General features: G+C 36.1%; 12 protein-coding genes, 2 long non-coding RNA genes and 3 other non-coding genes across 38 annotated transcripts; 5 read left to right on the forward strand and 12 right to left on the reverse strand.

Moving 5' to 3' along the window:
* Nucleotides 1-961: 961 nt before the first annotated feature.
* On the reverse strand, nucleotides 962-2,515 carry LOC118047208 (peroxidase 11). The gene is made up of 4 exons (XM_035056439.2): nucleotides 2,226-2,515; nucleotides 1,922-2,113; nucleotides 1,660-1,825; nucleotides 962-1,535 (listed from the first exon to the last, which is right to left on the reverse strand). The coding sequence occupies exons 1-4, from the start codon at nucleotides 2,463-2,465 to the stop codon at nucleotides 1,108-1,110; spliced, it is 1,026 nt and encodes a 341-aa protein (XP_034912330.1). The 5' UTR covers nucleotides 2,466-2,515; the 3' UTR covers nucleotides 962-1,107.
* A 1,237-nt stretch (nucleotides 2,516-3,752) lies between these two features.
* Nucleotides 3,753-6,006, reverse strand: LOC118047192 (uncharacterized). 4 transcript variants are annotated; one of them, XM_035056410.2, is made up of 2 exons: nucleotides 5,881-6,006; nucleotides 3,753-4,784 (listed from the first exon to the last, which is right to left on the reverse strand). In XM_035056410.2, exon 2 carries the CDS (start codon nucleotides 4,756-4,758, stop codon nucleotides 3,943-3,945), a length of 816 nt encoding a protein of 271 aa, XP_034912301.1. In that variant the 5' UTR covers nucleotides 4,759-4,784; nucleotides 5,881-6,006; the 3' UTR covers nucleotides 3,753-3,942. The 4 variants fall into 4 exon arrangements, with proteins under 4 accessions (XP_034912301.1, XP_034912310.1, XP_034912318.1 ...); XM_035056419.2 differs by having other exon boundaries at nucleotides 3,753-4,787; nucleotides 5,881-5,997; XM_035056427.2 differs by having other exon boundaries at nucleotides 5,852-5,984.
* Nucleotides 6,007-8,140: 2,134 nt separating this feature from the next.
* Nucleotides 8,141-12,542, reverse strand: LOC118047186 (ceramide synthase 1 LOH3). 2 transcript variants are annotated; one of them, XM_073411616.1, is made up of 7 exons: nucleotides 11,943-12,542; nucleotides 10,629-10,738; nucleotides 10,227-10,382; nucleotides 9,827-10,012; nucleotides 9,087-9,271; nucleotides 8,699-8,766; nucleotides 8,141-8,511 (listed from the first exon to the last, which is right to left on the reverse strand). In XM_073411616.1, exons 1-6 carry the CDS (start codon nucleotides 12,078-12,080, stop codon nucleotides 8,735-8,737), a joined length of 807 nt encoding a protein of 268 aa, XP_073267717.1. In that variant the 5' UTR covers nucleotides 12,081-12,542; the 3' UTR covers nucleotides 8,141-8,511; nucleotides 8,699-8,734. The 2 variants fall into 2 exon arrangements, with proteins under 2 accessions (XP_073267717.1, XP_034912287.1); XM_035056396.2 differs by having other exon boundaries at nucleotides 10,509-10,738; nucleotides 11,943-12,540.
* Nucleotides 12,543-16,145: 3,603 nt separating this feature from the next.
* On the reverse strand, nucleotides 16,146-20,071 carry LOC118047177 (uncharacterized). 2 transcript variants are annotated; one of them, XR_012170943.1, is made up of 3 exons: nucleotides 19,439-20,071; nucleotides 18,811-18,975; nucleotides 16,146-16,564 (listed from the first exon to the last, which is right to left on the reverse strand). It is a non-coding gene; the product is annotated as an uncharacterized lncRNA (long non-coding RNA). The 2 variants fall into 2 exon arrangements; XR_004687289.2 differs by lacking the exon at nucleotides 16,146-16,564 and having other exon boundaries at nucleotides 18,768-18,975.
* A 706-nt stretch (nucleotides 20,072-20,777) lies between these two features.
* On the reverse strand, nucleotides 20,778-26,448 carry LOC118047163 (chaperonin 60 subunit beta 4, chloroplastic). Of its 2 annotated transcripts, XM_035056354.2 has the most exons (14): nucleotides 26,188-26,447; nucleotides 25,981-26,106; nucleotides 25,354-25,491; nucleotides 25,004-25,099; nucleotides 24,625-24,867; nucleotides 24,318-24,552; nucleotides 23,812-23,981; nucleotides 23,148-23,225; nucleotides 22,973-23,044; nucleotides 22,785-22,889; nucleotides 22,449-22,541; nucleotides 22,229-22,321; nucleotides 21,590-21,740; nucleotides 20,778-21,464 (listed from the first exon to the last, which is right to left on the reverse strand). In XM_035056354.2, the coding sequence occupies exons 1-14, from the start codon at nucleotides 26,335-26,337 to the stop codon at nucleotides 21,436-21,438; spliced, it is 1,779 nt and encodes a 592-aa protein (XP_034912245.1). In that variant the 5' UTR covers nucleotides 26,338-26,447; the 3' UTR covers nucleotides 20,778-21,435. The 2 variants fall into 2 exon arrangements, with proteins under 2 accessions (XP_034912245.1, XP_073267773.1); XM_073411672.1 differs by lacking the exons at nucleotides 20,778-21,464; nucleotides 21,590-21,740; nucleotides 22,229-22,321 and having other exon boundaries at nucleotides 22,485-22,623; nucleotides 26,188-26,448.
* Nucleotides 26,449-28,364: 1,916 nt separating this feature from the next.
* LOC140955996 (uncharacterized) lies at nucleotides 28,365-29,047 on the forward strand. Of its 2 annotated transcripts, XR_012170894.1 has the most exons (3): nucleotides 28,365-28,510; nucleotides 28,626-28,714; nucleotides 28,808-29,047. It is a non-coding gene; the product is annotated as an uncharacterized lncRNA (long non-coding RNA). The 2 variants fall into 2 exon arrangements; XR_012170893.1 differs by lacking the exon at nucleotides 28,365-28,510 and having other exon boundaries at nucleotides 28,527-28,714.
* Nucleotides 29,048-32,048: 3,001 nt separating this feature from the next.
* Nucleotides 32,049-32,887, reverse strand: LOC118047148 (uncharacterized). Its single transcript, XM_035056334.2, has one exon. It carries the CDS (start codon nucleotides 32,742-32,744, stop codon nucleotides 32,139-32,141), a length of 606 nt encoding a protein of 201 aa, XP_034912225.1. The 5' UTR covers nucleotides 32,745-32,887; the 3' UTR covers nucleotides 32,049-32,138.
* Nucleotides 32,888-40,573: 7,686 nt separating this feature from the next.
* On the reverse strand, nucleotides 40,574-42,251 carry LOC118047132 (fe(2+) transport protein 1). The gene is made up of 3 exons (XM_035056331.2): nucleotides 41,628-42,251; nucleotides 41,189-41,338; nucleotides 40,574-41,083 (listed from the first exon to the last, which is right to left on the reverse strand). Exons 1-3 carry the CDS (start codon nucleotides 42,249-42,251, stop codon nucleotides 40,778-40,780), a joined length of 1,080 nt encoding a protein of 359 aa, XP_034912222.1. The 3' UTR covers nucleotides 40,574-40,777.
* A 725-nt stretch (nucleotides 42,252-42,976) lies between these two features.
* Nucleotides 42,977-59,899, forward strand: LOC118047100 (protein PHYLLO, chloroplastic). Of its 5 annotated transcripts, none has more exons than XM_035056297.2 (28): nucleotides 42,977-43,249; nucleotides 43,328-43,534; nucleotides 43,627-43,844; nucleotides 44,453-44,570; nucleotides 44,682-44,798; nucleotides 45,386-45,487; nucleotides 47,055-47,131; nucleotides 47,290-47,353; nucleotides 48,209-48,313; nucleotides 48,380-48,574; nucleotides 48,926-49,024; nucleotides 49,127-49,696; nucleotides 50,170-50,394; nucleotides 50,614-50,916; nucleotides 51,093-51,169; nucleotides 51,690-51,848; nucleotides 52,298-52,423; nucleotides 52,509-52,640; nucleotides 52,735-52,852; nucleotides 53,989-54,144; nucleotides 54,294-54,533; nucleotides 54,686-54,853; nucleotides 55,101-55,244; nucleotides 55,842-56,300; nucleotides 56,593-56,892; nucleotides 56,979-57,136; nucleotides 57,245-57,352; nucleotides 59,165-59,899. In XM_035056297.2, exons 1-28 carry the CDS (start codon nucleotides 43,103-43,105, stop codon nucleotides 59,472-59,474), a joined length of 5,202 nt encoding a protein of 1,733 aa, XP_034912188.1. In that variant the 5' UTR covers nucleotides 42,977-43,102; the 3' UTR covers nucleotides 59,475-59,899. The 5 variants fall into 5 exon arrangements, with proteins under 5 accessions (XP_034912188.1, XP_034912192.1, XP_034912198.1 ...); XM_035056301.2 differs by having other exon boundaries at nucleotides 51,093-51,160; XM_035056307.2 differs by having other exon boundaries at nucleotides 47,055-47,114; nucleotides 47,285-47,353.
* A 10,659-nt stretch (nucleotides 59,900-70,558) lies between these two features.
* Nucleotides 70,559-77,681, reverse strand: LOC118047095 (WPP domain-interacting tail-anchored protein 2). Of its 2 annotated transcripts, XM_073411789.1 has the most exons (6): nucleotides 77,137-77,681; nucleotides 76,904-77,011; nucleotides 75,367-75,926; nucleotides 74,142-75,277; nucleotides 73,728-73,911; nucleotides 70,559-73,129 (listed from the first exon to the last, which is right to left on the reverse strand). In XM_073411789.1, the coding sequence occupies exons 3-6, from the start codon at nucleotides 75,902-75,904 to the stop codon at nucleotides 73,122-73,124; spliced, it is 1,866 nt and encodes a 621-aa protein (XP_073267890.1). In that variant the 5' UTR covers nucleotides 75,905-75,926; nucleotides 76,904-77,011; nucleotides 77,137-77,681; the 3' UTR covers nucleotides 70,559-73,121. The 2 variants fall into 2 exon arrangements, with proteins under 2 accessions (XP_073267890.1, XP_034912178.1); XM_035056287.2 differs by lacking the exon at nucleotides 76,904-77,011 and having other exon boundaries at nucleotides 77,137-77,676.
* LOC118048129 (small nucleolar RNA R160) lies at nucleotides 71,532-71,610 on the reverse strand. The gene has a single exon (XR_004687432.1). It is a non-coding gene; the product is annotated as a small nucleolar RNA R160 (small nucleolar RNA).
* LOC118048123 (small nucleolar RNA R160) lies at nucleotides 71,835-71,918 on the reverse strand. Its single transcript, XR_004687431.1, has one exon. It is a non-coding gene; the product is annotated as a small nucleolar RNA R160 (small nucleolar RNA).
* Nucleotides 77,682-88,280: 10,599 nt separating the features above from the next.
* Nucleotides 88,281-92,619, forward strand: LOC118047089 (transcription factor bHLH49). Its single transcript, XM_035056274.2, is given in 9 exon segments — nucleotides 88,281-89,787; nucleotides 89,790-90,286; nucleotides 90,358-90,576; nucleotides 90,664-90,729; nucleotides 90,823-90,891; nucleotides 91,189-91,260; nucleotides 91,402-91,602; nucleotides 91,980-92,067; nucleotides 92,153-92,619. Coding segments are annotated over 9 exon segments (1,686 nt in total). The 5' UTR covers nucleotides 88,281-89,351; the 3' UTR covers nucleotides 92,191-92,619.
* Nucleotides 92,620-92,761: 142 nt separating this feature from the next.
* LOC118047072 (putative pentatricopeptide repeat-containing protein At1g68930) lies at nucleotides 92,762-107,459 on the forward strand. 7 transcript variants are annotated; one of them, XM_035056256.2, is made up of 4 exons: nucleotides 92,762-95,626; nucleotides 96,057-96,284; nucleotides 96,385-97,498; nucleotides 106,912-107,459. In XM_035056256.2, exon 1 carries the CDS (start codon nucleotides 93,172-93,174, stop codon nucleotides 95,401-95,403), a length of 2,232 nt encoding a protein of 743 aa, XP_034912147.1. In that variant the 5' UTR covers nucleotides 92,762-93,171; the 3' UTR covers nucleotides 95,404-95,626; nucleotides 96,057-96,284; nucleotides 96,385-97,498; nucleotides 106,912-107,459. The 7 variants fall into 7 exon arrangements, with proteins under 7 accessions (XP_034912147.1, XP_073267983.1, XP_073267985.1 ...); XM_073411882.1 differs by lacking the exon at nucleotides 96,057-96,284 and having other exon boundaries at nucleotides 106,912-107,287; nucleotides 107,420-107,459; XM_073411884.1 differs by lacking the exon at nucleotides 96,057-96,284 and having other exon boundaries at nucleotides 106,912-106,942; nucleotides 107,038-107,459.
* Nucleotides 107,460-108,540: 1,081 nt separating this feature from the next.
* On the reverse strand, nucleotides 108,541-113,730 carry LOC118047051 (putative U-box domain-containing protein 42). 2 transcript variants are annotated; one of them, XM_035056223.2, is made up of 5 exons: nucleotides 113,598-113,714; nucleotides 113,333-113,464; nucleotides 111,652-112,815; nucleotides 110,779-111,088; nucleotides 108,541-110,568 (listed from the first exon to the last, which is right to left on the reverse strand). In XM_035056223.2, the coding sequence occupies exons 3-5, from the start codon at nucleotides 112,792-112,794 to the stop codon at nucleotides 108,980-108,982; spliced, it is 3,042 nt and encodes a 1,013-aa protein (XP_034912114.1). In that variant the 5' UTR covers nucleotides 112,795-112,815; nucleotides 113,333-113,464; nucleotides 113,598-113,714; the 3' UTR covers nucleotides 108,541-108,979. The 2 variants fall into 2 exon arrangements, with proteins under 2 accessions (XP_034912114.1, XP_034912106.1); XM_035056215.2 differs by lacking the exon at nucleotides 113,333-113,464 and having other exon boundaries at nucleotides 113,598-113,730.
* A 758-nt stretch (nucleotides 113,731-114,488) lies between these two features.
* On the forward strand, nucleotides 114,489-117,690 carry LOC118045792 (uncharacterized). Its single transcript, XR_012171035.1, has 3 exons — nucleotides 114,489-114,829; nucleotides 115,611-117,114; nucleotides 117,431-117,690. It is a non-coding gene; the product is annotated as an uncharacterized protein (transcript).
* Nucleotides 117,691-117,832: 142 nt separating this feature from the next.
* Nucleotides 117,833-127,557, reverse strand: LOC118047030 (DNA-directed RNA polymerase 1B, mitochondrial). Of its 3 annotated transcripts, XM_035056171.2 has the most exons (19): nucleotides 126,498-127,541; nucleotides 124,837-125,070; nucleotides 124,619-124,752; nucleotides 124,470-124,536; nucleotides 124,296-124,354; nucleotides 123,859-123,976; nucleotides 123,580-123,693; nucleotides 123,299-123,430; nucleotides 122,797-123,213; nucleotides 122,470-122,520; nucleotides 122,107-122,177; nucleotides 121,598-121,682; nucleotides 121,209-121,361; nucleotides 121,067-121,141; nucleotides 120,006-120,095; nucleotides 119,833-119,880; nucleotides 119,517-119,631; nucleotides 119,321-119,424; nucleotides 117,833-118,693 (listed from the first exon to the last, which is right to left on the reverse strand). In XM_035056171.2, the coding sequence occupies exons 1-19, from the start codon at nucleotides 127,284-127,286 to the stop codon at nucleotides 118,583-118,585; spliced, it is 2,967 nt and encodes a 988-aa protein (XP_034912062.1). In that variant the 5' UTR covers nucleotides 127,287-127,541; the 3' UTR covers nucleotides 117,833-118,582. The 3 variants fall into 3 exon arrangements, 2 of the variants coding, with proteins under 2 accessions (XP_034912062.1, XP_034912078.1); XM_035056187.2 differs by lacking the exon at nucleotides 119,321-119,424 and having other exon boundaries at nucleotides 119,475-119,631; nucleotides 126,498-127,555; XR_012171034.1 differs by lacking the exons at nucleotides 117,833-118,693; nucleotides 119,321-119,424; nucleotides 119,517-119,631; nucleotides 119,833-119,880 and having other exon boundaries at nucleotides 120,049-120,095; nucleotides 121,067-121,128; nucleotides 126,498-127,557.
* Between the last annotated feature and the right edge of the window lie 1,017 nt (nucleotides 127,558-128,574).

Raw genomic sequence — 128,574 nt, forward strand, 5'->3', positions numbered from 1 at the left:
AACAAAACTCAATATTCCTTTAAATGGAACAACAAAAAGTAAACTATTATTTAGCCCTCCCATATTTCTAGTGAAATGACTAGTCTAACCCATTTTTTTTTTAAATCACATATTATTTTCTCTAGTTTAATGCCATTTTGTTGCCAAATTTCATAATCTTACCCTTAACAAATACAACTGAAAGAGTAGTCCAGGTATTTTAAGAAAGTCAACAGTCAACTCCAGTCAAATGATCGAGGAGTAACTTGTAAAATATAAAAACCAAAGGGGCTAAATAATTACAAGAGAGAGAGTGAAAGAATATAAAAGTTACCCCCCGCTGGAAAAAGAAATTCCACGAGCCTATATTTTCGAGGAATTGACAGAATGTTTTTGTCTCGTTATCCTTCGAAAAGCGTCGATCCTTGATGTACGGAGAGCTGCAGAGGATGCTGACCGACTTCAGAGAATCAGAGGTAACACGGACGGAAATTAATATCTTAAAGGCAAAGTTTCTTTCTGGAGCCATGATTGGGCCCAAAGCTCCAAACCCAATACGTGTACATGTGCAAAAGGAGTGAAAGAAAGGACGAGGAAGCCTTCAATAGAAGATGGGCTTTTGGAACGAAAGCCCTTCAAAATCTGGACCTTGGCCCAATTAGGTTTAATGAAATTCCTTCCACTCTTTTAAAAAACAAATCACATAAGCTAGAGCCCAAGAGACTGTAAATGGGTGGGTAGCGGGTACCCCGCCCAACCCATTTAACATCTATGGAATCTGTATTTTACAAATTTTATGCTATATTTTAAGAATACATTCTCATACAGTCACAACCCTTCAAGTTTAGCTAAAATCTGTATATGTTATTGCAGAAAAATAATAATTTGTTTGAAACAAAGTAGTGATTGTGTGCGCTTTTGCAGGATCTACATCCATGGGGGAATAATGGTTGAGCATAAAGAAAGAAAAAGACGAGAGAAATAATAGTTATATGAAATGAATAAAAGAGAATTCGAGCTTTAATATCAACCAATGGCTAATATTATTACATATATTTTCCACTTCTTGACATGACAAACAAATAGTATAAAATCAAATTACTTTCCGCAAGCTCGCAATTTGGCTCTTCATGTGTTCACAAATCTGCAGTTTGTCCTAACTTCCCCGTTGACAAAGCTATCAGGATTTGTAATATTTCCCATTTTCACCATAGAATCTGCGAATTGCTGAAAGAAAGCAAGGGAGTCATGAGCATACTTTATCACAAGATTCTTTGTTTCGATTCCAAGCATGCTTGAGTACAGTTCCTGGTCTGAGTTTAGCAGTCCATCTCCTTTCAATAGTAACTGATAGAAAGAGTTGTCAAAAAGATTAGGCGTGGCATAGTCCATCGCCGATATGTTATTGTCCCCAGATCCTCCAGCAGCTGGGCACGTCGATTTCAAGCTGTTGAGATAGGTCTCAGACATTGGACTTCTGTCCGAAGTTGTTTCAAAGTCACCGTAAATCCTTGATCGAAAATTCTCACAACGTGCCATGCCAATAGTGTGCGCCCCTGCAGATTTCACAGACAATAATGGGTTCTAAATATTAGAATTGGAATGGTTTTATGAGTTTTAAAGTAGGAGTTCCAAGCAGGGTTACTGTTCCTCCAACTATAACAGAACCGAGCTTCCTACCTGAAAGAGCTACCATATCAGTAGCTGAAAGGCCCTGGTAAAGGAACTTGTTAATGATAGGTAGCAGACCCTCATCTGCTGTTGGAATATTTGATGCTGCGAGCTCGAAACTTGCAGTTTTAGAATCTTTCCTTCCCACGGGAACATCCCAGTATGGTCCACCAACCTGTCAACATTGCAATCAATCGAAAAGGAGAAAAATATAAACTCATTCTACCACCACTCCTACTAGCTAATATATAATGCTGAATTGTATTAGTACCAGAATGACTGCATCTCTTGCGGCGATGGTGAGGATATCTGCACAAGAGACTATTCCAGGGCACTCGGACTCGATCTTGTTCTTAATTCTATCAATGATTTTAAATCCTTTCAGAGAGTTTGTGTTTGGTGGAGCTTTCTTTTCCCCTTGCAAGGTGATTGTGTCGTCTAGCAAAACTGAACCATCACACCCCTGCACCAATTATGGGACCATACCCTTTTAGTTGGCTTGGATACCATTTAGGATAAAGGATATTAGAGTTGAAGAAAATCAATGATAATGCCAAAAGAAGAGAGATGTGAACCTGAACGAAGCAGTCATGGAAATGTAATCTCAAGATCAAAGCTGCATTACGTGGATCAGAAAGAACTTCACATTCCATCTCTTTCTTGACAATCTCAAACACATCGGGGCATGTCGAAGCATAGTGGTCCAAGGTTAAAGGAGGGTCACTTGCATGCAAGCTTCCGCTGAGGATGGAGATAAAAACCAGCATAGCAAGTGGTAACACGGGAAGCTTTGACTCATGAAGGGGAAACGCCATTGTTGCTTCTTTTGCCTTCCTTGAATGATAGGAGAGAAGAGTGGGAGAGATGGGTTGGACTCTGTGAGATATATAAACGGAAAGAAAGTAGATCCTTGCACTTTGCTTTTTGCATGGCCGTTTGAGTATTTTGCATAAAGACCTCTATAGTCAAGAGAGGATGCAACTAATGCAGGCCTGGTTGGTGGGTACTCCCATACCAAAATCACCAAATAGATACTTGGGATACACCGGAAGAAGTTCCCTGCAGACGTCTGTATCTGCCCATTTAAATTACTTAAATGATTTGGGCAAGTCACCAAATCTAAAACTGAAAAGCTACTGATTGCCCCTCATGTTTAACCCATTCAACTTTCAAAACAATCTTCATATTCACGTCTCTTTCCTTCTCTCCCCGACCAAAATTGAAGACAAATTTAATATTTTAAAAAAGCATGTCCGACATCTTCAAGAAAATGAGCTGCCCATCTATTATTTTAAAACGTGCGGTAATCTACTTGAACATTTTAGACTGTTATTTGGTGTAGACTTCTTCGGTTGGAAGGTCTACTTTTAACATATGGGGTTAAAATAAGATAATTTGATTTTAGCAATTTGATTTCCAAGAAATTGAAACTAGCATTTGTAGGTGCTAGTTTCCACGCTATCCAGGTCAGTACACACAAATCCTTTTCAATAATTCTTCCAGAACAACAATGCCTACTCTGCCTTTCTTTCGTGTTATCCGGCCTTTGTACGAGAGCAAATCTAGAGGGAGAAAATCAACTCCATCATTATCGTCAAGTTATTGACCTTGTGTAAAATGATGAAGCATTCAAGTTTTCAACTGTTTTCAGTAATGCCCAGACCCCAGGGCTCAGGATTACCTAATACAATGATGGAAGCATGGAACAAAGCTAGGAGAGAAACCTTTATACAATGGCTGGGCTGACAGGTTAATGACTTGACATTTACACAGGGTTACCACGACTGAAGCCAGCAAGTGTGCTTTGTTTTTATGGTTTTTAGTTTTCCTGCTTAGGCAGCGATTGGTGATCACACTTTCACCAGGAAAAAACTTTGCGCTGTACATTCAAACTAAAATGTTGAATTTGGTTCGGAGAAGATCTGCTTTGAATAGCCAGACTTTTGGATGGGACAGTGGGAACAACGAAAGTACATGGATCAGATCAAACAATGCTCGGAACAACCAAGTCTGGGGCCTAAGTTAGCATGACACCCGGGATGATCAGTTTGTCCATGTATGAATTATGCACTTGTGTTAAATAAAATCCCAACATGCACTCGTTATACCTCTATAAAGAATAGATGGAAAAATTTCGAGCAGAAACCTTGCATACAGTTTCAGTGCAAGGTGAATAATACAAGTCAACGATGGAAACCAAAATCAACAGTCTTCCTGCTCATGTCTTTCAAAATTCTTGCAAGAGCAAAGTATTACTAGCGAGCTAAATGAGCACTTTAAGCTTAAAACACATCAGGTATACATATCAGAATCAAAAGGATAATTCTTAATCGAAGTTAACCTTGAAGATTTATCCTTGGCATCTCCAATTGTGCTCAAGTCAAAGCCAGGCAACACATTCCTCTGTAGCAGAGACTTCACCATAGCCACGACATAAACACCATATCGAGGCCATGAAACACAAAGAGTTCCTCTGATTTTCCTCATCTGACATCTGGCCAACAGAGCAGCTGCCAAGCCATCCAGCACACTTCCTGAAGGGAAATAGTCTAAACCTTTCAATAATGATGAACCTCCACAAACATCACCATCCAGCCCTTTCCTCTCTGCTGATGTCTCTAGCTTGAAAACATATGTCTCATCTGGGGCTAGCTTACCCCGGAAATTCTGGCTCTGAACTGAATCCATTATTAGAACCCTCTTGGGAATAATATGATCACCAATAAGCAACTTAGCAACTGCACTGGATCTCTCAGCACTGATAGAGCACTGAACCAAGACAACAAGTGTCAAATTGTCCATATCATTGAGGGCATAGATATTGCAAGACTTGTCACCAAGTGAGGGCTCACTTGAGTTCCCTGAGAAAGGGATCTCAGGTAGTACAAGACTGCCAATTAGGGTCTTTGACGATATATGATGGAAGATATACAGAGAAGGGGAAGATAATGCAATGATGAGGAGAGAAGGGCAGAGAGGTTGATCGGGTTTAGGATCAGAGAACAGCAGGGAAGGAGATGAAAGTGGTGGTGACGAAGTTGCAAAGTTGTCCAAATCTTCCTGAAAGAACCTTGAAGGGGGCGGGAGCTCTGTAAGTACATCTTCCATCTCTTACTCACAGCAAATCAAACAACCTGCTAATGGATGTATTTACATGATCAGTGTCATTTGATTACAGATGAAAATGGATGCCTTGTGCTAGTTAGTTCAAAAGTCTATCAGTTTGAATTTAATGAAAATCAAATAGAAACAGCAAAGACTACTCTTTCTTAATTAAGACTAATTTGTGAGATAGTTTTGGGCCTCGAGCTTACAAGAACACAACTATGCTAACACCATCACATTTGAAAATAAAGCGCATAAATTGAAAAAAGCATAGTTCACCTTCCCTCCAAGGTCCTTATATTCCAGAAGATTTATACTAAAACGTGTTATATAGCCAATTTCAGGTTAATCTATAGCAATGCCGACGTAAATAACCTCCCTGGTTTGGAGAAAAATTAAGTGGATCTTCATTGTCATAGCTAAGATTCACTCTTCCTTTTTGGAGAGTAAATATAATAGAACATGACTTTGACAGTACTGACAAAAGAACCTAATTACCTTGATCAGTCGTATGTATTGAAGCATATTTCAAAAGAAGGTCCTTAAATCGCACACACTTTCCCGAGTGGAAATAACTGTCCCTCTGAGTACTAGTTTAATTATTCAAATATGCAGTTTTTTTGGATTTGATAGTAGCAAAATAAGGAACCAACCTCAAACTCCCTTAGGTCGATAACAATAAGTTTACAACACAATACGGAGCTTCCTAAATCTCAACATTCTCAAAGAAATAATAAATCCCCAAACTCGACCGCAGCACATTGAAAACACAGATGCCCTTTGACATATATATATGTCATAGCACTAAAACATTGAACTTAAGATTCCTTTTCGATCACTAGCACAAAAATTGACGAGCGCAATGAAATTGAAATTTCTATTCATCCAAAACCTAATTCTGATATATATATATATATATATATATATATATATATGTATATAAAGATCTAAAGCTAATTGCTAAAACCCATTATTAGTCGAAGGGAAAGGAAGCTCATGAGCCAAAATAATTGATACTCTCGCATCCAGTTAATGCAATCTCTAGCCCAATAATCAGTAAAAAAAAGAAGAAGAAGAAGAAGAAGAAATAACTGACTTCAAAGAAAAAGGAGAAGAACAGCTCACATAAGATCGATGTCGTCGCGTAGGGAGGGCGCTTATCAAACTGGTAAACGACTCTCTTCACTGCGGTTGTCTATTTATTATAGTACACACTTTTTAAACATGTTTGGTTGGACTTGGAGCATGAGCCTTTTCGGTTGTCTTTGAAAAATAAAAACAAAATAAAAATTAAAAAAGTATTCTTAATTATGATCTTTAAAAAATATACATTTAATTGAAATCATTGTAAAATATACTTTTATATATGAAATGAATAAAAAATATAATATTTTAACTTTTACAAAACTAAAAATCTAAATACAATTATATATAGGGTTGGGTTCAATATGAAAAACATAAATTATTTAACTAAAAAGAAATGATGCTAACACAATACTAAACATTATTTTAATGTATCATAATATAATGACCAATTATATTTTTATGTTTGGGTGTTTGATTTTTAAAATGGTAATGTAGAGGATTATTATAATTACTTGTTATATTATAATCATTATATGTATAAAAAAGGTATGTAATGATTAAAGAGTAATTATATAGGGACCTAATTGTAAAACAAATTATCATAAAGAATAAAATGTCATTCTTAAAAATCTAAGGACCAAAAGACTTTTAAATAAATACCAGCTCAAGAAAAATATAGGGACCAAATTTATTTTTAAAAAATTCTCATGGATTGAGTTCAAACTTTATAAAAACCTTCCTTACTTTTTTAAGAATTTTTATAACCAAACAAAGTAATTTAATTATTAGATTTCACAATTAATTGCTAATAACATATTTAACATTGCTCGAGAAAATAAAATTAACGATGCATTATACATATAGTTCATAATACCAATAACATTAAAAACCCTCAATTACAAACTTAATTGCACTATATTTAGGAAAAACAACAGAAATTATATATATATATATATAAAATCATCATTACCTTCAAATCATCAGTAACGACCAGAGATTCCTTCTTTATGCTAAGAACATTTATTTTTCACTTTTGTTTTTCTTGGAAAAAACTGGGCAATCCTGTCACGAATCTTCCTATAAAATAATTATTGTTTCTCCTTGTCCTCGCCGTAACATTATGCCCTTAATAATCACCCAGAAAATTGGGGAAAGAAAAATCAAATTTCATTCCTGAAAATCACCAAATTAAAATTCACAAAAATCATAAAAAAATAAAAAAAATCCAAAAAATCAAATAGAGAAAGATATTGAACTCAAATCAAGCGAGTGATAGTAGCGCCACAATCAAAGCATTTGCCACGATTCTCTGCCTTTGTTTTGCTGCAATTCAAGCACAACGCCATGTGCTTGCAAATTTGCAATCGCTTCCGTACAAATTTGTGGTGCTGCCGCTACCACTACACAACGCCATGTGCCGGCTACCTAACGAAGGATTAATCGGCGAAATGTTGATCAATCTAGTGTTATATTTTTATTAAGGGCAATATAGTCATTTTTTAATTGACGGTAAAGAATTGTACAAGCTTCTTCTCTCTTTTAATTGAACACCAAGCTTCATCAATTTTTTTTTTCAATTCTTTGTTGCTTTTTTTTTTTAATCTTCTTACTCAGTGAATCATGATCCACACAAATTTATTATTTTTTTTACAACTTTCATTCTATTTTCTTTTAATTTGAAAAAAATGATATGACTTTCTTGTTTTATTTTATGATTTAATTTAACATATGGCCGACGAAAGATTACGAAGCATGAATAAATTGAGCTTTGAAAATCAGAAGCACTCAATTCATAAAATCTTGAAAAATAGGTACTTAAACAGAAAAAAAATAAAAGAACATGTGCTTGTATAGAATATAGAAACTCGATTAGAAATAAAAAGAAGTGTTTGTGCTCCCATGACATGGGAAGTTTGCATGCTGATATTGATTGCAGAAAAATTGGAAGTTCAAAAACTCAAACAGAAAAAACAAAAGTAAAGATAAGTAAGAACATGTCCTTTTGTTTTGCTCGTATAATCTTGTTTCGCCCCAAAGAATATATAAAAAAAACACAGGTCATCGATATACGGTACCTGTGAATACGCACACAGGCCTGTTGAATTGCCTTGCTTTAACTGCTGGTTTGGGGCTCTGAATTCATTCTCCCATATTCTTTCACTCACAAAATAAGACAAGCAGGTTAAGTTTAATGCAGGCATCGCAAAAGACTATGGTCCGAATGTACTTCAGGGAATTCGGGTCGTGGTTAATACCACGCAACAATGACTTGAATCGGAATATAAAAATACATGAACAGTTATCAGTTAACAATAATGTCTAAACATACATGAACAGTTCATCAAAATCAATTAACAATGTCTTGATTCAAACCAAGGTTAGTTTCCTCGGGGCAAGAGAGAGAGATCAACAATAAACCCTAAAAAATGGCAGCAGACCCAAGTCTTACAACTACGGTAAGTTTTTCTTACAACAAATCATTGGCGAGAAAAATCAAATCGGACGTGGTGAATGAATAATCATAACAATTTTCCTATTCTTATCTTTCCCTCCTGCTTTGGCATCCGATCTTAAATCTACACAGGCCCTTGATCGAGAGATAAGTTTCTGATCATGTTCCATCTTCGGTAAAGAACACCTCCAGTGTTTGAAACCACGTTCGTGCCTCATCTGTTAAAAAATGCCAGAAACAGATCATTCCTCTCAATTTTGGTTAGAAAAATGACTAGAAAAGGCACATTTAAATGTTATGTGACCTTGGATTATGATTTATACCAATACATTACACTCACAACTGGAGTAAATTGGCGTCTTTCCTAGTAAAGAAAAATCAAAAAAGAAAGATGCCATAACTTACCAGACTACTTCTTAGTATCACTAGTCTAGTTTTCTATCAATCTTCATGTTCATCTTCGCCCTCAGAATCTGCATAATAGGAAATAGAGGGAGAAGCAATACAGGATTAACCACCAAGATAAAGAGGCCGGGTAGAAAAGTAGAATAAAATTTTCCTTAAAATAGGCTATCCTAATATGATTTGCAAAGTCCAATACATCATTGGTTAGCGATATAGGCTAAGTTTAATCTGAGTTTTCTTAACCAAATTCTCAAGCTGGATAATTTAATCCTCACCAAAAAATAACTTCAAATGTGTTTCCTCATTCTCAATTTCATGCTGCAACTATGTCTGTCTATACAAACATTACAATATAAAACCATGCAATCAACATGTTTTTCATGCATACCTGATCGAACATCATCACTAAGTTGGCCCCTTGCTTGGATTTGCTTAACAAGCATCCGATACATCAGGACCCACCAATAAATATGTAGAACAAGCAAGCAGTAAAGGAGAGTATTGAACACATAATAATAGATTGGACCATCCACTGCATGTTTTTCCTTGTCCAAGTTCAGGAGAACTTCATAGCTGCATCATGGGGAGAAAATATATGAATTCTTCTGTTAAGTATTAAAAAGTTTATAAATACCAAGAAATTAACAAACAACAAACCAAGATAGTTAATGAAGAAGAAGATGGTGGTAAATAATTCCTCAAAACACTAGCCATAAATGAAGGTAAACTTTTAAAATGAATTTACTTTATTCTCAGGAGTTGAAATGCAGATACAAAAGTATTGTTCTTTTATGATAAACAAACTTGTCAATAAAGTTTACTAATATGAAGGACTCATGGTTTCCAGGTCCAAATTGCAAAGCCAAAAGCCAGTAAAATGAAATACTTCCTGAAGGAGCACATTCATTACGCGCAATAGCCAGTAATATGAAATACTTCCTGAAGGAGCACATTCATTACGCGCAATAGCCAGTAATATGAAATACTTCCTGAAGGAGCACATTCATTACGCATTATCAAATTTAGATGTTGATTGTTCAGTGCTATGACCCCACAAAAATATAGGCATGCATATCAGACTCAAAAAATTCAACAGTTGGTATAGCTTAGGCATCAATCTATACAAACCTTGTACTCCAAAGGACCCAGAATGGATAGTAAATGAGCCGCAGCAAGATCCAAGACAAAACAAAAAGAATAAATGCAAAGCTAGCAATCCCTTCAGCACCACTGTATTTGGACATCTTTCCTACCTCTAAAAATACATCACTAGCATCATGAATAGCTAAAACAATTGAACCAACACGACCAAACCTGCAAGAAACAGAGAAATTGGAATAGAAATGAGAAAGCTTTATGAACCTTTGATGGTGTCACTGCAGCCACTGGGTTCTATGAAGCTTCTGCATAAGTAATATATTTGAATGGGCAGCATAGTTATGATTTCCATATTTTTTCTAATAAAAAGGCCCAAAGAACTTCCTCAGTTAAACATTCCTGAACCACAGAAAAACCTGAACCACAATACCTTAATATGTAGGACAGCACAATGAGAATGACAGTAGCAACATGATGACTCATGGACACCCCAAAATCTGAACGCCTTGTCTCCCAAAAAATCAGAGCAAATATGGAGTACGTGTAAAATCCAGCAGCATACATATATGCTCCTTTCAATTTTAACCTGAAATTCATTAAGCTGTCATCCTTTTCCCATTCAAAGTACAAATCAATAAAGGAACGGCTTGAGCCAAACAAATAATTGAACAAGAAAACCACAGCAATATGATATGTAGTTCATAAATCTTACTTCATTTTTTGGTCTGGCCAGACCTGACTTCCTGGCCCTACCCAAAAATATTTTGTATTACCAAACCAAGGCTCATCATAAGTAACATACAAAACCAGAATTTCTGCTGAAAGAAAATACATGCATTTCCAAGCTGACTCCTTGAATTTTCTTATCTTCTTCCTTCTCTCATCTGGCTGAGCATCCAGCATCTGATGCTCCTTTCCAAAAATCAAGCGTTGTGCTAGTTTCTGCAACAAAGAGAAGGAGAAACAAATAGATGAGAAACAGCATACTAGCGACAATGGAAGTATGAGAAAAGGAAAATTTCCAAGTACAAAAGCAGCCCTATCTGCAATTTTATGTTGTATTTGTAAATGTGGTAGAACCTGGCAACACTTACCAAATATTGCTAAATTCATGACTAATTGATTTGTCTAACAATGACACAGTGGTATCAAAGAATAGATGCTTCTGAAAGAGGTGGATCACAGGGGGAAATGTTTAAAGCTCGGAAGAGCCCCCAACAACTGAAAAGATTTCAAAACTTTTCTGGATTCTAGGTGTTTGGAAGCACAAATCATAAGAAATGATAAAGCAACTGGACAGGGAGTAAGCTCCATCAACGATAGCTTATGCTAAGATAATTATGCAACTGGATCATCTAAGCATTTGGTTATTTCCAGCAGCAGCTATATAAATCACTTCATAGAAGACTTTTCCAATCCTATTATGCTACTCAAGAAATGGGGTGACAAGATTCATGAATTTCCCAAGAGCAGCGAATGCCATGCAAGGAATAAGGGTTTGGAATGAACAGAAATAATAAACAAAAAGCTTCAAAGTCAGATAAACTACAAGATGCAAGCTAAGCTAAGGTTTGTTCAAGCTTGGTCCAAAGTGGACAGCCAATGAACATAATCAAGAAAACAAGATGGATTTCAGGTTTGAACCAAAAATGTATATTGTCAAATAAGGCTTGTCAATGAATATTGATGGCATCTTTACAACTGATTCATATCTCATATAAGGTTATTAGCTGTTTGAACCCCGGGATCACTAAACTGAAGCAAAAATGCATATAAATTCTAGTTGTAAACAAGAATATCTATAATACTTCAGATCATCCAATTGCTTCTCAGATGTAATTAGCTCAATACTTAAAAAAGAAATAAATTACCAAAATCGAAAACATTGTAGTTATCACGATCATTTTCACTCAAATTACTTCTTTAATCAAAAAATGACTGCAAGATTCAATTATTCACTTAAAGAGCAAAACATCTCACTAAACTAAATCCAATATGATTCAATCAAGTAAGAAGAACCCAAAACAAGCAAAAAAAAAACATTAAGAAACTAAACCAATGAAGGCAAAAACTTGAACTAAACCGATACAAAAAAAAAAGGAAACAAAACAATAAAAAGCACTATCAAATGTTTCAAATAAAGTACCTGGAAGACAAATCTGTCGAGAAAGAATCGAACAAAGGTGAAAAAGAGAGAAAAAAGTGGAAGGACAATGTAATCTTCATAAGCTGGATAAGATTCATGTTCCCATTGGATTGATTTCGCGTATTCCATGAAACCCATCTCGGGTTTTTACCCTTTTCTTCCTTCCAATTTATCCAAGATTGGATTTTTCTAGCGTTTTTGTAAAATCACAAACACAAAAACACTAGCAAAGCTAATTCTTCTCTCTCTCTCTCTCTCTCTCTCTCTCTCTTACCTTGGTCTAATACGTTTACTCTTGTGTCTTTCTAAAAAAGGATGCGGTGATTCTGTCGAAGAAGTGAGAATTCACTGAAACATACTACAGATTGCCTCGGATTAGTCCACAGATTACATTTTTTTCTCTCTCATTTAGATCCCAATGAATATTTGTAAGCAATTGAGTCTCCAACGTATACTGGATCTTCAATTAAATCCTTCTGTCAACTAATTTGCAAGAATCTTCTCACTTGAAATCCCAAAATTACTTTACACAGTTGTAGGCATATATATATATATATATTTGTTGAAAGTGGAGGATTGATAAGATGCGTTAGGACCCAGTTGGTAAAGAATATAGGTTGGTGACTTAATTAGGAAAAGCTGTTGTCGAGGATGACTAATAAAGATGTTTGAGAGTGCCGCTGAAAAATACCTTTTACTTAAAAATATATTAAAATAATAATTTATCTATTTATTTTTTAAGATTTGTTTTTAAAATCAATACATCAAAATATAAAAAAAATTATTTTATCCCAGTATATGCCAAAATTATCCTCCAAGTTGGTGATTCGGGTTTTCAATTTGGTCTTTTTTTAATTGATGTATTTTCTAAAATGGACATGATTTTGATTTGGTTTGACGAAATTAACCCTGTAAGTTCTGGATTTGTTGAATTTAGTTCGAGGAAAGTGACCGTTTTCTTAGATAGAACGTTGGAAAGGTTCATTTGGGGAAAGATGCTTGCGATCCAGGCTGTGTGGCGTTAATATATATATATATATATATATATATAGTTTCAGGGAAAGAGTAATTACTTTATCTGATATATATCTTAAAAAAAGTTAAAAAAGTTATTTATATCAAAAAATAATTTTAATATGCTGATATTAAAAATAAATTTAAAAAAATAAAAAATATTTTAATATATTTTTAAATAAAATATATCTTTTTTAAAAAATATTTAAATAATATTAAAATAAAAAACCGGCTTTAAATGAAGTATGATTGAGTGAAGAGAGTGAAAAGGTTAGGTCATTGAATATTGGATGCTAATTAAATCCAATATTCCGACCTTTAAACAACATTTGTGTGCTTGTCAGTGAATGCGTCAGCTTTTTAAAGCCGAGGACCACATCCTATACCAAAAGGCATCTTAGGCTTTGCTCCTATTGTATTGATGACGTGGTAATTGCAAATTATACTAAAATGTCACGTGCTGCCGTGCCGAACGCTCATGAGTTGTTGAAATGTGACGTCTTTGACACTATTGCCCTTTGTTTTTCCGAGTTTGACTCAAGCTCTCTTTTAGATGTATTATTAATTGAATCTTATTCATCATTTAAGATCGTAGATTAATAAATTATATATAGAAAAACACGCCATTATATTTAAATAATTGAAGAAATTCATGCTGGAATTGTCTTCTTACTGATTCGAGACTGGAGGTGCCAGGCTATATCATGGGGAGGCTATACCGTTCAAAGAATTTTAGTGTAGAAAACTATTGGGTAAACAATTAAAGAAAGAATGAACAAGCAACAGGATAGCGAGAGCATACAGGTAAGGAATTTCGAGGTTTCTATTGGGTAAATCCTGATCTTAAGGATTTTATTTGGGGCTCAGACAGATCAGGCATTCTGGATTTCAATTAAGCAAATTGGGAGACTTTTGTGGTACAGGCACAACGCCTGGGTTTTAGGTGATATTTCAATGATTTGCTTGATAGAATCCACTCAGGAGGAGTGTGAATCAAGAGACCTCATCGTTTAATTACCGAGATAGAACAAAAATTATTCGGGAATAGTCTTTCCGAATGTCCATTAATTTCGGGGACTTCGTGCAGCACGGCAATGTCTTAGTTTTTCAGATTGTGTTCAGCAATTACTCAGATCAAGTTATATGCAGACACATCCTCTTCGATTTCTTGTAATTCAGTGGACAGTCCCAGGAAGTTCAACATAAACTGTTCTAATGAAGAACCAGGGAACACAGGTGACTAAACACAAACAGCCTGTTAAGGTTGCCGGAAGAACAAATAAAAAACCGACGTGAAGAATTAAGCTAATATCCATCAGGGAAATGAAAGAAGCATGATGATTATGATGCTATTCGGAATGTCGTGTCTGAACTGTTAATGATCGACTCATCCTTCCTATTTAATGATTCTCCATCCAGTATTTAATGAGGGTTATGAAAAGATGAATCACATCATGGAACAATTCCAAAAGAATTGTCAAATCTGCTTTCAAATGAAAATCAAGAAAAATACATTATTCATCAAATAGTTGGAATTTCATAATGAAAAAATGGAGCACATCATGTGATAATAATTGAAATCAACCGACAAAAATTATTAATCAAAAAAGGGTTAAACCAGGCATGTTCTGCTAAATACATGCAGGATATGTGCTTTCGGATGTAGCATCCTCAAATAGAATCCACTTTTAGAATGTCATGTAACAGTATCTTCTAACAAATTGTTATCTAATACTCTCATTTCTACCACAGCAGCATACAGGTTTGGTTCGTCTCCCTGGAAAACTATCAGCAACAATGCAACGAGTCGAAACGGTTTAAACTCGACATGAATGATCAACAAGAACATTGTGAGCTAATGATGATGATCCCTGAATAGCAAAACCACAAGAGCCAAAACCATACATTATCTAGCCTAGCTGTCTATTGTATTTTGGAACTGTATTTTAGCGCAAGTAGAAATGATGCACATAATGGAATTAGTCCCCAAAAGCCATGCTGTCTATTGCTATTAAAAAGAAAACTTCAAAGGATATAATTATCACATGGAGCCCAGAATCAGAATGAGTCAAATTGCAATCTCCAAGGGACAGGCAATCAGAAAGCAATAATGATACCACAGGGGCTAGCCACAAACTTGCTCAGTGTAAATACATAATAAGTCAGGCAAGAAACAAAAAACATGATATGACCTACTTTGGCCACAAATTCAGGAAGATGAATTGATAAGATAACTAAAGGAATGGAAACAAGGTGCACCAAAACAGCAATATAGTTACTCTTCAACTATCAGGACTGCTGCTTCTTTTGCTTCTTTCAATGTCATATTATATCGGAGGTTGCTGCAGTGCTGATACATAAGCATCGGTACAATGCTGATAGTCATCAGGGTCATTAGATTTGCTATTTTTATTCAAATCCAGTGGCCTTGATGACCATCGGCAGATACCAATGCTCGGATCATAGGCGTTCTAGATTTCCCCTGCAACAGGAACCACTTTCTAAGTAGAATAGTTACTGTCACATTCTCCGAAGACAAAAGACATAAACCTACTTTTTGTAGAGACGAGAAATGGCAATACAAGGACAGGGGAAGCTAAATCAAAATGACCTTTTGCCAACTTGATCCTATCCAGCTTGATACAAAATGCCAAAACCCAGTTGGGTTCTCTGCATATTACACAAGAAAAGTCTGCTCATTGCTGATGACAAGACAGAGGATTAAAGGTGTGAAAACTAAAGTGCATAGTAAAAGGCATTGTTGTAGCCTATTTATGAAAATGGGTCTCACATTCCCCTATCTGTTTGTGGAGTGGGGCACATCTGTATTGCTACCTTGAATGCTGCTCTTTATTTATGGAAAGGCCAGAGAAATAAAGGAAGAAGTATTTTTTCAAGAGAGAGGTCTAATAAGCGAGTGACTTGGCCCACTTCATTCATTTTAAGGACTTGGATTTTTGGTCTATTTTATCAGACAGATTTCCCTCGTTTATCTGCCTTGCCTGTCCTCTAGTAATTTAAAGCAGAGAAATAGCGATGCTAGGATTTACAGGTGGTGAAAGTTGCTTGGTAATTCAATAATGAAGCTTTGATGTGCCTGTGGGAGGGGTATCTTCGTCCTATGCGTGGAAAAGTGCGTTTGGTTGATCATATACGGGTCTGACAGACAAAGATACAAGTGATTTTCCAAGGTGATATTGAATGCTATAACCATTTCTCCAGCTACTTTCTTTAGTCCTCTTCTTCAAAGTTTGTTGTGTTGCGCTTTTCTTTTCTATTCTACTCTACTCTACTCCTCCAGATATCTACACTAATGGAGTTCTCTCAAATTCTAGGATGCACAGAGGAGTATAGTGGGGCTAATGGCAGTGAGTCTGGGTGGACAAAATATATTGCCTCCCCCGTCAAAGAAAACGACTTCGATGATGATAATGCTGATAGCAAGAATAAACAAGGAGATTGCAGAAAAGGTAATTATGGGAATGATGATGGTGGTGGTGAGAGTGATGACTCCATGACCTCAGATGCCTCTTCTGGTCCAAGTCATCCTGAACTTCCATGCAGGAGCAGTAAGGGAAGTGTTGACATAGGTCCTTCCAAGTATGCAACTAGCAAAAATTCATCAAAAGCAAAACTTCAGAAACAAGTGAAGGAAAGAGATGGATCAGCAAGGATCAGAGTAGAAAATGAAGTATCAGTTCTCAAGGCAAATAGTGCTGCTAGTTACGTGCAAAGTGGAACCAAGGTAAGAAAATCAGAAAGTTGAATCATTGGAAGAAGAGACGTGCTCTGCTTTCCTCTCTCTTGCTCTCTTTCGCTTGTGCCAGAAATGTATAAAATTTTTAAGTGCTGATGTTCTTCAGATGTCTACAAGTGAAGGCACTTTCCATGCTTCTGTAACTCTGTTTTGGATTTCCAGAATTCCACTTCTCTCTCTCTTTTTTTCTAGAAAGGTGAACTTTGACTCTTGGAAATGTAAATGGAGGTTATTTACAAAGCTCATGTAGACTTTAGAAATATGCAATTGTGTATTACAAATGCGTTTCACAGGTAACATGTATGCACGAAGATTTTATCACCTCTTCCTCCTGGAAAAATGAGATTCAAGGCATGCACCCAGACACAGTGCACGAGAGCGGCCGTGTCCCCGTGTGGTTGTATTATATTTTAGTAACAGATCAGCAGGGAGGCCTTGCTGATCCTGAGGATTAAAGAACATGGTTCAATCCGAATGGTTCCCACAAAAACTCTTATCACATCTACATGTAATGGTTCCCGAACTGAAAATCTTAGTTTTAGCTCCCCAAAACACAAAAACCTAAATCTACCCCCCCGTGTGTCTTGCCTTTCATTACTGGAAAGGAATGCTGAAATACGTAGTATTTTTATTTTTTTTATATGTTTTCAAGTGAAATAAGTTAAGGAACATATATAGATGAGAAAATTGTTTTAAGCCCCCATTCCGGTCCAAAAGATTTAATAAAGTAGAGAAATTCTTTCTGCGGAGAGAGCTAATTGCTACATCCAAATAGCCAGACAAATGAATGACATGGCTGACAATATTTGCCAAACATCATTAGGGTACTAGATTCAAACACTCTTGTTTCCTTTTAGCTCTCATCACAAGCTTTCTTGGCTAAGGGCCATGTGATAACCCTCAAGCCAACAAACCAGTGGTCTAATGAAAAACCACCCACCATGTACATTGGGCTTGAGGAAGAGGGGATGCACCCTGGAATTAACCACCGCTCTGTGTAACGGCTACGAAGATCTAATTAAAGAATCTTTTAACCCAAGGATAGGCATAGAAACCCAGCAGTGACATCCTACCTACCAAGGACAGAAGCTACAGAACATCGAGAAATTCCTCTGTATCTCAAAAAGATGGGAGTGTTGAGAAATATAAAAGTCTACCAGTTGCAGAGAAACATTTTAAAAAAATGAAATGATTAAAAGAAGAAGAGAAAGAAGCATCGATACAAGGGGTATGAGCTGGTATATGCATAATTCAAATGGAACACAGCTGCTCTTTTGAAGCTCAAGCAAGATAGATGATCTTATTGTATTGAAGAAGGGGTATCTAAGTAAGAGGTTGATCCTTTAAAATAAAATGAAAAAGGCAGCTGGACCTGTAGCCGAGTCCCAAACAATTGAACAGACTTAAAATGCCTTTACTCGTTAAGATCTTTCAGCACCGGCCTGACAATATCATCCCGTTAAGATGCTGTGTCTTCGCACAAAAAAAAACAAAAAAAAATGAACACGCAGCGTTTTCAACACGTTTTTTAACATAAAAAATATAATTGTAAATGAAAAACGTTGGTGCATATATTTAATTAAATAGTATAAGAATCATATGTTAATAAATATAAAAAAACTGTTAAAACTAACTAAAAATTAAATTAGAAATTTAATAAATAAATATAAATCAAAATATTTTATATCCATCACTTAATCCAATCATGTTTAATAATTTTATTTTTTTGAAACAAATCAAAGAAAATTTCAAGGAAAAAGAATTATATAGGGTTGCAAAAAAAAAAAAAAAAAAACAGCCTGCTAACCCTGGATGGCCCAGCATATCTGGTCCATAAAAGAAAAGGAAAGGTCGTGCGAGCAAGCTCCCACACGCTCTCTCAAGTCTTAACCTTTTGTGCAGGTAATTATAAACCTGAGAACCATACGGGATGAACAGGAGCATTAAAGAGTAAAGAATTTTCAACAGATGATCAGATAATTGTTGCAGTAATACTGTGACTTTCCATGCTGGCGTGTCAAACAAATTAGCAATGAACCAGATCAACATCACAATTTAAGAGGGAATTAACCAAATTTATACTTTATTATTGAATACCTCAGGAATTACAAATTTACAATTGCGCCAACGCAAGAACACACTGCATTCTGTTGCCTGTGCTACCCACGCTGCTACGCCTACATCAATCGCAATTCACAGAGCAGCAGCTTCATCAAGAAACAAGTCATCAACATTGTATCCCCATCTCTTGCTCAGGAACACCTAAAACAGTTCAAGAAAAAAGATTTTTGAAGTCATTGTTTCTCATCAACTGGTTGCATGTTTTGTTAAAATCATGCTGTTATGAAAGAACGCAAGTAAATATGAATAGGCTTGTTCGCTACTAAGCCTAAGAAATTATAGTATCAAACTACTTGACACCTAAATTAGTAGTGATAATGAATCCCAAAATCAAGGCTCTTCTGCTTAGACAACCTTATAATTTGTAGTAGTTTATCCCATTACAATAATTTGTGCTGCCAACTTTATGACCAAGCTAGAGTCAAGGGCAGCGTTCTCTACGTTTAAGTTTTTTTCTTTTCTTAACAAAACAAACAAGTTATACTAAAATTAACAGTCTAAAATGAACACAATTAAGGAGGGGGGAAAGCCCAGAAGAACTGATAAAAGGAAAATCCTAATGCATGAACAGAGAGAGAGAGAGAGAGAGAGAGAGGTATGTTACCAATGGATGGTTGAGACTTGAGAGATGAATCAAGACACATGCTTGGCGTTGTGAAGGAAAGCAGCAGAGCAAAGAATGGAAGCAATAAAAACGAAAATACCCAAACCAATCACCAAGGAAATCCCTGCTACCACTAAATCCATTATGCTTAACCCCGTCAACAGCATCATCTTCTTCTTCCCTGTCTTTACTAGTTTTTGTCCACTCCTTTTTCATATAAAAAGGAAATAAACCCAACAAAAATGAGAGAAATCTGATGTGGGTTTCTTTAGTTCAAGAAAAAAACTCAGACATCTCAAGAAAATCTCTATGAAGGAACTGAAGTTACAATGTAGCATCACTTCTCATAATAAAGGGAAAAAATAACTGTATCCACCTGTCATAAAATTATGAACTACATAATCGACTGTGGCCCACTCGCAGGATTTATCTGAACCAATGAAACCTGCAAGATTTATCATCTTGGGATGCATTTTCTTGGTATCGGTATGTGCACCAGGTCTCCTCCTCATCCACAGTAATAATGTCTCTATCCTCCGTCAAGATTTCCTAGGGCTCGTTAACATCTCCATCTATTTTCTTTAATAAAATTTGTGGGCACGCAAACTCCATCCAACTCCCTCCTCCCTCCTCCCTCCTCCCTCCTAACTCCTAAGGAATTTCTATCACATTTTAATCATAAAAATTTAAGTTCACATAATCAATTTTTTTTTAGCTTACACATATTTAAATTAATTTTATAAACTCTAAAATTAATAATTATATAAATCTTTAATAATTCTAAAATTTATGAGACTCAAACTTATGACTTCTAAAATAAAAATTTAGAAATTAATCAATTAAACTACACCAAATTTTCAAATTACAAATGTTTTTGTTTTATTTTTTGTTTTAGACTGCCATAATTTTTCTTTTAATTTTAATTTAAAATTATCTAAAAATTAATTTATGTACTTTTAATTTTCAATTTTAACCTTTTTGTACTCTTTATAGTTTGCATGTAAAGCTAATGACATAATTGGATACCCTCAACTTCTTTAACCTTTAATCTAATTATTTAATTTTTTATTGATGATATTTAAGTCATTTTATTAGTTTTTTAAGCAAAGGACTTTTCAAATATATTAAATATAGAAAAATAAAACTGAGAGTATATTAGCTACTTTTCAAATCTTGAATGATTTTTGAGCAATTTAACTATAATTTTGATATCATATGAGCCCATTTATTTTTACTTTTATATTTTAAAAGTGTTATAAAAAAATTGATTTTTTTTTATTTTTTATTGTGTTTTTAGATTATTTTAATGTATTAATGTTAAAAAAATAATATTTTCATATATTTTCAAATAAAAATTACTTTAGAAAATAACTATTTTCACTCTTCCACGTAAATTCATTCTGTAGTGTTAACAACCTTTAAAAAACAATGATGCTGAGCAGAATTATATATATATATATATATATATATATTCAAATCATGAGCACAGAAGGCTTTCTACAATGCATGTACAATATTCAGAGCAAACACTGCAAAGCTCACAGTAGGTGACAAGGAGCTACTATGTCCGTATCATTGGATGCGAATCACGTAACAGTGGCCATTTCTCTCTTGCCATCTCCCTCCAACAAGCTTCTTGAGTCATTTCTTTTCAGAAGTGAGTTAAACTGCACGACCACCTTATCTTAATAAATCACTCTGTACGTGGACGGAGTGCATTTCCTCTTGAACTAAATTTAAGGAGGCGACACCTTGTTCTTTAAATGCAACCAGCTGGCATGCTTCATGAGAAAAAAATTATACTCCATACAGCTACTGGGTTCTGGCTAGTCTTTGTTAAATATTCAACTCCATTTTATAGGATAACTTGGAAAGTTTGGTTGTGCCCCCCTTCTACGGAATAACCATTGCCGATTCCTTCTCTTCCTTAAATGATCCAAGATTTCAAAGATAAAAAACGGAGTAATCGGCATGTATTTAAAACTGAAGTCACCAGACTATAAGTATACGCCAACTGGTCCAACACCTGATTCACGATTCATTAGAATTTACCATGATCAGATAAGCTTCTAGAGATAAATGGAGCATCGATGCTAGCTCGTATATGCATTCACTAGTTTGTATCTATTTGTATGAGGTAGATAGACTTACCTGGGGATTTTGGCATAGGAGGAGGGGCTACTGGTGGCATTCTTCTCCTCATTGGGAGGGGATCCGATTCCTTGATGTCAACTATGACAGCATCGGATGTCAGGAATGTCTTGGCCACCGATGTTGCATGCTCCAAACAACATCTAACCACCTGCTTTCAATTCATTGATTGAAATTAATGAAAATTTTGACATCTTGAATATATGTTATCAACTGCAAAGTAAATGGTCCAAAAAAGAAACGAAAAGTGGTAGTTCTAACAGAATAAAGAAATGGAATTGCAGAAATCAATCTTCAGCCAAAGTTGGCACACCAACAGTCGAGATACACTAGTTTTCTTCTTTTCTGGTGGCATCCGCCAGTACTCATATCATTCACCAGTTAAATTTCCAGCTAGCTAAATCACATTCAATTATTGAATGCGATGCTTTGAATATATTATCTAGGTACAGGCATTGATACCTATTTACTATGCCACATCACTTTAGAGCATAGTGGTCTGCATACGCAGTCGCAAATTAAGCCCCTTTTCTTTTGTAGTGGTTGCAATTTCTTATCCATGTTCGTCACCTAAAATGGATATGTCAAAAGCAAGGTGCATTTTTTTGGATGATTCACGTGATCATATCATTGAAATACCTTTGTGGGATCTATAATTCCAGCAGTTATCAAATCCTCGTAGGTGTCTGTTGCAGCATTGTATCCATATCTTATATCAGCATTTGACAAAACCTAAAAAGTTCACAAGTTTTGGAACCAAATTGTTATTATAATGATTAAAAAGAATTCAGAAGCACAGATTTTCAAATTTCAACTTCTTAAAATCTTAAAGCACAGTGAAGAATCAACACGCAAAGACCTGGTTTATGACGACATTTCCATTTACACCTGCATTCTTAGCTATTAATCGTGCAGGATAGCTCAAAGCTCTTTTGAAGATCTCAGCTCCAATCTGCATGAAATTAACTTAAGATCACTTAACTTTAGTGAGCAGTTGAAAGAGCTGACATCCGTGGTGAAATTTTTTGTACCATCTGAAATGAGACACGACAAGATATTACAGCATATATATAAATTGTAGGTGTTGAATTTCACATTGATCAGACAAACTTTTCCAAGTCTTATCATACTATCCACACTCTTTGAATGGAATTAAATAAAAGAATTACAGAAAATAATTTGAAAGAAAACATGCCTTCTGCTCTTCATTATCCAAAAGTTCTTTAATACCATCCACCTTAGTTGATAGCCTCAAAAGGCTACAACCACCTCCAACTACTACACCTTCCTCGATTGCTGCCTGCAATATACAAGCAAGCAGCTTATTATCTATAATTAACAAAAGACCATCTGAAAGATCGATGAATAAAAACAACAATTTACCTTGGTTGCATTTAAAGCATCCTCAATTCTCAGCAGTTTGTCCTTCAACTCGACTTGTGTCTGTGCTCCTACCTGTAAATCAATCGATAACAAAAGAACAATGAGGAGTTACATGCGCGAGATGATCACATCTTCAAGATGAGAAGTTGCTGATTACTACAGAGCACTTGATTACCTGGAGAATAGCAATCCCTCCAGATAACCTTGCTATTCTTTCATTCAATATTTTCTTTTGAAATTTTTCTTCAGTGTTCTGCAAAAACGAGAGACAGTGGTTCCATGGTGGTCGTCATTGTCAGGAAATTTTTTTACCACGTGGCAAGTATTCTCAAAATTTTAGGAACCTTAACTTCGAAACTGGATAATGCATGGCTTAGGTTATAGTCAAGCTGTGACATTCCATTTTTTCACCTACTCTTGATTACTCGGAGAGATTTTTTACCGAAACATAGAAACTTATTTGTTCTGCGAAGGAAAACTTTCTTGTTGCTGAAAGGAATTAACTTTCTATTAATTGCTCACATAGGAGAGATTAAAGCACAGATCAAAAGACTGAAAACGGTTTCCTATTTTTTGTAAAGAGTGATTGGATTGATAATGGGATTGATAATCTGCATAAGCCAAAACTAAGATACCTTTGTACTAAGAATATCTTCAACGTGGAAAAGTTTTTCTAGCATTTATCATCCTAATTATAAGGCCAAAGGAATAACAGATTTGACTCAATGTGTGTACAAGTTGACTGTCACTGATGATCATGCAATGGATGCTACTATGGAACTTGGAAAGAAATGAGAATGCTATAATGGAAGGGATTACATTGTGAAGAGCAGATGCACCTCAACAAGACTACATATCTGAGAAACCCTTTTCTCCACAGCTTCTCGAGTGCTCCCATCAGTTACTATCAACGTAGAATCTTTTGTTATCACCACCTTAGTAGCAGTGCCCAACACCTCCTTCCCAGCCTTTTCTAGCTTCAGCCCCATGTCATCTCTAATTACAGTGCCTGCAAAACATGGAATCATCTTGCATGCATCAATGAAACCAAAGTTATATATTACATTTCCTTTGCATTCACTTATGTTTCACAGGGAAATGGAATTAGAATTAACATTCATTTGGCATCTCATGGAGGAATGAAGATTGCCTCAATGACTCCCAACTCAAAAGGACAAAATATATATGAGATGCTTGCCTTTATCCTTATAAACCTAGAAGCTCGGACAAAAAACCCTGGTGGTAGAATCGGACAACTTACTTAACAATGGAATAAATAACAGCCAGAATTGATGCACAAAGTACAGGAAAAAAAGAAAAAAAACAGGAGAACTTAATCTTCTACCTCCTGTCAAGATAGCGATGTCATCCAAGTAGTGGCTCTTCCGTTCACCAAAGGCAGGAGCTTTAATAGCAGCTCCCTTCAATAGACCCTTGAGTTTGTTCCTAATGATTGGAGCCAGAGCTTCCTGGTCCACATCCTCTGCAACTATTACAATTGGGTACATCTCTTTAACTGCATTATCCAATATTTTGAACACCTCCTTTGCATTCTGTATTTTTTTGTCAACCAAGAGTAGCTGCATCCAAAAAATCTCTTACTTTCTGATAATTTCATGGAAGAGCATGACAAACCGTATAAAGTTTCCTACCTTGCAGTTGTGGAACTCCACTACCATTCTTTGCCGATCAGTTACGAAGTAAGGAGACAAATATCCACGATCGAATTGCATTCCTTCTACAATTTCTAGGATGTTCTCAGTACACCTTCCTTTCTCAATTGTGACTACTCCCCTTCTTCCCACTTGTTGAAGTGCATCGGATATCATGTTTCCCACTGTATAATCATTCCCTGCGCTAACTGCAGCCACATCTGCAAGCTCATCGTTCTCAACCTGCATTATGTTTCTTAAGTATGATTGCTTTTCCTACAGAAATACATTTTGCTCTTTACACAAGCTTTTTGCTTCCTCTTATCCTGGATATTAATTATTTCAAGCGAAATTGAAGAAGAAAAGCTGTGTTACTGACCTCCCTCGACATCAATTTGAGCTCAGATACAAGAGCTTCCGAGGTTTTCGCAATCCCACGAGCAATTTGAACAGGATTCATGCCAGATGCAATCACCTGGAATCAGTGTAATCTTTAATGCAGAAATTTTTCAGAACTTTTCATAAAGAATTTAAGGATATTCAAAATGAATGCTAGAATCCACTTCATGAAATAAATGACAAGCGTATGCCAACAGCCAACTAATTTTTTTTTCCAAGATAACAAACTCTCAGCCACAGTGGAATAGCATGTTCTAGGCCTTCAATTATCAAAATCTGAAACTTCATTGCACGAGACGCTCCACTTGTCTTGTGTGAAGTAGTCGTTACCTTTTGACCCTCAGCGATTAAACCATGAGCAAGAACCACAGATGTTGTCGAACCATCACCAGCAAGGTTATTTGTTTTCGCACCAGCTTGCCTCACCAATTTTACTCCAACATTCTCCAAGGGATCCTCCAGTTCAATCTAAAAATTAATCCAGGCATAGAAGAAGCAGTTAGGTAGGAACATAATAATGCCAAGGATTAATAATGATCCATTATCATAAGAAAAGACTTTTTCTTATGGCCAACATCGTTATTTTTCCCACCTTTGTGATTCATGAAATCAAATTCAAACAAAGATAACCAAACTGTGGATGCAGATACGAGCATTAGCAGGCATGAAAGGACAGTACAGAAAATCAATGGACTATTCATTTCCCTGGCTCGTGACGCCAGCGAAATGGTTAGCAAGAACTTCACAAGCATTTGAAACACAGAATTGTAGTTTGTTGCATTTGAAATATCATGAACCCATATCAAAACTGTAGACAATGATACATTCAAGTCTGCTTCTGTAATGGAAAATCGATGCATCACAAAAGCTGTTGATTTCTACATGGAGTTTGAATGAAAGTTGTTCCAAAATATAGAACATAAAAGGGAATATGTGTGCAATTGCAGTAAATAGTACCTCTTTGAGGACAGTTTCTCCATCATTAACAATCTTGGGAGGTCCATACTTGTTCTGCAACACCACATTCCTTCCTTTCGGTCCTAAAGTCACTCCTAATAACTCTGACACCATCTCCACCCCTGCCTGCACAGCACGAACCAATCATCATCGAAGGCAAAACTCAATTTGAAAAGGGAAGGCTGTGTAGTGACTTGAATTGCAAACCAGAAGTTTCTTCGTGGTAGAACCATCATGGTTGAAGTGAATTTCCTTGGCCATGGCTTTCGGGCTTAACATAGAAGGATAGGAGACCCTCTTGAGCCTTGTTGGGTTAGTGAGAGATATTGCAGAGATTAGAGATGGAGAGCATGCCATGGTTAATGCACCACCAGCAAATAACTCTTCGGTTTTGTTTCTTTGGGATATCAGCTCCTTTGCTATTTGAGGGATAAGGGAGAAAAAAAAATATCTTGGAGTGGATTTTGGCGCTATTTCAAGAATCTTTCCGTTTTATTTTTTTACGTTTGTGTTTAGAGCAGGAACATAACATTTCGAAATTCAAGTGATAACCAATGGGCCAAATCCATAAATTAAAAAGAGACTCGAAGGACATTAATACAAGTGTCCATCCCAAAGCCCATAAGGCCCACAAAATCCCAATCCAGCTCGTGAAAAAATCTGCACTCGATCATTGAGAGTTGAGGACTTGTAATTTTCATGGGTTTTGCTCACCTTATCCATTTGTATTTGTCTGACATATATAAACAAAATTATAAAAAGGTTATATTAGTAAATTTCACTCTTGATAGGCAATAATTACCACAGCCCTTTTTCTTCGAGAATGGATGATAATTAGACTCCTTAAACACTTATTAATTAATTGGTGCGTTGTGGACATACGTAATTAGCTTTCCTCTCTAGTTTTCATGCATGTTCTTGCCAGATTATACAGTCGTCAGCTTATTGTAATGGGATTCAAATTTTGATCTTAATTACAGTAGAGTTGATTAGTTTATCTAGACAAATAGCAGTAGAATCTGATGGGAATTGTAATCGATCTAGCTATGATCTAAAGTCAACGTGAAAATAAAAGTCAAATAGCCTCGATCGATAAGCAAATTAAATGGCGCACGAGCTTTGATTATTGGCTGGTTAATTAATGTTCAAGATGCTTCATGTTTGCCTTATTGAAGCCCTCTCTTATTTTCTGCTATTTAAATGCCAATTACCTCTTCTTATTATCATAGTGTTTCACGTTGCCAAGCGTGATGACATCTAGTTCAATGAACTGCATGGAACTTTCACACAATTCTAGATATAACCCGAATTCTAGCGCTGTAAAAAAAAAAAAAATCCTGTTTTTGTGCTAATGTTTCGTTTTTTTATCAGTTTTTTCCATGATTAAGAGAAAAGGATTAAAACAGGCCAATTAATAACGGCAATCTAGGTATGTTGTATGCAGAAATAAACGAAAGCATTTTATTGTTAAATGATAATGATGTTGTTTATGATAAAATCATATCTCGTATTCCTGAATAAAAAAATGCTTATGTGTATTGTTTTGTTATTTCTAATAACTTGGCACTGAGCCATAAACACATGCCAATATGCTTTGATTTGGAAATTAAAAAAATATTTGGTAGTAAAAATAATTTGGTTAATGCAGTTAAACAATAACATGTTACAAATTTAATTGAATACTAAGTTCAACAGTCGAATTCTATGTTTGCTCAGTTACAATGTGTGCAAGTATCTGAATGTAAGTAATATTTACGTAGAAGATATTATAAAAAAATGAATTCTTTTGAGATAACAAAGTTAAAAGGATCACACACATGTTTCGATTATTGTCTAAAAAGATTATCACCAATCAAATACAAATTTTATTGCTAATGCTATATCAATCATTGTAATTAATAACATTTCAACGACGGTTGTAATCTACCTGCTAGTTTAATTGATTATTGTGATACGGTCGATCAGTTTATAAAAATTTAACTAAATATTATGGTTAGGATTGTGCCATCCAAAAAAAAAAAAAAAAAGAAGAAGAAGAAGATATTTTATCATAACATTTTTTTTATGTCATTTCTATTTATTTGCATTTTACATTATGATTGCCCAATTTATCCACCTAATTTGGTGTGCCTTTTCTCATTTTACAGGTGTAGCTAAATCATGAAAGGTTGCCAATAAATTCCCACCCTGAGCCCGAGATCGGTAGGTGTCTATCACATGCAAGATCCTTATCAAACACCAGCAAGGACAGCTAGCTAGCTTCTAATCACACGTAGCACAACTCCTTGACTGCATCATCGACATGGAAAAGGCCAAAGGACGAGAGGAAAAACAGTTCTCGACGATGTCTCTAAATGGTGGTGTTTCCCAGGAAGAAAGAAATAGAAATCATTGACCCCAAGGGGGCACTGGCGATGTAATGTTTGACTTTTGGTGGCATGATTTCAATGCTCATTTATGGAGGAGCCTTCCCCTTCCTCTCCATCCCAAGACGGTCGCACTTCTCGATACACCGCCTCAATTATATAAGGTGGCAAACCTTTCCATCACCTACCATTTATCTCCACAAGCTCTTCCTGTCTTAATCACAAAAATGCCAAGGAAGCTCACTTTCTTAATGATGGTACTGTTTCTTTTATCCTCAGGTGCAAAATCCAGGTCTATTTCAGCCACCACCTGGCCAGAATCCACACCGCCGGAAACATCCTCACACATCCCTGCGGGATCATCACCTGTGAGCCTGTATTTCTAGTCTCCCACAAGAAAAATTAAGTTATTTATCACGATGCAAGATTGCGAGCTAATGTCCTTGTTTCTGTTCATGCAGGAGGAGTCAAGCAGCAATGATGACGGGTCATGCTCTGGGTTAGAAAGTGCAGAAGAATGTTTGATTAGAAGGTCCATGGCTGATCATACAGACTATATCTACACACAAGATATAAGTGGACCGTGACCCTTTTCCCCCCTCTTTTTTACCAGTGGTATTTCTGTACTAATTAGTTTTTTTTATCATTTAATTGTTAGAGCATGAACACTCAGTTTTTATATCGATCAGATTTCATCGTTACAGATACGCCTTCCACTGTTCTACAATAAAATGGCTTTAGCATAATGATTTGTGCATCTGGGCACCTATTGTTGTTTGCCACTTATTTGGCACCCCATTAAATAACATTTATATATATATATATATATATATTTATTAGTATATTTATTTGCAATACTGTTACTGTATTCGAAATACTAACTAGAAAGCATACACTAGAAATAATAAAAATATCATCGAAAAACTCGAAGAAAAAAATAAATTAGCGCTTCTCTCCCATCTTGACATAGGGAACCATCATCTCCATCGTATCTGCACAACGACCTTTCTCCATCATCTCCAACAGATTCTCCATCTCTTTGATTATTTTATCCCAATCTACTCTCCACAGTTGCCAGCATCACATTTCGCCCCATATCTCTGCCAAAACCTTCGTTCTTTCTGGGCAATTTAACCTTAAATGGAATTAGAAATCACACCTTTTTTGACTCAAATGTCAGTCAATTTCACAGCCTTGATCTTGCCTTAGTTTAAACCCAAAATCCGGTCAGTTTGGACCACAAATCATAGACGAAAACACAACCAAAACCCATCTGAATCCTTCCGTAAAGAAAACACAAAACACAAATGCATTTCCCGATATAATGAGATAGTGGCGTTGCCAGTGGATGAAGATGAATGCGCCGCTTTATTTCTCGTGGCAGCTCGACATGTTTTTATGGAGAACGAAGTGGCTGGAGGTGCAACTGTAGCAACGACCCCATATTGGTTCGTGTAAGCATGAAACAGAATGGACACTATGAGCCTGGCATCGGAAATTGCTAAACAAAATGATCTGAAGTGGAATGGTGTAAAAATTATAGGAGCTAGAGTGCTTTCCCTCCTACCTTTTGATATCTTAGATGATAAAGAATTGCTCTCTCTTTTTTTTTTTTGCAATGAAAACTCTCTTTATTTTCTTTCTTAACCTTTTGAACTAAAATCAAAGAGACGAAATTACAATCTCTCGCTCTGCCAATACAAATTTAATCCTACTAGTATTCAATTGCCCACCTTTTGACCTGCAACTTGACTTTTTCACGGAAAGCTAAGCATCCAAGAGACTCAAATTTCAAATAATCCCAATGGAAAACGGAGGAAAGTATGCCACAAAATAGAAGAAGGTAGAGATTTTGTGTTAAACCTTATATTTGTGTTTGGCCTTTTCTTTTAGATTCGTGTTTGACAAAGAAAAACATGAGAGATCAGAAGAGAGGATTAGCGTGAAGGGAAAAAAAATGAGTTATATTTATATTATTATTATTATCATTTAATTGATTTTCAATATCTGTTTTATTCAAAATGCAAAATGTAATATTAAAAAGTTTAGTTAAAAATAAAAAAACAAACTACAATATGCTCAATTTTTTTTTATAATTTTAATATCTACTGATCTATCGTGTTCAAATATGGATCGATTGGCCCTGGAGCAAAAGATATATATAAAAGATATCCCAAAGGAAAAGAGCGAAAGGAAAATAAATTAAATATACAAACACAAGGTTTTACATGGTTACGTCCACACACGACAAGAAGACTTTGGAGAAACTTTCAGCTCTTACTCGGCACCCCAAATACAACGCATGCACTTCCAATTTTAATCTGAAATTCTTTCTAAAAAAAAAGAAAGAAGAAGAGCACGTTGATTTAGCCGAGCATTCTAATTTTTTTAAAAGCTTGTGATGCCATATGGACTGAATTTCTTCCCCCCATTAATTAACAATTCCAAGGTTTTCCATGAACTTTGAAGTTTAAGCACATTGATTTGATTTCTTAACTTGTTTATTAAAACTGAGATTTGGACAGTTCAGAAACTAAAATATTCATTAAAACAATAATAATTTCTGATTGAACGGAGATGTGAACTCTTAGGTGATCTGCTATAGCCCATCCAGACTCCTTACGGATTGAAACAAAACCCAACATAATGGAAAGTTTTGTAAAAAAAAAAAATGCGGTTCATTTTATTCAAGTCAACTATATAATCATCATGGGTACTAATATTACCTCATATATCTGCATTAGTATTAAAAAATAATATAAATCATATATATTTTCAAGTAAATGTTTCATTCGATTCCTATGTCTCTAGGAACAAATCCTTGTGCAAAAAAGAAGAAGAAAGATATGCGAGGAACAGACAGGCTTGCCAATGTAGTTTTGTATGCCATTATTACAGAAAGGAACCGTTTGCAAAACAACACCTGAAGTACATAGGCTCCACTATGATAATGCCCTCGGGATTGGTGAGAAAACTCTACTCAGGCAAACCAAGTTAGGCAGGGCAATGGTGTCCTCACAAAAAGCTAAGAATAGTACTTGAGCTGGTTGAGGGTATTTTAGTGGATAGCCCTTTCAAATGTTTTTGCTTCTTGTAGCAGTAGTTGCTCTTTGTATGATGAGCCACTACCACCAGCACCTCCACAACCATTTGTCTTCTTGCTCCTGCAATCGTGAGCAACACTTGACCTAGCTATGGGACCTCCCTTCGCCCTGGTGTGAATGATCCAGTTCAGACAAGGTCCACCACTTCAAGGAATTTCTTGTTTCTTCATCATCTTTTAATCCACCTGAGAAAAGTCTTACTTCCTCTTATAGTGAATGAAACAAAATCTCGAAACGTCAGAGATCACTGTTTCTTTCTCCTTTTTCTTTCTTTTCTTTTCTTTCTTTCTCCTTTTCTGGTTTCGTCAATTTCATCTGTGATTAATTAGTACTTCTGGTGGACTCTATTAAGGGTTGGTGGGGCTCTTAAGTTCATGATTAAAAGTTGTTCAAGCATAATTATTCTTTTATATGCATGTTCCTAATGGACCCTTGGGATATATCATTTTCAAGTAGTAATTTTCTTTGCCGCCTGCATTAATGCATACGCGGCGAGAAGTTTGATAGAAAGTAATATAAAGGGATTTGATTGTTTTAAGGACTTGGGGTGATAATTAAGCCAAGGAGGGGAATGGTTAAAAAGCTGTTATAGCACATATAAGCTAAAGTTAAGGCAAATACTCATTGATAATTATCACAACAGAAGGAACATGAAGTAGTTATTAAAATGGCAAAAGATCTCTTGTTTTCAATGAAGCAAGTCCACGGAACTAGTGATGGACTGGTTTGAGGATTCAGCTCTGAGATGGGCCGTGTTGCAGGGGACCTCTTCAAGATCCCTTAAAGCAGTAGTAGTGTAAGGACTGGCAATTTGTTGAAAGTCAGTAAGCATTTGGCGAAAATCAGAAGCTTCTTGTTTGAGCCTTGCATTCTCTTGAAGAACACGGTCATGACACTCAGACACATGACTCAACTTGTCTATCAGATTGTGGTTCTCAGTCCGCAACCGAACCACCTGAGACCATAGCTCGTCTAGGTGCTTCTGTTTCCTCATCCTTGACCTACGGGCGGACTCTCTATTGGAAATCATTCTCCGCTGCTTCCTTTCGTCGATGATGCTCAGTTGGTGTTCCTCCGATTCATCTGAAGTTGAGTTGTTGCTGAGACTCGAGGACTGCGGAGCGAATTCATAAACTGGTTGAGGTAAGGATGAATTCTGCAGGTTGCTTAAGAGCCTGTTGAAATGGAAGGATGGTATGTTGCTTTGTTGCATCATGCCGAAATTAGCCGGAAATGGAACCAGATTTTGATCAGCTGTTAGATAGCGAATTCCTGTGAGCTCACCTGGAAGCATGGCTAGAAGTCTAGGATGATACTTCAAGGGTTTGTATTCTTGTTTCTGGAGATTGTGGCAATGAAGAACACCATGAGAATTTGAGGGGTTTTATAGGAGAAAAAAAGGCTAACGAGGCGGGCCAATCTCAGCAACAAATATCAACAGTATCAGAAGCTTACGCGAGCAGAATTAAAACAATAATTGTGAATGGTACCATAAATGCTATCTCATGTATGCATAAAATTTTTTCTCGGTGCCAAGGATATATTAGAATACTCGCTAGTCAACTAAGATTTAAGGTTTTAATTTGTTCTTAATAGTTTTAAAAATATATTCTTGGTATTGTTGATGTATTAGAAAAATCTAATAAATCCTTGTAAGTTAATGAGTGAAGTTAATGAGATTTCATGTATGCATGATATTCAAGGCAATCGGATGATGTCTTTAGACCTGGTAAGAAGACGTTGACACATGCTAGTTTATGCATGTATGTGTGTTCGTGTCTGTATGCAACTGATCTATAACGCATGATAATGCAATCATAGAAACTTGATTTAAATAATAATTCTGCTGAGATATGATGCCCTGCTACAGAGAAGTTGATGTGGGGATAAATGGGAATGTTTTGGAGTAAGAGGAGGAGAGATGGAAACGGAGAGATCGATGATGTTAGAGTCAATCTCAGGGGAGGTTTTCCACGGAAACCAGCTGGGCCATTTCGGACTTCAAACTCCATCAGCCAATAATACTACCTTGTGCTCTATGACGCAAAGAAGTTCAGTTTAAAAGGCAAGTTTAAATAACAGTGCTGATCTGGGTTTAATCATTTTTAATCTATTTCGATGACTCATTAAGCACTCACAACATGGGATGGGAGGGTCCATCGAGGAGTAATTATCTATCTAGCAAGTACCTAATCCCATCCTTTTCATCTAATCTTCTTCTCCAAAATTGAATTGATCCAGGCAAGAAACACCCTCTGCAAGTTTCCCTGATCTTTTTTTTGTCGAGGCAGAATTAATCACAGGCCATTATAAAGCTAATTAGCGTCGTCGGCGATCTTGTTTGTCCGTTGTCTCATTAAACTATAACAATACCCACTGAACATATAACCTTGCTTTTTCCTACACGACAAGAAGGAAGCGTCAGTCAATGGCCTCAAATTATTCCCCCGTTTCTTTTCCAGTGTAAGAAAAATTAAAACCATATTTTATTAGACCAGGCTTGGGATCTAGCCGGATTAAAGGTTTGTTAGTAGGTTTATTAGGTCAGGTTGTGGATTCATACCAAATATATGATGTAATTTTGAAAAAAATAAAACAATTAAACAGAACGAAAGAAACGTTTTGGAGTTCCCCATGAACCAAGTTTTATTTGAGTTTAGTTGGGGAAACTAAATTGTAGGTTCACCTATTTCGTTATCTAGGTTTTTATTATTTAAATATTTTTAAAATAATTTTGTAAAAAAAACTTTGATCTAAATAAAAAAATTTAAATTAACAATTATCCGGTAATAGTAAATTTAGTCAAGTTTAATAATTATGTTTTAAATGGAGTGTTTAATTAAGATTTATAAAGAAAAGGCATTGCTTTATCATTTATTAGACATCACTAAAATCCAACCATAGAATAGTTTTCTTGCAGCATTGTGATTGGGGTTGACAAAAGTTACTCACAAATGAGTTTTTACTATTATATCCTACAATATTATTTAATGAGCAAACAATTTAAAATTTATATCTTATTTCTCAAATTTTTGGTATATATATGAATATTCATCTGAATACTATTTATTATTCAATATAAAATAAAATAAAATAAAATAACAATATATATATATATATATATATTATTCATTATCTGTAAGTTATTAATTAAAAAAAAAAACCCTCATTCATTCGACATCCCCTTCAGCCCACTAGCTTGGACTATATTATCAAGATGATTAGATCAAAAAGGTCCTTACGGAACTTGGAAGCAGCAACTTACAAACGCAAGCGTTTGTATGGTATTTTATCAACAGAGCTGAATATTCTATTTCATTCTTTTTTCTTTAATTTATACAATAAAATATGCTCAGTTTAGGCGATCTCCCACTATGGAACTCTTAAATTCTTTGTAGATGAGAATAAAAGTTAGGGATGATTAATTAAACGAGGAATTTTCATGAAACTCTTCTACAAGAGGCCAAGCCTAACTGGTGTTCGGTTATATTATGGCAGCCTCGTATTTGTTTCTTTGTGAATCTCTTATTGCCTGCTTATTGGTCATCGCGCATCATGCATTGCCGTGATCTGAAAATTAAGCTGCAAATAGATTTATTAATCCATCCCCTCATTAATTATTAACAATGGTTATATTATAAAGTACATACTATGCCAGCTTTGGTGATGGATTCCACACTCACTTTTTTTTTTCCTACTTTTCTTTTGCAACCTGCTGCCAGTTAAAGCTAACCTGCTATTTATACAAGGCTGTGCATACAAAAGCTGAAACAGATGTAAGAAGAACAGAACAGGAAACAAATCCATCTTTCCTTGCTAAAACCTAATCTGCCTGGGCTGTGATGGGAACCACCGGTCACTGTCCTCAGATCGTGGCCTGTTTGGCAGTGTCATTTTCTGGGGTGTATTTAGTGCAAGAATGACTTGTATAGTCCAAGCAGAGAGAAGGGAAAATGGTTCTGTGTTGACCATGTCCCTTGCTTTTGATGCATGGTCAATTCGCCATTTTTCTGTTATAGCCACATAGATGAAGCTAAAGTTGCCTTCTTTTTTTGGCAATTCACCATGAAGGACTTGACTTCCGACTCTCCATATGTAAATAAGGAACATTTTTAACAAAGAAAAAGAACAAGGAGGGTGAAAACAATTTACACCATGTAAAGTCTGTCGAAATAAGTACTGGACAAGACATGATCGACCGACAGCAAGTTATGTGGTAGAAGGGACACCAAACTAAGATATGCTATTGCCACAATCGATAAATGGGAGTGACCTAGAATATGCTATTTGTGGAAGGTACAAGGCCAGGCCAACAACAATTTCATGAAGTACAATATATGATGTTAGTTTAAATGCACTGCGATTTGCTAAGATCTGAGGACTAATCCTGCCCTCTTAGGTAAGATTTTCCTCTCTCAAAAGAGATCATGAAGCGTCGGGAATCACAACAACATAACTTTTTAGACCTGAATTTTTGCTGCAGAACACTAGTGCAGGGTGGCGGTGGCAAGGCTAGACCTGTAACCGTTATCATATCCCGTGCAGTCATTGCTTAGAAGCTGCTGGGAAAAGTAAGGAAAGTGCCTTGTTAGGAGGTGATCAAGAGATCCACCGATCATATTTTACATGATAAACCAAGAAATTATCCGGAGATGCAAACCCACATCAGGCATAAAATTCACGAAGATGCTTTGATTTGATTAATCATTAAACATGTTGGAGAAGGGCTAGTTCATGGTCCTACCATTTAAGGAAAACAACAAAAACAAAAAGGATACCATCAGCAACCAATATTGCTGCTGCAACTTGTTCTCCTTATCCACAATCACATATTCCTCATATATATATACATGCTAGTCTAAACTCATATATAATATAGCCATAGATAAAATGCAGACACAGAAAGAGAGAGCACCATAAGAATGACTAAAGTGCTAGTACGGAGGGGGGCTGGATTTAACAGCTACAATATGGTAGCAAGCATCATTTTTGGGAGGGTAACGCATAAAAATGAAACAGCTGATCATGTTCCCTACTGGGTCCATATATTACCGTGGGTGCCAGGCGCACCACTCGCCCACCAAATCGCACCGTCTGTCAACTCACCTCCGATAAAGGCCACCCGCATCTTTCCATCTCACTCTCGCTTTTATGGCGTGTACAGGAACACGCATACTGAAAACAGGATTCTGGCAGGGATACTGCAGAACCTGAAGTTCTATGAGCTATTCAGTTCTGCATACTTAAATCGATAACTATTAAGATATAAACCTGGATTTCGATATTAATTTCACAATAAATGAACCTGTAACATGGTGATGAATACATTAATAAAATATGAAACTATGGAAGTTAGAAGTTAGGCCACCAAATATGGTTTTTTATTGCTTTTGAAAGACGCATGCAGTATTTGATGAATTAATCTCCAATCCCAGTTCTATAATCATCTCTGGTTCACGTGTCGCCACCTGAAAATTTCATGAGGCCGCAGGATACCGCTCATCAAAATCTGTTTTCAAACCTTCCAAGGCTTCGATCCCCATCATGGACTTGCTAGTTTTTTGCACCGTCATCTGTACCGTGTGTGCACTGTCTCCACTCCCCCCCACTGAAACAAATCTTTTATTTTTTCCTTTCTTTCCCTCACAACTCTTCTAAATGGGGTCATCACATTTTTGCAGTGATTGGTTGAAAGAGGATAAGGTCACGACCATCATCATCCACTCATTTGTCTTAATTTCTACCTTGGCTAAATTTTTTTCATGATCTCTGCATTCCTTAAAAAACCATTGCACTAATACATATTTTATAATCTTCTCAATAGCATTGTTGTCCATAGCATATAACTTTGTGTTTTATAATACTGATGGTGGATGGTGCATTGAGAATAATATTACGAATTTGCACGCATGTTTTTGTCCCTGCTTACGCATCATCTCAAGGTCGTAATCCACTAACAATGTGGATATTAAAGGGTTTTTTTTTTATATAATAATATGTGGATATCAAAGGCTGTTTAGCTGTTTCTAAAGGATCAATTGCCATTGTTTAGTCACTGGTTTATGTTTTTTCGATGTAGCTAGCACATCTTCTTTATCTCCTACCTTGCTATTGCCACTGTTCCGTTCCGTCATGTGTCAAAGCGATGAGAGATCAAAAGTTTGTCGACAGTAACCTGATTTGATCATTGGACACTTGCTTGATGAAAGGATTGGCAACCATCATATCTGCTTCAATTCCTGGTACTATCAGGAAGTCACATTGTTGCCAAACTTGCAACAAAGACGTGCCATAGTGATCAATCTCTATCTCTATTGGAGAAAAAATATTGTTATTAATGATCAAATTAATGACCACAACTTTGGTAAAAAAATTTCGTGCAAAGCTTCTCCTGGTAATTGATAGGTTACTTCCCTCTGATGCCATCTCTTTCAAAAAAATGAGTGGACATAAATCAAGAGGTTGGTATGGTGGCGGATAATCAACTTAGATGCTTTATTATTTGAATCCTGAGAAGAATGGTGTATTAAGAATTCTTCAGAACTACTGTCCTTTGCTCTTTGACCCCACCAACTCATGCCCTAGCCAATTTGCTAATGACAGAAATACATAGCCATGTACTCGACATCTGCGCACTATGTGGAGAATGCACAATATGGAAGCTTTAGCCTTTACTAATCTTCAACACCTAACCCAATTTCCATGGCGTAAGCATGTCAACTTCAAAGCTTTTTGGCGTCTCCATTAGGGAGTTATATTGCATCATGTCCCTGAGTTCCAAACAGCACTTCAAATGAGTTATGGTTAGGGCTTGGATCTAGGCCTAAACCATGGTTGTGGCATCATCCATATATATATGATATGCCACTTTATTACAATAGTTTCTTTTCGAGCAATATCAAACACAAGATCTTCCTTGATCTGTTCTAAACTTATTCTTCTGTTTAATGATGCCTACTTGGTTGTGAAATTAATTTCCTGGGTGTGCACCATCGAGTCTAATTAAAAAGTCATATATATCCTCATTTGATGAGAAAGGTCTCCCTTTTTTGTTGTTGGAACAGGCAGAGACATGGCACGTCATCTAATAAAATCATGGTAAGTTTGTAAGAGTTCGTGAAAAATAAAATAAAATGACAGGCATAAGTGGAGTTTGGACTTACGACAGTTGAATCCTTTGCCCGTCTGTATAACTTGGGAAAAGAAAATCAGGCTGTGCTTTGTCATTTGCAGAACTTTTTCACTGTATTCTTGTTTACACAAGTAAAAATTTGATAAAAAAAATATATGTAAAACCAAAAAAAAAAAAAGGATTTTCTTTGCTCCAAAATTGAAGTGGTGGGGGAGTTGTGGAATCATTTCTTCATATGCTTGGTGTTGACCAAAATGTGCAAATATAATCCAAGAAAAACTGGGCCCTAATTTGTGAAAAATATCATCAGATGAGGAACAGAGGAGGCCTACGTTCACACAGCAAACCATAGCCACTCATAAGAGCTAAAGAAATGGTCGTAAGTGGCAATCATAGCAGATTTTGATTACATCTTGAAACACTAGCTAGGAGGCCTACTACCGTCGTCATTTTTTAATGTAGCAACTTCAATTTGTTTGCATTTTCACTTGCAATTTGACCATAATATGACCACATTATCATTTGTCCATCCTCCATGACAGTAATAAGAGGTTTCTTCTGATCTTTCAATGTGCGGTCACCGATGTTTTGATGACTCCGTCAGAAACCGGAATTTGCTAAACTATAACTGAGTAACGTAAACATGTGCTTATATGTTTTGAATGCTGGAAAAAACTAGAATGATCTTCAGGACTCCATTCCAAAATAGCCCTTCAAAGTTGCAAAGTGTTATGGGAATTTACTAAATTATAACCGAGTATTGCCAATTAGGTAGTGGTAATACATACATCTGCTGAAGTCTGTTCAAGATTCTGTAGCCGGGACTAAAGAGATTTTGAGGTTGCCCTTTAATTTAATCAGGCCATATCAGTTTCCATTCTCTGAAAGTCAAAAAGAAACTGCCCTGTAAGTTACATTCTTAACACTGTCCTTGATCTTGCAGGTCTTAGGTAGCCATTGACAAACCTTAAAGTAAGATTTAGTTCTTTATCATCCTTTACTATGATCTACTACGGAGAAATCACTACGCTTTGTCTGGCTAGCGGCCACCTTCTGGTTTTAGAAAAACAAGCTTCAGATCACTATGATTATAGTGATCTGAACTTCTGTTTCTGGCTCTGGATTATTGGATCTCTCTCTCTCTCTCTCTGTTTTTTTTTTTCCTTACAATAGAAAAGGAGAAACCAGCGCTGATGACAAAGGAAGGCAACTTCCATCTTATCAGCTAACAAAGAGGAGGGAAGCCCAGGAGGAGGAGAGCCCCCCTGCTGAAGCACGAAATCATGACCAGAACCCAAGCGAGCTAGAAAGTAATCACACCGGTTGCCTTCGCGGAGAACATGCTTGAACCTAAACTGTCAATGGGCTTGGATAAGAGCTCTAATATAATTAATAAGAGCAAGATGCGGATTGCTAACATCAGAAGGGTCCAAAGCACACCTGATCACTTCCATTGAATCCATTTTTACTTCCAAACAACTACACCCTAGCTCCTGAGCTAAATGAATGCCTCAAAACGAACTTCTGTCTCTGCATCTGGATTATTGGATCTCTAAATTTTTTATTTATGCATAAAAATGGACTAAAAACTACTATCTTCAACAAATCATCCCTAAGATGTTGATATGGATAAGTAACTTACGAATAATTTCTAAAGGTTAGAGCCTGCAATTCAGCTATCTGAAGATATGGGAAGAAGTAAAAAGCTAATTTCTGGGAAGAAGCAAACAGCCAATTTCTGGGATACAGATTTATGATCGCTTAAATTTGCTTATTTTTTCTTTGATGGAGAGCCTATAGACTCTGCTGAAAGTTCTGTTTCGTTTAGCTTCAGTCAGTGTGCATCTTGTTTAAGGAAGAAGTAATTTGTATGGATGCCATTTGAATATGTATGTTAATCTTTGCTGCATCAATAAAATCTTTCTTATCGTAAAAGAAGAGAAAAAACCAGCACAGATTTTACCAAGAAGTAGAAATGATGTGAACTTTTATTTTCACAGCTTTTCAAATATAGTAGTTCAAACGAATTTATTTGCACTACCTAATCGGGCTTCCTTCACTAGAAACAAAAGCCAGAACCAAAAAAACTCAGAAATCTCAACCAGGATATAAATATGCACAGAAGGAGCACACAGAATGAGATTTTCTGTGTTCAAAATGACAACCTAGCAGTCCTGCCTACGTCTTCAAATCAGCTAAGCCCATTTTGCCATAAGCGACATGCCTCCGGCGCCGAGTAGAACTGCAATAAATGACCATGCCTGAAGCCTCATACTGTCTTGAAGTTTAGGTCCCATGAAGTCAGCAGCTAAGAGGTCCACCAGTGCCATGTAATTCAGTAATCCAGCAGATGATGCATTCAGTAATCCCACAACAATTAGAGCTGTTGGGCTCCTCTCACTGTAAACATTTGACAAACCGATTCCTATTACAATTCCAAATGGGGTTGTTGTAGAGAAGAAGAACACCAGGATTGCTTTTATCTTCATTCCATATTCAGCCTGATCACATGATCAATGCAATTCTTAGAGAAGTGTTCTACTACTAGTACCAGAACATTACTATATACGGGGTCAGAAATTTAGAGGATTTGTGAATATAAATACCTGTAATATGCATCCTCCAAGACCCATTCCTTCAAAGAGTTGATGGAAGCAGAGAGCAGCGATGAGCGGCCTGATCGTGCACGGATTGTTAGAGGCACCCATTGATAAACCAATTACAACTGAGTGCACTACAATGCCGATCTCCAAAACCTGCACATGCACATGATGTAAAATCATCGTCAAAAAAAAAAAAAACGAAAGAGAAAATTACATTGCATTGCATTGTAGTCAATTTAAGTCTCTGCACAAGCTCATAATATCTTCGAGAAAAAAGAACTCTAATCAGCTATGCTTGTGCAAATGAGAGGTCTGAAGTAGGCACCAAATTTTCTCGATATTTTCACTCAATTAATCCTCAAAGAAATCGATAACAAAAATCAAATGTACATAACCTAATCATTAATACAATAATTTACGTGACTAAAGTAAGTATTCATACCTGAGCCACAACACGATTCCTCAACAACATTGAATCCTTGTCATTAGCCCCGCCATTAAATCCATCGCAATGTCCAACATGAGCACCACCATTTTCAACATTCCCTAACCCTCTCTCCCCATTGTTCACTTTCTCACCGTCTACCCCACCACCCTTCTTATCAAAACCATGCTTCTTGTAGAAACTCATCGTGAAAGAATCCATCACGAGAGTGAGTATAGCTGACAACATGGCAACAAAAGTGGTAAAAGGAAACTTCTTCCAAGGATTTATCGGCAAACAATCAGACATCAAGTCGTTAAAAGAGTCCGGTAACACGTGCATGTACCCCGTCGCAAGGATAACACCTGAAGCAAATGCCTTTACCACTACAAATAAATCTCTATCGGGCATGAGTGCAGGGATCATACGTGAAAATAATGGTAAACACACCCCAATCATACTAGCAACCAGGATTGAAAAAATAGCAATTAGCTTTAGCTGTAAGGATTTGGCCTTGTCGTGGCATCCTCCTGTCGAAGCGGAATCACATTGTTGTTGTGCCGATGTTGATGCTGGCAATGTGAATGAGAGGATCAAGATTAGAGATATGGTGATTGCATTGATTTCTGTGAAGGATGCCATGTTGATGTTGTGATATTTAAGTAAGTGAACTAAAGTGTGATATTTAAGGAAGTGTTTTTAGGGATTCAAACCCTTTATTTTAATTATCAAATGACACAAGTGCCCTTGACTTTATGGCACCGTAGCTGGGTTCATGGCTGGGTTGTGGGTGATATTTTGGGTGTAGAGTTTAACCTTGCGTACTTGGAAACTGGTTTTTGAGTCAACGAAAAACACTTTCTAGTCAACAGGACAATTTTTAGTCAATTGAAAAATTTGGTTTGGTTTTCAGGAAAGTGTTTTCTCTTTAACTGTGTTTGTTTTCCGGAAAGTGGCGGGAAAATCATTTTCCAAACTTTCTTGTGTTTGTTTGCATTAGAAAAGTTGGTCCCACTTTCCAGTGAAAGGTGGCGCTAAAAAAATTTGGGGGAAAACATTTTCCATTTTTCTTATTTTGGTCAAATCCTCTATCAACTCATCCTTCTTTTTGCTTGACGTGGCTTGTTATTTTAAGTTATTTTCCAGCTCAATGACATAACCAAACACTGGAAACCCATCGAAAAATAGTTTATTGGAATTCATTTTGCCTGAAATTTACTTTCCAAAAGAGAATTACTTTTCAATAAAAACAATACTAAATTGTCTTGAAGACACCACTAACAAATTTATTAATTTTTTATTGGAATGGTAAAATAGTATTATATTATTATAGTAGTGATAAGCGTTCCATCCTCAATGACAATCATTTTTTTTAAAATTAAATTTTAATACCATGACTACTGGTTTTGCCTGCCCTTATCTCTTCACTTGAAAAAATCCTCCTCCTTGCACTTGTTTCTTTTCGTTCAAAAAATTCTCTCAGCAAATCGGCAATGAAGCCTCACATATTATTACTTACAAGCAATCTCCCTTTACCATCTCCAAATCTTCCCTTTGGAACAAGAAAGTCTCTCCCTCTCGCATTTCTCAGCAGAAACACTTCCATTCACTTCCCTCGCTTTCAAAACCCTAAATTTAAGGTTACTCTTCTTTCTTCCATTTTTCTCCGACTCCAAACCCTAATTTCTTATTCAATGTGTTTTTGTTTTGTTGCATAGGTTGTTGAAGCGGTGAGATTTGATTGTCCCGTAACGGACGTCACTGAATTGGAAGGCGAGGATTGTGAGTTGGTGCTCGAGACTTGCATCACGCGCACATTACCTCCGGCATTGACGCTGGAGCGAGGGATAGAGAGCATTAAGGCTGCCGTGGATGATTTAAAGTCGAATCCTCCGTGCTCTCTTCACGGTGTTTTCAGATTTCAGGTATAAAACTACAAATCAGAATGCTATAGTTTTTATTATTTATTTTAGTTTAAATATATGTTAGACTTTTTTGTTTGACTATGCCTATGCAGGTTGCTGTGCCGCCGAGTCCAAAAGCTTTGAATTGGTTCTGCTCGCTACCGGAGTCGGATGGTGTGTTCCCTCGTTTTTTTCTAAGCAAGGAGACAGAGGATGCGTCGTGCAAAAAACTCTATTTGCATAGGACTCGTGGAGTTTTCGGGCTTGGATCAGCAATTTGCTTTGAAGCGTCCTCTTACTGTGCTCCAGAAAAACTGAAGAGGATCAGGAGGTTAATTTCGTTTTTTGGTATTCGTAACTTCTTTTTAGTATGGATTTTTCGTTTTGATTTCAAATTGAGCTTAGTGAACTCGTACGTTTTGCATTGTGATCATAATTGCCTTTTGTGGTTGATTCGGAGTTCAATCACCCGACTCAATAGGAAGAAGAGTTGTCGGAGCTAGTTTTTTATTTATCAAAGAAAGTTACGAAGTCATAAGACAAAAATATTATATTTAAGGAGTTGGTTTGGCATCCATCGGGGATAGGATGCTGGTAATGCTGTTAAGATGGTTTTCCTTGTGCAACATAGGCATTATGACCCTCTTTGTTGAAAGAGGTATTTAGTTGGTCTATGATGATGTACTTGAGGGAAAAGGAGGGGGCTAAAATGGATGTGGAACAAAATAGTGCTAAATTCTCTTTATACCATTCAAACTTTATGCTAAGAAGTTACTTTTAAGAAGATCTGTAAGCACTTTTTTTTTTTTTTTTTTATTTGGGCTTCTACTGGAAGTAGAAGTACTTAGCACTGGTTGATTTTGATTGATTCGTGTGCCAACATTGTTTTTCTTAATTGATAAGGAAAATCTAAAGGCTGTCCTTATATTTTGTGTGCAGATATCTCTCAAGTGATTCCACCCATATAATGACTTATGGTTTTATGGATATTAATTTCAACAAGGAGTCATCTTCAATCAAGCATGAGGCTGGTTTGTTTTACTTCTTGATTCCTGAGGTATATTAGCATTCTTTTACATGCTGGTTGGGAGACGTTGCAACTTTTCCTGTAAATTCTCTGAGATCCAGTCAAGAGCATCACTAGATAGATAGTTGCATTTTTCAACAGGTTGAGTTAGATGAGCAAGAAGAAGCATCTATTCTTGTCATAACTTTGGCATGGGATGAAAATTCCTGCTGGACTTTTGAACAAGCAATTCAATCTTTTGAGTCATCCATTTACCAGGTATTCCGTGGTGTTATAGTTTGTAATTTCTTATGTTGGTACATGTGCCACATTTTGGTACAACTTGAAGAACTTGAGGAGATTCTACTAGGATAATATCAGCTGACATTTATGATTGAGTTGATCATCTCATTATGCTTAATTTGCTGTTCTGGCTTTGGTATCAATATCGTATGGTTTATAGCCAATTTTAGTGAAATAAATTTAGTTCAATGCCTTTGTTCTAAATGTGGTTATTTGTCAAGTAGCTTTTCAGATCATCTTGCTTGATTCAGTTGCACAGTTATCCAACCACTATCTGATGTCTAATTTAAATCCTAGTGAATTTGCTAAATCTTCAAACTTTCATCTCAAAACTTAGTGTGCATATGGAAATTTGTAAATTTATTCATTGATGTACATGGTACTTTGTGGCATGTTCTTTAGTTGCATTTAATCGCTTTGGTTCTCAGTGTGATTCATATTGAATCCTGATTTCAAGTAATGTGATCTCTTTCATCTGGAGTGTGTTCAGATAGTGTTTTCCCTCCTTTGAGTTTTCTTCCTATTTCATTCTGTACCCTTGCTTTCTTTTCTTTTCTTTTCAGGCCAGTTTTTGCTTTTGGCCAGACACAGAGAGATGCTATTCCAAGTCCATAAAATCTACCTTCAGAAATTTCAATCTGATGGAGGCTAAAACATTCCAGATGGTATGCATTCAACAATGTTTATTGAAGTTATACAATATAGTAATTGCTTTCCTTGTTTAATAGTAGATGTAACTCACTACTTTTTTGCTTTAAATTTTGATTGTTTATTCGTGATTTGGTTTTGAAATTGGAATATCCCATGCTCATCCAGATAAATGGAGAATATATCTTTTGGCTTCTACCATGAAATCTCTGAGCTCTCAATAGGATTTGCAAAGCTGATGACTGATTTTATTATTGATTTAAAGATATGAGCACTTTATAGTGTTGCAACCCTTATATGAAAACAAAAACCCAACTGAAGTAAAAACTTATAATAACCGACTTAAAATGTTGTGAAAACAAAAACCTGTACATTAAGAAAAGTGCCACAAGTGAGTACATAATGCTAAAATATCTTTACCTGCATATGGGTACAATATTTGTCCTCAACTTTTGTTGTAGGTTGAAGTTACTCGTCTTTTCATCTTTATGCATGGATGCATCGTAAAATCTTGATAAATAATTTTGCACTTTTCGTCTTTTTTGCTATGTTATCCATACAATGGCCTAAAGAAGTCTATGATATCAATCTACAATAATCTCCCTCCTCTTCTTCTATTATGAACAAAACAAGTTTATTGGCTGAAAAAAAGTGTCATAATGGCATGAAAATATCAAAGAACCATCTCAACCTAAATACTTAAGTTATTAGGTGAGGCTCTAATAATGGTTTTATATTATTTTTTAACTTACTCCCTTAATTGAAAGCTCTTTAAGCTTGAAACTTGCATAGACTCACCATTACTTTGAGCTTAATTTTTATTAATTTAATTAGTTCGAATGGGGTGGTGAGATTTGGTGAGGTTTGAACTCTTGAACGTTTGATCATCAAGCTTTGATATAAATCAAAGAACCATCTCAATTCAAACAAGTTATTAGGCGAGGCATCAATAATGGTTTTATATCCCTCTTTAACAGGCATGATAGTTTGTACTCACTTTTTACAATGTGTATACACTTGGTATATTTCTAGATTTACTGGAGTCACATTCTATAGGTTCTATCTTATTCTCAACCATCATTTGTTATGCTCCATAGTACCTTAAATTACCTCATTCTAGTTTAGTCTATTGGTATTTTGTTTTCTTCAAGGTTCAAATAGCAAGTGCAAACCAACTTTAATTGGAAACTCTCTACTCTCACCCTCAATCATAATCCCAACCTTGTTACCATGTGTTCTTTCATCTCTTAGATCACATTTATTCCATCATTTTTTTTTACTCTCACTACAAATCTTCCTTTGTAATCATGTTGTATTCTTTTCTTACATCTATAAAAACCATTTGGAGATCTTTCCTCTTTTCTCCATTCTGTCACTAAACTAGTGGGGTGATAAAACAGCCTCCAGAAGTTGATACTCCATTCATAAAACCTAACTGATTCTTTGATGTCCTTCTTTTGTGTCTTAATGTATTGTTAATCATCACATATACATCTGATTTTCATAACCTTAAACAATTAAATTCTGAAGTCAGACATGTCTGTCCTTCCTCTTTTCAGTAATTCAGCAGTATGGTTTTTTCAGGCTTGTACAGATGCTCTGTTTTTGGACAGAAGGGATTATCAGGCTGACACCGCAGAACTGGTATCCCCTTTTTCCTGGTAATTGTTCATCCCTTCATTTTTTTCTTGATCTCTGATTTGTTTATCTGGTATTATGCAATTTTTTTTTTTTTTACAAAAGCTTGAGTGGTGAATTTGATGGTCATTTATAGACAATTTGAAATTCTTATGTCTCCTAAATTTTCATTGCAGAGAAGGACCAAATTTTCCACTCAGTTTTGTTTCAGGCTTTCACCAGCGGTAGGCGTTTCGAGTAACATGGTATGTTACTGTTATGTTAGCTAATTTGAAAATTATTTGTTGTTGAACTTGTTTGCACATTGGAGATATTTAGAGTGAGAAAACATGCTAGGAGGTGTTTCTTAACTGAGATTCAATAGGGATTTAAATGGTCTCTTATATTGATATTATATTTTTTGGTTTCATTTTGGAGGGTGTGCATTCTGCTTTTTGTACTCTTAATAACAAAATATATAGTGTAGCACCTTCTGAAGGCCAAATGTGAATGTGCTGGACATGAAATTTCTCAGTTTTGTTGGTAATTCATCAACCTAGTGGTATGGCCATGCATGTGTATTCTGATTCTTGACATAACATAAATCATGGGTAAGTATTGGACATTATATGGCATCATAAACATCAAAAGGGAATTTCAAATTTGAGTGTTAAAAAAGGACAATTTCGTTCAAAATTAAACATATATTTGCTTAGGCCCTATTTAGTAAGCAAATCGTCAATCTAGTCTATATCATGCATATTCTGTGTGTTGAAAATCTTGAGTAAATATTGGCAATATATGGCATGATAAACATTGAAATAGAATTTCAAAAATTTGGAAGTCTTTCCGTGCTTCTTGGGTATAAAGTTCTACACCTTTATGAACCCATACAGAAGCAAAGGCAATTTAGTTCATTCTCAAAAAGAAAAAAAGAAAAAAGAAAAACGACAGACAATTTAGCTCAAAATCAAACATATCTTTGACCCCAGCTAAATGCATTAATTGACATGTAACTGATTAAATTCAACAATGTGCTGCATTCCAAAGCATTTTGAAAATTTAGAAAGAACAAAGCTGGGAAATGATTGTTCAATGTATCTTTCTCTTTTGACTATCAGTTGGATGATGCTGGTGAAACAAGTTACTCTCTGCAAGATCAATCAAATATCAATGCTGTTTGGGCTTCACTTATAGTGGAAGAATGTTCTCGTCTTGGTATAATGGTGAGCAAGAATTTTCATCTGTTGAATTTCTATTTTGTTCCATGTCTGATTGATACTTTCTTTCAGTACTTTTGTGTAGCTCCAGGCTCAAGATCATCACCTCTTGCCATCGCTGCTTCCACTCATCCCCTAACAACATGTATTTCATGCTTTGATGAGCGCTCTCTTGCATTTCATGCTGTTGGTTATTCAAAGGGGTCTCATAAACCAGCAGTCATCATAACATCATCAGGCACTGCAGTTTCAAATCTTCTTCCTGCTGTAAGTTTCATAGAAGAAGCATAAAACCAGAAGCTTAATTTATTGAGAGCAAAGGGCATTTCACAGTCCAATGATTTCACAGTCATCATACTCATTTTCCTAATACGCATAAAACATGTGTTAATTCCATATCATCTTTTAGGCTGGCTCAACCTTTCAAGTTTGTGGTTGCAAGACATAATTTTTAACTGCCACACTTTGCATGAAACTTCTTCTTCCTTTTCTCTTTCTTGCATGCACAGCTTCATGAGCTATTGTTTCTTTCCAGTGTATTCCTACCTTATATTTTTAAATATTCATCTCATTTTCAGTATTATGTATGAGATTAGTTTTGACTAGCAACAACTACAGGTTGTGGAAGCTAGTCAGGATTTTGTGCCACTTCTATTGCTGACTGCAGATCGTCCTCCTGAGCTTCTTGATGCTGGGGCAAACCAAGCAATTAATCAGGTATACAATTATGAATTTTATCCAAATTTGTAATTCGCAACAGATTGTTTTTTTTTTTTGGGTTGAAAAACTCATGCACCACATGGTTCAAATGTATGTCAGGTGAACCATTTTGGTTCTTTTGTGAGGTTCACCTTCAGTCTTCCTGCACCTACTGATAATATTCCTGCGCGGATGGTGCTTACGACAATTGACTCCGCTGTGCATTGGGCAACCTCTTTGCCATATGGCCCTGTTCATATTAATTGTCCTTTCAGAGAGCCTCTGGATGATAGTTCAGACAATTGGATGTTAAGCTGTTTAAAAGGATTGGATATTTGGATGTCTGGTGCGGAACCATTCACTAAATATATTCAATTGCAAAATTCTCTTGCATGTAAAGATGGTGCTTGTGTCCCAATGGCAGAGGTTCTTGAAATAATTAAAGGGACTGATAGAGGGCTTTTACTTCTTGGTGCAATTCACACAGAAGATGAAATATGGGCGGCTCTTCTCTTGGCTAAGCACCTTAATTGGCCTGTTGTAGCTGACATCTTATCAGGGCTAAGATTAAGAAAGCTCCTTCCTTCTCTTCCTGAAATTGAAGAGAATGTTTTATTTGTTGATCATCTAGACCATGCTTTACTGTCGGAACGGGTCAGGGGTTGGATTCGTTTTGATGTGATTGTTCAGGTATAAACGAATTGGTTATTTTTTATTTATTAAGTCTACTGTGTGTGATTTTAATTGAAATTACTACCTTAGAAGTTCAAGACATCTTAAAGGAAGTTGGTTACCAAGATGATAGCAGTCAAATTTGAGTACTAAATTTACTACATTTGATTTCATTCAAATTACATCCTTAGAAGTTTAAGCATGAAAAAGATGTGAAATTCTGGGCAGCATTGAAAGGTGCTCTTTGATAAGTTTATGATGAAAGAGCTGGCAAGAGACGAGTAAATGGTATTACTCCGAAATTCACAATTTTGCGAGTCTTATCTCACGCCACAGTTACCACTACATGTCTCCAATTAAGAAAAAGATTTTTATGCACATCTTCAACGAAAACAGTACCCTATTTGGACTTATTCTGTATGTACTGATTCCATAACAAGTTAATCCTTTTTATTCATCAATTATATCTTCTTGTTTCGAATTATATACAGATTGGAAGCCGGATAACAAGCAAGCGTGTCAGTCAAATGGTGGAAGAATGTTTTCCATGCACATATATCTTAGTTGACAACCACCCTTGCCGTCACGATCCATCACATTTTGTAACACACAGAGTGCAGTGCTCCATTTGTCAGTTTGCTGACAGCTTAATGAAAGCTCAATTTTCACACAGGAACAGCAAATGGTGTTGTTTTCTACGAGTTTTGAATACAATGGTATTTGATCTAACCTTATGATACTATTTTAGTATTTTAAACTTTCTTGTGATCTTAGTCTTCTGACAGTTTGATGATCATGTGAGTTGGTGGTGCCATTGTCAACGTAAGCAAATATTCTAGTTAACATTCCTCATATGGTAGCATGCCGTGTTTTTATTTCTTATGTTTGTATGTATGTATGTATGTTTTCTTATGTTTTTGTCTTTTTTCTTGCAGGTTTCCTGGGATATATCATTTCAAATTAACGCAGAGAACTCATTAACCGAGCCTCATGTTGCACATGTAATTACAGAAGCTCTTTCAGCCGAGTCTGCTCTTTTTGTTGGCAACAGCATGGTAATACGTGATGCAGACATGTATGGACACAATTGTAAAACTCATGCTCATAGCATTGCACATATGATGTTAGACTCAGAACTTCCATATCTTGGGATAAGAGTGGCTGGCAACAGGGGAGCTAGTGGTATTGATGGTTTGCTTAGCACAGCAATTGGTTTTGCTGTTGGATGCAATAAACAAGTTAGTGTTAAAAATTTGTTTTCATTTCAGTAATAGTCCGTGCTTTAACTCATTCAGTTCTTGAGTTCAAGCATTTATTCCTTTTCACCCTATTAGTTGATATATCTGTCTGCACTATTTTGTATTTATAATTTTCATGAACTTACATGTGTTCATACTCTGGTAATCATGTGTAGGTACTTTGTTTGGTTGGAGATGTTTCTATGCTTCATGATACAAATGGCTTGGCAATTTTGACTCAGAGGTCCACGATGTACTTTTTATTTTGTGGATTTGTGTGATTTTCTTGAGATTTATTGATGTTGTAAAGGAATGATTTTGAAGTCCTTAAGATCTTGATGCAGCTAACTTCAATCACTGTGCTTTGAAAACCAGCATCAGTAGTCCTTGTGTGGAATTGCATGAGGCATGATAAACTGTGGAGGGACTAAAGTTCTGCTCCACAGTATCTCAGGAACTATTCTGTTGGTTTAAAAGGGCTATAGTCACAATTTAATCAAACTAGAATCTCAGGAACAATTACTCTTGTAACAATTTCATGTACAGGTGTCTTCATATATTTAGCAGCAGTTGCTTGGTTTCGTTCTCAAAGTAGTCTTACAATACACCTAACTTATCATTGATGTTCTCTCAATTATCTAATTTATACTAAGCAGCACAATGTTACATGCAAAACAATCTACATGGCCAAACCCAATTAGTTTTTACAAGGATTTGACTTTCTGAAGGATGTCAATTTTTATACTAATTTTTAAAGGATTGACTTTCTGAAGGGTGTCAAGGAAACCAATGAGGATACTTGTGATAAACAATCATGGTGGAGCAATTTTCAGCCTCCTTCCTATTGCAGATAAAACTGACCCTCGAATATTGGATCAGTATTTCTACACTTCCCATAGAATATCCATTCATAAACTTTGTGCAGCACACAGGTAAAAAAATCAAACTTTAGCTGGTTGTATTTGAAATATGCTTGTCTGAGTTTGCTCCTGTCATGTATCACATGGCTTTATATGTAATCTGAATTTTTACTGGTTTATTTAGTTGATTTTAAGTATTAAAATGCCAAGAGATTTTCTTGAATAGTGATGGCCATATGGTTCATTTGTGACATGAAATGAAGTTCTGAAATATTATGGTCATGCCTTAATAGTCTCAAATTTATCTAATTTTGTATCTTAGAAATGAAGTTCTTGCTTCTCTAAGATTGGGGGTTATCACTTTTTTGCCTGTTTCTTCATACAAATTGCCAAGTGTATCTCTATAGTTTTTTCAAATCTTGAAATGACATTTGGTTGAATATACCATTGAAACTCTGTGTGTGTGTGTAAATGGCTTTTTTTTTTTTTTTTAAATCCAATTTAAATTTAATGGCTTGCAGTGTGAGACATTTACGAGTGAAGACGAAGGTGGAACTTCAAGAGGCTTTACTTAAATTTGAACATGAGAAGACAGATTGTGTAATTGAAGTGGAGAGCGGCATTGGTGCCAATTCAACCTTCCACAGGTTGAAGTTTGCTTTGTGATTGTCCTTTTTAGAAAAATTCAACATCTAATTCCTTGTGCAGTCCACTGACAAATGGTTCTTTCAGTACTTTAAGCAAATCTGCACAGCAAGCAGCAGATCATGCTTTAAGCATTCTCTCAAGGCTTTCTGTTCAAGTTTCCATTTCAGATGGGTTATTTCTCTGCAAGATCCGTAAAATGAATTTTTCACTGTACAGGTTAGGCTTTTTTAAGACATAAATATTTTAAATTGCTTCCACATCATGAACTTTACATTATTAGGCTGCAAGTTTCTATTATTTTGTGTGACAGGATTCAACTCTGTGCTCCTCCTACCTCGAGCTTTGTTGATCATCATCAGAATGAGTTCCATAGGGAAGGTTATATTTTATCCGTGTCTCTTGAAGATGGAAGTGTTGGGTATGGTGAGGTTGGTTTTGGGTTTAACTTTTCAGTTCTTGTTCAACTATTATTTTTTCCCTTGTTCTTCTCCTCTTGGGCTCCATGTGAAAATCTCTACTTGTGATGTTCGTAAGATTGTATTCCTGATGTTTCCATATCATGCTGCTTTGTTGCTGTTGTTTACACAAAAATTTCGGTGTTTTCACTACTCCAATTGAATGTATAGTATATTGGTTAACATCTCATTTATCTGAGGTTGAATTATTAGGAGGAATGTGAATGGTTACAGTACTTGTGTCTAATATTGCTAAAGTTTAGTTGTGCAGAATTGGTGGATTGTGGTCATTGAAAGATAATGTTGAGCAATATGATCATTTCAATGGTGATAAATTTTCAGTCAATGAGCAATTGATTATGAATTTCAGTTTTGCTATCTCCTTGTGACTCAGTGAAGTGCAAGTCATCTAATTTTGGGGAATTGTAGTGTATTTCAGTCACTTGAAATTAGAAAACAAACGTACTAAAAGATTTTTTTTCCTTACTGCAAAAAAGCAAACCAAAGATTTCTACTCATAACATAAATAAGTGGACCTGCCATGTAGTTTATTTAGACACTTAGAGTGATGGTTACAATGCTGTATAAAATATGGCATAAGAAATCATACATTTTTTCCTGGCTCTTTGGCCAGTTTGATGCTATAAAATATATTCAAAATTTATAAGCGGTCTACATCTCTCTTGTGAAACCTAGTAAACTATGCCAGTTCAATTTTCCTTTCTTGAGATTGACATTTGACACCTGGAAATAGCACAATTTTCTAGAAACTTGCATATTGTATGGGTGAGAAAGCCAGAAGGGAGAAAAATTGTAATTGGAGGAGTATGCATGTTTAGCTTTCCTTTTTGTTAGGTGAACAGAGTTTGAACACAAAATTATATCTCAGGTATGATTGCAAACAATGTCAATACCCCTTCCCCCTCTCGAATATGGTTTTTTCTTAATTAAAATTTCTCAACAATTTTGACATTCATACAAGTCCCTTATCCTATGGCATTTCTGTACCTTAAAAGAAACAAATGTTAAATGTAAAATATTGTCCTTTATTTCTGTAACCTTGTCCAAATTTGAGGATTACTTTATCCTTTGTTACTGTCATTGAAAAGGTTGCACCTCTTGAAATCCACAAAGAAAATCTGGCGGATGTAGAAGAGCAGCTTCTATTTCTTCTTCATGTCATTAAAGGAATCGAGATTAATGTTTCCCTTCCCATTCTGAAAGGCTCTTTCACTTCTTGGATATGGAGCAACTTAGGAATTATGGTAGGTATATATATCTCCAATTTCTATGCACATATGTGCATTCCCAGTACATTTAGTTTCAAGCAAATCAGAGGGAAAAGGTTATGAGATGTATGTCATGCTCCTTCCGTGGTGGGCTAATGCACATTTGATCCATTGTTGTTACTCAGGCATGTTCAATCTTTCCAAGTGTTAGATGTGGTCTTGAAATGGCTATCTTGAACGCCATAGCAGTAAGTCAAGGTTCCAGTTTTATAAGTATGCTTCAACCTGGGATGATAAATGAGGAAATTTATGAAAAGTCAAGCGTTAAGATATGTGCCCTTATTGATTCTAACGGGACTCCGACTGAGGTTGCTTATATTGCTTCCTCACTTGTTGAAGAAGGATTCACTGCAATAAAACTCAAAGTAAGTTGTAGTGGAACTGCTAGAATGCCGTCAATAACTACAATACTTTTTAACTTTTCTCAAAGCTAATTTTGCTTCATATTATTATATTGTTATTGGTAACTCAATTTAGATTACCACTAGCTTACAAGCTTGAATTTCTTTCCCAACAGGTTGCACGTCGGGCAGATCCCATTCAAGATGCTACAGTTATATGCAAAGTACGAAAGGAAGTTGGTCCATGTATTGAACTCCGTGTGGATGCCAACAGAAAATGGACCTATGAAGAAGCTATCCAGTTTGGCTTCCTTGTAAAAGATTGTGACCTACAATATATTGAGGTATAATTTACAGGAAACTGGTGAATGATCCATGCTGCTTCTTTGTCCTGAGGATTTAGTAGTTTAGTTCATGATACTTTGTACAAAACTCCTTGGGATATCTCGGTGCAAAGTTTATAGTCACTATTGACAATTTAACAATATATTTATTTCAATACATTCAATTTGGGCCTTAATGGTGCTTATTAACAAGTTATCCATAGGTAATATTTGTACTTTTTTTTACTGATTAGTTTCCTTATTTCAGGAACCTGTTGAGAATGTTGATGATATTGTGAAGTTCTGTGAAGAAACTGGCTTACCTGCAGCTCTTGATGAAACTATCGACAATTTTCAAGAAAGTCATCTTAAAATGCTTGCGAAGTATACTCACCCTGGAATAGTTGCTGTGGTTAGTGGTGCTGAATATTCTCTTTATCTTGATCATCATTCATGTGGAAGTAGAGATAATGGTAGCTTAGCTTTACTGAGATGAAGCACTCACTTGAGAAGTTTAGGCAGATGATTTGTAGACATGAAATTAACCCGGCCAGATATGTTTGATAGTATTGAGAACAATATATATTCATTAATAATAGGCTGTATTTGCAACTATATCAATTACAGGTTCAAATTAGTTTATGATGGTGGAATGACAAGCTTTGAAAGACTGACTGGCAGCATTATGAGAGCATAGTTGTTTTTTAGACTGTTTTATGACTGTCATCCTTGTTGTCTTTATCTTGATCCTCATCATTGCTGTCACCAATAGTTTATCCACGATTATTAGTATCTGCTGTTGAAAATTGATATTTTTGTTATTTTTAACATTTATTGGAAACAAAACCATTTATACAACTTTAAATCAGATGAATGCACTAAAAGTCCTCAGAGACAATGTAATATCTTAGTTTCATTCTTTATGGTTGTCTTACCCAGAATTCTACAATAAATTGAAGCTAGTTTGTTGGTTAGATCCTGAAGTGAAATTTTTTTATGGTTCTGTTAGGTTATCAAACCAAGTGTTGTTGGTGGGTTTGAAAAGGCAGCATTAATTGCACGATGGGCACAGAAGCATGGAAAAATGGCTGTTGTTAGTTCTGCATTTGAAAGTGGCTTAGGTTTGTCAACTTATATTCTATTCTCCTATTACCTGGAGCAGCTGAATGCTGTTTATACAGTTATGAACCATGAAACCAGGCCATCTATAGCCCATGGTCTTGGAACTTATAGATGGCTTAAACAAGATGTCACAGCTATACCTCTTGGGATTCATTATGATCCATGTAAAGGCTTTGTCGGAGCATCTGTTGCTGCTTCCATTCAACTCCTGCAGAACTTTCAAGTCAATAACAATGTTATTCACAAAACTTTTAATGAAGAGCAAGTTCATAGATATCATTTGACAGTGAATTCAAAGAATTTTTCCTACTCCATCCAAGTTCATGAAGTTGGACAAGAAAGCAATGTAAGTACAGGAGCCTCATGATTTCATGGCTCTTAATTTTATTTTTTTTACCCTCTTAAAAATTATGTTTGGGCTGTTTTTGGTGTTCTCTTTACTGAAGTGTCATCTTCAATCTTGAGTTATGAGCTGCTTTATGTTACGTGTGTGGTTGTCTGCTATTTTAAAATTTCCATACCATTGTTTTCTCTTTTTATGGTTTCATTCCAATTATCAAGGCATTAATGTAGGCTTGTACATTGCCTTCAATTTATCCACGTATCAGTGCCGACTCTGGCATTATTTTTCCTTGCAGGATAATGTTGTTATATTTCTTCATGGATTTCTTGGAACTGGTGAAGATTGGGTCCCCATCATGAAGGCCATCTCAAGATCAGCAAAATGCATTTCAATTGATCTTCCGGGACATGGGGGATCAAAAATACAAAATCATGGTAGTAAGGGAGCCCAAGAGGAAGCAACTTTGTCAATTGAAATAGTTGCAGATGTGTTATATAAGTTGATTCAAGGCATAACTCCTTTTAAGGTTACCCTGGTTGGATATTCTATGGGAGCTAGGATTGCATTGCACATGGCACTAAGGCATAGTCATAAGGTATACTCGTTATAGGAGATTTTCTTCCATTTGAGCTGAGGATTTTGTGGTTATATAGTTGACAAATGTAAACATATATTTCACAGATTGATGGAGCTGTTATAATATCTGGTAGCCCTGGCCTGAAGGATACAATGGCAAGAAAAATCCGTCAGGCTAAAGATGATTCCAGGGCAGACTTCCTTGTTGCCTATGGTTTAGAACTCTTTCTTGATTCCTGGTATGCTGGAGAGCTCTGGAAGAGGTGATTTCTTTTTCGCTCTTTACAGTATCAACTTTTAATGCCTCCCTCATCCTTAAGGGCTCTATGCTTTCATCAATTATAATCTGAATAGAAGATTTGTATTTACAGCCTGAGAAGTCATCCCCATTTTAAGGAAATAGTTTCTGGCCGCTTGGTGCACGAGGATGTCCAAAGCCTTGCAAAAGCTCTGTCAGGCCTCAGCACTGGGAGCCAGCTGTAAGTTAATCTGGACATTTTCCTTTTAATGAATGATTGAGTCTACTTGTGAATTTATTTTCTTGCTTTTTATCATTTGATGATAGAATGATGTTTTTTATATAATGTAAACCAACACCATGTAAATCTGGCTTCAGTGCCATGGGAATCAGAGAAGCAGAGCCTTGTTTGGAAGCCAAGCTCCACAGTTGTATGTTAGAAGATAATCATTGAGCTTATGCTTTTTTCCGTAGAAATAAACCAGTGATCTATTAGAAAATCTTATCCTTTTGTCCCTTTGCTATACCATGGTTGATCAACATCTTGACTTGGATGGGCTCTTAGTTTATTTCATATGAAAATCTGAGAGAAATTCTTTGAGTACTTTATTAGGTTTCATGAAAACAGAAATTCATTCTTGATTTTTCTGTGTGAAAATCAATTGCACGAAAAATTGATTCCTCCCAAAATTCAGCATTTGAAAACATTGCTATATGAGATCCGAGCCTTGATTTGACAACTAAGGTGTGTAGATGAAGTCTTGATTACTTAAAAATAAAATTCGATGTAGGATAACCCTCTATATTGATCTGGACATTTCTCAGCAGAAGAGTCTTCTCTGTGATTTTTCTACATTTAAGTTTGGTCAATTGCAGGAAGGTCCTCCTGTAACCTGTATTATATTCCAATCTGAAATCTTTAGAGCTCTTTTATATTATGTAGCCCTTCTATCATCACAACTTCTATGTGTCTTGGAAGTCAACTTGTGTCCTTGTCTAATGTGTACTGACTATTGTCTGGCATTTTTCATTGATACCGTTCTTTATGCGTATAGTTGGCCAATTGTTAGAAATGTAAACTTATAGTTAAGGTCTCTGACCTTGCTCTACTTTAGACCCTTTTAAAATGATTGCTAAATTGTAGGTCAGGTTATTGTTGTTTGAACTCTGGAACTTGGAAGGCATTTGACTCCAGAATAGAAATGTCTCACACTTAAAGGTGACCGAGTACAAGTAATGAAGTGAAATATGAAAACCTTAAACTGTACCAACATAGATAGAAACACAAACAAGAAGACAACAAGGTATAAAGATATAATTGAAGCCGAATAGGGTTGTCATAGATAACACTAATTCATAATTTTATTACTAAATATTTCTTTTCAAGTAGTTTGCCTTTCTAGAAGGTTTACAACTCCTTTAATAAACTTAAAAACTTACATAGACTAGCAATGAAACCTAAAATTAAAAGAAAAGTAATAAAAATCCTAAGAAGGCTAGGAAAAAATATCCTAAACAAAGCCTGAAAAATAATAAAAGAGCTCTAATCCAAATGGGAAAAAAAATCATAAATCAATTAGGAAAATATAGTAAATCCTAAACGCTAACTTATAGACCTTATTTGAAGGCCTTTACAAACTCTAATGGGTATGATATTTTAACCTCTAAAGGAAATAAGGTCACTGGAATCGTTTTGCATAATACCAGCCTGATCTAACGTTCGGATTGAAAGTTATGCTCATTAATACAAAGCTGCATGTTAGGAAAAAAAAACTCCTGCATCATGTACCTTCTCTAATTCTGTCACTTTACCCGCTCGTTGGTGCTCTGTAATCAGCTTGATCCCTTTTATCTGAAGAATGCCCAATGGAAGATGAGTCAAATGAAAACTTGTCAAAACAACTTGATAGCATGAGTTATTTGTACTTGAACCATGACTGCCACTCTGGAACATAAATTTCTTAACAGATGAGTTATTGTTACAACCAGTTGAATTTTGCTGTCTCGATTTGTTTTATTCATTGGTTTTTCTTTCCTTATCCTCAAACAATAGGCCATTGTGGGAAGACTTGAAGCGATGCGATTTGCCCCTTTTACTCATTGTTGGAGAGAAAGATGCGAAGTTCAAGTCAATTGCTCAAAAAATGTTCCATGAAGTTGTCCAAGATAGGAAAGGTGAAGACGGCAGGGGGAACAATATTTGTGAGATACTTGAGGTTCCCAACTGTGGTCATGCTGTTCATTTGGAAAACCCTCTTCCTGTTATTAGTGCCATTAGAAAATTTTTGACCAGAGGAAGGAGTTCCTCCAGAGCACAACAGGAAAATGCCATAATGCTCTACCCGGTAACAGCAGATGACTGACCCTGATCCAAATATGGCCATTGGTGCTGAAGCCTCTGTATCTAAGAAATCCATGGTCCAGGTTTTGATGCATGCTCTAAAGATGTTCTGAAAACAACTGAAATGATTGTTGTAATTAGGGTATAGTTGAAGATTTGATCCGATAGAGAACACTAATTGAGAGGTGCAACTCTTATGAGCAAAGATGAGAGCGGTGGAGTTAGGGCTGGTGCGACCGCGGAAACGTGAATCTTTTTGTCTTCATTTTGAGTTGTTTTGTTGCTGAAATGCTTAAAGGGAAAAAGAGGTCTTCGCGAAAAACCTAATCTTGGAGGCGAGGCTTGGTTAAGTGGCTTGATATTTTCATTTGGTCATGATGCAAATAATCAAAGATTCAATCCAATTCGTTAGAAAATTTGAGTAATGAGCTGTTTGGCTTTTCTCTGCGTTTTTTAATTCTGTAACTGGATATGAGTGGTGGTTCAAAATCGTTAGTTGAGTTTGGATATGGAATGACTACATGGATATATATCAATTTATTTGTTTTTGTAATTTTTTTTAAAATCAAAACAATATTGTTTTAGTTAAAAAAAAAAAAATTAGTAAGTTTTGTTGGGTTACTAGGTTATTTATTTTGTTTTTTTTTCAACTTGATCTAGTTTCAATCTTAGATCGGTCAGATCCTGAGTTAATCTACCGGATTGAGTTTCAAAACTATGATCGGTATGGTCATGAAACATAATCAAATAAGAGAGGTGTTGTGAAAGAACTCTAATTTTGAAGGATAGAAAAGCTAAGCTCCTTAGTTATTTTCTAATTTTCTAGAAGTTAGTTTTTAAATATTTTTGTGGTTATTTATTACTAGAAAAGTTGGTTAATAAAAAGTATTTTTTAGTCAAAGAAAAATTTAGTTTGGTTTCTAGACAGATATTTTTTATTATTATTTTAGGTAAAAAACACTTTTAAGAAATTATAAAAAATTTAAAAATATCATGTTATTTGATAATTATATTAAATTTGATGATCAAACTTTTGATTGCTATATATTTTGTTTACAATTTTATTTTTTAATTTTATCTTTTAGAATTTAATTTGATTTGATTTTTATATAACTTTAATCCTTATTTTTATGTTTGTATTTATTTTTTTATTATTAATTGAAATTTTTTATTTATCAAATTTTATTCTCATTCTTTCAATTATTATTTATTTTATTTAAAATAATTTATAAAATTATAATTTTTTTTAATTTGATCATTTTTCAACTTTTTTATCAGTTAAATTTAATGTCTATTAGTTTGATTATTATTTATTTTATTTAAGATAATTTATTAAATTAATTTTTTTTTTCAATTTTATTTACATTCAACGTTTTAATTTGTAAGATTTGTTTCTCATTATTTTAATAAACTTGAAAAAAATATTAACAATTTATTTTTTAGCTTATTTTTCATGATATAGTTAAATATTAAAAAAAAAATTTAATTTATTTTTCATGATGTTATCTAACATTAAAAAATAATTTATTTTTTAAAAAATCACATTTTAAAAAAATTAATTTTCAACAACCAAATAGTCAAAAATATTATGATTTCACCATTTTGTGCCTGTTTTGCATTGAGATTACGGGCGTGGTTCATGGTCAGCCATAAATATTATCATTTGGTTAAGTTAAAAACAATTTTGTTTTGGTGGGACTCACTTAGATTGCGGTTGTATAGTTAACAAAAATAAAATTTTTATGTTTATGCGCCATTATTCATGTGAATTAATTTAATTGCTTCACTGTTCACATGAGAGATGAAGAGTAAATTATAGACCATTCTCCACACAAGGGAGAGCTCTGCTAAGCGTGGTGGCAGAGTAAAGCCAAGCTGCAAAAACAAGACAGCAACAAGTCTTGTGGAGGTGCCTAGTTTTAGAGGAGCCACTACCACATGCTCAATTAATGCCATGAAAGAGCTCACTAGGAAGGTCTAATGGGCAACCAGTAAGGTTGGATTGTTCAAGGAATGCAGGGATTGTTGCTAGTGGCGATAGGTTCGGTTTAAATGGTTGAATTGCCACCGTATTCGGGTTAGGCAAACCATGAAGGAGAAGAGGAAAGAGAGCGAGTAACAAGAGAAAAGTTATGTTGTTCAGGGACAATTCATTCTCTACACAAAAGTTATGTTTTTTTAATTATGTTTTATTTAAAAAATTAATGTTTAATATTATTCAATAACACTACATAAATTAGAAGAAGATCGCATGATAACGTAGCATTTACAAAATTTGATCGTAATCCTAATTTTACTCATGATGATATTTTACCTGATTTTGTTGCACGCTCAAAAAACCATAAAAACTGTATTTCTTGTCGGATAAATTTCGTATGTGATGAAATTGTATATAGTTTAATGGAACAATAAAAAAATATTTTATATAAAGTATTAGTTATTTCATGATGTAATAGCAATAGTTAAATCTATAATATTTAAATTAAAAATTATCAATATTAATATATATATATATATAGTTATTTTATAACTTCAATTTAAAAAGCATTTTTAATCAAATACATTAAATTATTTTTTATTTAACCTTAATTTCAACTATAATTTTAACCAAACATATATAAATGCAAAATCAACCTCAACTAAAAATACCTTTTATAAATTATTATTTTATTCAAATCACAACCATAAAAACTATCTCAAACATTCGTTTTAGTTTCTCATACCATATTCAACCAACATACGTTGACAACTCACTATCCTGGCCTCCCATGTGCTGCCAGACAGAAAGCTTTCCAAACAGATGATATTGATTGTGATAGTCCCTTCTCATTTGACTAACTTTAGTCCCTTTTTTATTATTTCTTCTATTTTATTTTTGAGGGGCTGGATAATCTTATTTTTTTTTGGATAAAAAATAAAAAGATATGCAAGGTTTTCAATTTTTTTTTAAATCTAATTAAAAATTAAAAATCTCATACATACATTTAATTAAATATATTGAGAATTATCTATGATAACAAATATAAAAAACAAACTAGGAGATATGAATGGTTTTAATTAAATATATTCCACTTGGACATTATTAAATCGAAAATCCTAATCCATGAAATAACTTTTTTAGTAGATATTATCATATTGAGATGCGTTTGTGATAAACTAACTATAAAGCTATTTGGCTTAGAAATATGAATGGTTTTTCTTAATTCACATAAAAAACATATATTTTTTTTGTTTTTATAAAATATAATTTATACTTTAAAAAGGTTATACCTTTAAAAAAAGCAACCACCCCCCCTATATATCACCCACGGGCCAGCCATCATTTTCATATCTAGTCGTTGTTTTATCTGGGACGTGGACTGAGCTTTATTGAGTCTAGCTGGCGCTCTACCGTACATTTATTCCAGAACTTAAGTACTTCACTTCTAGAACTTAGCAACTATACTGCGCAGTCCAGTGTTTGCCAGATGTCTCCGATTACTGTGCGGTACCGACTGGACCCATCCTTGGATCATTTTGGATTTCCACACTTTTTAGGGTTTGACTAATCATAACAAGAGAGAAGAGAAGATGCTTTAAGCAATCTATCGAAACCAGAGTCCATTTTATTTTTATATATAGTCGCCACAGGCCAGGGTTCATTACGGATCATACGGGGCTAGTTGCTGGAAGGATCAACTCACCAAGTGAACCCAGCTTCTAGGCTTGTAATTTCATACTTCCGTTCGAGATAGAAACTCTCCTTAATCCCCATCACTCTGCTCTTATTTAAACCGTTATATCAAGCTGTTCTTAGCGACCCCATTCCCATTTCTCTATTGCATTGGCAAAGGTTTGGGGTTCGTTACAGGTAGGAAACATGCTCAAGAAGTACTTGCTCTTTCTTGCTTCACATTTGCCCGTTCTTTCTTTGAATCCTAAAACACAGCATGATGATCCAGATCGTGATCTTGAATCCAGCCCAGACCAATCCACACAAGCGAATGACTCGGATCAAACCAGATGCTGCCATGATATCCAACTAAACTCGATCATGATGATATCCACCAACACCTCAACTGGCCCCCCAGCTTCTTCGGTAGAAGAAGCAAGAGTTGAGTTAAGCACCTCCATTGATTCTCCATCATCCTCAACTTCGACTCAAACATCAACAGGAGAAAACCTCGCAAATGAGAATCAGCCTTTCCATCGAATAATCGAAACACTTAGACAGCAGGAACTAGGCAGGCATGTATTAATCCTAGCAGTTCCCATGACTATCGGCTTGTTCTCTGTAGACAGGCTGGTTAACGAGCCTTCAGCACTGCGCGTGATGGCGATTGCTCTTGCTTTAGGCTTTGTGGGGATTTGGAATGGTATTTTGCTCCGAACAACTTGCAATGAAGCATCAAACATGATTGAATTGCTGGGGATAGCATTCATGTTGTTAGCATTTTTTGGATTCATTGCTTGTGTTTTACCGGAGAGTCTTATTTGGATCCCCTACCTTTGCTGGGTTCTATCACTTCTTCCATTTGTGATTGCCCTCTGCTCCACGGGGAGGGCCACCAAAGACAGGGATTCCAACAACAGACAACCTCGTCCACACTCGTGTGGTGTATGATTGGATTAGCCGTAAAATACTAAGCTAAATCAGACCTATTGTTGATATATATATATTTGAAGCAACCTCTGTATTAGTTCTCTGTAGTTCATAAGGCTGCAGGATTAATTAATGGGTATTGCGTAGGAATAATTTGGATGGCGTTGAAAGATTCATTACGATAATTTGACATGTTTTATATTTTTTTTATTGGGTAATGTTGGTCAATAAAATTTAGTATATTTTACTATAGTCATAATATATTACTAATAACTCTGTTTTTAAAATTCTCCCATTATTTCACACCATAAATGAAACTTTATTTTCTAAAAGCAAATAATTACATATACAATTTTTGGAATAAGTCTCCTATATAAAATTTATATAGAAGCAATGCATAAGATAAAAAGTTAACAACTATATATATATATATATATATATATGTAACTCTAAAATCATTCGCGCATATGTTTTAGTTTTACACGATAAGAGAGTACACGTGCATCAATGTTGGAATGATAAAAAGATAAGCTATCACATTTCTAATAATATTTTCTAAATGTTTTGAGTTAAGAAAATAATGAAAATTAAGTATTTTCTTAGAAAAAACATGATATAACTTTTTAACAACACTTCAATCATCAAAAACTAGACTATGAGACGACACATCACTTGCATGGTTATTTTTTAAATAAAAAATAAACATGCTCTTTATTTTTAACATTAAACCATGTTTCTTTTGAATGGGCCAAGTATGAAAGCACACAGACACCTAACCTGTTTTTTTTTTCTCTTTTTTGTTTCCCCTGTGTTTTACACATTAATTCATTGACAAAATAATTTGAAATTTCTTTGTTAGGTAACTTTGAAATTTGAATCCATGAAATTAAAACCCTATCTTAGTGAGCGCTCTTTTTGGACAATGTTATTGATTTTTTTTTATTTGTTCACTGTATTTTTTATTTTATTTGATTAAATATTTTTTGATATTTTATTTTATTTTCATGGCATTATTTTTTATAACATTAGATGCTTTTTCTCCATAGCCCTCCACAATGGTTTTGGTTCACAATAAAAATAAATTTTCATATTAAAAAAAGATCTTGATATAAAAATATATTGTTAATGTCTACACCTTTTTTAAAAAAAAAATAGCTAGCTTGCTGGAGTGCCAGTAGTAGAAAATTTATTCAATCAAGTAAAGTAGAGTCTATAATTTAGGTTGCAGGGTATTCATGACCGATCTAGTATAGCATTGCTTTAATAATTTTTTTAAAAAATTATTATTTTAAAGTTTTTTAAAAGTTAAAGGGACATTTTTACTAGTTATCAGAGTTAATTTTAAATATGTGAAATCAATTAATTTACATCGAGTCAACTCACATAAAATTAAATTGGAAAGTGAAATGAATTAGAAAGTTTTAAAATAATCCGGTCAACCGGGTTTAATAATAATATTAAAAAAAATCGGTGCTTTCAACATTATTTTTTATATTTTAAAAAAATTAATCCAACTTGTGACGAAGCATTTCATTCTAGAATTTGTTTGCATCCAAAGGAGAACAAAGTCTGAACTGCATTGATTATTCATCTAATTAAGAGAGATATTTTGCTTTTTCCGCAATTTATTCTTTCAACTCATCTGTAGAAGAGAAGAGGATAACTAGTAGTGAGTACAAATTAAGGCTCAATTTCTTCAGAAAACTAATATTATTGTAAAGATACTATGCACGTCTCATGCCCATCTGGAATCATCGCTTCAGTTGTCTAATTTATAGCTGGATTGAAGCAGGTGACCGGGGAATAACCTCTTTACCACAGATGCACTTGCCGTCAATGCACTTGTAGGGGAACCCCTCACACACCGAGCTGCAGTCAATCATCCGAGGACAGCGAGCTGGTGCCCTTGCATCTGCTCCTGGCATCTTCAACAACGCACCTGCTCATTTTATTATGTATATGCAATCAGTGCTTGCCATGTGAAAAACAACAAGAAGAATGAAGTAATAATATATACTCGAGCATGTGAAAAGAGTGGCTAACCAGTTGTGATGAGAAAGAAGATGACCGAGAGACTCAATTTCATCGAGGTATTTGCCATTGTTCGTGCAGAGGAATTGCATCATGGTGGAACTAATTTATAGCTGAGTGAACAACCTCCTTTGCGTATTTCTGTAGATAAATTGCCTTGTTTGGGCTGAAACGGTGGCCTCAGTTAGGTATACCATGTAAGGTAATGCTAATTTTCCCGTTTCTGGACTAGCAGATAGGGACCTTCCAATTCAAAAAAAAAAAAAAAAAACCTTCCTTCTGTGCGCTGCTGGATGAGATATTAAATCTATAAATGGATTGTTGGATATTCATGTAAATTTAGGATTTCATCAGATTTGTTGCCTTGGCTGTGAAATCACATTGATATTCGTAGGACCTGCCTAATTAAGGTTTAGCTTTGTTAGATAATACACACACACTCTCTAAACTTGTATGTTTAGATTGATTGATTCTTTGATAAATTCTTTGGATGATTCCCACATAAAAAAGATGAATATTACAATCCTCGTTTTTTTTTTTTTTTGACATTCCAGTTGTTGGGATATATATAGTTACATAAATCTGATTTTAAAAGGGTATAGAAAAAAAAAACTTTTCGTTATAATCTACTCAATAAATCTCATTAAAATAACTCTTATAAATCTTAATAAAACACCAAACCGGTCACCTTCATACCCCAGCGGCGTAAAGTGGGTGGTGGTTCACCTTCACAACGGCTGAAAGGGTATCAAAATTGATAGTGAAAAGATCCCATTCTTTGAGGGTGATTCGATTTGGTGGTGGTGGAAATGGCTTAGATGGAGCTTGATGAAATTGTTCGTTTTTTTCCAGTTGCTTCTTGACCTTATTAATATTCTTTAAGCGAGCGTACTCATTTGTCTATCTTCTGTAGATTTATACGTGATACACTTTTCTTAAAGAGACTGTTTTCTCGATAACAGTATCATCGTTCTCGAGGAATGATCATTGTCTCTTGAAAATACTTATTTCAATTATTAATAAATTGATCAACACATTCTAAGCAACCAAGAACCGCGTAAACATCTCCCCAAGGAACAGCTATGGGAACAACTTCACGCAGTCCTTGTCATGTTTACAATCTGAAGCTAAGATGTCTGCATTCTTTCCACCTTAGAGTCGCAACGGCAGTTGTTGTTAACACAATGGGCAGTGCCGTCTGCACACTCAATAGCTTTGCAGTCCGAGTCACTTTTACACGGCAAGAATACGGATCCGTCAGCTCTTGATACCGCTGAAAATGACATGACTGCAAATATATGTACTGTTGCATTAGCCGCAATCTTAATATGTAACAAACTGTGTATTTGATCTTGACGATGTCTAAAGAATCTCACTTGATGAAGAAAGCCTTCTCCATTTTTTAATTTTTCCCTTGTTGGAAACCAGATGATTACAAAGACTACCGGGAAAAAATATAGTTTTATGGATAAAGAAATTTGTGGAGCTTATAATAAGCTTTAATACTCGGAATATTTTGGTATATGAGTTGCAAGTCAAGCAGACAGCAAAAGGAAAAATGGCGAGTTCAAAACCACCAAGGAGCACAGGTACGTACATTTATACAGCATTCAGATTAATCTAATAAAATGTGGCATAGGCATCATATGTATTCTTCAAATACCTAGTTTTCACCACCCCAATAATATTACATCCGTCCTGGAGAAATTATATAATTCACCGAACATTCTAACTCGGAGCTAAGTTCCATCATCCCGAGCAATCTTGAAGTGTCCATGTATATTTTTTTTATTATTATTATAATGAAGATGTTAAAAAACCATCTTAATACAGAGACATAATATAAATTGTTAGGTGAGGCTATAAAAATTATTTGATATATTAACTCACAATTATAAAAATGTAAAATGATATAAGATTGAGAATGATTTGATATTAGAGAGTTTCTCGAGTAATTACAGAAATATAAAATAATATAAAAGATCGAGAATAGTCAGCAGCTACGAGACTTCAGTTTTTTTAATAGAATTTGAATTCAATTATCTTATCCGTTGTGGTATTGGAGTCTAAAAAAACCCAAGGACTCAGCAAAGATCTTGAAGTATCCCTTGATCATATCTTATAATTATAAGAAATTAAGAATATAAAACACTATAAAAGATTAAAGATGCTTCATCTTGTTTTGAAATAAAATTATTCCCTCATTTTTTCCAATGAGTTATTGTCATAAAATGTACCTTTTCTGACGAAAAAAAAAATAGTGTTTAAAACAAATACTTGTCAAGACAAGGCATTTTTGTGACAAAGGTTACGTCTTAAAGACATATTATAGCGACGTGTGGTAGAATGAAGTTTTCATGACAAAAATTCATCGGAAAAGCTTGCGGTGATATTTCGCCGGGAAATATATAAGCGGAGGCTGGCATCGGAGATGGCCTTGCTGTTTCAAAACAAATTGTTGTATGATAAAGTAGTCATCTTTCCCGACAAGAACTTTAATTTCATCGGGAAACCTTTTATGGCAGCTACCTAGCTAGATTAGAAACTTTTCCTGACATGTTTTCATCAGAAAAAGTTCTCTGCGAAAAGCAGTATTTTTCCCGAAGAAAAACCCCATCAACAACCACCGTCAACTGTAGTTGATAAAGAATCATGCATTTGTAATATGAAAGAAAAGGACTAATCGTTCTCAAGAAATAAAAAAGAAGAAGTTACCAGCTGCGAAAAAGAGCACGACTAAGAAGGCCAACTTAATGGAAGACTTGCCCATATCTTCTAGTTTGGTTGATTCTTGGAGAGATATATGTGTTTGATATATGAGTGTGTTCACCTTGTTTAATTTTGATGGGAGTCTGTGAAACCTTTTCAGGCTTATTATATAGATGAACTCGCCCATGGTTGAAGCCTGGTTTTAACGCGAGGTCAACCAAACCCTGCTCAGTTTATGGAAATATAATCGAAGCGGGTTATCCACTTTGCGTTTCATATTTATTTGAACTTCCAAAAATGGGATTAAAGTAATTCCACCAGAGAGGATTAGAATACCAAGAACGTTATACAGCATGCATGTACTGCCCTGATCGTAAATCATTTCATTAAAATATTGGCAAATTAAGAGAGATGGAATTAGAAATAATGAATCCAATCTATTTTGATTATTGGTCCAACCCTATGAAATGGATTTGCATTGAAATATCGCCAAATCTATTTTGACAATAACCGGCGAGGGTCGAAATCAATGATGGGACTTAACTCACAATCAAACTCTATCCTCTCTAGTTTCCTGAAAGGAGATGAAGATAAAGAACCCAAAAGCCAAGATGGATGGGTGAAGAAAATGGGGTGAAAAAACAAACAGAAATATGGACAGTAGCTACAGTCTAGACCGCTTCCACTTGGGAACTCAATGAATAATTATTTGTTGGAACCATGAAAATATGAGCAATTAACAAAGAGATTCGAGAGAGAGTTTTGAAAGAGATGATGGGTGACTGAGGGAGGTGGAGATATGCTTGTCTTGGAGGCCTTTATTAAATTTTTTATTTTTTATTTTTGTAGATCTGATATAAAACAAATTTTATACAAATAAAAAAAAAAATCATTTTATAACAAAAAAAAAAAAAAATAAGCACACGATCACGTCTTTTGATTGTCGGATTCAAAATAATTTGCCTCCATGTGGCTTTTATTTAGGCAAAGAACAACCAAAGGTGGGAATAGAAGACACTTTGGCCATCTAAGACTCGTAAGGCTGTGTCTATAGAGAGCTTGGATGCGTGTCAAAATCACACCTCGCAGATCTTCTATTGGATATTTAGGAATCATAAAATACAAATTCAGATATTTATCTTATCCATCCAGTGTCAGGATGTGCTTGGAAATTTCGAAGTTCTTGCTGGTGGTCATGGCTCGCAGAAGACAAATTCAGGTAACCCCTCATGTTGTGTTGAGCTAGACAATTACATCAATCAAGTCGCCACTAAGTTAAGATATTATTATGACAATTAAATTCAAATATTATCAAGTTCCAATAAATATTATTACAGCTGCTTCTCAAAATGAATCTTTTAAAATAAAATAAAAAATTAATAACACTCACTTACTCCCTGTACATTCTGATGGTACAATTTTACATCCAAAACTTGCAGAATATTCGTAAGAACGAGAGATTTTTGCTATGTCAGAATGTGTTGGGGTTGTTCTCAAGACTGTAGCTCCATGAGGAGCCATCTTGGAAGCCTATTCACAAGCCTGAGTGACAGATGCTATTTTGCTAATTTTCAGCATATACGTATCATGAAGGGAATTCCCAGTTAGAAAAAAATGATTTAAGAATCTAGATCACGGAACAAATGATATCCAGAGAATGCCTCTTCCCTTAATTTTGGAGTCCTTTTTGTCTGATGGTTGAATAGAAGGTCAATTAAAAGAGTGCAGCAAAATGCAGGAGATTGATGGTAAACAGCTAGTGGAAAAGCAAAAGGTTTTACTGGTCCCAAATAAAAACACAGAATGATTCTGCAATCTATCAAATTAAACATAGTTGCTAGGAAATGCCGAATCCTCAAGTCAGAAAGAAACTGTCGATCGGTTTACCTAGAAGAATAAGGAAATAACTGTGTAGGCATACAGACACCCACAGAAGAGCAGATCCAATCTCTTCAAATATCAGAACTCCCTATTCTGTTTTTATTACATATCAAAATCAACCATGAACATGTAGCATATTATGTTGTCCAATTTCGCAAACAAAAAGCCTGGTAAATTATTGGATCTTCAAGTCATGAAGGCAGAATGTATTCTTCTAAGTTCATGCTCAACCGATCATGTGAAAAAGACCAGTCAAGATGCAATGAATCACAAAGAAGTTGTTATTGCACCATGCTCGTACAGCCTGAAACATATATGCATCCCAGGCTATGAATTTTGGTGCCTGCATTTATTGATATCCTTCATTGGCAAGTATAAAAGATGAGATTGGAAAAACATTCTCAATAGATCTTCCTCCCAAAAGGTACAATTAGAAAAACTGGTTTTCCATACATTCAAAAAAGACATGATTATGAATACAAAGAACAAAAATAAAACCACATGACAACAAAAGCACATTAAACACCACACAAACAAAGCTAATTATAGAAACATACATTGGCAATCCTAGTAACGAAAGTACAACTTGAAGAATTGGATCCTAGACCTAATCACGCAGATGTGGAAAAAACAATCTGGACTCTAGAGTAGTCATATCCTCATAACACCAATGCATTTCTTTGTGGAGTGGGAGTTATTAAACAGAACGAATTACCATCAAAATAAAATGGAGTTTTTTTAGATAAATAAAAATAAAACTCGGCTGCTCAACTGATTGCACACAAAACCTTGCAATTAGGCAAAAAGGAACATTCGAAAGCCTTAAGCAACAAGTTCATTTCACCCAACAGTATACACATCACTACAGTGCAGTAAGGCGATCAGAGAACTTTGAAGACCAGTGTGGTATAGAATTCCACATCAGATTCAGCCATGTTAATCTCATCATTTTGCTTTTGCACACCAACCCTTCAAAAATCCAAAAACAAAAACAAAGAAAGATAGAAAAAAGAAGATCCAAAGAACATCTGCTTGGTAAAAACTAGATGTACAAAACCCATCTGCTAAATTCTTTAAGACCCAATAAACACAGGCAAAAAAAAAGGGGGGCCAATCCCCCCAAAAAATAAGAGCACAAGAAAAAGACAAAACCATCAGCAAAAACGAAGCAGCGAGCAAAGCGATCAGAGAACTTCGAAGACCATTAACAAAATGTGATTCCACATAAATAAATTCGGATCAAAAGAGCTCATCATTTTTGCTTTGCCTGCTAAAAAAATCATATGTTTTTGGACAAAACAGACTCCAGTGCCAGATTTATAAGAGCTCGAATAAATCTGCACAAAGGGAGAGTTCTATTTTAGCCCAAAGTTTGGATTTTGCACCTCTAATACCCATTTTCCCGTTAATTCCTTGAAAGTCTAAGACTTGAACAAACAAGGGGCTATCTGGTGCATCTCTGAACCTGAAAATAGATAAATTAGGCCTCCTTCGGAATAGTTTTCTTTTTTTCCGTTCTTTCTTTTAGGTGGTGGCTGTAAATTGCAATGATGGCTTTTGAGAGAGTTTTATAGTGTTGAATTGGGGAAGTAGGGCTTCGGTGGATGGTTAACACTTAACACTACATTCCGTCCCTACACGATTGACATATTTTAAATATGGCCTCTCTAATCTTTTTCTTATTTAAATGGTGCTGCTACTCCATGTTGTGATCTCTCCAACCGATTTCCATCCAATTTCATGCTAGTTCAGTAGTTCTTAACACATGACCTTGTATGAGCTAAACAAGCATCCATGTTTTTCTTTTACATGTTAAGAATTAATATTAAACTGCATGGAAAGACATTAAAAATGTTTCTAGAGCTGAAGGATAAAGTAAATAACATAACGAAGGGTTACAATAGGAGAACACCAAGATTTCAGGGACCAAATACATAATTCATACATTGTCAAAGGAGGATAAAAACCCAAGCTTAGTCAATCGCACGACGTCGTTTTCCATCTTGGAGGGACTGTGTGACGGTCGTGTTGCCATGTAAATGGATTTTTCCAATAATTTTTGGCTTTATTTGTTTGTGTTTAATGTCCTTCCAGCTGGTTTCATGACACACGCACAAAGAAGTGTTGGACCAGCGACCGACAAAAAACGAGGAAAAACAAATCTAATTTTATGTGCAAAGCATTCAACACAATCAAATCCACTCGGAGAAAAGCCATTCCAATCAATCCTGCTATACAACAACAGCTTCTTTCACCACGAAAAACAGCAGCCCTCAGATGTAATCAAGTAGGAAATCTCTCTTATGTAACAAATATAGAACTACCACTGCAGTAACTGCAACAAAAATTGTTTTCACATTTAGCTGTCCTGCAGCCTGTTTTGTCCTCCATCCTCCAATCTTTGAAACACCGTATCAACTGTGGGATGGGAAATCCCCACTTCATTCTGATGCTGTGGTGCATGCTTTAACCAGCTGATTTAGAAACAAAAAATGAACCACGTTTTGAGCAAAAACTCTACTTTAACCGAAGAGATGATAAGAGTGAAAATCTTTCAATATCAAAAGAAAAATTCTGTATGTATCATCATGTTCACAGGGAAGCCAAATAGGATGAGCATCAACTGAATAATCAAAGATATGGTGCGCATTTTGCAGAAAATGGTGGATTAATGCCCAATCAAGGTCATCAATACATACCTTCAAGTGCAACAAAGAGCCCCAAGCGCTGCATCAATAATTAGACTTTCAAAAAGGAGGAATTTGTTTTTCAAAATATGGACCCTTTACAAACAAGAAGGAATTCATATCAAAAGTAAGAACATTTTCAACTTCACCGTCTCTAAATAAGAACTTCAAAATTAGTTAAATGTCCTCCCTCTTCCATCCTAACATTTTGTCAATAAAACCAGAAGAGAATAGCTTCAAACTTAGATGAAGTAAATCAGCGCTAGGAACTAGAATACCTATGTCTGAGATAACTGAAAACACACATTCAGAAAAGCATAGATTGGCATAACTTAAAAGAAGAATTTTACTATCAAGAACCGAGGCAAAAAATCTTAAAACGTACCAGTCTCAAGACTTTTACTCAAGGGCATTGCTTCCTCGAAAAGTTTTTCACAAGTTTCACTCAATGAATCATTCTTGGAAGCAACCAACTTGCTGCCGCCACCATGTCCATTGTCGAACATGGTTAATGAAGCACCTCTTAACTTAGCAGCCAGTATTTCATTCTCCCTTGTTAGAGAAAATAGCTGCAAAAAATATCATAACCAAAGAACTTGAGATGGATATACTAGTACTGTAAGTATCTTATAATTGATCATCGAAGATGATGCATTCTTTCCGTAAGGGGGTCACGTAACCGAACAAAAGAAGTCCCGTAAAGAAAGATGAAGCGTTTCGATGGTAATGTCATGGAAACCTAATTTAGGGCTATGGGAGAGACAGGAAACATACGGTAAATACGAAATATATTTAATACCTGATTCTGGATGCGTTCCCTCTCTCTGGTTAGCTGCATGACTGTATCCATGATAAGGTCAGTCCTTGCAATAATTTCTTTTGCTTTTGCAGCTTTTGATTCGTTAGCTTCATCCAGAGACATCTCCAAGGCATTCACTCTAGACCTTAAGAAACTGATCTCTTTATTAAGTTCCATGTTAGACTCGGATAATACAATGCATTGCTCCTCTACACCATCAGTCTTACTCTCAGCTTTCGATACCTTCGATCTCAGGTCATCAATTAATGTTTCCATATCCCAAATTGCAGTGTATAGCATGTTTTGTTGCTCTTGACTTGCTTCAGATGACGCTTTTGCATGCTGTAGTTGGATTTCTGACTCCCTCAACTGCTTCTCAAGTACAGTCACTTTCTTTGTGCTACTATCTCTACTGCCTTTAAGAAAATTAATCTCCTCCACAAGTTCCACGTTCGTATCTGTTAGCTGTGTGACCTTTGTATCTGCATTCTCAGCCCTCGTTTCTGCTTCATAGATGCTTTCTTTCAGAGACTCGACCAAATTTTCCATTTCACTTAGGTGCTCTTGACTTTCTGCATTTAAAGCATTTGCATTCTGCAGACGTAACTCTGATTTTTTCAGCTGTTCTTCAAGTGATTTCACCTTTTCCATCAAAATGGGCACTTGAGAACTTCTGGCAATGTGTTCGGCAATGCTGCTCTCAAGCTTCTTTATAACAGTATCTTTTGCATCCAGCTGTTTTATACAATCTTGCAGTTTAGAACTCAACTCATCTTCTCGTTGGATTGAACCGTTCAAAGTGAATTGAAAAATCTGAAGTCGACCAACCATTTCTTTGGAAATCCCCATGAGCACTTCAGAAGCATTTTCTGCCTCTAAAAATCTTCCCCAGACAACTTCTGCTGCTTCCTCCATGCAAAAAGACACCTGTTCTGTATAGTGCAGCTTCAATTTCAGATGTTCTTCATTTTGTTCTAGTGCAGAAATTTTCTTCTGCATATCCATTTCTCTTTTAAGAGACTTCTCCAACATCCTCAGGACATTTCTTTGTTTTTCAGCTGTCTGCCTTTTTGAATTCGCATCCATATTTGAAATCTGCCCACTGGCTGGTAACTCGGTGGCCTTATCATCTTTCCCTGTCAATAAACATATGACAGACAGGTGATTATTAATGACAGCAAGATTTCTCGTGTATTTGTATTGAAAAGCAAACCATGTAACTTACAGTTCTCAAGTATGAAAGCTGAAAAGGCCATTGGCAATTTTGCTGACTGTGCCTTCACCTCTAAGACATGCTCTCGAAACTTCTTCAAAGATTCTTCTGAATTATGCAATTTCTTCTCCATCACAGTGAATAGATCTGTTGAATGTCTGCAAGAAGATATTTTATGACGGGCATCAACAATCTCTGATTGGATATTTTCCATGAAATTCTCCACCTCTCTTACCTCGGAATCTAAAATCCCAGAGAGAAGATCAAACTCCAATGCCTTCTCAATGGCTATTGACAGGATATAGCTATTTTCTGTGGCCATTCTTGCCTCAAGATTATTATCTCGCGCCAATAGATGCACTAACAGTACATGCAAGTTTACCAACTTCTTAGAAGAGTATGCCAGGTCCCAGTCTACTCTAGTTAAAACTTCCGTGGTACTTGCAACCTCTTGCATTCCTTCTCTAGTGCATGAGTTTCTTTCATGCATATAAACTTTTCTGGATTCTGGGTTGCTACTGTAAGCATCCTCAATGGCATAGTTCGCCATTCCTACCACTCAATTCCACAACCTGGGAAAGGAAGGAGATAAGCAAGACCTTGTAAGCTTTCCATTGGATCTTTCATGAATTCCCACTAATTACCACACAAGTGGGAGAAAGGGAAAGTGAAGTCGAAGAAAGCAACAATTAACAGAGTTATCCTCCAAGTAAATATTGCAGTCAGTATTAGCATAGATAACTTCTTATTCCATCCAAATAGTAAGCAATAGACACAATATTTTGACCAACAGAATACAAGCACCACATCACTTACAGTCTGGTATCAATAAAGATCAAAAAGAAATCTGATCACCTAATATCTGATTTGCCAATGGAAGCATTGCTACCACTTGACCTTGGAGGTTGTTTCCCTCATTACCGAAGAAAATCCAAATCACATCAAAAGGCAAGCTAGAAGGTTAATTAGTAACATGGTAAGGCTTTCAGGTCTCTACCTAAATCTTCTCAACAAGATCTGAATTCTTCTACAACATTGCCAGGTCACATGTTGAACTTCTATCTACAACCACAGATATTTTTTACATAGAAAACACATTTGTTTGTAAATATTCCGCTAGATTTTTTGTTCAATTCAGTGTCTCCAATAAGAAAACAAATCTCAACAACGAACCACAAAGCATTCAATATAAATGATAAGTAGCTACTCACAAAACTCAATTATGAAAAAAAACGTTGAAAACATTCTCAACCCTTTGGAGCACAATGACAAATTCAGATTATGAAAAAAAACGTTGAAAACATTCCCAGCATCACAATTATCGGCAACCCCGCCTCACCCCCCTCGGATACAATAATGGAAAACCTGCTAATTTTCAGTTTTACAAGACTCCAACGGACAAGCAGATGTTTTGTTTGTTATTTTCTGTCAACCTTTTAGTTCCCATTGAAATCTTGATTGTTCTAAATATAGTTTTACCAAGTCAAGCTCTTGCAACATGATATTGATCAGATGAATATGAACTCCAATAATGAACCCCCTTTATTACCAGAGCACCAGTAACCAGCTACCATCATTGAGCCATGTCTATCTCTTAAAGACAAAAGACTGATCTCACAATTCTTGTCACCCCAGCAGCTCATAAAAGCATAAGAATCTAGTGAATCAAACCCCAACAATTAAAAGCGTTGTATTAAAGACTACAACATAGCAGATTCACATTTCATTAACAACCCAATAACCTACATATAAAACTGAGCTAAAAGAACAGAAAAAAATTACCTTTGAGAGAGAAATCTTGATGGAGTTTGAGGAGGATCCAGGCCAAGAACAGAAAGTTTCTTGTGTCTGTCTGCCTTTACCTCTGCTACCACTACCCTCTCGTTTCCTAAACCGTTGGTATTCCTGGGATCTGTGTGGCTGGTGATTAAGTCTATAATGAACCGTGATGAACTGGCTAGTCAACGTCTATATTGATTGTGGACTGGTTTAAGACAGGCTCCCCTTCCGGCGTCCGTTAGATGAAAAGAACAACACAACAATCTAGTTGAATTATTGTGTTCAGACCACAACAATATTAAAGGGACTTCAGCTCCTGACAAAGCATGTATACACATAAAAAATACGTTCTAGCTGGCCTTATTATTTGACAGAGGAAAAAGATAAAAGCAGAAATGAAAATTGTGGTAGAGTACTCTGCTCGATGTGAGAGAAGGTATCCTTCCTCTTTTTTATCTTTTTTTTCCCGTGGGGTGGGGTTGAAAGAGGTAATATGTTTTATGAATTTTGGGTGGTCGTGATTGAATACCATTAATTCCATGATTTCTTCATTATTGTGAAGAACCATTGCCACTTTCCCTTCATTTTTCTCAATTTGGTTTGTATTTGGATGGAGTGTGTTGCTGAATTAATACATTTTAGGAATCGATCATTACGTTAATTACCTTTGATGCTCCAAAGACTAAAATGTCTCCACGATCCGAGAGACCATGGATGGAATAGCGTAAAACACTTTAAGCTTTGCTTATTGCATGATTGTTGCATGTTCACTAAGTTAAGTACTCTTTAGTTTAAAGTAAAAGTTGTTTTAAAGTGTTTTTTTTATAGAAATATATTAAAAAATATATTTTATTTTATTTTTAAAAAAATATTTTTAATATTAACATGTTAAAACAATTTAAAAATATAAAAAAATAATTTAAAGCTAAAAAAAAATAAAAATTATATAAAAAAATACAATTAAACCATAATGCCAAATAGAATATTAATGGCTAGCATTTGAGAATCGAGATTACCTAACATCAAATCCTCTTATACATAAGCTGGAAAGATACGAAGGAAGAATAATGTTGATCTTGTGCAAGTTTTTTCCTGGATTCATCTTCGGGGAGAATTTCAATCACGGAAAATAATATTTGCATATGTTTATTAAAAAATAAAGAAAGAAAGAAATTTAAATTGTGGATCCATATAAAATCTTACATTAAAAAAAAATATTCTATAAAATTAATGGATTAACTTCTTTTTATAATTTGAGAGTAAGGAAATCATTGATGGATTAAGATTACCTCCATTTTAATGTCTTAGATTTAAAAATTGAGCAAAGCAAAAATTGTGGTGCCTATCATCCCGAACTCTTAAAGTCTAAATGGATTTATACTGATTGAAAAATTAACCAAATTTTATTGTAAGAAACAATGGTTGTACTTGAAGTCTTGGCTCAGCGGTTGAAGGGACTTGTTCCATTTCTCTGCATCCTGGATTCAAACCTCACCGTGCACGCCTGTCACCCCCGCGGTGCCTTACATGCTCACTGGGCTTGCAGGATATTCAGTGAGCCGTAGGATTAGTCGTGGTGCGCGCAAGCTGGTCCGGACACCTACATAAATCAAAAAAATAAAAGAAACAACGGGCGACGGTTGATATCTTCAAACAAGTTGCAAATAACTCGGTGGAATGGACGTCCTTCCGAACTCGGGACGATAAGATTTTGGTTTATTCGGCGCCTTGAGCTGTGGATTTGGCAATTCGGTCACTGCTGGGCCAATGCACTCGTTAGTCGTTACCGAGCATGGGCTTTGTGAGGACTCTCCTCCCTTGTCTGAATCTTCGATACCTTGTATCGTCGAGTATCAACAATCAAACGTATCCTGTCATGACGAAGTTTGGTTAAAAAAAAAAAAAGACAGTGAAAAAATGAAAAAGCAATGTGATGGTACAGAGGAGTTGAATTATTGTGAATCTTCAAGCTCATGGCTAAGCTAGCTGTACTGGATTTGATTGCACGAGTCCTTTATAGATATGAAGATCATAGCTAGGGGTTAAGCTCAAGTTGGGTTGTTGCACCCAAAAAGAAGCCACAGAGGAGAAAGATTACCAAGCCGGGATTTTTTTCACTCTCAAAGCTGTCGGCTCCGATTCATCCACCTCGATTTAATATATAATTTCTTGTATTTTACGTAAATTTTTCTTATCAAACAAGTGTTTGGAAGCTGCATGATGGACTGGTTTTTAAATTATTTTTACTTTAAAAAATATTAACATATTATTTTTTTTTTATTTTTTAAAATTTATTGTAGATATCAGCATATCAAATCAATACAAATACATTAACAAAATGAATTTAAAACAAAAATAAATTTAATATTTTAATGAAAATTATATTAAAATTCAATATCAAACACCCCCTAACTCCAAACAAAAATAAAAAAGAATTGAAAGGCATGAGATGAGATGATAGAAAGATGAAGTTGTGTTTGATAATAACACAATAAAATGTAAAAAAAAAATATTTTATTATAAGTATTGCCATCAAATTTGCAAAAATATTATTTATTCGATAACTTATTATCTTATTTTTTTGTTGATACAAGCAAAGAAAAGATTGTGATTTACTTTAGGTGGTTAATTTTCATTTAATGTGACGGTAAAGAAGATCTTATAATACAGATATGTAAGAAAAGAAGATTAAAAAAAAAACTATATGTAAAAAAAAATGTACTTACTTCAGTGGATTGATATTCGTTTTACCATTTTGCAACATTTGAAGCCTTGCGTGATGTGGGAATGTTATCTCCGAATGCGCGATGGCAAGTGAATATAAAGGACAGGAGGATTTATTTTTTTTTTTTAATTTCTCATATCTATTAGTTTACTAAATTCTTACTCTTTATAATGATGATTTATTTTATTCGACAGGCCTCGAACTTGAGAATTTATTTAAAAAAAACAAAACAATTAACTCATCACCATTTGAACCAGCTACTGTTAGTAAAGGATAGGAAGATTGTGAAGATAGATGAGATCCTTTGTATTGTATATTATTTTGTTGATTGAGAGTTGAATGTTGATCATGGCATGTAGAGGCGAATTAAAGTCTCATTTTTCAACGAAATAAAAAATAATAATTGAAGAAAGCAAGGCTAGAACCACCTTCAATTCCATTTAAAATATTAACTGTTATCCAGACACAGCCCAGAAATAAATAAATAAATAAATATTCCTTCTTGTAAAACCTCACACCATGCAACTTACCCAACTCTGTCCATGATGGTGAATTCGTGGAACATCCCAAACCAGGCGAAATAAAAGGTCCAATTTCAATGATGAATACTGCATTTTACAACTACCCTTCTCGCTCTGATCCCCACTTCAACTGCTTCTCCTCTTCGTATCAAATCCCAGTCTATCACAGAAAGACGCCGGTCCATGTTTTATACAAAGTGGTGTCGATCGGGTCGGGTCGGGTCGGAGCGGAGCAGTCCGAATCTGCCATCGTCATCCAGCAATACCTTCTCTCTTCTCTCTTTGGTTGCACAGGAAAAAAAGAAAAATGTGTTATTGGGACTCCATTGAATTGTTTTTAGCATAGTTTCAAGACTCGTTCAGTTCAAGATCTGAATTTTAAATTTTGACCAAATTACTGGTTTTAATCAAGTTATTGAATTGGTTGGATTAATTTTATTTTTTTTTAAATAAAAACAACTTCATTTTAATAAAAAATAAAAATCAACGGGTTTGTAGGCGAGTCTTGACCGGGTCAACCATATCGCCGGGTCACATCGGGTTTTTTCTTTATCTATTTTTTCTTCAACCCGATCTTGTTCCAGCCCCGGGTCGACCCGCCAGGCTGGGTTTCAAAACTAGCTTGATCGGTCGTGAGATTCTTTATATCTAAAAATCTGACAGTCCACGTAATGATGTCGTGGCTACTCTAGGAAATACAGCTTCTAGTAACTCATATGAAAAATTAAGTGCGATCTAACAGTAAGATCAAAAGTTATGGCCTTTATAAGTTGTTATTCAGGTCTGGCGCGACCATATCTCCTTTTAAGCCTGAACTTGTCCTGTTATTCCATAAATAAATATAATAGGTTGTCCGAGTAAATTGTTTGGGAAAAATTCTTATTTAGTTATGGCAAACTCGTATATAATTACTCGTAATTATTCATTATTGTATGAATAATAATAATTTAAGATTTTAATTGAAATTTATTTTTATATTTACAAGTTGAGCAAAAACAAATTTTACCAGCATAATATATTTCAAATAAAAATTTCATAGAATTATTGTTTTTGTATAAAACGATTGGATTGGTTAATACAACTTGATCTAATCAAGTGAGACAGAAAATTGAAGTATGATAATTAAATTGAGCTATTTCACTAAAAACAAATTTGAAATGATATTATTTTGCCAAATTTTTACATTTACCTTGATAATTTTACAAAAAAAAAATCCGATATACTTTCGGTTTCTTTAAAGATCTCAACTTAAGAAAACTCACTAAATTCATCTTGGGCAACATGGCAGAGTTCGATTGAAAGCAAGTAGTCAAGTACATTGTTGTGGCTGGCACGAGTTTTAAAAACTGGTTGTATAAAGAATCGATATAGTCCACGGTAGTCTTATTACTTACTATAGCAGTTGTTTTTTTAACATGTTTTTTTTTTGTTTATAAATATATTAAAATAATATTTATTTTAAAAAATTATTTTTGATATCAATATATTAAAAAAATCTATAATTATGTATAAAAAATAATATATATATATATATATATATAAAATATTGAATAACAACATTGGAAAAGAAAATAAAACAAAAAAAATATCAATCTTTGTCAACTTTTCAAATCTATAACCCGGGTCATCACACCGAAAGCATTATACATGAAAAAATTATAAGCTCCAATCCCTAGGAAATGAAACATTGAAATATGAGATTGAAAAAAAATTACACAAAAAAATAAAAAATAAAAAATAAGAATTAGAGTAAAAATTAAAAAATAAATTAAAAGGCGGCAACAAATTTTCAACTTGAGAGTTAAATTTTAAAGAACAAAAACATTAACAAAAAGAAAAAAAATTCAAAAGAATAAAAACAAAAAAAAAAACAATACGCTGTAAACTTGGATTGAGTGGTGAAATTAAAAACAATAATTTTTTTATAAAATGATCAAAGGAAAAAAATCCATAAATCAAAAGAATAAAAATCAAGTTGAAAACATCAATACATGATAAAAACAAAATGAGCATGTAAAGTTTTTCAACGTGTTTTTTTACACAAAAACATTCATGGATATATATATATATATATAAAAACTATGCACATATTTAATTAAATAAATTAGGAAATATTATGTAAATAAATGAAAAAAAATCATTAACAATAAATAAAAGTGAAATTAAAAAAAACTAAGAAACAAATATAAATCAAGATATTTAATATCGCAATATGTGTCATTTACCCAACTGTGTTTAATAATTGTTTATCGAACTTAATTTACAATAGAAATCAACACCCATGTAAAATTTATTTAATAAAAAAAAGAAAAATATATATATAATGTAAGGCTGCATATGTTAAAAATCTTATAAAAACTAAAAAAATATTATTTATTAAAATAAACTCATTCTATTTGAGATAAAATAAAATTACAGATAAATCATACAAATCTCTTTGAAAATTAAATTCACTTGATATTATTAAAAAATAATCTTTATCTAAAAAAGGTTAAACCAACAAAAAAAATCAAAAAGAAGGTGTGTTAATTAAAACATAAACTTATTTTTTTGTTTAAAATAGAACATATATAATAAGGTATTAATTAAAAAAATTATTTAAAAAAAAAATGAGGCTATATCTTTAGGGCCAAGTTAGCTAAGTAAAGCATCTGGCCCTTACAGAAAGGGTACATGCTAGCATTTATTTGTTTTTCAAGTTAATGGGATGGATGACTTGTTGTACGCTCAAATTAGTTGAAAGAAAATAGGCGACATGTTGTCTTGTATTTCATGTACAGTGGTTGAAAAAACAGGGTTCTTGTTACTTTGTCTTGAAACCCAAAATCTACCCAAGAAAAAAATCTTCCAAAGCTTAAATATTTTTTAGAAACTTTCAATGAAAAAAAAACTATTTCGAACTTTCCTCGCTATAAAAATTAATTGTTTTAGTGTTCAGAATCATCATTAATGGTAACCTTTTCTTTCTACATGGAATTCAATGAGCCCCTTTTCTCTCACCAAAAAAATTAAAAATTGATGTAAATTAAGTTATGTATCAAAATTAAATTTTTGAGATTTAAATGTATCTTTTACTTAACAACTAAAAAAAACAAGGAGACTAAAACATAATTTTCAAACAAATTTTAAAGTTGCAATTTATTTTACCTGTTTTTTTAATTTAGTTCTTTATTTTTTAATTTAATTTTTTTAAAAAACTATAATCAATGCTAATTTGGGCTAAAAAAAATATTCATGCAAATAAAAGTTAAATTTTTTTTAAAAAATCACTGCTTTATTCATGTAATTTGTCAGAAAGTGAACAGTGAATGACACTGCAAAATAAAATTAGGAGTACTTTTACTTTCTTTCAATTTAATGCCAGTATGTACGATCTTTAATACACTTTTAATAAGCTGGCAGTGGAGTTACGGATTTGTTGTTTGTAATTAATAGGGGTGAAAAAAAAGAGAGTTTAAGATCAAAAGGTTTTTTTTTTGTTATGGTTTTAAATTTGAATTACATTATTGTTAATATAAAGATTATTAAAAATTTATATAATTATTAGCTTTAAAATTTATAAAATTAGTTAAGATATATACTATCAGGATATCTAAATTAATAATAAAAAAATAATAAATTTGGTAGATTCAATAATTTTAGCACATGGCAATTAAAGATCAGATCATTTTTTTGAAAAAAAAATAAAAAGAGTTTAAAGAAAAAAGCAGCTGTGATGACACGAAAAAATGAAAAAGAGACAGGTGATAAAGCGAGCCTGATCATCAGATGGACATGTCAATTGTCAAGGGCGTAAATCCTACGTCATCTAAACAGAAAGTTAATTACCTTGGCCTTCTTTCCCAGCACGTTGAACTGCAATCGACGGGTAATTTATGTAGAAAATTCAAATGAAATATAATATATCATCCGATGGAAAAAAACCGTGCTTGATATTTTTTTATATATAAAAATGCTTTCGGTTGAATATATTAGTATATTAAAATTATCTAAAAAACACATAAAAAATTAGATTGATATTTTTTATGTGAAAAATCATTTAAAAAAGAGATCGAGCAACGCCACTCAGCAGATACGTGTTATATTTTCTTTAGGTTGGAGTTATATTGAAAAGAAAAAAAACCCTAACAAGCTAAGGCTTTCAAGAATTGACAGCTGTCTACCAAAAGCCTGTTTTTTTACACATCTACGTGTGTAGGGAGGCTGCAAAATCATAAACCCTTTGATTTTATTTTATTTTTTGCTCTGGGACAATCATATTATGCATCGAGGGGACAGGGAGTTTGGCATAGCAGGCGCTCTCTTATCACAGTTCTCCAACCTATCCAGGGGGTGCCATACCTAATATAATAACATTTACTTTCACAGGAAACATGGTCAGAAACTCGGTGAAAGAAGATCGAGTAATTGAAAATTCTCAGAGAAAAGCACGAGAAAGGTCCTAACATTTTCAAGAGGCATCCTCTGATGATTATAAAAAAGAAAGAAGGTCGAGTCGTGTGAAACTAGTGTTTCAGAAAAGTGGACCAAAAGAGACTCGCCGAAGTTTGAAAACTATACACTCAACAACATCTCATCGTGCTTTGCCATGATGTTTGCATGAAATTCACGCAGCTTTAAGGCGATTTTATCATGGTCTTTGTAGACCCAGCTGACATTAATTCCTCCCCCTCTACCGTTCAAGATCTTTACATCTCAAGCATTAGTTATTGAAAAACGATCTAAAACCATGATCTCGAGTCACTTCCAGGGTATCGGGTCACAGTTATATTATGAAAAACCAACCTCGTCGAGTTAAAATAGCAAGCAATTTTGCATCAATCTTCTCAACGCACTTGGATTAAACATGATTCATTGAGCCAATAATCTGTAACTAGACTCCTATCCCCAATGTCATTGACCATTTAGGCCTCTGGTAGATTTTTTACTCGAGCCCCTTTTTCTCAGAGAGAAAACAATAAAAGTCAGTCGAGCCCACGTATAGATTCATTGTGTAGAGTCTTGAAAAATGCCAGTACCGAGTTACACACCTGAGGGAAGGTATGCCTGATAGTTGGTGGATGTTGTCAGTTTGATAATTACTTGAGTTATTATTAAGAGTTCCCGAGCTACGTTATTTGAAGCTAGCATGCTTTAAGGATAATATAAGATCTAAGGAATCGTACGATAGATGTGAACACGTAATAATTTAACTATTTTCAAGTACAGTAATTATATTATAGATTGGTGTATTAGTATAAAGTCTCAAACGTGCTTGCTTTAATTGATTAAAGCTAAAACCAAAGGCCGCTTTATTAATTATTAACATCTCCATGGCATTGGCACTGTAGAGAGAGAGAGAGAGAGAGAGAGAGAGGGGGGGAGAGAGAGAGAGAGAGGGAGAGGGAGAGAGAGAGAGAGAGAGAGGGAGGGAGAGAGAGAGGGAGATCAACAATGATGCAGTCTTTGATTTAGGTTAAAGAATTCTAAAGCTCTGCTCAAGAGATCTCGAATCCCCAACCATCCCATCCCATGTCATGTTGCTTTGGATGGGATTTGGTTGCTAGCTTGGTTTTAGCTTTCCCAAAAGTAGAGCCAACGCCAACCGTGAGCCAACCCTTTTCCTACCATATTCTATATCGAAAAATAATATTAAGTTTTTTTGAGAATAAAATAATGTCAAGTTTATTGTAAAATATGTAGTACTGTATATATATTATATACATGTAGACACCTATCAATTGACCTCCTATAAAAGAGCAAACAAGTACATGTGGCAATGCCCCATTTGCCAGCTTCCTGGCTTTCTCAAAATCTATTGGGAGAAAATAGTACCAAGGAATCCGATCCCTTATTTTCTTTCATAGGGTGATAGTCTTTTTTTTTTTTTTTTTTTTTTTAATTTTCATTGTCTTCTCTCTTGTACCATACCTTCACAGATTTTTGTTCATGGTTTCTTGTACAATGTACAAGGATATGATTATTTTTTACACGAGGGTTTCTCACATCTTGAAAGGAGAAAAGGAAAGGAAAAATATAGCTCTAGGTAGCATGCATGTCCAAATTTTATGGGAGTTTAATACACATTTTTTTTTTTTTTTTTACCTACTACTTCTCTCTAACACATTACATACCTAGTAAAACCAATCCGATCAACGCAAATCATTTTCACTTCTCGCATGGTTATTTTTTAATGCTCGGTGCTAAGTAAAGATTAGGATTTGGCAAGGAAAAGTGGGGAAGAGATTCCATTATTTTACAGCTTGGGTCTTTGAGATTGCAAGTCCCAAGGCTAACTAATAATGACATGAGAGAAAGAGAAGGGGTCAGTCCATCAACAGTATAAAGAAGTAAAATAAAATAAAATTGCAACCAGTCTGGATAGTAATGATAGAAATATATATATATTTTTATTTTTATTTTAAAATTATAATTTAATTGGTTAGATTTTAAATTTATTTTTAAAAAGTTAATTGTTTGAATTTTATAAATTTTAGAATCATTGAAAACTTATATATCTCGTTGATTTTAGGATTTATGAAATTAATTGAGGTACGCACAAACTGATCCAGATACATATATTAATAAAATAAAAATATATTTATTTTATTTTTTATTTTTCATGATATTTTTAGATATAATTTTAAAATGAAATTTTAAAAACTTTAGTTAAAACTCGAAAAGACGCCGACTTGATGGGAGGATTCAATTACTATGCAAGTGATTCCCCAATTTGTCAGGGAAAATACATCACTACCAACCCAACAATCAATTTTAATTATGTTAATAACTATGAAAGAGTATTTTACAATTTGAGTAATCAAGAACTGCAAACTCACAATCCAGATTTTTAACTATTTTTCTAAATCACTTGACCAAGAAAAATCCAACCCAAATATTTTTATATCTCAACTTGCATCAAGAAATTTTCTTATAAAATCGTTTGTTTCGCAAAACAATTTGATCTCTTGAATCTTCTCCCCGAGGAAGAGCTGCAAGCTGCCCACAGTGGCATGAGTCGATCCACTTTAATGCAGCATTTAACCATCCTGGTGAGTGCTGTGTTGAGTTTCAAGCAAAACCCAAAAGAGAATACTAAATTGGGAACAAAACTTGCCAGTTGTGTTCAGATTTATGAACAGCAATAACTCACTGTTCACAACACGAAAATAGCGAAGAGAAAGAAATATTATTTATAAGACGAATGGGTTACGTTGCTATTAGTAGCACAACATGCTAAAATAAAAAAAAAAAAAAATAATACGCTTACAAGACTTTGATGGTACCAGTGGAATTCTTTATTTATTTATTTTAATGACAGTAGTTTTAGTCGCGCAGTAATAAAAATTGCTATTTTCCAAAATAAATCTTAGTGTCTTTGCAATTTTTTTTTATTGTGCCATTTTCAATTAAAAAAAACACTGAGAAAATGAGGGTAAACTAGCTAGATCTTGGGTCCTTGACCAAACAAACCCCTCATTAAGAAAGCTCTTCTCTCAATAATTTTTTTAATGAAAGGACAAGCTTGAATAAGATACTTTATCGCCGATGAAAGTTGGCAATGTCAGTTGCTAGCTAAGCCAAGCAAAGCAACGCCAAAACTGAGTATTATTCCTCACAGCAAGTAAAGTTATTAACCCAGGTGCTAGGATAATTGCAGTGATCGAAGAGATTAGCTCTAGCTATCTTAGTTTTTTTAACACAATCTAAAAAAAGTAAAATATGAACTAAAAATTATTTAAGTTATCATGTAAATTAATTTGAAAATACTCCGGTATTAAAAAATAAAGTAATTAAAGAGGAGGTGGGGATAGATAAAGGTTTACTAATAATCTTGATTTTTTTACGGTAGCAGTGGCGGTGGTTAATCATCAAGAGCTCTCTTTTTGATGCAAGCGTGGGTATAAATGCAGGACCTTTGCCATTACTCTTTCGCTTTCACTCTCTCTTCAAGGACACGAATACCCATCTTTCATTTCTCTCTCTCAAAGTGAAAAAGGTTGTATCCTCCTCTCTCTTTCAACATCACTCGTTTCTGTTTGTGTGTGTGAGCTGAAGCCTTAAAAAAGCTGGGGATAGGAGGGTTTTGAACAGAACAGAACCCAAAGAATTCAATAAAGTTTTGTTTTTGAGTGGAAAAGGGCTTGAATGAAGAGCGGGGTACCAAAAGTAGCACAGAATCTGAAATGGGTATCTTTCTCCTGCTACTTTTAGCTTGTCTCTGATGCTGCCACAACTCTGACTAGGGTTTTGAATGGCCTATTTATTGTACTGAAATCAATGTTCTTTTGTTTTCTTTTTGACTGCCTTCTTCCTGCACACTTTGACAGCTTTCCCTTGAAACTTTCTTTTTTACTGCTTATCTTGTTTCTTGTGTCCTTGGCCATTGGGGGTACTTTCCTTTGTTCCAATTTTTAGGACACTTCAGTTCTTTGGTGGGTTAGCTTAGGAAGTGGTGGCAATTCAGTTTCTTTGATCTTTTGGTACATATTTTTGTACTGGGTCGCTTCAAGTTCAGCGCCTTGGTGTTTTTAAGGCCATTAATTGAAGTGGGTCTTTCTCGGTTAGTTCTAATAATTGATGTCCTTGTAGGTAGTTAGCTATAGATATGTTTGGTTTTTGGTAATTTTTTTCTGTTTGGTGGTTTGAGCTTTTGAAGCAATATCTTGACACCACCGTGAATTGTGAAGTTTCTCACGCTGTATGCTCAATTTTTGTGCGTGTCTGGTCTCAGGTGGAACTTCTTTTTATAGATAGAAGAAACTAGAGCTTCTTGTTTAAATTTATTTTCCTATTTCCCCTGCATCCTTCAGTCAGTGTCTCTTTGATCTTTGGCTAATTATATTGAGGCACAAGAGAATTCCGGGGCTGGTTAATTTTTATATTCACTTTCTATTTGACTAAAATTCTGTAGACTAGTTACTGACATTTCAAGTATAACTGTGAGAGGTGTGTTTCTCTTGGCTACTTTTGTTTATTTTTGCAAAGGAGAGATGGATATGAGTGACAAGGATAAATTTGAGTTAGAAAAGAGCAATGATAATCCTATCAACTACCATTCAACTGGTGGCCTGTCCTCAGACTGGCGATTTAACAGTACCAGTATCCCAAACTCATCTCTGGGTTTGGTTCCCATTGAAAATCAGATGTCAGTTTGTAGAGGAGATCTAGTAGGTGCTGCTTCTTGCTCTTCTGCTTCCGTGATAGATTCATTTGGGCCAGCCATGTGGGAACATCCCACCAATTCACAGAACTTGGTTTTTTGTGATATTAATGTTCAAAATATTGCAAGCAGTTCAAACACAGTAGGGATTGGAAAAGGAGCCCCCGCTTCATTGAGAAATGGTATTGATAGAACACTAGAAATGGGGTGGAATCCACCTAATTCAATGCTGAAAGGTGGAATTTTCTTGCCGAATGCCCCTGGGGGGTCCCACAGAGCTTATCACAGTTTCCTGCTGATTCTGCATTCATTGAGCGTGCTGCCAGGTTTTCGTGCTTCAATGGAGGGGATTTTGGAGATATGGTGAACCCTTTTGGAGTTCCTGAGTCTATGGGTCTTTTTTCGAGGGGCGGGGGGATGATGCAGGGACCAGGAGAAGTGTTTGTGGGCAGCGGGATGAAATCAGTCTCTGGTGGACAAGCTCAAAAGAATGTTATGAACGCCGGTGAAGCTTCCAAAGATGTTTCTATGTCTGTTGACCATATGGCTACTGAAGGGAGCCCTCTCAAGAATGAGACAAAAAGAGAAAGCCTTGCAAGATCTCGTGATGAAGCGAAAAAAGGTGTAGGGGGGTCTGGTAATGACTCTGACGAAGCTGAATTCAGTGGTGGTAGTGGTCAAGATGAGCCATCATTGTTGGAGGGCAACTGTGGGGAGCTTTCAGCTAAGAGCCTTGGCTCAAAGAAAAGAAAAAGGAGTGGAGAGGTATCAATCATGTTTCCTTATTTGGTGGTATGTTGATTAAATTGCTTGTAATGATCATTTTTTGGTGGTAGGATGTTGAGCTTGATCAGGCCAAGGGAACCCCTCAATCTGCAAAGGGTAGCCCTGAAACTCAACAGAAGGGAGACCAAAAACCAACTTCAAATACCAGCAAGGCTAGTGGTAAACAAGGTAAACAGGGGTCTCAGGGTTCAGATCAACCAAAAGAAGAATATATTCATGTCAGAGCTCGAAGAGGCCAGGCAACAAATAGCCATAGTCTTGCGGAAAGAGTAAGTTATTTTTATCAACTCATAAATGGAATCTGAACCGAATTCTATTTCAGTGAGTGGGCTCAAGATGACTGATCCTGATTGCAGGTAAGAAGGGAAAAGATAAGTGAAAGGATGAAGTTTCTACAGGACCTCGTTCCTGGTTGCAGCAAGGTTTGTTTGTTGGATTTGATAGCTTCAGGTGAAGCATATTCTTCGGAAACTCAATTGTTAATTCAGTTCTTGTCATGATATTGGATCTTGCAGGTCACAGGGAAGGCAGTGATGCTAGATGAAATCATTAACTATGTGCAATCACTGCAGCGGCAGGTTGAGGTAAGACAGTGAGAATCTGTTCCTTTGTCCAATGTGGTAGTGCTCTTAAATAGTCCACTACATATGCATCACGCACAATCCAACGTCATCAAAAGTTCGTTTGGATAGATGAGACTGGTTATGTGAACTATTTTCTGGTTTGCTTTAAATGGAGCAAATTAGTAGCTTATCTGGTCTTTCTCTTAAGCTCTTGCTTTCGACATAAGGACAAACAATTGAAATAACAGTGTCTCTGATGCTGTTATTTAACTTCTCTTGTCTTTGCTTCTGTTGAGATTGCTTTTTATCTCTTTGCAGTTTCTATCAATGAAACTTGCAACGGTGAATCCAAGGCTGGATTTTAACATAGAAGGACTCCTCGCAAAAGATGTGAGTATTAGTCAGTTTTTTATTCTGGTGCGTGCACCCAATCCATATCCAGGGTTTGCATGACCAAGAGTTTGCTCTTGGATCAGTAAAATGCAACTTCATGTGCTTTATCTGAGCCACAAAAGTGCTTTGCATTGTCAGATCCTTCAGTCACGTGCTGTTCCTCCATCCTCTCTGGCATTTTCCTCAGAAATGCCGATGTCTTATCCTGCATTACATCAATCTCAACCAGGGCTTATTCCCACTGCTTTTCCTGGAATGGAGAGTCACTCTGACATAATCCGGAGAACTATTAATTCTCAATTGACAGCCATGACTGCAGGATTCAAGGAACCTGCTCAGGTACATCTATATCCGTTTTTTTTATTTACCCATAAAATTTCAGGAACAGAGTAGTACATGGTGCTGGAAATATTTTTGCATCAAAGATTTACGTAGACATCAACTAAATTGGTGCATTGTGTATAGAAATTAACCAAGCCCTGAGGCATAGAGGTCTCTAGGAATGTTTTATGCTACACTTGAAGGATAATTATGAACTCTGACCATGCATGGATATTTCTGTCTCCTAATCAAAACACTGGTGATATTTTGACCTTAAACTTCAGTGGAAATTCTCTAAAGATAAAATACCAATTAACTGAAATTATTGTTTCCACTTGGCCTTCTTCAAATCCTTTGTGTTACAATTTATTTTCGGTTAATATTCTTGACGACAGCTACCCAATGTATGGGATGATGAGCTCCACAATGTTGTCCAGATGACCTATGGAACCAGTGCTCCCCAAGACAGCCAAGATGTAAATGGTATGACTCTTGAAGTTTGCTATATAATATCTCCCATGCTAAATGATCCCATGTTGAATACATATATATATATTTTTTGTTGCAGAGCCATTGCCACCAGGACATTTGAAAGTTGAACTTTAATTATTCTCCTTGGCCTCAATGCGTTATATTCAGGCACATACGCTTGTATTAATATTCTTGAGGATTAAAGCCCATGTGCTTCTCTTCAAATCTTGAAGATGGTGAAATTACAGATGTTTCTGGCTGATCAGTTTGAAGCTGGAGGTTAGTTGCAGTTAACCAGCAGGGTTTTGAGAGCTTGGATGGCTATTGATACTACCGCAACCTCCATGCGTCTATCACTTGATCATTATAATGCTTGTTACCAGAAATGCGAATGGATAGTTTTGAGGCTATGAATTTAAAAATGTATAGATCGACCTTCCAAAATGATAGGTTAATGGGAAACTCGTGTGTTGTCTAGCCTGTGTAATTTACAAAACCATGGGAATCGTGTTTGTTTGTTAGTCAATGACAGGATGTAATGTTATTCTTTTTTCTTTCTTATTATCCATTTTGTTACATTAGTTAGTAGAAATATTTCTGATTCTGATTTCATGTCAAATGTTGATCCAATCCCATTATTTAGTTCAACACTCCCTTGATTAAAAATCTTAATTTCAAAAATCGCTGTCCTTTTTTGAGAAAAATTATTTTCAACAGCAGGTCTAAAGAATTTTGAGGAGCTTCAATATCCTATATGCATGCATTATAATACACATTTAAAGAGATGTTCGCTGTGTCAACGTCTGAGCTAAAGCTTTCTGTGAGGACAAATATGCCATTAACAAAATCCCTCTCCCTCTCCCTCTCCCTCTCCCTCTCTTTTTTTAAGTCTTAGGAATAGTTGACTAAATAAGAGTTTCTGCGTTAGCATCATCCTCAAAAAGGACGTAAGCTGAATAGGGCTGCAGAATATGAGAGTTTTACCACTACTCACCTAAAACCTAATTACTATGCTTTCTTCAAATGTTTCATTTTCTATATTAACAAGGTTGCATTACACTCTGCAACCCGTTTCTTTTTCTCCGTTCCCGCCAGAGATAAATAGTCAATTAAACAATGTCGAATTCCTCCAACTACTACTCTTCCCTGCTGAAACTTTGCTGCGAAACCCGAAACCAAACACAAGCCAAGAAGCTCCATTGCCTCATAATCAAGTCCTTAACAAACCCAGAAACCTTTCTCTATAACAATCTCATCAACGCTTACGGTAAATTAGGCAATATAACCTATGCACGCCATGTGTTTGACAAAATGCCTCAACGTAACTCATTTTCATGGAACACCATGCTTTCTGCTTATTCGAAATCTGGGGATTTATCAACAATGCAAGAGATCTTTAGTATCATGCCAAATCGAGATGGGGTCTCTTGGAACTCGCTTATTTCTGGGTATGTGTGTTATGGCTCATTCGTGGAGGCTGTTAAAGCTTATAACTTGATGATGAAAGATGGAGTTTTTAATTTGAACAGGATTACATTTTCTACTATGCTTTTGTTGGTGTCGAATCAAGGGTGTGTCGATTTGGGTAGGCAGATTCATGGGCAGATTGTGAAATTTGGGTTTGGGGCTTATGTTTTTGTAGGGAGTTCTTTGGTGGATATGTATGCTAAAATGGGTTTAGTTTCTGTGGCAAGTCAGGTTTTTGATGAGGTTCAAGAGAGGAATGTGGTGATGTATAATACAATGATTACAGGGCTTCTGAGATGTGGGATGGTAAAGGATTCGAAGAGGCTGTTTCATGGTATGAAGGAAAGAGATTCCATTTCCTGGACAACGATGATCACAGGGCTTATACAAAATGGACTGGAGGCCGAAGCTATGGATTTGTTTAGAGATATGAGGCAAGAAGGGATGGCGATGGATCAGTATACGTTTGGTAGTGTGTTGACTGCATGCGGGGGGCTTATGGCTTTGAAAGAGGGAAAGGAAATTCATACTCTTATAATTAGGAGTGGATATAACCATAATGTCTTTGTTGGCAGTGCTCTCGTTGACATGTATTGCAAGTGTAGAAGTGTACGATATGCGGAAGCAGTGTTCAAGAGAATGGCAAATAAGAATGTTGTATCATGGACTGCTATGTTAGTGGGTTATGGCCAGAATGGGTTCAGTGAAGAAGCTGTCAGGGTTTTTTGTGACATGCAAAGAAATGGGATTGAGCCAGATGATTTCACTTTAGGAAGTGTTATTAGCTCATGTGCAAATCTAGCTAGCTTAGAAGAAGGTGCACAATTTCATAGTCAAGCCCTAGTTTCTGGGTTGATTTCTTTTATAACAGTCTCCAATGCGCTCATTACTTTGTATGGTAAATGTGGAAGTATAGAAGATTCCAATCAGCTGTTTGATGAAATGAGCTTCAGGGATGAGGTTTCTTGGACTGCTTTGGTTTCAGGATACGCACAATTTGGAAAAGCCAACGAGACAATTGATTTATTTGAAAAAATGCTGGTCCAAGGTTTAAAACCTGATGCTGTTACATTCATTGCAGTCCTCTCAGCATGCAGTAGAGCGGGGTTGGTGGAGAGAGGACAACAGTATTTTGAATCAATGCTGAAGGACCATGGAATAATTCCTTTTTCTGATCACTACACCTGCATGATTGACCTTTTTGGTCGAGCAGGAAGGTTAGAAGAAGCCAAAAATTTTATCAACAAGATGCCTTTCAGTCCTGATTCAATAGGTTGGGCAACTTTGCTGAGTTCTTGCAGACTTTATGGCAATGAGGAAATCGGCAAATGGGCAGCCGAGTCTCTTCTAGAACTAGATCCCCAGAACCCTGCAGGCTATATCTTGCTCTCCAGCATCTATGCTGCTAAAGGAAAATGGAGCAATGTGGCCCAACTAAGGAGAGGAATGAGAGAAAAGGGAGCAAGAAAGGAACCAGGATTCAGTTGGATCAAGTATAAAAGCAAAGTTTATATTTTCTCCGCAGATGACCAGTCAAGTCCCTTTTCTGATCAGATATATGCTGAGCTGGAGAAACTAAACCACAAGATGATAGAGGAGGGGTATGTGCCAGATGCAAGTTCAGTTCTTCATGATGTTGAAGATTCAGAGAAGATGAAGATGCTTAACCACCATAGTGAGAAGCTTGCTATTGCTTTTGGGTTATTATTTATTCCCCATGGCCTTCCTATACGAGTGGTAAAAAATCTGCGGGTGTGTGGGGATTGTCACAATGCAACTAAATATATTTCCAAGATTTCTCAGAGAGAGATACTTGTAAGAGATGCTGTCAGGTTTCATTTATTTAAAGATGGAACATGTTCATGTGGAGATTTCTGGTGATATGCTTCTGTTACAGTTCAAAGCTGTGTGAACAAGATTAAAACCCAGCATGCACCAGAGGTTAACCGAGATCAAGATTTTTTGTGAAGTGGGACCGTGATGATGCCTGCTTTGCAGGAGTATCACTAAAGTTCTTGAGGAATCCTTTTCTCTATCAAGGATTCTAGAAGAATGTCTTTATTATCTTGAAAAAATCAAGGATCAGTGATAGTAAAAACTGCTGGTATGTCTAAACTTAAGCTACATTTTTTATATCTTATTTAGTTCCATTTACCATGCCATGGATGTTATTCTCATGCATGTGACTCTAATGTCATCTATGTCCCATCCCCTTCTTCTATGCATCATAAGTTCTATGACATCACACACACACACACCAAAATCGAGCAGAAGTGTATGGCACAAAACTCTAAGTGGGATTCAGAAAGTATTGTCAGCTCCAAGTTGTAGCTGATAGTTCCATGTATCATCGATTTTACTTTGTTAGTGAAAAAACTGTTACATTGATCAAACTAGTGAGGCTGAGAATTACCATATAGCTGTCTATCTTTCTTAAGACACTTAATAATAACATTGCACCTCCATTTATCTGATTAAATCAATAAATAGATTCATTTGGGTTGAGAGCAGATCCTGAACTGTGTTATTAGCAGGTCTGCAGAACTCAATTTGAAATTTTTTCTAGACATGCCATACAAAGCAACAACCCACATCTGTGACAAAAGAATCAGTAAATTATTAGGGTGGTATATCACTGCTGCATCATGGAGTCTCTCTGGGCTCGCACGCTGACAACAAGAAGTTACCTTTCAGAAATGAAATAATAAAGAAATAGGAGTATTTCCCATTTTGGAATCGGAAGGAATATAAATATACAAAAGGTAAATCTGAAGAACACATGGATGATGAGGACAGACTTCATTCATCTTGCTGTGATGTTTTGATGGACTCCTCTTGATTTTGTTGCTGGTTCTGCATCAGGTTGAATAGAAGCTGGTTAAAGTGAAAAAAGAAAAAAAGGCATGATAGATGGCAACCTCAGTATGGGATTAGAGAAGCTAAGAAACCCGCAACTTGCTACATATGTCAATTACTTCAGCTACAGGAGCCCAATCACCAAAGTTCCTTTCAATAAACTGATAAGCTATGCCACTCTTATCCCTTCCAACTATAAAGAGGCCACCCTTTATTTCACCTTCTCCTTTGAAGTTTCGATCAATTCCCATAGCTTTTGCACGCTTGTAATTTGCAATAGCTCGGGGGTTGAAAATAAATCCTGATATAAATTTGTCCTTAAGCAGCCGCCCACCATCAAGAGCTTTGAAGAACTCCATACTCCTATCGAAGAGCACAACACCACCCCAATATCGAGGCCAGAAGTCTTTTACCAGCAGGCCAACAATAGCACATCAATTTTCCAGAGAGAGAGTTGATTAGATTGTGAAGCTGAAATTCTCTGGATACCTCTGACTCTATATGTTCATGGAGAACTGCAAATAATCGAATTCCCAGTGCATCAAAATGGGTTTTTAGGCATAAAGCTGGTGAGCTTCAGCCCTGCACATGATGCACCTGTTTTGAAATTCACAAGTAAAAGAAATGTCAATGTCATTGCATAAAGGACAGCTGACCATTCTTGAAAGTTGATTTATCCATGTTATTGGGTAGCTGTAAGACATTCAAGTTTAAATATTTTTCAGTACCTATTGAATGAGGTTTTGATTTCTTAAGTTTCCCACTTGTTACCCTCTCATCCAATTGTTATGTGTGATTACACTAATAAACTCATACAGTTTGCAAATATGTGTTATATCACACAAGTTTAGCTGATAAAGCAAGGCTATCTACACGAAAGCCACAACAAAGCAGAATACAGGTGTTTACCCAGGTCGCCTGATGCAAAGGATTGCAGCTGGTTTATCTGGCCATAATTCTACAGCCTTCATTGGAGGAGTCTTGGTTTTCACCAAATGCTCCATCCCAATCTTATACTCTGGTGTTAGTTTCTGAACTGAGATGTTTTCAATAGAAGAATAAGGGGCAACACTGTCAACTACTGGAGGAGGTTGTACACAACCACATGCTCTGAGCTCATGTAATGTTTCTAAATTAATAAGATAGGATTTTACAACAAAGCCCTTGGAGGCTTAAAAGTTGGAATAAATGAATAAGGGGTATTATGGTAATTGAACAAAAATTGATAAATATAAATAGGAAGTAAAAAAAAAAAAAAAAAAAAAAAAGGGAAAGTGATCTGAAATTAGAGAGCAGAACCGTGAGAGAGAAGAGAGAAAGAAGAAGAAGAGAAAAGAAGGGAAAATAAGGGAAAAAGGAAGAGATTTGGAGGAAATAAGTGGAAAAGGTAAGATTTAGGTTGTTTAATATGTATAATATGTTAATTAAGCTTTAATTTCAGTTTTGATGAATGTTAGGGTTTTGAGAATTTGTGTTTTGGTTTAAATTGATGAATTAAATTGAAGGTTAAGGGTTGATTGTTGTGTTTAATTGATGATTTAGTTGATTATGGAAGATTGTGATAATTTTGAGTTATGAATTGTGTAAATGGTGAATTTGTGTTAGAAATCAGGGGATAACAGTAGTTGATCTGTTGAAATTCTGGGTTTGAGGTTGAAGATGACGAAAATTCAATTTGGTCCCTCAATTTCCGAAAATTACAGTTTAGTCCCCGAACTTTGGAAAATTACAAATTGGTCCCTGGAGCATATTCCGAGATTCTGAACAGAATAACATATGAATTATGGACATAATTACTGTATAGATAAGATAATTTCAAACTTTCAATTTAGTCCTCCAATTTGACAAAAAGTACGATTTGACCCTAAAAATTTAGTAAAATTTCAGAATGATCCCTGAAGCATAATGATACATCCTGGGCAGAATTGAGGATTAATTGAGGTCAGAATTTCAGTATATTCATGGATTTATGACAAATTTCAGTTTGGTCCTCCATTTGATAAAAGTTACAATTTGGCCCTAAACTATGGAAAAATTCCAGATTAGTCCCTAACTGTAATATTAGCTTTTGCAGATTAGTTTGATGAATAATTAAGGGTTACTTAGTGAATTATTATCAATTTTATTAGTTGTTTTTATTATGGATTAGATTTTGGGAAAAACCGTTAGATTTTGGGTTTTTGAGAAAATTAACTAATTAATTTAAAAACATATAGGGCTATGGAATACACCCTTAGTTAAGTGTATTAAATAGGTTAAATGCTCTTTCGAGTCGTTTTTGAATATGTCTCCTTTGTATTCAGATAATCCTGATATTCTACCGGCAGGACGTCAGTAGAATTTCCTTCGGTTTCAGCTTGTGTGTGTTGTTTGCTTTTGAGTCAGGTGAGTGGATAATTTTCCATATGCATGAGAAATACTATAAATATTTGATTTGTTAATATGAATTGGATCATGCTTCTTGATAATATATATTGATTATCATCCTTGTTATGATAAAGCATGATCAATTATTGAATCTGAATTTTTGATATGAACCAGTATGTATTTTGAAGTGAATTCTGAATTGATGCTCCTCATTTGATTGATGTCATGAGTTGAGCTTTGAGATATGAATATGTTTGTTTGATTATGATTATGAACCTATGGTATGTCAGTCAGAATACCCATGCTAACAGGGTAGTGTTAGTCTTTGTGCACATCGTATCTGAACCCTAGTTGGTCGGGGGAGACACCAACCTGTGTGGACTGATCATCCAACAGTACGGAGCCTCATGCTCATTGCATTTTGATTTTCTGACGAGTTCTACCATATGATATTCTTGTTATGGCCTATTTGATAAACCTTCGTATAAGAACTAAAGCCATACTTGTATATATATTTCTCATTGCTATATTACCTCGTGTGTGTATATTGAACGTTATCTACTCACTGAGTTGTTGAACTCACCCTCTCATTATTTATCATTTTCAGGCTTATAGCTTGATAGCAGGTCACTTTTGTTGAATCTTCCGAACCTGCTTTTTGGTTGTAATTTGTACCTTCCTTTTATGTCAAGTTAGTGCTCCAAAACTATGAAATTATATTAACTCTTGTATTAGACAATCGAATTATGTTATGAAGTTAGTTTGTTGTTTATGCTGCGTTGAACAACTCTGATTGAGTTTTGAAGGATAAGATTGTATGTAAGTTTGGGTTCGCATAGGTTTGGAACCTTGGAGGGGAACCTTGCCTATGTGCCGGTCATGGATCCGGGATTCGGGTCGTGACAAACTTGGTATCAGAGCTTTAGGTTAAAGAAACAATAATATAATTAATTTCATAATAAGTGGAGCATTAGGATCCGTATTGTCTTGTTTGTTGTTTTTGGAATTTTAAATTCTCATCAAGTATGTCTTCTTCCTTGTGATAGATATGCTTTCCTATAATTCTGTGATAATCATCATGCTATTGTTCCAGCATGACTTAAGTGCTCTCACTTTTATTTTAGGAAATGTCGAGGAATAGACGAACAACTGATACTCTTAGGGTAGATGATGATCAAGATGATGTCCCTATTATGCAGTTGATAACTGCAAGACAGAGAAGGAGGCGTGGTGCAACTGTGCCTCAACATGTTGATGAGGTACCTCCACCAGTGGAGGAAGAGCCTCAGGAAATAGAAGAGGAAGATATGGTTGATGAAACAGGTGTGGGGGTAGCTGACCCTGAGCCTGTTACAGATGTTCAACAACTTAGCCAGGTTGTGCAGACTTGGATAGAGTTTACTATGGAGAGAGACAGAATGAGGGATAGAGATGTACCCTCGACATCCCACACTGTTCAGGGAGTTAATGTGCCATTGGATGCTTTTATGAAGTTGGCACCTCCTATTTTTACTGGGATAGACAGTTCAGAGGATCCTCAGAGGTTCCTAGATGACATTTGGCGACGATGTAAAGCTTTGGGATGTACAGACCACCGAGCTGTGAGTTTGGCATCGTTCAGGTTGGAAGGAGATGTGGCAATCTCTTGGTTTGAGTCTAGGGAAAGAGCAAGACCAGTAGAGACTCAGTGGACATGGAAGGAGTTTAGCTCCATGTTCTTGGACAGGTTTCTCCCTCAGAGCATCAGGGATGCTCGACTTTATGAGTTTGAGAGGCTATCTCAGGGGAGCATGACAGTGGATGAGTATGATCTGAAGTTCACTCAGCTGTCTAGGTATGCAGAACATCTTCTACCCACTGAGGTGGAGGGTGAAGAGATTCATTAGAGGACTCAAATCCTCTATGTATATGGTATTGGCGCCACAAGTGTTTCCATCCTACTCCTCAGCTGTTGATAGTGCCAGATTGCTAGAGGCGCGTGAAATAGAGGACATGACTGTTGGCCAGTCTAAGAGGCCTAGAGATGAGGGTCAGTCTTTTAGGCAACAGGGAGTAAGTGCAGGTCCGTTTAGGGGTCGAAGTGGTCGTCAAGGCTCATGGGTTCAGAGAAGGTTTAGACAGAGACCGTCAGGTAGTGGCTCAAGTGGTCAGAGTGGCAGTAGTGGTACCCAGAGTTTAGTTCAGACTGCACCTCGTAGTTCATTTGTTTCACCTGGGGATAGTTCTTCGTGTCAGCACTGTGGAGGAGGTCATAACAGTGCAGAGTGCTACAGAAGAACTGGAGCTTGTTTTAGTTGTGGCCAGATAGGTCATAAGATCAGAGAGTGCCCGAGGAGACAGTTGTCCACTTCAGGGTTATCTGCTTCAGTCCAGCATCCTATTCAGGCACCATCGACGAGCCAGTCTGTGGCTCATGGGGGTAGAGGTTTTGGTGGCCGTGGTCAAAGAGGTCGGGGTGCAGGTGATAGAGGTCAGATACAGCAGGGTCAGGGGCATGCTAGAGTTTTTGCCTTGACTCAGCAGGATGCTCAGGCATCCAACACAGTTGTTTCAGGTATTCTTCCTGTTTGCTCTTTTGAAGCAAAAGTTTTGTTTGATACGGGTGCAACTCATTCGTTTGTGTCCCCATATTTTGCCATGAGGTTAGATAAACAACCAACCTTGTTAAAATCCCCCATTTCAGTCTCCACTCCCTTGGATGAGTTAATATTAGTAAAGTATGTGTATCTGGATTGTGAAATAGAGATTGGAGATAAGATCTTTATGGGAGACTTAAATGTCTTAGATATGGTTGATTTTGATGTGATTTTAGGAATGGATTGGTTGGCTAAGCATAGGGCTTCGGTAAATTGTTGGGGTAAGAAAATAATGTTTGATCTAGATCAAGAAGTTGGGTTGGTATTTCAAGGAGATAAGATTGAGTCTCCATCAATTATGTTGTCGGCTATCTCGAGGAAAATGGCCCGAAAAGGGGTACAGTGCTACCTAGCATATATAGTGGATGTAGAGAAAGAAGTTTCCCAGTTAGAGGAAGTCCCTATAGTAAGAGAGTTTATCGATGTCTTTCCTGATGACTTACCTGGATTGCCTCCGTATAGGGAGATTGAGTTTTGTATTGATTTGGTTCCGGGCACTGAACCAATATCAATGGCACCATATAGAATGGCGCCAGCAGAATTGAGAGAGTTAAAGGAGCAGCTGCAGGATTTATTGGATAAAAAGTTCATTCGACCAAGTGTGTCCCCTTGGGGAGCTCCGGTGTTGTTTGTGAAGAAGAAAGATGGGTCATTGAGGTTGTGTATAGATTATAGGCAATTGAATCGGGTGACAGTTCGAAATAGATACCCACTCCCTCGTATAGATGATTTGTTTGATCAGTTACAGGGAGCTCAATTCTTTTCTAAGATCGATCTTCGATCTGGGTATCATCAGTTGAGGATTAGGGAGGAGGACATTTCAAAGACAGCTTTTAGAACTCGGTATGGTCATTATGAGTTTTTAGTGATGTCTTTTGGGTTGACGAATGCACCAGCGGCTTTTATGGACTTGATGAATAGAGTGTTTGGCCAATTTATTGATCGATTTGTGATAGTTTTTATTGATGATATTTTGGTGTATTCGAGGTCTAGAGAGGAGCATGAGCAACATTTGAGAATGGTGCTTCAAACTCTGCGAGATCATCAGTTGTATGGCAAGTTCTCAAAGAGTGAGTTTTGGTTGGAGAGTGTAGCATTTCTTGGGCATGTAGTGTCAAGGAATGGGATTGAGGTTGATCCTCAAAAGATTGAAGCAGTTAAGCAGTGGCTTAGGCCTACTTCGGCGACAGAGATTAGAAGTTTCTTAGGTTTGGCCGGCTACTATCGGAGGTTTGTGGAGAACTTTTCTCGGATTTCTGCACCATTGACCAAGTTAACGCAGAAAAATGTTAAGTTTCAGTGGTCTGAAGCTTGTGAGAAAAGTTTCTTAGAATTGAAGGAGAGATTGACTACAGCGCCTATTCTAGCAGTACCATCAGGTTCTGGTGGTTACACAGTGTATTGTGATGCTTCGAGAGTGGGGTTAGGATGTGTTCTAATGCAACATGGCAAGGTTATTGCCTATGCTTCACGGCAGCTGAAGAAGCATGAACAGAACTATCCTACACATGATTTAGAGATGGCGGCTGTAATTTTTGCTTTGAAGATTTGGAGGCACTACTTGTATGGTGAAACTTGTGAGATCTTTACAGATCACAAGAGTTTGAAATACATCTTTCAGCAGAGGGATCTAAACCTGAGGCAGAGAAGATGGATGGAATTACTGAAAGATTATGATTGTACCATACAGTACCACCCGGGTAGGGCAAATGTAGTTGCCGATGCTTTGAGTAGAAAGTCATCAGGGAGCTTAGCTCATATTCAGGAAGTACGAAGACCTCTAATTAGGGAGCTGCATGAGTTAGTGGATGAAGGAGTCAGATTTGATCTTAGTGAAGCTGGAGCAATGATTGCTCATTTTCAGGTTAAGTCAGATTTGTTTGATAAGATAAAAGCAGCTCAGAAGAAAGATGATTCACTACTCAGGATTAGAAATGAGGTTGAGCAGGGTAAAGCTGCAGGTTTTGTGATTGGTGATGATGATGTGCTGAGATATAGGGATAGGCTTTGTGTACCTGATGTTGATGATCTGAGGAGAGAATTGATGATAGAGGCACATCAGACAGTTTACACAATGCATCCAGGTTCCACCAAGATGTATAAAGATCTTAAGGTGTGTTATTGGTGGAATAGGATGAAGGCTGATGTAGCAGATTTTGTCTCTAGGTGTTTGACCTGTCAGAGGGTAAAGGGTGAACACCAGAAACCTCCTGGATTGTTGCAACCATTGTTGATTCCAGAATGGAAGTGGGAGAGGATCACAATGGACTTTGTGACAGGATTGCCTAGGAGTCAGGAGGGTTATGATTCGATATGGGTGATTGTTGACAGGTTGACAAAATCAGCCCATTTTCTGCCAGTTAAGATTACTTATGGATATGCAAAGTTGGCGGAATTGTTTATTAGCGAGATTGTACGGTTGCATGGAGTGCCAATCTCGATAGTGTCTGATAGAGGTCCACAGTTTACATCGCGGTTTTGGGTGAAATTTCAAGAAGCTATGGGTACTAAGGTGCAGTTGAGTACAGCTTTTCACCCTCAGACAGACGGTCAGTCTGAGAGGACTATTCAGACCTTGGAGGATATGTTAAGGGCTTGTGTTATGGATTTTGGAGTTAGTTGGAGTAAGTTCCTATCATTAGTGGAATTTGCTTACAACAACAGTTATCAGGCTAGCATAGAGATGGCACCTTATGAAGCTTTGTATGGCCGAAAGTGTAGATCACCGGTTTGTTGGTTTGAGATTGGTGAGAAGAAGCTAATGGGACCGGAGTTGATTCAGATTACCTCAGAGAAGATTGAGGTAATTAGAAAGAAGCTTCAAACAGCTCAGAGTAGACAGAAAAGTTACGCGGATAGAAGAAGGCGTGACTTAGAGTTTTCAGTCGGTGATGTGTGTGTTCTTAAAAGTATCACCTACAAAAGGAGTATTCAGTTGGGAAGAAAGACAAGTTGAGTCCTCGATTCATTGGACCGTATGAGATTCTGGAGAGAGTTGGGGTAGTTGCTTATAGGTTAGCATTACCACCAAACTTGTCTGCTATCCATCCGGTATTTCATGTTTTCCATGTTTAAGGAAATATATGTCAGATCCATCACATGTATTAGAGGTTTCATCCCATTGACTTGAGGGATGATATGGTTTATGAGGTGCAACCGGAAGCTATAGTTGACCGACAAGTGAGGAAGCTTAGGTCGAAGGATATAGCTTCAGTGAAAGTGAAATGGAAAGGCCATTCACGTGAGGAAGCGACATGGGAGCTCGAGGATAAGATGCGTGAGGAGTATCCTCATCTTTTCGATAATCTCGGTAAGTATTCAATCTTTTCTATTAAGTTTCGAGGACGAAACTTTTATAAGGTGGGGAGATTGTAATGTTTCTAAATTAATAAGATAGGATTTTACAACAAAGCCCTTGGAGGCTTAAAAGTTGGAATAAATGAATAAGGGGTATTTATGGTAATTGAACAAAAATTGATAAATATAAATAGGAAGTAAAAAAAAAAAAAAAAAAAAAAAGGGAAAGTGATCTGAAATTAGAGAGCAGAACCGTGAGAGAGAAGAGAGAAAGAAGAAGAAGAGAAAAGAAGGGAAATAAGGGAAAAAGGAAGAGATTTGGAGGAAATAAGTGGAAAAGGTAAGATTTAGGTTGTTTAATATGTATAATATGTTAATTAAGCTTTAATTTCAGTTTTGATGAATGTTAGGGTTTTGAGAATTTGTGTTTTGGTTTAAATTGATGAATTAAATTGAAGGTTAAGGGTTGATTGTTGTGTTTAATTGATGATTTAGTTGATTATGGAAGATTGTGATAATTTTGAGTTATGAATTGTGTAAATGGTGAATTTGTGTTAGAAATCAGGGATAACAGTAGTTGATCTGTTGAAATTCTGGGTTTGAGGTTGAAGATGACGAAAATTCAATTTGGTCCCTCAATTTCCGAAAATTACAGTTTAGTCCCCGAACTTTGGAAAATTACAAATTGGTCCCTGGAGCATATTCCGAGATTCTGAACAGAATAACATATGAATTATGGACATAATTACTGTATAGATAAGATAATTTCAAACTTTCAATTTAGTCCTCCAATTTGACAAAAAGTACGATTTGACCCTAAAAAATTTAGTAAAATTTCAGAATGATCCCTGAAGCATAATGATACATCCTGGGCAGAATTGAGGATTAATTGAGGTCAGAATTTCAGTATATTCATGGATTTATGACAAATTTCAGTTTGGTCCTCCATTTGATAAAAGTTACAATTTGGCCCTAAACTATGGAAAAATTCCAGATTAGTCCCTAACTGTAATATTAGCTTTTGCAGATTAGTTTGATGAATAATTAAGGGTTACTTAGTGAATTATTATCAATTTTATTAGTTGTTTTTTATTATGGATTAGATTTTGGGAAAAACCGTTAGATTTTGGGTTTTTGAGAAAATTAACTAATTAATTTAAAAACATATTAGGGCTATGGAATACACCCTTAGTTAAGTGTATTAAATAGGTTAAATGCTCTTTCGAGTCGTTTTTGAATATGTCTCCTTTGTATTCAGATAATCCTGATATTCTACCGGCAGGACGTCAGTAGAATTTCCTTCGGTTTCAGCTTGTGTGTGTTGTTTGCTTTTGAGTCAGGTGAGTGGATAATTTTCCATATGCATGAGAAATACTATAAATATTTGATTTGTTAATATGAATTGGATCATGCTTCTTGATAATATATATTGATTATCATCCTTGTTATGATAAAGCATGATCAATTATTGAATCTGAATTTTTGATATGAACCAGTATGTATTTTGAAGTGAATTCTGAATTGATGCTCCTCATTTGATTGATGTCATGAGTTGAGCTTTGAGATATGAATATGTTTGTTTGATTATGATTATGAACCTATGGTATGTCAGTCAGAATACCCATGCTAACAGGGTAGTGTTAGTCTTTGTGCACATCGTATCTGAACCCTAGTTGGTCGGGGGAGACACCAACCTGTGTGGACTGATCATCCAACAGTACGGAGCCTCATGCTCATTGCATTTTGATTTTCTGACGAGTTCTACCATATGATATTCTTGTTATGGCCTATTTGATAAACCTTCGTATAAGAACTAAAGCCATACTTGTATATATATTTCTCATTGCTATATTACCTCGTGTGTGTATATTGAACGTTATCTACTCACTGAGTTGTTGAACTCACCCTCTCATTATTTATCATTTTCAGGCTTATAGCTTGATAGCAGGTCACTTTTGTTGAATCTTCCGAACCTGCTTTTTGGTTGTAATTTGTACCTTCCTTTTATGTCAAGTTAGTGCTCCAAAACTATGAAATTATATTAACTCTTGTATTAGACAATCGAATTATGTTATGAAGTTAGTTTGTTGTTTATGCTGCGTTGAACAACTCTGATTGAGTTTTGAAGGATAAGATTGTATGTAAGTTTGGGTTCGCATAGGTTTGGAACCTTGGAGGGGAACCTTGCCTATGTGCCGGTCATGGATCCGGGATTCGGGTCGTGACAGCTCAGCTGGCCCTGCAGCTACAATCCCTTTGAAGATGTATCCATCTTTAATCTTAAAATCAGCGAGTTATTGTTCAAGTGATTTATCATAATTCATACTACTAATGGTTTGCATCTTTTTTGAACCGACAGATGCATCACTCTTGAAATTGCTATTATTTCTTGAGACTCTGCTGTTCATTTTCCTTGCAGTGAGAGGAGCATATGATTTGAGCAAGGGATCTTCACATGCACCGGTTCTGTCCATGAGACGGGCTATGTGACCTCTCTTCATCCCAAAATGAGAGGAGAGATCCCCAGTGCTTAGGCTAAGAAGCTCAGGCAAACATTTCCCAGAGGCCTCTAGCTTATCTCCATATTGCAGCAGAGCACGATCATGCAGGTATGATCTGATTTCCAACGCATCCTCGAGTAAGAGAGAGAATTAGAAGTTGATAGTTTATAATGAGATGGGTCAAATTTCGACATGTTCCACTAGTTGACAGTGAAGAAGCCAATGTTTGTTAAATAACAGATTTTGATCAAATGAAAAGCGAGAAGCAAATTATAAGTAACCAACCTTTTGCTGCCGTGTCATGTTCATTGCATCTGTATCCTCTGAATTCATAATCTTGAAAGTCGGAATATCATCTCAACCTTCTTCCAACAACGTTGGAAGCAAGTCCTTAAAAACTCCATTACCTACAAAATCCTCCACTGAAAAGGAAGCCATTTTCCTCAGCAGCAGAGGATAGTGTGCTCTCCTGTTGCTGAACGGGGCCTGGATGAACAAGCTGGTGTTGTCGTCCTCAAATATAAAATACACACCTTGAGTGTCTACTTGGACAATGTTAATGACGAAACATGGATTGGCATAAACCTTTTATACAAGTTTTCAGATTAAGCTCAACACACCTGCCCTTGTTGATGAAAATATTTTATAAAATCTCCTTACACCGCACATTGTCCAAGTAAACACCTTGATTGACCAAGTGTTTTGATACCATCAATTATAGTTATTTTGTCTTTTTGTATAGCATTGAACTCCATTTCCCTGTCCTGTTTACACCAACATTTGCAATCAGGTGGTACATGTCATGAGAAAGTATGCCATATTAGACAGAGAATGGAGGATAAAGTACAAGAGGTAGAAACAATGTGAACACTAAGAACATTGCTTGGAGACGGTCAAAACATTGCCATGGAGATTGAGAGAAAGGAAAATGAAGCGGCCCAGGAAGAACCCAAGCAGTGGACGACGATATAATATTAAAATTATAACAGAATTGACCCACGGTGGTGGTGGGTTTTCCTTTGCTGGCCGTAACCCACCTCATTTGAAAAGTGAAACTTTGTGCCAATGTTGCGTTTGTCCAATGTCGTCCAATGTCGTAGGATGTCTTTCAAGTGACGTGGAATTTTTATTGGATTTTAGAATTTGCTCCTGAAAATCAATAAAAAAAAGCCGTTCGCTACGAAAGGTATGAACCATTGCTTTGTGTGACTTGGGAGACATACCTGTGCTTCAAAGCCAATCGCCACTCTTTTCTTGAATTACTTTGGGACAGTTTGGAACAAGAAGAGCGAACGATTGAAAATTTGATGATGGCTTCTCAGATGCCTTCTTTTGTAGATCTGGTTCAGTTGTACCGGATGTTCAAGCATCCATTCTTGTCGAAACATCCGGTTTAGCCATACTTGATGTTTTTGATTTGTTAATACGGTAAAGGCATTTCAAGACCAGTGCCTTTGAACTTTCCCAGAAGCACTTGAGACACCACCAAAATCTCTCTTTTTTTTAAATAAAAGGCAAGCCCCAGCACCTTTTTTTTTTTTTTGAATGAGATGAAACTACATCTCACATGCTTTCTCTACATTATCTCTCATCTTTTCAACTCTACCAAATGTAAAAACAAATAAATAAAGAGAATAAAAGATTTGGCTATTCATTAATGATTTCTTAGCATTCCCTAGCCAACACTGAATACTTCACATGATAACAACCCAATGCTTGATGTACATTTATCATGATGAGATCACACTCAAAACCAGAACTTGTTTGCATTCAAAAGCAGCAGTATATTACACTAGGATTCTACATGGTATAGTGGGAAGTAGGGAAATCAGGCATCTTATTCAAATGCCTTAGGATCTTCTCAGCCATCTGCCTTGTATCAATATCTCCATGGTGGAAAGCACTGACCAAAGTGGCAGGTAGCAACCTGTCCTGTGATATATCTGAAGCAGGCCTTTTCCCTCCTTTCAGCAAGAATCTATCAATTAACCAGAAGGATTTTTGCCGCAAACCTTCTCCCTTGTGCTCTTTCACAACGTTCAGAACATGCTGCGTGGCATTCACTTCACACAACATGCCAACACTCTTGTCGACATCGACTTTGTCATCTAACAAAGTACATATTGCTGACAATGCAGCTTCAACAACCTCAGCATTCTCGTGGTCCAAACATGCCAGCAATCTCTCCACTGCTTTTGCATCAACTAAGCAGAATGTGTTTTGCGAGGAACAAGCCCCTCTATGGACCGGGCAGACTGGTAGTTTTCTCTTCTTTGACGAACCAGAAAATAGGAATTTTAGTGGGTAGAAGTGTTTCAAGAACTTGGTTTTCTTTATTTCTGGTGGTTTTGATAGACTTATCGATTCCAATGAGAGATTCTCCAAGCCAACTGCTGCAAACCTCTGAACTTCATCACTTGATGTTTTCATGAGCATTTCTGTAAGTACTGAGGTGAAGTTGTAGTTTCTTGCTAGAAACAGAATTCGAGGTTCGTAAAGTGTGGTTGTGAATCTGACTAGAATGCCCACAAGTCCTTCTAAGTAAGGAATTGCATACCTGCTTGTTCTTATACCAGTTCTTTGGATTTGATTGATTTGTTGCAGGATTGCAGGGACTGTGTTCTTGCTGAGAAGAGCGAGATTTAGTGTCAGGCTCTGGTGGGGGAGTTTAGCAAGAAATGTTGCTGAAACTGCCTGCTTCTGTGTGATTCGGCCTGTTTCATTTTGGCCAATGATTAGGTTCTCAGGTTGACCTGCAGTTTTGCATAGTCTCTCTGCTATAGAGTGTCCCATGTAAGGTATGAGCGCTATGAGTAGCTTGATTGCTACGATCCCAAGTTCTTCATGGGGATTATTGAGGAGTTCAACCAGGGTGTTGCTTGCTTCAATCTCTTTGACCATGGAGACAATGGTGCCCATTGATTTGGGAGACTTTGTCAGGCACAAAAGAACTCTAATGAGATTGATGTTGAGTTCAACAGGAGTGGAAAGTTTGATCATGTCAATGATGTTATACAGAACATAGTCTGAAGCTAATCCGTGAGAATTTACTTGGAGGTTCTCAAGGTCGATCCCAGCCTCAAATATATTAGCAAGTATTGCAGCAGCTTCACCTTTTGAGTTAATTGGTTCACCATTGATTCTTCGAGTGAGCATCTCTTCAACCATGATTTGAATAATTCCAGAATTTGCAAGTATTTTGGCGTTAGGATGGTAGGATGAAATCTGTGCTAGAGCTTTGAATGCCGCTGTTCTGGTCATAGTGTTTCCACTATGCACCATTTTGATGAGAGCAGGAGAGGCCCTCTCAGCCACATAAGTTTTGCTGTCATGTCCCAGTGCAATTTCCCCAAGGTATTCTGCCATTTCTGTCTGCATCTCCTCAGTACCTGTTTATTTTGAATCTTCATTGACTTTGTTGTGAGAGCATATTTATTTGTATGTACATAAGGAAATTATTTTTTATTATTTAAACCATCCAGAAAAACCAAGTCTCTTGAATTTGTTAGCCGCTATCTTCAAAAAAAAAAAAAAAAAAACTCTTCTGCCATTCTGTACTTGCTATGTTTATGGTAGAGTGTGAGAGCATTGGAAGTTACCTTCAGTGAGATGCTTTAGAAGGGGTTCCAAGAATCCATTTTCCACCATCATCTTGATATTTTCTGGAGACCTCTCTAGATTCCTTAAGATTTCGTCAGCTGTTTCTGAAGAGAAGGCATCGACAGACAGATTATATTTAATTCTGATTAGCATCAGAATTCCTCCAGGAACTGACCCAATCTTTTCCCATAATGATTGGGACCTTGATATCTCAAGTAATAACTGTAATGCCGCATGCCTTATGGGCCGGTGATCAATTGACATCATCCTGATTACTGTTGAAATGTCAACCATTTCAGAAATCACCATCTGCACAAAAAATCACCGAAGTTGAGTTATAATTCCTGAAAATTTCAGTGGCTTATTTCAAGACAAAATTGTATTCACTCATATTTAGATTCAATTCAGACCAAAGAGAACAATTCGAATTACTGAAGCTTCTTTGAAAGTTTCAGCCATGGTTTGGTCAATTATGGTAGTCTTGTAGCCAAATAATTGCAGGTGAGGTTCCTTACAGGCCAGTGACTGATTCACATCAAAGCCTCCCGCCAAGGGAATGGCTTAGTGGATTATGAGTTGGCCATTGATTAGCAGTCCTTGCGCAAAATAGGGTGGAGAAATTTAGGTTTGTTGTTGAAATTGATCAATTTTTGAACCAGATGATATTAGCAGGAATTGGTAACCAAGTAAAATTCTCCTTTTCTACATCGCTCCATTCTCAAAATTGTGAGAACGGAAACATACCTGTGACTTCAAATTTCCTCCAGATGACTTGCTAAGAACATGACAAACGCCCACAAACACACACATACTCTTATCCTTTTCTTTTATTTATGATATTACGTAAAAAATTTAGGAAAGAAGAGCTGAACCTTGGAATCATCGTCCTCTTTGGTCAATTCTCGTAATAACTCCAGCGCTTCATAGATAACATCTCCATCTCTGTACTCCAGAAGCTTAAAAAGCAATGGAAGTATTCCAGCATTGTGAACTTGTATCTTGTTATATTGTTTCCTTTTGCAAATTTCTTGCAAATCTCTTATTGCTTCAAGAATCATACTTGGTGAAGCGGACAAAACTAAAGCTGAACGGGAACATTTTATCCTTGCCACTTCATTTCTTTCTTTCCATTCCTCTATTGTGGTCTTCAGAGCTACGTTTGTCCTTAGAACTCTACTCAACAGCTTCTTCCCTGTAATTGGGCAGAAAATTTCTTCTGAGTTCTCGGACTCTTCCAACCACTTGGTAATTGCTTTCCTATCATATGTCTGTCCACTTTGTATGGTAACTGGATCATCCATAATCTGCTTTGTTAACGGACAGAAGAAAGTTTCATACATTGGCTCTATGTACTCGGTCATCTTTAGCAATGATGTTGATGAGCTGCTGCTGCTGCGTTTCCTTTGCCTGTTGAGACTTGTGGGTTTCTGGATTTCTATGAAGTGTGGGGTATTTAAGAACCGGGAATTATCTGTGGACACTTCAAGACTGACAGGGTAGAGATCTGATTCTACCATTATAGGTTCTTCGTTTAGTTCCTCCTCCGAGAAAGACTTGTGTGGATCCAGCTCTTTGGTCTGCAATACTTGGCGTTGGCCAACTTCAAAATGAGCACTTCGCATTTCATTTGAAAGAGCTTGGACAGCAACTTCTGCATATTCTTGGTCCTGAAATGTTGATGAAGGTATCGAGCTCAAGCATTCGCCCATGTCTTCTATCACCCTTTCCAGCAGTGATATGGTGCTTTTCAATTCAGAATCAAAATTTGAGTTGGTGCCTCTTTGACATTTGTTTACAAGATCCTTGGCATCAGTGATGCTTCTGGATAGGGATTGAAGGATCACCATTGCATTTTTCGGGGTGTGCTCAGTTGTCCGCAACTCCATTATGACTGGGAAAACACGGTAGAGGTAGCATCCAATTTCAGCAAAGCTTTCCTTTTCTTGTTCTATGCAAGTTACAGATTCAATGATCTCTGAAATTGATGTCAGCAAGGATTCAACAACACTAGCCATAGCAGTTGAATCTTTGCTGAGCTGGAGAAACCAAAAAAAAAACAAGAAGAAGAGAAGATTACCATACCTCTCAAGATCAGATGCTTTTTTTTTTTTTTAATTTGATTATCAGCATGAAACTTCAATTAAGAGCTTAGGAACTCAATTCAAGATTAGGTAAATTTGCAGATTCCATTTAAGCAGGACACTGAATTTAGAGAATATTCTCAACCAGATAATAGTTTAAACTTACCCAAAATAGGGGGGAAAGAGAAAAACACAATCACTTCGATCCCATAGCATATTCATTTTGAGAAAACATGCAAATGGAGGTAGGATGTCAAAGAATTTCTTCTATCCTTCTTTTCAATGAATGAAAATAGGACAAGCATGCTCTGGTGCTTTACTGACATTTTAATTCCTTAAAATCTTAAGTTTCTTCTAAGTGATTATGTTGTCCATGGTTCTGGACTTGTTGCACAAATTGTGCTTCAAAACAAAACAAACGTAACTAGCAGAAGTTTAAGGTCACAAGATTGATGTGCCTGTAAAAAAAAACCTGAATTTGATAGCAGACTAGTATTTTTTGACACCAAGTGGATGAACAAATTTGGCAGGCTACTCCCTCTTTTGTTTGAAAATGGAATTTAGAAGCCAAAATATCTTGAACTCTTTCCACCCAACTCTAATCCTGCGAACCAGATCAAACGCAGTGGTGTATGCACATGGAAGTTGATTTGAAGCTTAATTCAGTTCAAACTTTTGAGGCTTACTCAAACTTTTAAATACTAGACAGAAGCAAGATACAATTGACAATCACATACCGACATCGAAACAGAGCTACCACTTCTGATGCCTTCCAGGTTCATACACTTGACCGGTCTCTACTTGGGTAAGCAGCAACTTAGTCTTGTTGTAGAAGGCATCCCAGAAGACAATATATTTTATCGATGAACAAGTCTCTGATAGCTTATTTATACTATTGCTAATCTTACCAGCAAGTTATTTACGTTCGCAGAATGCTATAATTTACTGGCCAACTCCAACGACTGAAATATAATAATACGTATTTTGGAGTGTGACAGTATCCTTTCTATATCGATGCTTGAGATAAACAGCTTGTCAAAGTAAGCTCATAGAAAAAGAAGACTCAGTCAGCTGACTGTATTGGGACATGGGGTGTTGACAAATTACATGTAGTTTGGTTTAAGGTTACTATCCGACTTTAGCAGGTAACTTTCAAGATGTAAGCTTCATGGATCGGTATTTGTTGCAAACTCAATATGCATTTTCTCAGTCAAGTAGACCTCTCTATTTCCAGATGCTGCAGCGTTAAGTAGAATCATAATTTCATTGAAGTCGGAGATGATTTTATGCTGTTATGGCAGATATATTTGCTTTTAATCTGCCAACTTTAGTACATTCAAGGTACTGATTTGATCATGCCGGCACTCTTCTGATCTGATGTTTGGAGAAGGATTGGCCTTTAAAAAAAAAAAAAAAGACTTGCTGCTGGGGATTAAACTACTGCTTTGACTTTCAGTACCGTGTAAAATTTGTTAGTGGTAGGATTAGTCAATGTACCTGGTTATATTTTATGAAACTCGTTGAATTCAATGTGATTCAGATTAATTTACTTTTTCTCTCGCACGTCATGGCAAAAGATAATCCCTTTCTTTTTCCAGAATTTGTAACTAATTGGGTTAAGAGGCATCTGCACACAGCGAACAGGACAAACAACTGTCCTTTCAGAGACCAAAAAGCTAGTTTTGTAACTGTGTTGATAAGAATGCTAGCAAAGCACTGATCAATGGCGCTGGGATCATGGCATTGCCTGCAACCATGAAGGTGCTTGGATTGGCCTTGGGATTGGTTTGATAGTGTTTGTTGCTGTGCTCACTGACTGTTCTGTTGAGATGCTCTTAAGGTGTAGTAAGGCGGGAGACTTATGGTGGGCTCATGGGTGATGCATTTGGGAATGTTGGGAGAAGAGTGCTTCAGCTTTTTGTGATGCTTAACAATGTCAAGGTCCTCATCGTTTACATGATTATCATTGGTAAGCGTGCGTAACTGCATATGAATCTTGATAATTATGAATTTTGCATTTTAATTCGTGGGTTTGAGACAATTGTGTGAATTACGTGCTTCACTTTAATTTAGTCTTATGGTTAAGAACAGAGATATCTCAGATTGAAGTGGCTGTTATTTGCTGATGTCTACGAGGGTGTCTAAGTTTATGGGGCGCATCAGTGTGCGTAACTGCATGTGAATTATCATTTTTTGCTAATCATGCTTTTCCATTTCTTTTGTCGTTTGGAGATTACCATGTAAACTGGGTGATGCAGTTCCAGATAGTTTTGCATACGAGTAGAGGAGTCAGTAGGCAGTGTACTAATTATTAGCTAAGCTATTAGAAATGTACCAATTATCAGGGATCTGGACCTAAATAACTGATTGCGGATTGAATTTTCTGATGTCAATTATATGTTGCGCCATCAAACTCCTAATTTTGGAGATGCTAAATGGAATAGGATTATAAATAACATGTACTATTAAAGTGCTTTTATTTTCAAAACCCCCCAAAATTACAAACATAAAAGCTGGAAGCTCTTAGCAATAGTGAAGCAGTGCAGCTGACAGCATGTGATGGCAGCTGTAAAATTGCAATACATGCCTAAAGTTGCTGAGCCAAAACTTCAGTGGGAGATGCTGCTGGAAAGTCTGATTTCCATAGCAAGAAATTCTTGTGGTTGTAAAATGCATTTTGTTTCTCGTCTTCTTTCCAACAATTAGACAAGTTCAAATATTCTTACATGTTTCAATGGTTTACATGACAGGCTGATGTGTTGTCTGGAACATCCTCGTGTGGAGTTCATCATGCTGGTGCATTGGAAGAAACCACTGGTGGAATGGCCGTGCCTTTCTTCTTCTTTTCATTACCCTTTCCATATTTTCTCCACTGGCATGTTTCAAGCATTTGGGCCAGTACTAAATAATGCAGTCATTTTTTTCTATATAGTGCTTAGATTTATAAGAAATCGATAGCACAAACCTCTTTGTTGTGTAGCGCTGATGGTTTCTTTCAAATGAAAGCAGATTCGTTGAGATACACATCTGCCCTAGCTGTTGCACTAGCAGTTGTTTTTCTCGTTATTACTGCAGGAATCACTGCGGTTATATTGGTTAATGGAAGTGCTAACATGCCTAGGTGCTTCCAAATATTGCCGATATCACTTTATTTTGGAGTGTCTTCACTGTGGTTCCCATTCTTGATACAGTATTCATCTATCATTTTAATGTTGGGTAGGCTGATCTTCATATCCTCTAAATTGCTTGGCCTGTGGGTTTGATTTGGGCACATTAGTAACATCCTTTTGGCAGATGTGTAGAAGTAATTTCTTTACCGGTTCTTTCCATGAAAATTGGTCGAAAGATGCCAATTGCCCCCGGGGATAGGGAGTGACTAGGCTTATCTGGGCTCTTCTGTCTATTCTCCAAGACCAGGTACTTGACAAGTAGCTATTTTTAGGACTAACAATTTGATTCCTTAGTAGCCATGCTTAGAGAATAAGAATTACTATGATAGCATGACGAAAATTTTGTGTCTTGATTTCTGACATTAGTGGATGGGAAGGCTTATACTATAGCAAACTCCATCTTGTATTTGCTAGCATTTGTTATGCATTAGAGTATGGTTATAAGGCCTCAGATGCCTGGGATCGGTACTTTCTTCTCCCTTTTCTGCAGTGAGGAGAGAAGCTGACTTAAATGATCTTCAATATTTTGACTCAAGCTAAGCATTCTGTAGTTTACTTGCATTCGAATAAATGAATTATATTATGGAAAACCTCAATAAGAAAATACATCTTCTGCAGTTCATACTATTGAAAATGAGCTTGAAGTTTCCTCTATGATACAGCTAGTTGTGTAGACTTCATTAGCTCTATGCTCAGCTGTCCATATAATGACAAGCCTCTGTGGCTTCCTCCTATTTGGTGACTCAACCCTTGATGATATGTTGGCCAACTTCGACACTGACCTTGGCGTTCCTTACAGCTCTTTGCTCAATGATATCGTTTGCATTAGCTATGCTTTGCATCTCATGCTCGTTTTCCATGTGATCTTCCATCCACTGCGCCTAAATCTGGGTGGTCTTCTCTTTCCTTCAGCCACGCCATTGGTTTCAGATAACGATAGGTTTTCATTAATCATCACAGCACTCATTTCTCTCATCTTCTTGGGTGCAAACTTTATACCCAACATCTGGGTTGCTTTCCAGTTCACTGGAGCAACTTCTGCAGCTTGTCTTGGATTTATTTTTCTAGCTGCCATTGCTTTAAGGTGAGTAATTTCACTCTAGCTCGGAGTTGTGATTACGCGTATATATAGTTTGGATTTCAGAACAAAAGAGGAATAAATTTCACATTATAGTGTTTATAAATATTACATATGAAGGCCTTAAAACCTCTAAGATGGGATTCTAGTGCATTGAATTTTTTTTTTCATTTTTCTCCAAGCATGTGAGCACATTTATCTTGGTTGGTGGGTCTGATTCTATGTTGCCTACCATATATCCCAAATTCGTATCCATTTCGAAGTTTCAGTGCACTTTGATTGCATTCAAAACTAAAAGCTGATTTTGCTTCCAATTTGTTAGGTGGTCTATCTAATATCTTGTTCATTTGTTGGTTCAAACCTACGATCTTTCAGAGATCCCCATTTCGCAGCAGCAAAGAAGGATAAGGTCATGTATGTCCTCGTTATTTTTCTTGCTTTATTCTCAAGTTTGGTGGCCATATACAGTGATGCTTGTGCTCTATTCAGAAGAAATCCCTCTCCACGTGCATGATTTCATGGTCTTCTCATTATCTGATTGAAGATCTCTAGTGTGAATGTCATGCAGACACAGTAAAATATGCAAAATTTTTGGGAACTGCTTATGTAAAAATCCAGATCTTTTCCTCACTGTAGTGTTCTGTAAGGACGAAGGTGCTGGTGGCAATTCATACAACTTTTGATTCATGCTTAATTACACCTGGACCCTTAAAGCTTGTTATGGTTAATCAAAAAGATAATAGATTGGTCTTGCTGTGGTTGTAATAAATTTTGCGGCTTTGGATCCAACTCATGGCAAGAACAAACCAGTAGCCGGTCCATGCATCCATTTATAGATCCTATACAACAATTGATACAAAGGTGGCAAAACACCACGAAAGAGACATGCTCGTCATCCACTAGATTGCTTTTCCCCGTTGACGTGATTATTTTAAGAAATCTATGTTAATCTGTTGCAGTTAGCATCTCTGAAGATATGGCAACCGAAGCTTTCATCCATCCTCAAACTGTTTAAATGACTTCATCAACATAATAATCCATTCCCGCACGAAGCTTCAATTCCATTTTACACCGAGCCAGCTAATGACAAAGCAGCTTGCTTAATCATGAGTGTCGATCCTTCAAGCCATTGAATGTCGCATCATGCTATTTCTTTATCTTTTTACAAAGCAGATACAGAAGGTGCCATTTATCAGGTGTGTAGCAGGACGGTGTCACAGATATCTCCAGCTAATAATTAATAAGTTCCTGTGCTTGGATATGTACAAAGGTGCCCATTGGATACCAAATGAGGGGTAGCCATGCCTCGAGCTTCTATTCTTCTCAACCTTTTCTGCTCAATGCGGTTTAGGGTTCTTTTATCACATACTAAACCCATTGATAAGCGAGTACAGCTGCCATCACCTTGGGACCAAATGCCAGAGGCGCAGAGTACAATTTTAAGGTAACTTACAAGGTTAGTGTCCAGTTCAGACTAGTTGAAGAAATAGGTTGATTGCAGGACATCTCTTAGATCAAAGTCTCCTCGCTCAGGTAAGGGAGGAAATTTCAAGTTGGGGAACGAACTTTGGAAGCTTTCCAATAACTGCAAGGCACATAAACAAACCAATAAATCTGATATCATCGCTCAACATGTAAGATTCTCGGTTTAAAAATAATAAATTTCAAACCACCGTGAACATATTGAGCAGCACTGTTAAGATCACAAATCACCAAATAGAATCAACAAATGCATCACGTTTGCTGTAAAGAGAGGATAAATTTCTAGGAATGCCCTCCCATTTCATTGCTCACCCAAGGAATAGAATTCTCAAACTTTAGAAAACTTCAGAAAACTATTTCTTTAAAGCCCATAAAAGTAACAGCAGGTTCAAATTGTAATGTACTTCAGTTCATGTTGGAAAGCTAATTGAAGTAACCAATCGAAAGGTCTGCTCTCTCCCAAGGACATGACTTCCATTGCAACAGGTGTGAGCTCATGGTTTATAGATAAAGATCTATGCAGAATTTTTTATAGAACAATTTACCTACTCTGGATCATGGTCATCAACTACTATCTTACATGTCAAGTCATTTTAAAAGAAAGCAAACACTGGCAGTAAGAACTAGTGAAGCACAGGCTTGAACCATGTTAAAACCGAGAACACAATTACTTCCTAGGGGGAGTCTGCTTATATAAGGTTTGATGAGCTTATAGATAAAGATACTTTACGTTCTCTAGTATTGGTGTCTCGTAGAGTTCAACAAACTTTTCTCTCAGAATCCTGTTCATTTCATCAACATCGCATGCATGTGTCCAGTATGAATCATGGACCCCTGTAATCGGACATCAAAATTAAACAATAAGATTTCACAAAAAAATTTACCAGGTGTCTGGAGGAGAGAGAGAACTGCTAACCCACACAAACCTGCAAAGTTCAAACCTGCCTCTTTGCAGGCAACAGCAGTCATCATCATGTGAGAACCATCAAGGGAGTGGACAAAATTTGGAGGAAAGGCTGTTCTTTGCCGCTTGACCATGACCTATACCAATCACAAAATTGTGGAATCAGAAACTGAGTGCAGCACGAAGCTGTTCTTTGCCCCTTGCCCACAGATTTTACATCTCTTGCTCTTTTTTTTCAAGGATTAAGATCGAAGAAAGACATGTACACAAACCGGGGGGAGGGGGGGGGTTTGTTGGAGCCTATCAGAAAAACACAGGAAAAAAATCCCTGACACTACCTTGTCAGTTTCTCTTTGTAGCGTCAGCACCTGAAGGGAAGTCTTAATCTACATATAAATCAAGAAAGCATCTTAGTCACCTTCAAAATAAACGTTGGTTTTCTACATTCATTATATAATTTAAAACAGCAAATCAGCCAATTAAAATTAGTATTAATTTCTTAGAACATTACAAGCTGCCTTCCCAACTGTCGATAAGGCTGTACAACAGGGAGTCCAAAAGGAGTGGTCCACTGCACAGGCTGATTCTCTGAAGCTATCACCTGTTTATATTACGTTCAGCAGTCAGAAATTCCAGAACACAGCAAGATTTTCTCAAGCAGGCCAAAGTGTTGATGAGAGCAAATAGCTATATTTAACTGGAAACTCAAAAGTTTCTGAAAATCTATTAAGCTTGAGCGCTGTTGATACGGTATGCATATTACATAGAACATTATCCATTGGGCAAGTAACTTAGTTCTAAAACATCTTTCCTCTATTCTCTTCCCTTTACATTTATTGTTGAAAAGATTAGAATCCTGTATCTACTCAACTTATCCCACCCTTCAGCCATTGGAAACAATGTCCACAAAAAACAATTCAACTGCCTTCTCATAACGCAAAATCTCTCCTGATTTATATGATCATGCAGTTACAAAACATGATCTGAATATGGAAATGATCTGGCAAAGAAGAAGCCATATATGACACTTGGTACTGGATACTGAAGGCAAATGGGAAACTATCAAATGAGAGTTAGAAAAATTGGCTTGAGATGAAATAATAAGAATTGATTTAATCTCAAAACATCCCTTTGATAAGACAATTCAAGATAAGGTGGGATTGAAAACAGGATTCAGGTGACCAAGCTTTAACGAGTCTAGAAGTCTGGAACAAAGGACATTGTTGAATTGAATATGCTTATCCCCACATTGACCATCTAAATCCATTAGAAGTCTGGAACTAAGGGAATTGTTGAATTGAATATGCTTAATCCCACATTGACTATCTAAATCCATCAAAGCCCATTAATGATATAACTTAAGCAGGTCATAAATGAGATCCAAAGTGGGGCCAAAACTTTTCCAACCCATTAAATAAATTACCGGATCAGGATTTCAGGGGATATAAGGAAAAAGAACATGACCAAAATGAAGTGTCATCAGGATTCCATATGCGGGACCCCCCATCAAATGACAGGGCAAAAACTACCCTCCTATGCAAAGCAAATGATAGCAGGATAAATGAAACATACCTTTGCACATTCTCCAAGCCAAGCCATAATTCCTCTCGCGCCTTCAAACATCTCTTCTAAGGCTGTCAAGGTGGTCTGTTCATGTGGTAAAATAATTAACAAAATCCTCCTTTACTGGCATACACAAACACACACCACTTACTTTTGCTGCATAGCAGGCTGCAGAATACAGCTGTGGATCATCAGCAATGTTACAACGCTCTTTTAACCTCCTTTTGATTTGGTCACGGGCACCAATATAAGTAACCCCATACACTGATGTCATCACTGTCTGCTTCACCAACTTCCGGTCCACCTGGGTTCCAATAATGAAGGAAAGCTGTTAGCAATATATCATAGGGAGTCGTGCAAGCATGCCCAAGAATGTTTGGCTACAAAATGAGTCGCCTGATCCTACAACCTAATTAATTTTGTATGTGTATGTTGTTGAAACTGAGGAATCATTCATAAATTTAGCAATTCAAACAGTGTTAAAATTGAATAATCTCAAGCATATTTAACACCATTAATAAACACAAGGCAGGCAGAAACCTGATTGATTAAAAGCTTAGCATGCACTGAATTTGGATTAATTGCAGGGTCAATTTCTGCATCTCTTCGCATGATATCAAGAACTCTACATCAAAAACAACAATTGTGTTAAACATTAGATATGCTAACAAAACGACACTAAGTAATTTTCAATGTACAGTTGAACATGAGTTGCTGGCAATTGTTCCAGAAGCAATACATATGATGAAATTCCAATAATTCCTACTATATTGAATTGAAGTGACATTTAAAAATCACAGATACAGATTGCTGTCATAACCAGATTCTGGTATTCCAGGATTTACTATGGTATTACCCTTTTTTTTTTCAGACAGTCAACCTGCATACTCCCCGTAGATACATGTCAAAATCCAATTCAAGTAAAAAGGTTCACCCACTGCCCAACCATAGCAAGGGCTCTTAGTCATCATATTGGAGTTGGCTGCCCCAACCACCTTCACTACCCCTACCCCAATTTCCACAGAGATGCAGTAAGAGAAAGAGCCCACCTGGCTGCAATTCCTGAGTAAACATCAGCGGGTTTTCCTCCTCCAACTAGATTTACTGCAGCTGCTCCCAACTGATAAAAAGTTCAATTCAGTTTATTGCTTAATGTAAAACTTAAGAGAAGTACAACAAAATCACACCATGCACTGGAACACGTGATGCTTCCAATTCAAACAAAGATTAGAAATCCTTGGTCATAGTTGTGCATTCAAAAACACTTAAATCATGATTCTGGCAGAGTATAAGTTGTGTAAGAAAAATTTATGAACCTTGATGCAAAATCTAAAAAGTTCCAGATTTCCAAATTTAGGATTGGGAGACGTTTTGCAATTTTCTCAAGTCAACATGAACAAGAACTATTTTACCTTGTCCCTTCCAAGGGCAGCATAGTGTTGCAAGCCATTGCACGAACCATCCTTGGAAAAGAAAAAAAGAAGGAAATATAAGAATAAATTCTTGATCATGGTATGTTTCTGTACTGCACATTCAATATGAAAAACGATATCACAAAGAAAGCAAAGGTTTAATATAAAGCCTCTAAACTTCTTCGAAGACAATATAGCAAGCATCAGCCAATGAATAACATTGAACCAACAAGTCTGCTCCAGAGCTCATCGCAACTCATCATATGCAATCATCAACTTGATTTTATCACAGAACTCAAAAGCAGTAACTACAGAGAGAAAAGGTACCTGGTGAACAGGTGTATGTGAAATAGCAGTCTCTGGAGAAGGGCTTCTCAAAGCTTCTGAGAGATTAATGCATACTGCCAAGCATTGAAAAGGATCCTCCGCACCCAACCACCAGCGTTGTCCTTCAAGAGGTCGGTCAGCAGAATCAAAGATATCATCCAGATGATTCTCAGTAAATGATATTCGACCATCATAGGATAATTTGTCTACACCACCAGCATACAAATTTGCTAAATGTATCTTCAGCCAGCGCAAACCAGACTTCCCAAGAGGTCGCCCCTCTGCAAACTCAAGGATGCCCCGGCACACATCAGAGCCAAGATGATTCAAATATGGGTGCATAGGGTAAGCACGACCCCGAAAATCAACGTTGTGTGGATAGTAGAAGCCTTCTTCATCCTTCATCTTTCTAGCTACCTGCTCCAAGTTATAGCAATTTAACAAGCCATCTACAAAAACATGCATACACTTGTTATTTTCTGAAACTAAGGGAGCTTCTTACCTCAAGTTTTAGTTCCACATCACAACGCTGTGAATGTCGCTCACTGTTCTCCTTTTTCACACTTTTAACTTTCCACCTCCATTTCCGAATTTCAGCTTCATCTTCTGTTTGTGGCTCCTCAGGCAAAGGAACCTATCAAGTTTTTACAAGTGAAAATGAAGGAGTTTGAGGGGAGGGGTTCAATAAAAGAAAGGGGGGAAAGAGTAAGAACTGGCATAAGCAGTGTTAAATACTATTCTAAATGAAAATTATATGAACTTCAGCTCGTATAAATAACCCACATCTTCACGGTCAACCAAGCCAGCAAGATGGCCTCCACTAGCCCATATTCTATCAATTACTGCAAGAATCCTTTTATTTACTCTCCATTTGGTATTTCCGAGAGTATCCAGGGCCTGATTCATCAAAAAAAAAAAAAAAAACAGAATTATAGTGAGGGTGAGGGTGCAAGCATGAAGTTGGTTACAAATCATCACTATTCATCAAGAAAATGTGTCAATTATAGTGACATAGTTGTCAGTGGAAAATAGATAGAATCAACTCAAGCAGTGATTTCTAACCTTAAAAACAGGCTCTAATTGATTCCTGGAAGCCCTTTTAATTGCAACACGTTGTTGTTTTGCTCCATGGATTCGCATAACATAGGATGGTAAGAAAAAGTATGCACCTTGGTCATACCTGTCAAATTATTACAAGGGTTAGGGGGGAAAGAAACCAGCACCCCCAATGATATTAATGTCTAGCTAGCTGTCTTAAAGAAGATTTGACAAGGTTGGTCTTGTTATTTTATTTTGTAAAGCAGTAAGCTTGACAGTACAATATTTGACCAAGAACAAGTGAAATAAAACAAAGTATTTTTATAATTATTCTTACAAGGAGAATATACCACTACTTAGAACCAGGTTGTTCCATTAAACTAGATTTAACTAGAAACTTTGCACACGGATTGGTATAAACAAGAAGAAAAAGGGTCAAAAGATAGAATTGAAACTCATACCCTGTCCAGTTTAGAGGAGGCACCAGCATTGGCATATAAGGGATGACCATGTGCCTAGCCTGTTCAGATGACAAGAATTAGTATCATCAAAATACCTAAAGGAAGATATAATCTTTAAACATAATCAAAATAGATATTACCAGAGCCACAACAGCATAAACTGTAGTTACTTACAGATTTCTCAAGGCCTTTGCGAACAAGTGGATCACACTCAATAACACCGTATCTCCTACTACTTTTCCTATCCAAATGCAGGCCAAAAAAATTTTAGATGGTGATATACAAGAGAGAGAGAAAGAGAGTCATAGATTCCAATTTCTCACTGTGTATCTTTTGTGATGGTTTTAAGGGTATGCACAAATGCAGGGCGAATATCAGGCGGACCATCTCCTATTTGATCAATTGGAGGTTGTATATAGGCACTTTCTATCATTAATTGAATCAGGCGAGAGCCAACCTGGGATAGGTAAGCATCAGAGTAAATGCAGAGAAAAAATGACACTCTTATGCAACTACATTTACAGCAAGAGATATCACGAACCTTCAGATGTGCTTCCTGACCCCAAGGCATTGAATCATCATGACCCTTCACAATTCGCCTTACTTGATGAACCTTTTGTTTTTTTATCAGTGTAGTTACTTTTTTCCTCAGTTTCTCCTGTTCCTTAGTTAGTTTCTCTCCTTCATAAATAGCAGCACCAGACTCATCTTCAGATATCTTGTCTTTCAAATTCTTCCTCTTCTTTGTCTTCTCCAAAAACTTGTGTATCTTCGCCTGATCCACACAAGAGATAATTGCACACAAGCTCTCAATAAAAGCCAGGAAATACAACATACTGCTTAGTAATAATCATGAAGTCATTAAATTATGTCTCTAAACAAGCAGTTACTTACTTTGCTAGGTGAAAAAGAAGTGCAAATTTGTGTATTTCTTAACCAAACCGTAAGTGCATTTTTAATTAAAGTATATCACAAGAAGAATATTAGAAATTCATGTGGAGATGCCGATCTTGAAAGCACCTACCTCTGTTGGCTGTACCCTTTGCTTAAGCATGAACAACAAGAAGATACTAAGAAGTAGACAGTCTCCAAAAGAATTGTATGCTTTACCATATGACAGACAGGGAAACTATGTGAAATCATTCATTCATTCAACAAGAGATTTGAAAGCAATGCAAATCATGCTTTGCACCTCAACTCATTTGTTTGGTCACCAATGATGATTCTTGGTTTTGACTGATTCCTGGTTCTATGGGCTTGATGTTTTCTGTTTCTTCATTTCTTTTTTATAAGAAAATACAAGAAAATATTTTATGATGCTTCTATTGTATGATCCTTCCAGAAAAGGGAAGCACCCCATTCCTTTAACCTTTATCCTTTTGTTTTGTTATAACTGGTCAAATCTTATTCTTCAAAAATATGGTCTTTATATTCTGTTGCAGAAGATTGATCGGAGTTCAAGAAATTCCTAGACAAATGACCTCTGGCACCTTAGATTGGTACCAGTAAGATTGATTTTCTTCTTTAAATCTAAATAATTTTTAATAGCATATCCGAATAAATGTAGACTTATACAACAACAAATAACAAGAAATCAATTTAATAAATAATAAGAAATATCAGAATCCTACACAAACTAGTTATCGCATGCCATATGAACAAGATGAACAAAAATGCAGTAACCATTACAAAATAAATAAATAAATAAATAAAAACAAAACTGCCACGCAAGTTTGTCATCACGGGATTACCAAACACTAAAAGAAGTCTATCTTGAAAATTGAACCTACTAAAATGTGCTGCCTGAAAGATATATACTGATGTTATGAAGAAACATGAAAAGGTATTTGAATATCAAAATAGAAGCACAGTATCCTACAGTTTGCAGGAAACATTTAAAAGAGCTTTATAGACACAATTGGAGGTATTGAAGGGATGGGAGAATAGAGGATGAGTTATCTCATGGAACTCAACTAAAGGGCCAGATTTCTACACAATCCAAGAAAAACGAATACTTCTAATGAGTTTCAATCTAACATTCCTACAGCCACATGCTTTTGTGTTCTCTTTACCAAACATTTCCAACTTGAAATAGAAACAGAAAAAACAGTATTGTGATCCTACATATATAATAAAATCCAACTAAACTACACAAACAAAACACTCCACTGAAAAAAATAATTAAATTTCTATGTCATTCACCTCATTTTCAATTGCTTCGCCAACAACAGATGCGGCTTGAACCACCCTAATACTGGCAGTCCCTCCATTACCGGTCATCAACAACCCCATCAACTTATGCATAGTAATAACTGCCATCATATCAGCCGGCAAGTCATTAAAATAGGCTCTATGAGGAACCCTCGAGTTCACCTTACACAATTCTTGCTCTGCAAGAATTGCATCCCTCAAAGGCTCAAACCAACCAAGAAACAGAGACTTTACATAAGGCAAATTAGGTGCCAGTTTCTGCTCGCACATGTCCTCTAACATTTCCTGATACTCTCGTGCCGTCTGTTCCCATGCTTCTGTCTCCATCTTTACTTGCCTCCTTTTAAGAATGGTATACTTTCCAATCCCCATACCTGCCATCATTTTCTTCTGTTGTGGCATAAACTGTGACTCCAGTTTCCGGAAATTCTTGTCACTTTCCTCCATTGATCCTTGAAAGTCATCAGACCAAGAAAGTTCTGATTCATCAGTCGAAGAAATCACCTCTGCAGCTGCTGCGGTTGCATACCCCTTGAAGAAACAAGGGGAGAGACGAAAAGACTTTGTTAAATCACCATAACTAGGATTGTCCAATTTGTCATTTTGAGGTAAAACGCCAACCTGACGAGAACCCAGAAGAGAAAATGTTGAATTTAGACATGTTTTGGTATCTGGGCATCTGAATTTTTCAATAAAGGTTGATTCTTTAAAGAGATTGCGAGAGCTTGAGGTAAGTCTCAGCTTTTTAGAAGGAGCATATCTGGCTAAGGTTCTCCACATGATGTAGAAAGCAAGAAATTTGAATGAATGATTTATTATTATAATCTAATTGCAGTAAAAGAACGTGAAATGGCAGTGAAGAAAATAATGGGCATGGACAAAGACTTGAAGGGGAGTGAGAGGAACTGTGAATTAAACAAAGAGGTGGGTGATGAAGGGAGATTGTTAAATAATCAAAATCTATGAATCGGGGCGGGGGGGCGTGAAGCCTAGCCGCCTTTAAACCCTCTTTAAAACCTATGTGGGATGGGCTTCTTCCATTATGTTGCATGGATCCATGGGTTTTGGAGTGACTTATGGAGACATGGACCCTCAAAGTTAGGAGGAGTGAATGGTTGGTGAAATTTTATCAATGAGAGAAGAAGAAATTTTATTTGATTGTTTTTAAACATCAAGGATGGAAAAGAAATTTAAAAAATTAAATTTGGTGATTATGGAACTTGGAGTTTCGAGTATAAAAATATATAGAAGAATGTGGTATTTGATTACAATATGATTGATATGGGAAAAAAAATTGGTTTTTACAAAAAAGAAATAGAGTCCTTACTCCTTATCACCGGAATATAATTTGGATCTTCATAGATACAACAAAGAAGAAGTTATTTGTTTCGAAAAGAAATTGTGAGACTGGCACAAATTGAAAATGAAAAGCTTGATTGGTGGGATAGAATTTCATTGTTTCTTAAGAACTTATTCTGAACATGTCACAGAACAGAAGTTACTTGAGATTCTGAAGCTTTTCTTTCCTGTTGTTGGGGGTCATAAGTAGATCTCTCTTATACGTCTGTCGAGCTAACTGATTTAACTGCTAATAAACTGCTCTAGCTTGAAGTCCATCTGCTAGAGAGGTTAGGATCATACCCTATTCTATTCGGTGCACTCTTTAAAACGAGTCATGCTGCCCTGGTTATTTTCAATTTAAGTATTCAGTACAAGAATTTTCAGCATCGAAAGAAATCACCCATTCTCATCTCCTCGAATGTTTTTCCCTTTATTTTTCATTTTCTTGGGAGATACTAGCACTACTCTGCCATTGTTTTGGCATTTTAAATCGGACACTAGAAAACCTCAGTAAGCTTCGGAGCACCTTGAAACGATGGCAAGGTATAACATGAATCTGCTCTCTTGCGTTGAACCAAATCACCTTGTTAAGCTTGCCACACGCAACTGAAAAGGATATTTGTCGGTTTCTTTGGATTAAATAATGAATCTCGGTTCCGAATCATGTGTCCGAGAGAATTTTGCAAAAAGAAGGAAAGGATTGGCGTTTGTGGCTAAACAAGTTGAG

Source organism: Populus alba, chromosome 10, assembly GCF_005239225.2.
Source record: "Populus alba chromosome 10, ASM523922v2, whole genome shotgun sequence".
Classification (NCBI taxonomy): domain Eukaryota; kingdom Viridiplantae; phylum Streptophyta; class Magnoliopsida; order Malpighiales; family Salicaceae; genus Populus; species Populus alba.

Excerpts from the sequence above, each read along its gene's own strand:
- LOC118047208 (XM_035056439.2), bottom strand. The coding sequence starts at position 2,465 with ATGGCGTTTCCCCTTCATGAGTCAAAGCTTCCCGTGTTACCACTTGCT. Across the intron at positions 1,826-1,921 it reads CAAGAGATGCAGTCATTCTG|GTTGGTGGACCATACTGGGA; the intron begins GTACTAATACAA and ends CAATGTTGACAG. Across the intron at positions 1,536-1,659 it reads TGATATGGTAGCTCTTTCAG|GGGCGCACACTATTGGCATG; the intron begins GTAGGAAGCTCG and ends TGAAATCTGCAG.
- LOC118047192 (XM_035056410.2), bottom strand. The coding sequence starts at position 4,758 with ATGGAAGATGTACTTACAGAGCTCCCGCCCCCTTCAAGGTTCTTTCAG.
- LOC118047186 (XM_035056396.2), bottom strand. The coding sequence starts at position 12,080 with ATGGGTTTCATGGAATACGCGAAATCAATCCAATGGGAACATGAATCT. Across the intron at positions 10,013-10,226 it reads GTGCTGTCCTACATATTAAG|GTTTGGTCGTGTTGGTTCAA; the intron begins GTATTGTGGTTC and ends TGTTTCTTGCAG. Across the intron at positions 8,767-9,086 it reads TAGTGATGATGTTCGATCAG|ATTCTGAGGGCGAAGATGAA; the intron begins GTATGCATGAAA and ends CCTATTATGCAG.
- LOC118047163 (XM_035056354.2), bottom strand. The coding sequence starts at position 26,337 with ATGGCATGCTCTCCATCTCTAATCTCTGCAATATCTCTCACTAACCCA. Across the intron at positions 24,868-25,003 it reads TCAAATTGATGTCGAGGGAG|GTTGAGAACGATGAGCTTGC; the intron begins GTCAGTAACACA and ends AACATAATGCAG. Across the intron at positions 23,982-24,317 it reads CATCGCTATCTTGACAGGAG|GCACTGTAATTAGAGATGAC; the intron begins GTAGAAGATTAA and ends CATGTTTTGCAG.
- LOC118047148 (XM_035056334.2), bottom strand. The coding sequence starts at position 32,744 with ATGCTTCCAGGTGAGCTCACAGGAATTCGCTATCTAACAGCTGATCAA.
- LOC118047132 (XM_035056331.2), bottom strand. The coding sequence starts at position 42,251 with ATGGCATCCTTCACAGAAATCAATGCAATCACCATATCTCTAATCTTG. Across the intron at positions 41,339-41,627 it reads GGAATCGTGTTGTGGCTCAG|GTTTTGGAGATCGGCATTGT; the intron begins GTATGAATACTT and ends GTGCATGTGCAG. Across the intron at positions 41,084-41,188 it reads TTGGAGGATGCATATTACAG|GCTGAATATGGAATGAAGAT; the intron begins GTATTTATATTC and ends TCATGTGATCAG.
- LOC118047100 (XM_035056297.2), top strand. The coding sequence starts at position 43,103 with ATGAAGCCTCACATATTATTACTTACAAGCAATCTCCCTTTACCATCT. Across the intron at positions 48,575-48,925 it reads TTTCAAATCTTCTTCCTGCT|GTTGTGGAAGCTAGTCAGGA; the intron begins GTAAGTTTCATA and ends CAACAACTACAG. Across the intron at positions 52,641-52,734 it reads ATGAATTTTTCACTGTACAG|GATTCAACTCTGTGCTCCTC; the intron begins GTTAGGCTTTTT and ends TTTGTGTGACAG.
- LOC118047095 (XM_073411789.1), bottom strand. The coding sequence starts at position 75,904 with ATGGCGAACTATGCCATTGAGGATGCTTACAGTAGCAACCCAGAATCC. Across the intron at positions 75,278-75,366 it reads AGCTTTCATACTTGAGAACT|GGAAAGATGATAAGGCCACC; the intron begins GTAAGTTACATG and ends GTTTATTGACAG. Across the intron at positions 73,912-74,141 it reads GGGAACGCATCCAGAATCAG|CTATTTTCTCTAACAAGGGA; the intron begins GTATTAAATATA and ends TATTTTTTGCAG.
- LOC118047072 (XM_035056256.2), top strand. The coding sequence starts at position 93,172 with ATGTCGAATTCCTCCAACTACTACTCTTCCCTGCTGAAACTTTGCTGC.
- LOC118047051 (XM_035056215.2), bottom strand. The coding sequence starts at position 113,642 with ATGAACCTGGAAGGCATCAGAAGTGGTAGCTCTGTTTCGATGTCG. Across the intron at positions 112,816-113,597 it reads GTAGCTCTGTTTCGATGTCG|CTCAGCAAAGATTCAACTGC; the intron begins GTATGTGATTGT and ends TGGTTTCTCCAG. Across the intron at positions 111,089-111,651 it reads AAGAGGACGATGATTCCAAG|ATGGTGATTTCTGAAATGGT; the intron begins GTTCAGCTCTTC and ends TTTTTTGTGCAG.
- LOC118047030 (XM_035056171.2), bottom strand. The coding sequence starts at position 127,286 with ATGTGGAGAACCTTAGCCAGATATGCTCCTTCTAAAAAGCTGAGACTT. Across the intron at positions 123,431-123,579 it reads GCTTGGTTGACCGTGAAGAT|GTTCCTTTGCCTGAGGAGCC; the intron begins GTGGGTTATTTA and ends AAAACTTGATAG. Across the intron at positions 119,425-119,516 it reads GGCAGGTTTGAACTTTGCAG|GGGTCCATGATTCATACTGG; the intron begins GTTTGTGTGGGT and ends GTCCGATTACAG.